This window comes from Dermochelys coriacea, chromosome 1, assembly GCF_009764565.3.
Source record: "Dermochelys coriacea isolate rDerCor1 chromosome 1, rDerCor1.pri.v4, whole genome shotgun sequence".
NCBI classification, from domain to species: Eukaryota; Metazoa; Chordata; order Testudines; family Dermochelyidae; genus Dermochelys; species Dermochelys coriacea.
The window spans coordinates 59,393,419-59,518,059 of record NC_050068.2 but is presented as its reverse complement, the minus strand read 5'-3'; the positions used below and the strand labels follow the sequence as shown (position 1 = coordinate 59,518,059).

Sequence of the window (124,641 nt, the reverse complement as noted above, 5' to 3'; positions counted from 1 at the left end):
GATTGCGTGTGCTGTGTTCTGGAGTTCAACAAGCCATGAATGAAAATGTGTATTTTTGCCAGTTCTGATCGGGAATTGGTCTTTTCATCCCATGAGAATTTTTGAGATTTTGAAATTTTTCTCCAGCCTAAATTGGGATAAAAAGTTGATATCTTGAAATTTTTTGTGAAATGAACTCCCCCCATCCTGATTAGGTAAATATAAGTATTTAATTTTGATTTTCACCTTTTTAAAAATATATTTTTACAATAAATTAACTTACATTTCTAAATGAAAAGTAATTTAGAACCTAAAAAGAACTTTTTATTTCAAGAATTTATTTCAAAATTTTTTCAAAATGGAAAATTCATCAAAATCAACCCTTTTCTGCAAAAAGTTCAGATGTGATTAATTGGCATTTTCAGATGAAAAAACATTTTGTCAAACAATTCCCCACCAGCCTTCATTTTTGCAGCACTTGGGTTAACATTGCTTTTCCATTAAGTGGAACATTAACCCTCACTAAAACCACACCTGCTGGTTGTTGCTCACATAACCGATTTGCATAGATTTCCTGAGATGGTAAGGGACAGTTTACAACTTTATGTCTTGGAGTAATTTTTAGTGTAGCTTTCCCTATTCCTCATGTTTTTATTTCAAAAGGGCTAATCTGGCCCAGAATTTGTAGGGCGGGATGTTAAGAAATTCATATCTTTATGTGTTAATGAAGGAAATCTGATATCAAAATTTTGGAGAGACACTAAATATGAACCTCAAAATGTCATTTTTATAGTCCCTTTTTAGAGTATAACCATAATTCAAAGGAAACTTTAAATTAAATCTTATCCCATACTTGGCCATTTGATCATATTGACTTCTTCACCTGCTCACAGATTTGCTTCCCCATTTCTTTTCCTGTGTAGTACATTGATGGTGTGACTCTAACTGTTCTAAAGCAGCCTCCATTGTGTACTTGCCCAGTAATGTACAGTAAACTTTTAAATTATAGGTCTGGTCCTGCATCAGCATCCCCAAGCATGGAATCCTGCACCAGCACAGAGTCCCACTTAGTTCAGCAGACGCCATGTGTGTGCTGTGGTCCATGCTAGCAACTCAGAATGCAGGAGTAAGATGTAAGTTTGGCCTGTCGGTTGCTACTGATAAATATATTAGAAAAGCAGACATTAAGAGGCATAAGGGGAGGAGGGCACTTATTATTGCAGCCACATTTCTCAAATACTTCTCGTTTTTTTTTTGTATTAGCATATTCTCTCCATTGTTGTTTTCCTGGTGGTAGCCTGTTAGTTTTCAGCTGATCAGTGATGAGTCCCTGCAGGGGTTGGTAATAGTGCCAGTGGACCCATCTGATTAAAAGAAATCCCAAAGGCCAAACTAAACCATGTTGTTACGCTTCAGGTTGTTTATATTCAGGTTAAATTGCTAAACAAACCCCCTAGATAATGTTTACAGATTCTTACCCCCTTCCCACCTTGGGTATTATTACTATTATTATCAGTGGGAAAAAATAACTAGCTGCTCTCCATTTTATATGATGGAAAGGACAATGACTAAAGTCTAATTAAACTCTGCTCTCCACTGTCCTCCATACTATGCAGCATAATGCTGTTGTTCGTGAACAACGCAAGGATGCAATTAGTTTAACAGCTCTTTATTATGAGTGCAGCAGAACAGAATTAGAACTCAATTTAAAAGTCTCCCTCTTAAATTCATTCAGCCATTAAGGCCACACCATCTTTCAGTTTTTCCATGGCATATAATTGATAAATGATTTCTCCCTCCACACTTCCATTCCTCATCTTTATTCATGAATCAATTCATCTCCATATGATACTGTGATCATTTACATACATGGGCAATGTCACCAACTTCTGTCATCTTGTTGAGGAAACAATTTTGCAGTCTATCAAACCAGTGAAATAAAAAACTCTTGAGTATGTCTGAATCAATATGATTCTGTAATTCACTTCTGGCTAAATCTTGATCTTACTGAAGTCAATTGGACCAGGAATTAGCTTTTACGTTGGGTTGTCTGCTCCCAGTACCAAGAGCAGTAGTCAGTCATTAGTAATGTGTCCTTGGAAACAGTCCTTGTAGATGCACTTTTATATTTTCCTTAATTCTTGCTTTTTTCTTAATTTTTGACATTCTGTATTTTTTTAGTTGAAAACATAAATAGAATAATCATAAATAATAGAATCAGCCAGAAATGGGAAAGATCATTATAAGAAGGGAAAGATCTGTCACATGACTGGGACTTGGGCAGGCATAAGAACATAAGAACGGCCATACTGGGTCAGACCAAAGGTCCACCAAGCCCAGTATCCTGTCCTCTGACAGTGGCCAATGGCAGGTGCCCCAAAGGGAATGAAGAGACAGGTTATCATCAAGTGATCCATGCCCTGTCTCCCAATCCCAGCTTCTGGCAAACAGAGGCTAGGGACACCATTTCTGCCCCTCCTGGCTAATAGCCATTGGTGGCCCTATCTTCCATGAATCTATCTAGCTCCCTTTTAAACCCCGTTATAGTATTGGCCTTCACAACACCCTCTGGCAAGGAGTTCCAGAGGTTGACAGTTCATTGTGTGAAAAAATCCTTTCTTGTGTTTGTTTTTAAACTTGCTGCCTATTAATTTCATTTGGTGGCCCCTTGTTCTTGTTATATGAGAAGGAGTAAATAACACTTCCTTATTTACTTTCTCTATACCACTCATGATTTTATAGTCATTCTTAGTGGTTGGAGCAGGAATCTTTAGCTAGGAATCAGAGCCAAAGATCAGTACCAAGGTCAGAGGGCAGAGCCAAGGATTAAAGCCGGAGTCAAGAGCCAGGAGTGAGGACCCAGATCAGAACCAATTTCAGAGCCCATAGTCAAAGTCAGAGATCAGGAATCAGAGACGATGATCAGAACCGGGTTACCTGGAGTGACTCAAGGCAGGGGCACGGCTGGGTCCATGCAGGAGGAGAAAAAAGCAGGCTCAGGAGCAGTCACAACTGTGGGCAAATGCTTTGATGCAGTTAAATGCAGTTAAAGAGCCGGTCTGGGTGTCCTTCCAACCGATCAAGCACTCGTCAGGTTGTCCAGAGACTGGCTCTGCTGTAGGCCCTGATTACTGACGAAATCCTTAGGATTCCCCTCAGTGTTTCTTCTTTCTAGAAAGCTGTAATTTGAGTTGAGACTTAGCTAAGAAAGGAAGTAAGGTCATTGTTGATGCTGAGACATGGCTAGAGAGTTCCTCAGAAGGAAATAGACGTTATGGACGAATTTTTTAAAAACATTCTCCAATTTTCAACAGCAATTTTGTGCCTGCTGCTGCTAGTACGCTGATACCCAGCTGCTACAGCAATGGGCTTATTAGAACTGCCATACATATGCAGTGTCTATCTGTCTGATCTTGTATTTAGCTGTGACACTCTTAGTACCTTCCCCAGACCTGAAGAAGAGCTCTGTGTAGCTTAAAAGCTTGTCTCTTTCACCAACAGAAGTAGGTCCAATAAAAGGTATTACCTCACCCACCTTGTCTTTCTAATATCCTGGAGTCAACACAGATACAACAACGCTGCATAGATATGCAGTAGTCAGGTGGATGAATGACTGCTGGAGGTGCAAATATGAGTATTTGCATAAGTACGTGACCACATCAACCGTTCAAATGGTTAGCTATCTAACTGCCATCAATTGCACCTGCACCTGTTTATATCTGTTGAAGGTACATATTTGGAGGGGAGGTTGGGGTCCCTTTCAAAAGTGTGGTTCTGTGTTAGCAAGACAGTCTTGCCTTCTAGGATGATAACATTTAAAGGTACCTGCAGAAAGGTTTTTAAATGTTTAAAATTTCTCCCTGCACCTTTTTTTTAAAAGTTTGTTTAGATTGGACATCCTTCAGGGCATGGCCTTGTCTTCCTTATGTATGAAAAGTGCCCTAGCACACTTTAGTCACAACCACAATCTAAGTAAATAATAGTAATAATATCATCTTGCATATAGGATCACAGAGTTACAAAGTTCACACTTTTGCAACAAACCCACACAAGCCTTCTGTATATCCTAGTGTGACCCAAGGAACCTCTTGATACCAACTGGTTGAGGACACTTGGGGTGAACAGAGATCCCCTGAGTCAGGTATATATACATGTTAGTTCACCAAAGGGTGGCATGAGAGGTCTCTACCAAGGGCCAGTAGCTTGCTGGTCGTCATAATCATTGTGAAATATATGTAAAGGTAATATTGAAGAAATTGTGTATTGATACTGAAAATTACGTTCTTAAGGTAAGGCAGGTCACCAGAAGGTGGCATGGCCGTGTGTAGCAGATGCTTATCTCCCCATCTGATCATTATGTATTGTCCATAGTGTGGTTTAGCTGCAAACTGAGCCTTATGCTAATCAAAAGATTGCTAAATGGACAACAAAGGAAGCCACAGGAAAACCCAGTCAGCGGAGGGGAGCAGGAAGGAAGGGAGGATGAGGGGGTCCTGTTTATGAAAAATAATAAAGGACTGTCTTGCTATATCTAAGGCACAAGAGACTCCCAGCATCTTTCACCAAGGAGGCAAGCTTATAGTATGCCTTGTCTCATGAATGGAAGATAATATCAAGCCTGGCAGTAAATCGCTGGAAGCACCTTGGTTGAGCATTGCTGTATAAGACATGAAAGTATCTAGTTAGGTAAGTCTAGAATGCAAATTATGATTTTATTTTATATGTAACCATTTGTTTCCAATACTTCTACCTTTGGTCACTTGAATCTCTACACAGTACTTTGTTAAATAATCTTTTACTTGTTTTCCCTAAAAACATATCTAAGTGCTGTCTGTCAAGTGGAGCGATGATCTGAGGTTGAACTGGTAAACTGGGGTGTACTGCTTCTTTGGAAGAGGTAATCTGTAAATACCGCAAATGTCCAGTGGATCAGGGATAGACGCTCCAGGGAGATGCTCTGCGGGCTTGGTGGTTGGTGTGTGCCTACCGCTAACCTGTAGAGAGAGAGTGGGGGGCCTGGGTAAGCCTAGAGGAGAGAGCTTGTGTTGCCCGTGGCTGCTGGAGTCAGGGACCGGAGCCACAGCAGGCACAGACAAGACTTCCTCATGCTCAGGGCAGGTGGTAGCGAAATAGCTCACAACCCTGGGTGCCCCTGGGAAGTGTCACACCTAGCAAAGTCACTAAGCTACTGATGCAGAATTCTGGGACTTTTGAACATACTTTTGAAAGTTACGGGCTACAGCCTGTGGGTTCCACACATGGAATGAAAGCAAGATATAGCCCATGTTGTACAAATTGTCATAGTCAGCAATAGAGTCACCTTTATTTTGACTATTGCCGCATCTCTTAGAGATGGGCCCAAGCTCAGATCTGGATTCAGATCTGAATTACCCCAAAGTCTGGACACATTAGAAACCAGAATCTAATGTTCTGATTTGGCCCTGACATATGTATGAGCCAGCTGTAAAGTTAATATCTGGATCCAAACTTTACCAAACTTCAGAGGGGGAACAAAATGATGCAGAAATAGAGTTCTGGTTTGATGTCATTATAATGTAGATATACACATCGGTACATCCATAGTAAAACATAGCAAGCATCCATCCAATTTGGTATTCTGTTTCTGAAAGAAGCCAGGACCACATGATTTAAGCAAGGTGTAAAATCCTCATAATGTACCTAATTATGCTCTATTATACTATAGGGGAACATTTCTGTCTTATTCCATCTGGTGATCAGATTATGCCCTGAAGCATGCTAACTGAGCCCTTGTAATTTTCATCCTAGCTAGTGCAACTGCTGATGCTCTATTCTTATTCATATAAATGTCTAAGCCTTTTTGAATCTTTTTAAATTATGATGACTTGTGCACTGAAAATCAATCATGAAACAGTTTACAAAGCCAGCTTGCTTTGGAAGTGAAGACTGAAAGACAGCTGCTGCCTTTCGGGGAGATAGAAAAGAAGGGAGAAAGAGACAATGAAGAATTCAGAATTTCTGTGCCATGATCAAAATGCCACAGAATGATACCTTTTAGTAATGACTAAGAGCATCATTCCGAGCCACGTTTACCAGTCCATCAAAGCAAAACCTCAAACACCATCTGAGTCCATCAGTAAAAAGCTAGTGAGGTTCTATTTGCTGTATGTGAAAGTGAAAATATTTATATCACTACAATAATGTAGCTATTCCAGGTTTATTTTTCACATAAGATTATAAAATGTTAGAGATGAAAGATCTGCTGGGTCATCTAACTATATTTCCCTGACAATGCAGTATTGTAGCTGATTGCTCATGAATAGGTGCTAATTTTTTGTCCAGGTTTAAATATCCCAAGTGAAGGGCTTCCACCGTTCCCCATGGGAGATGGTTCCACAGTTGCAAGGTTACATACACACATATTTGTGTTAAAACTCCAGATAGATGTATTGCCATCTGGTGGTTTGTTTGCTCTACTGCATTGTTAGTATTGGGAGCATTGAGAGCTGCTAGCAAAGCATTGAAGTATCATAGTGCAGTCCGTGAGTGGCCATGGCGTGCTGTTTGAGCGAGAGAGTAAAAGAGTAATTTTCTGGGCTCTTCACTGGACCCTGCTGCAACACATTTGCAAACTTAGCTCTTTTTCATAGGAAGCTTTTATTTGGGACTTGCCCTGGTTTTTTACTAGGTTTGTAAAATAAGGTTTAAATAGGTTTGTGTAAGCAGAGAACTCGCATGAACATCATTTGGGGATGTATTAGCAGGAGTTTTGTAAGCAAGACATGAAAATAAATTCTTCTACTCTACTCCACAGTAATTAGGCCTCAGCTGGAGTATTGTGTCCAGTTCTGGGCGCCACATTTCAGGAAAGATGTGGACAAATTGGAGAAAGTCCAGAGAAGAGCAACAAAAACGATTAAAGGTCTAGAAAACATGACCTATGAGGGGAAGACTGAAAAAATGGGGTTTGATTAGTCTGGAGAAGAGACGACTGAGAGGGGACATAACAGTTTTCAAGTACATAAAAGGTTGTTACAAAGAGGAGGGAGAAAAATTGTTCTCCTTAACCTCTGAGGATAGGACAAGAAGCAATGGGCTTAAACTGCAGCAAGGGAGGTTTAGGTTGGACATTAGGAAAAACTGTCAGCGTGGTTAAGTACTGGAATAAATTGCCCAGGGCGGTTGTGGAATCTCCATCATTGGAGGCTTTTAAGAGTAGGTTAGACAAACACTTGTCAGGGATTGTCTAGATCAGCATTTCCCAAACTTTTTTGGCCACGGAACACTTTTTAGCCTATTACAGAACACTTACAATATTATTTTGTAGTCGTTTGGTTTTCAAATAAAAAATTGCGTTATTTATGCTCAAATATATTTTATGTTACAAAACAAAGCAAAAATACAAATTTAAGATAACTTGAACTAACAATTTCTAACTGGAAAGCGTGTATAAAATAGCACAAAAATCAAGTGCAAGAGTCAAAATTAAATTCTAGATTCTTTCACGGAACACCTATTCACATCGTGTGGAACACCAGTGTTCCATAGAACACAGTTTGAGAAACGCTGGTCTAGATAATACTTAGGGCTGCCATGAGTGCAGGGGACTGAACTAGATGACTTCTCAAGGTCCCTTCCAGTCCTATGATTCTATGAAATATTCTTTAAAAAACAACAAATAGTAGAAAGCAAAAGAACAGCCAGTTCCCCCCGACACATTATCCTTAGTCACTCACTATTGCCTCACCCCAATCTCTGACTTCCTTTAATCACTCAGCCTAAATGTCCCCTAGAATGTGCAAAATATATGCAAAGGTCAAAATAAATAACTAGGAGATGCTAAAATCACATTACCCAACAATGGAGCCATTTCCTGTTCATTATGGGCTGGACTGTGAGTCAGATCTACATGTTAAGGACTCAGACGTGGATGGGCTGATCTAGTGGTTGGAGGAGGAGTCAGGAGCCAGGAAGTGGAGCTGATGGTCAGAACCAGAGTCAGAAGCTGGATACCAGAGCCGAGGGTCAAGCCAGAGTCAGAGCCAGAAATCAGAGCCAAAAGCCAAAATCCAGGGTCAGAAAAGAGTCAGAGAGTTGAGCCAACCGTCAGAGCCAGAATCAAAGTCAGAGAACCGGGGCATGGATCAGCATCAGGCCAGGAAGACAGAAACTAGGACTCAGGGTGAGAAGGCAGGGTCTGATGTAGCAGCCAGTCAGAAATTCACCCAGTTGCACAGACAACTTCCTGTGCCTGTTTCTGGCTTAAATAGCACAGCCAGACCATTCGGTGGGGTTGGGCACTCCTCCAATCAGGATTTCTGTGAGCAGTGCTTCTGGTGGGGTTAGGGTTCCAATAATCACTCAGCTCAGCAGTTACTAGCAAGCTGCCAGAGGGTGACTAGGATACAAGGCTGCCTGGAGACCCAGGTTCAAGACCCATGGATCCTCACATCACCCTTTCCCTAGGGCACCTTCAAGGTGCCACTGGACCAGGCTTCTCAGGGTGGCTTTCATGGAAGGTTTTCACGAGTTATTGGGCAGGGACATTCTCTTCAGGCTCCTAGGAGCATTGTTCAAGCCCGTAGCCTTCCCAATAGATCAAGTACCAACACTTGCCCCTCTTGACGTACAGTTGAGGACATCATGCACAATATACTTGTCTTGAACCTGGATGTGTAGCAATGGGGAGGAGGTTGGGTTTTATGGGAAAATGAGTCTTTTATACTCCAACAGGGGCTGATGAACAGGTGCAGTTTGTGGCTCTGTCTATGTGCAATGTTTAGCTGAGAGACTTATCTTCTGCCCTTATGGATTCACATATTGCCTGTAACATTTTTTTGCTTTTTCAAGGTAGTTCTTTAACATTTCTTGGGTCTAATTGATTTATTATATCCAATCTGAGACTGCTGGGGTGGAGGAGGTCATGGGGAACTCTGGGTGGAATAGGGGATGGACCCCATAATTTGCAAAGGAAGTATAAAGATCCATGGATTAGAATCCAAGTCCACAGAGCCTGGGCCATTCCCACAGTGCCACGAAGAAGCCATGCAGAGCTGCAGCCAGGGAGCACTTTGGAGAGCAGACGCCACAGGAAGTACCACCCGAGAGACCCAGAGTGACAGTACCCTTCAGTTCTCTGATTGGCTGAGCACCCTATTTAACTCTGGAAGGTGCCCCAGGAAGTTGCCTGGGCAACTGCACAGACTTTGGCCTGCTGTGATGCCAGACTTAACCTCATCTTCTGGTCTCTGATCCCAGCCTGTCTCTGATCCTGACTCTTGCCTCGAGACTCTGGCCTGCTACTACCCTGATCTCTGGTCTCCAACTCTGGCCTGACTCTTGCTTACTAAACTTGGCTCTAGCAATTCTTTTGACTCCTGCTCAGTGACTACCATCCCTGATGTGTGGTCCCCAGCTCAGCTGTGACTGCGAGGCCAGACCACCTACACCCTGGACCCTTACAGAAAGAGCTTTTCCCAGAAGAGGCATGTTCTGCATTGTTATGTGTGAACTCCACATTAGGGTAACTGTGAGGACCAGTCATTCTGTTGATGATTGATGTAACACTATAGGTACTACTCTAGTATTTGATTTACTCTCTCTAGCGGGCCGTTCACTTGAGGGTAGTAGGCAAAAGAGTAACAAGAGTGAGCCCCTAATATTTGGAGGGCTTGAGGCCGGAAACAGTGGACTGTGATTGGAAGGGATGTGATCCAGGAGCCTATGAAAGTGGACAACCTGGTTAACCCATAGCTGGGGGCTTCCTTGGAAGAGAGGGCAGGTGGGTGCAGGGAATAAAGTGAGCCATCTTTGTGAAATGATCCACAGCTGTCAAAATTGTCATATACCCCTTGGACTCAAGTAGCTCCATGATGAAGTATAGAGAAATAGTCCTGCAGAATCCAGGGGTAGTCTCTAAAGAGCTGAAAGAATCCGAGGCGTTTACTGCACAGCATCTTGGTGTGGGTGCATATATTGGAGGAGGCAACACATTCCCTTGTCACTGCTCTCATTCAGGGCACCAAAAGGAACAAGATGCTAAACACTGAGTTTTAGAGCGAGTGAAATGCCCCACCCAGGGGGAATTGTGGCACAGTTGCAACTTGTGGAAGTCCAGCGGAAAGGTATATGTATTCCTTTGTGAAAGTTAGTCCATTCCAGGTGTCATGTGATTCCTAGTTTATAGCTTCATGTTTGTCAGTGGGAGTCCCTGTGATAGCAGTGACCTGGATTAGGACAAGCAAATCGTGGCTGATCATTGCGCCAAGAAAGTTATGGGGCTTAAGGATGCAGGAGATTTCCTGATTAGGACTCTTTGGATCAACACAGTACTCCCCTTTATAGGACAGCATGTCAGCCTTGCCATTCCACGATCCCAGACAGTAAGAGATAAAGTCAAAATGGGAAAAGTATAGAACCCACTGAAGCTGCCACTGGTTGAGGGTTTTGGCCCTGTGTAAGTACTTCAAGTTGTTATCATTGGCATAAACCTGAACTAGATACCAAACTCCTTCAAGGTAGTGGTATCACTCCTCAAAGATTACTTTAATTGCCAGAAGTGCACTTAATGAGCATAACCATGAATACCACATGTCAAAGAATAAATTCAGTGCAATATATTTCATTTATTCTAAACAGAGAGGACTAGATCCTCAGATAGAATAAACCGACAGAGCTTTGTTGAAATCAATGGGAGCTATGCTTTTTTACCCAAGTTGAGGAAATAGGCCCCAATTCAGTAAAGCACTTAAGCATGTGCCTAATTAAGATAAGTACATGCTGAATTGCCTTGCTTAATCAGGGCCCTGGCCCTTTGTGTGTTCAGTAGCATACCTTTTATTGTCTGCAAGTCTGTTTGAAGTTGTTAGCAGGGCTGAATTATTGTTTGATAAATAAATCTGTCACTATGTGGCCTTATGTTCACTTCACTCTAGTCCCAGCTATATTGTAGCTACTCGAGTAGACCTCTCCTTAAGTTCTTTAGCACAGATTTAATTTTTAAGGATGTTCTTGCTTTGTAATGTGCTTATTTTTAAAGCATGTCATGAAATAAAAATGAATGATCAACTTGCATAACATGGGCTGTGAAGATCTCACAGAATTAGGATGCTCTGAGGGCCAGACTTTTATTCAATGATTAATGTTATATTCTGCAAGTAATGCCACTGATATCACTGGAACTACTCACTGTGTAAAGTACTACTTAGTCTGAATAAGGGCAGCACAATAGGGCCCTTATTTAGCACTTGTGTTACCAGAAGAGTTTCCCAACTAAGTGGATATTACTATCGCAGAAAAATAAACACTGATAAGGACATTATGCAGTACCTGCATTGGCTTAAGGAAATCTCTTTTGTACTTCCAGGTACAAGCTGAAGGAAAGCATAGCGTATTTGTCACAAGGATGAACATCCATAACAGAGTTAATGTAATATTTCACAATCCTGAAAAAGCTGTAAACCGGATCCTGCTCCCAAAACAAAAATGCCAAATGACCTCCAGACAATGACCTTGACAGCCATTAATATCAGCATTGTGTTGTTTGGAAACATATTCAGGAAGCAGAAAAGGCTACATCTAGCAAAGGGGATAATGTGGCAAAGAAATCAAGCACATTGCCATTTCATACAGAACATATTTGCTGAATATGCATGTCACCTTTTATAATTTGGAACCTTGTCTAGCATTCATGCTTTTGAAAGCACCGAGTCTGCATATTTCCTTGATATCTGTGTCTATGAGGAACATTCAGTCTGAGGAAGTCAGGGGGCATATACCAATCATGAATATCAGTCTTTTATGGCTTAAACTTTCTTCATTCCTTTTCCCATAAGGCAAGCAAACACAGTCATGACCATTTTGGGTTTTACTTCAACCAGGTCTTCTGGAAGGGCATAGACTCTTGCTCCAATTTTTCTTGCCATGGAGATGGCATATCTACAGTGGAAAAAATTAAAAGAAATGTAAGAAGCAACCTTAGTAATCAATTTGTTTAACAGCTTCTTGTGCTTCATACATATAAACAGTAGAATGGAGGTGAGTTTAACAGTGACAGAGAACAGGGGAGTGCACAAGGTTTCAGATGAAAGATCATGAGTTTGGTTTGAACTATATTAAATTTAAGGTGGTGGCAAGATTCCAGATACAGATGTGGGAGAGTAAAGCCAAGATTCAAGATTAGACGGAGGGAGACAGACCAGAAGTAGAAAGGTAGATTTGTGAGTTGTTGGCATATGGATAGTAGTAGTTAAAGTTTTGTGAGTCGATGAGTTCACCCAGATATAGGAGGTAGAGTGAGAAGAGGAGGGAACAGAGACCTGTAGGACTCACATGGGATGTAGCAGAAGGGAGGAGGATGATACACCAGAAGAAATGCAAAAAGAATGGCCAGGGAGAGCGAGTGTTGGGAAAAGTCTAGGGAGGATAAGCTGGGAAGCAGGAGGGAGTGATCTGCAGTGTCAAAAGCAGCAGGAAAGGTCAAAGAAGATGAGAATAGCTTAGGGACCCTGAGATCTGGCCAGGAACAGGTTAGAGACCTTGGTGTGAGCAGTTTCAGTAGACCAGAGAGGTTGGAAGCCAAACCAGAAGGGACTGAAGATGGAGTTAGAGGTATGTGAGGCAACAATTGCAGAGTATTCAATAAGCTTCTCTCTATCTATGGACTTTTATGGCCCCCCATCACTATCATATCTGAGTGTCTCCAAACACTAGAGAAGAAGTGAATCCATTAGGCAGTAGTTATAGGTGGGGTTAAAGGACAGGAGACAGCAGAGCACACATCTATTGTGAGAGGAAGGAGTCAGAGGTGAGGGTGATATTCCTGGAATACTTTTTGGTTCCTGTTCTAATAAGTACAGTTTATTAATGGTACATAAAGAGAAAAACTATCAGCCAATCTCTTCCCTGATTTATGCCTGTTGCAATCACTTTGACTTCAGTGAGGCTGCATAGGCAGAATTTGGTCCTTTATTGCCAGCTGGAGTTTTCCTTTGGTGAAGAGACTTGACAGATAGGAGAAGGAAGTGCTGAATTTCAAGTATTTGTTTTAAAATGGAAATATATCTGTGATTAAGTCCACTCCTGTAGTATAGCAGTTCCCATCCTGAGGCCCATGGGAGCACTGGTGACCTGCAGAGAACAGGCTGGTCAGCTGGTGCTGGCTCTCCACTGTCTTTCCAGTCACTTCTACTGGTGTCTAGGCACTTCACCACAAAAAACATACACCTATAGCTCAGCTATAGCAAGAAGGAAGAGCCAACCTAGCTACCTTTACAGCGGTTGCTGCTACAGAGGAGGGGGATAGCAAACAGGAGTGGCCCTCAGGTGCCTGGATTCACCAGTGGGAGTGGAGCTGCCATCCACCAGAGTGAGAAAGGGCTGGGGCAATATGTTGAGGGAAGCAGAGGAGAACAGAACTAAACAGCAAGGACACATGTGAAGGAGAAGAGAAGTAGGTAAGAGGGAAACATGAACATGAGGAGAGGGGGAGAAAGGGGCCATGTGAAGAGACACAAGCGTAGGATGCAGTGAAAGGAACAGAACAGCTGGGAGGGGGAGATGAAATACAGATTAAAAGCAGACAGTGTGAGTATCTTTTTTTCAAAAAGAACAAACATAGTGTAATACAACCCCTAGTGTCCCATGGCATGCACATACTTAGCATTATTAAGTTTCTCTTCCTCATTCAAGTCCTCTGTTTTCAGAAGGTCATATTTGATGGAACCTGGCTGAATGGCATCAATGAGATCCAGGACTGGCATGCTTGTGCTGATTTTGCTGTCCTGCACAGAGGGAAAATACAGTTAGACACAAACACAGATTGACAGATGTCCTACAAAGCCATAATCATGGCTCAAGGACAGTGGATGGGTCATTCAAATGACATACTGTTTAGAACTTTGCAACAAGCAGCGGGAGTTCTGTCCAGCAGGAGTGGGCAGAAGAAGAGAAAGGTAAGATGGAGTCAAAAGTAGCTGCAATGGCCACACAATAACCCTGGCATGGTTATCTTGGCGCTGCATTTCAATGTACATGTCACAATGTTATTATATCTATAGCAGGGGCGCCAGAACGGGGGGTGGGAGGGCAAGCCCTCTGCCCTTCCTCTTCCCCCGAGGCCCTGCCTCCAGCTGGCCAGAAGCTGGAGCCTGGCCTGGGTAAGAGCTGCCTGGGGAGCCCAGGTAGCTGTGGGGGGAGCCATAGACCCTCCACCTACCCTGGGTGGAGGGGCCCGAGAGCAACCCCGACCCGTGTCCGCCCAGGGCAGGTGGAAGGTCCGCAGCTCCCCACAGCTGCCCCAGTGGCTCTTACCATGGCCTGGCTGCAGCTCTTCAGCCCCCAAGGCCCCACCCCCAGGCCAGGCCATAAGCTGGAGCTGGATCGGGATAAGAGCCACACAGGCAGCTGTGGGGAGCCGCAGAACCTCCACCAGTCCTGGACAGAGAGCCCGGGGGAAGGGACATGGGTTGGGGGTTGCTCTTGGGCCCCCCCACCTTGGGCAGGTGGAGGGCCCGGGCTTTCTGACCCAGCTACGGCTTTTGGATTGGGGGGGCGCGGGCTCAGAGTGAAAAGGAGGGGTGGGGCCATGGAGGGGGCACGGTTTTGTCCCCCCGCCACACACACACACACACTTTTAGGAAGAATCCAGCACCCCGATCTACAGGCAATGATTTTATGTCACAAAAATTGAACGCTGTGAACAACTATGATGACCACAGAATGCCAGGACATTGTGTGAGGTGCCATCTTTTATTGGACCAACTTCTGTTGGTGAGAGAGAGACAAGCTTTTGAGCCACACAGAGCTCTTCTTTAGGTCTGGGAAAGGAACTCCCAGCTTCACCAGACTCCTCTCCCAGACCTGAAGAAGAGCTTTGTGTGGCTCGAAAGCTCTTCTCTCTCACCAACAGAAGTTGGCCCAATAAAAGATATTACCTCACCCACCTTGTCTCTGTAATATCCTGGCACCAACACGGCTACAACTGCGCTATATAAGACATTACTGTGCCATTCACTGGCTCACTACAACCCCATTCACTGATGAAGTGACTTTCCAGCTGTGCGAGGCTGACGACAACTGGCAGAGATTAAAACTCTCATTATCACCTCACTTGGCATAAAGGTCCCTTCAGGATGGATCCAAGCAGGGTATTAGGCTTCAGCTTTTGAATGTCATAAACGCAGTAATTTTTTAAAAAAAAGTCTTTTTCTACTTGAACTAGAGATGAGCCTGAACCGAACCCCCAGATCTAAACATCCCTTGAAAATACGTTGAAAAATAAACAACAGTACACACATGTAACCAGCCGGGGTCCCAAAACAGAGACTTATCGTGAAAAACTGTACCTTGAAACTACTGATGACGGAACTTTTTCCAGCTTCAGTCAATGTTTCGTTTACCCAGTTGACAATGATGTCGTCATTGACTTTCTGTCCACCACCAATATCTTCCAGGATACTCAGTGTGTACCTTAACACAGAGGACAAAATGCTGATTACTACTTCATGTTTTATAAAAAGCAAGACGTAGCATAGTGTACCTGTAAAACCTGACAAGAGCCAAATGCTGCAGTCTTCACTCACACCTGATTCTATTCCCTCATGTTATGTTAACTTATACAAACTACAGGGCTGAGTCTCATTTACACTAAGGCCCCTTAACAATGCTCTGGCAGCATCAAGGGGCTTCAGAATAGGTACAAATTACATTCACTCCCTCGTTAAGGCCCTTTTATATGGCTTGAGTGGTGTAAAGGGACCATAGTGTAAAGGAGACTCAGGCCCACAGTATCTAAAAATAATAATAGATGTGTAGACTTTGAGGCCAGAAAGGACCATTGTGATCATCTATTCTGACTTGCTACATAACACAGGCCGTAGAACCTCACCCTGAGATTCCTGCATCAAGCCAAACGCTTCAGTTTGAGCTATAGCCTACCTTTTAGAAAGACACCAGGTCTTGACTTACAAACTGTAAGGGATGGAAAATCCACGACATCCCTAAAGGATCTAACAAGGTGTTTCCATAACAGAAAGCAAAGATCAGGACTTCTAACTACTGTTTCAGTCCTTGACCTTCCAATGTTTTCTATCTCTCCTTTCTTGGCGCAAAGACCTGCCTTTTAATTACTGTCTGTGAAGGGCAATGAGCGCTTATGATGTGATACAGACAATAGGAATAATAATAATAATAATGGTATTGAGCCTCCTGTTCACTAGTGAGTGCTGGCACTCCATTTCCATGGAATCTCTCCATACCAGAACAGCAGTCTGTATATGTTCAACTAGCATACCTTCTCATTAACTGCCAGATCAAGGCAAGGGTTAGTGTGCGATTTCCTTCATTGAGATCCTGCCCAGCAATTCCAACGAGGGAAAACTTGGCTTGATTCTTTCCCAGATCCATTGCATAGTTGCAGTTTTCAATCTGTTAATGATAGAGTCAGTTAGTGTGCTTCGGAAATGTGAAAAAGTTGCTGCTCAGGGCATTCCTGCTATCTTTAATTGTTACAGGGAACTTAGGTCAGATCCTGCCAATGGATCCAGGCAGGCAGCTCCATCTAATGTGGGTAGGGGGTTTGATCATATTTAGCATCTGGCCCTTAAATACTATGGGGATAGGCACCTAAGACAAATCTAACATAGAAATGCTATTGTATATCATCAGAGCTAAAATGCCATCACACAGACCAGGAAATATGGAGACACAGTGTACAGCACTGTGCAATCATGCCCACCTCCAGCAGCGCAGAGTGATTGTGTGGGACAATAACTGTGGTTTTCAGTCCCTAAGAATTAATGTTTTAGGTCTTTTAGTCAGCTTGTGCTGCTTTACTCACAAATAGTATGGGAATGTTTTGGACCAAAATTCTTCACTGAGGTAGCTGGGAGAAAGCTGGGTAGTTAGTGGAGATTCAGAGGGGAACTCTTAGCCAGCTTGTCAGGTATCTATGTCAGGAATGTTTAAAATCTGCTTATTTCTTTCATGTGATAGGAGGTGATCTGGGGGGCTAGAATTAATGTGGGTGTCACATGACTCATCATGGACATAAATCGGGACTTGTGATTAGAGCGAATTGGATAGTGGGAAAAATTATTCACTAATACATTTTTAAAGATTGATAGAAAAATGTCAAGTATCTTGATATCACAAATAATGTTTGACCATCCATCCAACTGGTGAAACATTGTTGAGTTTATTAGAAAACTCATGGAAAATAGACACTGATTAGACTATAAAACTATAATTTGGTTGGCTCTACTCAAGACTTGAGAACAATGTCTGCTGGCACATGCAAGTCCCTACACAGACATTTTTAAGCACAATCATCTGTCACATGCAGATGCTACATGCTATTGTTTGCATTCGAAAGAATACAAATGCTAGTGTCTGCAGGTGCAAAATTATATACACACAAAAGGAGGTCAGATTGAGAACACTTTGAAAATGTAACTCATAGTAACAAAGGCAAATCATACTTTATACTTTGTAATTTGTTGATTAAGGACTCAGTTTCACTTTCAAACATGTGCAGTCAATCTGTAATGAGTGGAGGTATGTATGGCTCCATTGCTCTCTATGGGCTTGTCTACACTGGCCCGCTAAATCAATGCAGCGGCGTCAATTTAGTGAGTCTGGTGAAGACACGATAAGTCGATGGAAGATCGCTCTCCTATCGACTTTAGTACTCCACCTCCCCGAGAGGTGGAAGCGTTAGGTTGATGTACGCTTTTTTCACACACCCCCGAGCAATGCAACTTACATCAACTTAAGCAGTAGTGTAGAGGAAATGGAATAGATATCCTCATAAGAACCATGCCATTTTTTTTACCTTCTTCATGTTGCCACCCAGCTTAGGGTATGGTGGTTTGTTCACTTTGCTCCAGTCTACCGGCACTTTAATCTTTTCATAAAGCTGAAAGATAACCATGGCATCTGACAGGTCACTGAAACAATGGAAACATATTGTGCCTTATAATGTGAGCAAGGAATCCTATTTAACCATTACTAGAATGATCACATTTTCCTAAAGAATGAAACGGAGGCATCTGTTTTCATAAGGACTAGCAATGTGTTCATGTTTTCTAGAAACATTTTTTTCTTAAGTAGATCACATTAGTCATCTAAAGAAAGGATAACTTTCCTTACCTATATAAATGATTGACACGGGGACTAACACCCAAGGAGTTCATCCAGTTCCTAAATGTCCTCTCTTCCCTTGTTTCACCTAAAATAACAGAATATCAATCAACAGAGCCTCAAGACAAGACTTCTGTGAAACAAACTTTTTACAACAAGGAAAATATAAATGCAGATTTTACTGTATACTAAAATGACATGTAGAATGAGATATCAACAGGCAGTGAAATACAAAAATACAAAACAGTAGGTAATGTTCTGTACATACTATATGCACTGTCATATTTGAGCAGATTGTTCTAAAACTTACTTAAGAAATTCAACTTTAGTCTGTGTTGAATCATGAGATATTTCAGCATGAGCTTTGTGAGAAATTTAGAAGCAATCGAAAATACAGATTTATGAAGAGTTGCCATCTGCAGTCACACCACATAAGAGATTGATCTTGTATGGAGCTGAGCATTCTTTCTCAATCCAGCAAAGCATTTACTTAACTGTAAGCACTCACAAAAATCTCATTGACTTCAATAGGACTATTCATAAGAACATATAAGAACATAAGAACGGCCATACTGGGTCAGACCAATGGTCCATCTAGCTCAGTGTCCTGTCTTCCGACAGTGGCCAATGCCGGGTGCTTCAGAGGGAATGAACAAAACAGGTTATCATCAAGTGATCATCCCATGTTGCCCATTCCCAGCTTCTGGCAAACAGAGGCTAGGGACACTTCAGAGCATGGTTTTGAATCCCTGCCCATCCTGGCTAATAGCCATTGTTGAACCTATCCTCCATGAATTTATCTAGTTCTTTTTTTAACCTGTTATTGTCTTGGCCTTCACAGCATCCTCTATCAAAGAATTCCACAGGTTGACTGTGCAGTGTGTGAAGAAATGCATATGCTTATGCTTAGTTTTGAGCACGTGATTTTGGTATTTTGCTGCATTGGGCTAGAAAGATCAGCACTTTGCAAAACTGCGCTGCTACTGTAGACTGGTGAAATTGCATTTAAGGACTCCTTAGTTGTTGTTGTTATCAGCTACACAATAATATTTAATAGAAGTGTCACACTGAGCATGTGCAAAAGCCTGCTTTTCATTGATTATAATTTACCTATATTTTAGAATTCTTCAGAAAGCTATCAGTGACTGTTGCCGATTGATGTCTAGACACATGCAAAGTTTAAAGTTTTGCATTCAGATGTTTGTGAGTTATTTGTGCACAGAAGAAGTCTCTAAAATATTAGCAAAGAGGGAAAATTATACTTTTTTTCTGCTCATTTAACTTAAAAACGTCCAAGCAGAACCTCTTCCCAGAAAAATTCAACTTTGGGCTGAGACCAAGCAGGAAGTTTCAGTGCAAACACAATTTTTTAGGAGGTTTACATACAAAGGAAATAAGTTTATAATTGACATTTCCAAGTTGTCATATTGGATAAAATAACTAAGGTCAGCTCACAATAACTGTAAGCCACACAGATATTGAAGTCATTCAAGTCAATAAGCTTAGGTGGTTCGAGTGCCACAGAAGACAAGAACTCACTTAGATCTGAAAGGAGACATGATGTGCAACAAAGCGAACTGTGCCTTTCTTATAATAACTCCATAAGAGATTTATCTAGACTAGAGTTTTTGCTCTTGTTTTAACTTATCTGTTTGTTAGTTAAATCAAGTTAATTGACAAATACAATTGTAAATGCTAGTCCAGACATCCCATAAATGTTTGTTCCAGGACACAAAACTGGAACAACCATTTGTGGAGTGCCTAGAGTAGCATTTGCAATTGTGTTTGTTAACTTGGGTTAACTGGCAATCATAGAATCATAGGACTGGAAGGGACCTTGAGAGGTCATCTAGTCCAGTCCCCTGCACTCATGACAGGACTAAGTATTATCTAGACCAGGAGTCTCAAACACTCGGCCTGTGGAGTTATTTGCTGTGGCCCACCAAGCTCATTGCCCCCCCACCCTGAGTTATTTCCTGCGGCCGCCAAGCTCCCCTCACCCGCCACTCCCCTCCCTCCCAGCACGCCCTGTCCTGGCTCCTCTGCCTACCTCCAAGCGCTTCCCACCACCAAACAGCTGTTTGGGGGCACTTAGCACTTTCCAGAAGGGAGTGGGGAGGAGCAGGGAGCCGTGTGCTCAGGGGAGGAGGCGGAGAAGAGGCGGGGCAGGGGCAGGGATTTGGGGAAGGGGTTGGAATGGGGGCAGGGAAGGGGCGGGAAGAGGTGGGGCAGGGACAGGGCCTCATGGAAGGGGTGGAGTGGGGGCAGGGCCGGGGGCAGCGGTCGGGGTGTCAGTGATACGGCCCTCGGGCCAATGTACTAGTCCTCATGGTCATTTGAGTTTGAGATTTGTAATCTAGACCATCCCTGACAGGTGTTTGTCTAACCTGCTCTTAAAAATCTCCAATGATGGAGATTCCACAGTCTCCCTAGTCAATTAACTCAAATTTAAACAGGTCCACGAATTCTAGTCTAGACAAACGAAGGAGGCATAAAGCCATAATGCATTGTAACAAATCCATCTACAGTGAAGGGAATCAACTATATTCTTAAGCCACATGCAAGTAACATACTGCAATATCCCATCCTCAAACCTGCCTTGGCTAATGTTGCACTAAGTACATGTCACGAGAAAGTTGAGCTAACATCTGAATTACCCAACCAGGTCTCAGTTACATGTTAAAAGTCAGAGGACTCAGTTGGATGCCACTTCTAATTTGTATTTTCCTTACCTTCAATAGAACTCCAGTCAATGTCCTGGTTCTCTGGTTTTTGGAGTGCAGGATATCTGTTAAATAGGTTGGCAATGAAAGCCAAGTTTAATTTGGGATTGCCACGGACTACATCTGTAGCAGTAACAAACTGCCGGCAGCCCAATCTCTCTGCTTGCTGCAACATGCACTCTGCCCTCTGGATGTCATCCTTCTCCTAAGAGATTTCAAACACCTCAGTCAGCAAAAAAATGTTGACATCCAATAGCACTGAAATATCACACTCATAATACACATGAACATACTGCTGCTATAAAAACTACAACACATTCTTGTTTAAATCCATAACATTTTCCTTTTCCACATTACAAATCACATGCCAATATCTGCAAATTGCTTTTACCTAAAATCAGTGTGCTACACCATGCAACATTAAAATGCACGTTTAAGATAAATCTTATCACGTAGGATAAGCTTAAGAAATAACCCAGAAAAATGTCCATAAACATATATTGGCTAAATATTGCTAATGTATCTAACTGGTTCATTGGCTTTTAAAGCTTCTGTGAATACTCATGCTGGATGATAGTTTATCATTAGTACAATCTAACCTAAAACATATCAATTTAATTCTGCATTTTTGGTTTTTGAATGGAGGATTACACTCCAATGGTAAATCTCGTTTGCTTGTTTAGGTATTACAGTGCATCTCAATGTTTCCTAGGTTCTATAGATAACAGTCATAAAAATAAAAGGAGTACTTGTGACACCTTAGAGATGAACAAATTTATTAGAGCATAAGCTTTCGTGAGCTACAGCTCACTTCATCAGATGCATTTGGTGGAAAAAACAGAGGGGAGATTTATATACACACACAGAGAACATGAAAGAATGGGTTTATCATAAATGCATCCAATGAAGTGAGCTGTAGCTCACGAAAGCTTATGCTCTAATAAATTTGTTAGTCTCTAAGGTGCCACAAGTACTCTTTTTCTTTTTGCGAATACAGACTAACACGGCTGCTACTCTGAAAACTGTAAGGAGAGTGATCACTTAAGATAAGCCATCACCAGCAGCAGGGGGGGGGAAAGGAGGACAACCTTTCATGGTGACAAGCAAGGTAGGCTAATTCCAGCAGTTAACAAGAATATCTGAGGAACAGTGGGGGGGTGGGTTGGGGGGGAGAAATAACATGGGGAAATAGTTTTACTTTGTGTAATGACTCATCCATTCCCAGTCTCTATTCAAGCCTAAGTTAATATAGAATCATAGAATATCAGGGTTGGAAGGGACCTCAGGAGATCATCTAGTCCAACCCCCTGCTCAAAGCAGGACCAATCCCCAATTTTTGCCCCAAATCCCTAAATGGCCCCCTCAAGGATTGAACTCACAACCCTGGGTTTAGCAAGCCAATGCTCAAACCACTGAGTTATTCCTCCCTCTTTGTATCCAGTTTGCCCTATGATGGTATCCCCTGAATAGATATGTGGACAGACAACCCCCCAATCTGAAGCAAATACTCACCAGCAACCACACACCACACAACAGAACCACTAACCCAGGAACCTATCCTTGCAACAAAGCCCGTTGCCAACTCTGTCCACATATCTATTCAGGGGATACCATCATAGGGCCTAATCACATCAGCCACACCATCAGAGGCTCGTTCACCTGCACATCTACCAATGTGATGTATGCCATCATGTGCCAGCAATGCCCCTCTGCCATGTACATTGGCCAAACTGGACAGTCTCTACGTAAAAGAATGAATGGACACAAATCAGACGTCAAGAATTATAACATTCAAAAACCAGTTGGAGAACACTTCAATCTCTCTGGTCACTCGATTACAGACCTAAGAGTGGCTATCCTTCAACAAAAAAGCTTCAAAAACAGACTCCAACGAGAGACTGCTGAATTGGAATTAATTAATTAATTAATTAAAACTGGATACAATTAACTTAGGCTTGAATAGAGACTGGGAATGGATGAGTCATTACACAAAGTAAAACTATTTCCCCATGTTATTTCTCCCCCCCACCCCACCCCCCACTGTTCCTCAGCCTACCTTGCTTGTCACCATGAAAGGTTTTCCTCCTTCCCCCCCCCGCTGCTGGTGATGGCTTATCTTAAGTGATCACTCTCCTTACAGTAAAAAGAAAAGGAGTACTTATGGCACCTTAGAGACTAACAAATTTATTAGAGCATAAGCTTTCGTGAGCTACAGCTCACTTCATTTGTTAGTCTCTAAGGTGCCACAAGTACTCCTTTTCTTTTTGCGAATACAGACTAACACAGCTGCTACTATGAAATCTCTCTTTACAGTGTGTATGATAAACCCATTGTTTCATGTTCTCTGTGTGTGTATATAAATCTCCCCTCTGTTTTTTCCACCAAATGCATCCGATGAAGTGAGCTGTAGCTCACGAAAGCTTATGCTTTAATAAATTTGTTAGTCTCTAAGGTGCTACAAGTACTCCTTTTCTTTTTGCGAATACAGACTAACACGGCTGCTACTCTGAAACCAGTCATAAAAATGTTAGTGTATATCGTCTTACCCTTAATCCTGTCATGTCAATAGCAATAGCTGGAATACCTTCTTCATTTCCCTTTGGGGCAACTTGATCCAGCAAATGGTAATAAGCTTTGGAGTCCTGCAACAGACCAAGAAATTAAAGGGGGGGAAAGTTACATCTAAAGCCATGTTTTGCATGCCAATACTTCCCATGAACAATGAGCAAGCATGCTTTGTTTTTATTACATCAACCATTTGACAACATAATTAAATTAATCAAACTGAAAGCATTTAACAGTTTCCATGTATGCCTTCTGGTTTGCATATCAGTTTGTTTTATAAAATAATTCAAATGTTAAATATGGAAAAGCTGGAAGCATTAAACACAATACTACATGTTGCATTTAGGAAAAAAGGATAGAACTGATTTAATATGAACATATTAAATTAGAGATATGAAAAATATACCTTTATAAGGCTGTAGAAGTCAGTCAGCTAAAGGTTTAGTATAAGAACAGACAGGAGGAAGCAGAAGTTTAAAGCAGAGTTTAAAGAAACGTTGAAATGGTCACAAAGTAGAAAGTAAAGTTTTCAAGGACAGATATTAAAGCTGACACCAGTTAACAAGTATTTTTCCAGGAAAAGGCTAGAACAAGACAAAGATTTTACATGCTGTTTACTTTCATGTTTTATAAAGCATAGTGTTGGTTCCATGTGTACAAAAAATTAACCTCATGTCAGAAATCATCTTAAAGATCATCTTGTATCTTTTAAATACAACCCTTCAAATAAAGATTCAGATATTTTTAAAAAATAAAAAGACCAAGAAATTGTTACTATTTAGATACATGGGAAAAGGCTCTAGGTGATATCATGCAAACCTTTACTGCTGAGATTTGTCTTCATTTGCACAAGTAATTCCACTGAAGTTTCCAGATTTCTATCCAAATGCTTCCTTGTAAGCATACATTCATTGTATAACATATGTATTTATAAAAGAGGCAAAGCTGATTAGAAGTAGTAAATAATTACATCGGCTGAAATGGCCCTGTTGAAGTCAATATGTACTTTATATTTTCCAACATTGATGTGACATAAATCATAGTTTAGATTTAATTAGCTACATTCGATAACTCTCCAGCCTGCCTATGTAAGGGTGAGGGTCCCACAGCCCTTCTCCAGGCAAAATATCTATTGAGTTCAAAAAAATCTATTAAGTTCAGTGGAAATTTTATGCATGAGGTGACCGCAGAATTGGTCTCAAAATCTTTCATATTTTCTTCCCACTCTTATTTGTTAGTGGGTGGCTAGCCCAAGCCTCCATCTGTGTTGCAACAGCCAGATTGCTATTTTTCGCACGCTAATGCGAGTGCTGCCAACACAACTCTGTCTACCCCAGACTGGGAGGCTCACCCCCAGCTGCAGTGTAGACATACCCTAAGGCTCTAACCCCGGAAACACCCTACCTACGTGGTTAACTTTAATCATGTGAGTAGTCCTATTGAATTGAATGGGACTATTTACAACCTTAAAGTTAAGCACACACATACGTGTTTTCAGGATTGGGGCCTAAGCCATCACCTCCAGGTGAACAAGCTCATCCAGAGGAGAAAGCTGAAGTTTGGGTTGTTACTTTTGCTGTAGCTGATCAGTGTTTTTCATACCTTGATGTCTGTGCTGAAGTTATTGATTTTATTGCACCCAGCATTCTCCAGGTGATAGTTAGCCCACCTCAGCAGCAGTTCCTCTGGGGATAATTTCATCAGATCCTCTAGACTCTCTCCTTCACGCAGAAGGGCAATCAGAGCTGGGCAAGCACAAAATTGAAAGAAAAATAAACACCATGCACAGGAATATCTATGCTCTTAACTTATCCTTCTTAACTGCCTTTACTGAGCAAGGGCCTGATCCTTCTCCCACTGAAGAAAATGCGGGAGATCAGTGTGTTTATATATTTGAGAGGCTCAAGTAAAACGAAAGCTGTCACTTGAGCCTGCAGTTATTTTATTTTTAAGGATTTAATTTGATGTTAGAGATGTTACAGCCATTTTGCTCTGTTCTGGGCAGTGCTTTGCATAACTGCAGCATCACAGAATTGTAAATCCAGCTTCCTCCTGCAGTGCTCAAATAAAAAATGTTATTCTACTGGCAGAGTTACATTTTGGCTTTTTAATTTTGTTTTTCTATTTCACATGCCATACATTCTCAAATGTGTTTGGTTTTCATTTTATGTTAAGGAGCTACATTTTACATAGACAAAAAATACAACACAATGTATTAGAGCATTGTTCATTCACAAGTGACACAGAATGCTTTCCAGCTTTTTACACACTAAACATGCAAAGAAAAGTAACATCTGTAGCTTACAATGTATTGTCTCATGTATGTAACATCTACAGATGTGGCCAGGCAGCGGTGAAGCGGGGTACAAAGGCTAAGCTTCAGGAAGAATGAAGAGCATTAGTATGGAGAGCAAGGCAGTTTAGAAAGTAGGGAATGAATAGTCCAGCAGTTCCCAGCTGTGGTTTATGGATCACTGATAGTCCCTGGAGCAATGGCTGGTGATTTACAGAGCTGGCTAGTCACTAGGGGCTGGCTCCCTCCTTGTTTCCAGCTGTTTCTACAAGTGGCCAGGTTCTTCATTGCCAGGAGAGCCTGGAGGCCTTTAAAAACAGCTGGGAACAAGGAAGAGGAGTGAGCTTTTCTGCCTTTTCTAGATACCATCACTATATATAATAAGTGAAAGAGAGGAAAATGGAGCCATTCTCTGCAACTGGAGAGGTCAGTGGGGTTGCCAGCCCTCAGCAGGACAGCAGTGTGCAGGGGAGAATGAAGAAGACGAGCAATATGTTCAAGGGAGACGGCAGAGGCGGTGGTGGTGGGGTTATAAGAAGTGCTGGTGACTGGGCAGCACATCCAGGGGAGAAGGGAAAGAAGCAGCAGGAAAAAATGTGGTTGGAGAGCAGTGTGCGTGTCATACTGAGGCAAGTTCACAGAGAATTTTTAAGAGAAGGGAGATTTGGCCCTGGATTCTATGAAGTACAGGGAACCAGCAAGGCTTCCTGCATGTAGCATGATGTGTTCCTGATTCCAGGTGTAGGTAAGGAGACAAGGATGCACATTTTGGTTGGACTGAAAATTTGGGGCCTCTGGGCTTATGGAGACTAGAACTGGGGGAATCAGAGTAGCGAAGAAGAGAGGCAATGAAGACTTGACTAAGGGCAGGTCTCCACTACAGGGCTAAGTCGACCTAAGTTACACAACTCCAGCTACGTGAATAGTGTAGCTGGAGTCGACGTACCTTAGGTCGATTTGTTGCGATGTCTATACCATGCTGGATCGATGGGAGTACCTTATGCTTCTCATTCCGGTGGAGTACCAGAGTCGACAGGAGAGTGATCGGTGGTCGATTTAGCTGGTAAGACCCACTAAATTGACCCCCGGTGGATCGATCACCGTGCGTCGATTCCCCCAGTAAGTGGAGACAAGCCCTAAGAGTCCACAGGACTCGTTGAAATAACTCTTCTAAAGATGAGAGAGAGCGTGCACCGCATGTACCTTCATTTCTGCTGAGTTCAATGTCGGCAAACAAGCCAATTTTGATAACTTGCCATAAGAGGCCCAAGACCAGGTAAGGTTTCCCCTCTTTTAAGTCTTCAGCCCCAATGTTAACAACATGGCACCCGATGGCTGAGGCAGAGTTTAAGGCAAGGTTCAAATTTTCCTGAAGAAAGAGAGAGAGAGATTTCTTATTATGCAATAACTAAATAGTGGAGGGGAAGGAGGAGGAGAACTAAAGGGGGGTGGTGAGGGGAACTCAATGGAAATACAGTGAGCAAAATTAGGTATAACCCTTTTCAGATCAGGGCCTAGGGTGTGATAGCTTAGAACTCCCAGGAGAAGTCCTGTGCCCTTCTGCAGAACAGGGAACCTCTCCTTTGCAACATTAAAAAGCTTCCATTTCTTTTCCTGAAGCATTACAAGACCTTGGACCTTAAGCCCCACACTTGTCCGTTCTGGATATTGCTCATTCTGGTGTTTACACCGGTGGAATATGGGATGAGGGAGAAAATCCATATTTTGAGGTGTGTGGGGTGGACAAAGGAGCTTCCATATATCAAGGTGGTGGGGTGAAAAGAAGAAACATTTCAGGCAGGTGGCTTTTTTTTTCTTTTCTTTTTTCAAAGGGGCAGTTTGAATCTGCTCAAAAGTTGTGGTTGTTCGAATAAGTCCCTGGGGAGATGGACTAGTGGGCAGAGGGCAGGTGAGGCAGGCAAAGGTGCATGACAAATGCCATTTGTTTTCTGGCTCTGCAATTTATCATATGGATTTCACTACCACGAGTGTGAGAGGTACATTCGATTAGGTAGAAAATACACCGGGACACAAAGTATAAATTGTCATAAACTGAAAAATGTATAGCATTTAAAAAGAATCGCCCTCTCTTTATTTGACAGTTGTAAAAGGGTTAAGTTAAAGCATAAGTTATATTGATTAAATCAAATCTAAATCTGACAGAGATTGATCTGTGCTGCCTCAATAAGATGTGTTGCTGACCAAGAGGATTAAAACTGAAAAAATGTGGACTGCAACACAAAAAACCAATTTAATGGCTTCTAAGCTTACTTGAGCCTGGCTAATGTTTCATTTAATCAGAGTAACTGAAGGCTACAGTGGGTTATGTGTACATTTATAGTAGATATCTATTTATATACTATACAGAGGTACATATATACAGTGTATAGAACAATGTATCTCTCCATACTGGTGTAAGGGAAACAGAATAAACTTGAATTTAGATCTTGGCAGGTAGAATTTTGTTTTCCAGTTTATTTTTAAATAATGAAGGTGTGCACATATGCACGCAATGTACATTACAAAATGAATCCAACATGCCAGTTGAACAGATAAAAATCACAAAAGAAAATGCAAACGCTAAGGGCCCAACAATGTTAACTCAGCCATCTTTCACATATATGGTATTTTTAGGGCACTAGACTGGAACTAAGGAGATGTGGGTTCAGTTTCTGGCTCTGCCACAGAATTCTTTGTGACCATGGGCAAGTCACTTAATCTCAGTGCTCAGGTGTCATTTAGTCAGAGGTGAAAGTAAGCCAGTATGGGTCAGTACAGCGTACCAGTATAAAGTGACTGCCAGGACTGACCTGTACGCAGCTGACATTAAAGCGCTGCTACGACAGCACTTTAAGGACCCTGCTTAAAGCACTGCTGGGGTAGCGCTTTAACGTTGCTGCCCCTTTCCCCACTCCCCAGTCAGGAGCCCTGCTGTAACAAACTTTTATGGACCCTACAGGCAGGGCTGACGACGGGGTGGGTGGTACAAAAGGGTCAGCAACGTTAAAGTGCTGCCACAGCAAAGGACCCTGCTTAAAGCACTGCCACGGCAGTGTTTTAACATTTTTGCCCCCACCTCCACTGCAGCCCTGAGTGGTGCAGGCCAGGCAGCATGGATGGGCTGGCTAGGGGAGGCTGATCCTCTAGCCCCACCCCTTCCACCCGAGGCCCCGCCCCTACCATACCGGTAAGTGTTTACTTTTAGCCCTGCATTTAGTATTCTAGCAGTTAACCCACATTTGAATTTGTCATTGTCTTCATCTCATCCCATCTGTAGTATTCATTAGGTACCTATCACTTAGATCCTCCTAAGATTCATACCCTTGCTTAATTATAAGTACATGAGTAGTCCCATTGACTTCAATGGGATAATTCTCAAGTTCAAAATTAAGCATGGATGTAAATATTGCAGAATTGCAACTGTGTCTGGCTGCATTGTGCAGGGCTATGAAATTTATCGTATTTCACCTAATTAATTACATAACAGCAACTCAGCGTTTATACTTGATGTTTCAGTACCTGTATAGTGAACGGAGTGAGCTTCTTTTTGTTGATTGTTCTTTCATCAATTGTATCTGGCACTGAAAAGTTGATCATTTTACTGTAAATTAAAGAATAAACACAAGTGAGAAATACATAATTATGCCGACACCAAAGTCATTTTGAACCTTCATCATAAAATCATAGAATCGTAGGAGTGAAAAAGACCTGAAGAGGTCATCTAGTCCAGTCCCCTGCACTCAAGACAGGACTAAGTATTATCTATTCTAGACCATCCCTGACAGGTGTTTGTCTAACCTGCTCTTAAAAATCTCCAATGATGGAAATTCCACAACCCCCCTTGGCAATTTATTCCAGTGCTTACCTATCCTGACAGGACATTTTTCGTGATGTCCAACCTAAACCTCCCTTGCTGCAATTTAAGCCCATTGCTTCTTGTCCTATATTCAGAGATTAAGGAGAACAAATTTTTCTCCCTCTTCCTTGTAATAACCTTTTATGTACTTGAAAACTGTTGTCATGTCCCCTCTCAGTCTTCTCTTCTCCAGACTAAACAAACCCCATTTTTTCAATCTTCCTTCATAGGTCATGTTTTCAAGACCTTTAATCATTTTTGTTGCTCTTCTCTGTACTTTCTCCAATTTGTCCACATCTTTCCTGAAATGTGGCACCTGGAACTGGACACAATACTCCAGTTGAGATCTAATCAGTGCAGAGTATGGCATGTTGATCAAATATCTAGAGCCTGAATTGATCACAGGACCTTGCTTAGTGCATTAAAAAGTCCAGGAATACCAGTAGATAGTCTCCCCCCCCGCCCCAGAGACACAGACACACACACACACTGCAATATTTTAGCACAGCTTTTTCCTAACCAGTGGAGGAAGGGAAGGTGACAGGCAGATATATTGAATAGTGGCCAAAAAGAACAATAAAGTAAACCTGTGTGAAATTCAAAATGTTAATTTTGTGGAAAATCATGTCAAAAGATTCACTGTTTCACGTTGCTTTTCACCCTCTACCTCCAAACACTTTATGCAAAATTTGAAAAAATAGCTATTTTCACTGTCTACAACTGCAAACAAATCCTCAGATTTACACACGTTTTTGACACAAAGCCATCTTCACTCAAAAATGAACCAGTCTGTACAAAAATGGCCTCAATTTTGCTCAAAAATAGGCAGACTTCAGCAGAATTTCACGTTCACAATAAAATGTGAAAACCATAATTTTTGCATCATAAATATTTTGCATGCCTCTAGATAGGAACCCCCTAGAAATGCCCTGTCTCAACTTTCTTATTACTATTACAAAACATAGTACATAAGAAAAATAACTACACCTTCATGTGTTTACTGGGCATGATTGACATGGAATTTTCCCTTTGTATCTAACACTATAGTTCTTTCATAGTAAGTTGTAAAGTCTTGGGCTGCTCAGAGTCCTTCACATTTAGGCAGGTTGGTTGTGTTTCAGTATCATTTAATAGAAAAGGTGGAACCATCTCCTGAAGCCCTTACTAAGTTATTCCATTCTTATCTTGAGCAAAATGTCCATTGTGCCAAGTCTTGATCTAAAGTCATCTAAATCTCCAACTAATCCTACATAAGAATTGTATATGAATAAGGACTGAGAGAGAACTTCAGGTTTTGGCCCATGTTGTGTAATGCAGGACATTTCAGATATGCAAATAAGTATATAAAACTCACTGGGTTCTATATTCTGAGGTCCTTACCCAGTTTTTACTCATTTTCTACTCAGACTCACTCCTGTTGGCTTTGTTATTTCTCCCCTGATTCTAATGGACAGAGACAATCACTTTTAACATATAAAATATCTATTTTTCAATGATAAACAATAGTTTGAAAAAACCTTATAATCTCTTAAGAGAAAAGACGTGAGAGAAAGAGAATCACTACAGCCCTGATCCTGCACATGCCTAACTCTAAAGGCAACGCAACTGCTTATGTACTTCGAAGTAAGCACACACATCAGTTTTCACAGGGTCAGGGCCTAACTGTGTAGGGAAACATAGGTGGTATTTACCACAGCACGATGCCATCACCAACCGCCAGGAAGAGGTCATCAGTGTCTGGATTCATTGGGAGCACGTGTCGGCAATCAGGGTCATTCTCTAGGGCTTTGTTAATCCAATTCACAAAGGCATACTTTTCTTCTTCTGCAAGCAAAAGGTCAGATCTATCAATCTGGAGCCTAAAACTTTTGCCAATTCTCTTGACATGAAAATCTCAGTTCTTATTAAAAGTGATTTGGCACCTTTTCTGATACTTATCTATTCCACCTGAGAACCGAACAATTATTTAAAATAAGGGAGGTTGCATTTTTGGCCAAAATACTGCTCTTACTTCTCCTCAGCTTTATTACAGTTTGTCCAAAATATGCCTATTCTAAGTCTCCCTTATCGATATAGCAATATCCTAAGGCTTTTCACACTGACAGTTGCGAAATGATCTCCAAGGGACCATTTAGTTGCAATTACTACCTATATCAATTGATTCTACATACCCGAATAAGAATGTTGGGTTCCAACACTGGACTGTTCTGAAGTTCCACCGATAGCACAAATCCCCTCCTTTTTATTGATTGCTTTTCGAAAGGTTTTAGCCACATCTGTGCTCTTCAGGCCGTGGAATACCTTTCAAAATACATTGAGTGATTTTAAAATTGCAAGCTATAGAACTATGAGCTTTTATGTTGTAAATTCCTTGGGACCATGCTATCCTCTGTCTTTTTCAGAGCTGAAAACAATGTGGGCAATGAATAAATAAATAATCTGTAATACTAACAATTACTTGAATGGGCACTCTGCACAGAAGCAAGAGTTTGCATTTGTGGCTGCCTTAGCAGAATTGGGACCTTACAATTTTTTTATATTTTAACTAATTAATAGGAAGTTAAAGAGTATTAGGAATCTACAGAGTCTTTGTATTCTGGAGACAAGCCCTTAGAAGTTTAAGTGCAATTCTGAAATTTCCATCCTGCAGGAAATTCCAATACTTCAACATTTGTTTTTGTCCCAGTTTGCGGAAACCGCATTTACCACTGAAAAATCATTTTGACAGAAAATTTCTGACCAGCTCTAGTTTTGAAAGTTAGACTGTTTTTTTCTGAGTTTCTTTTTAGAGGATATTCTCCAAAATAACATTTTACTCACTGCAATAAATTCATCAAAGCTGATTTTTCCATCATTGTTTTGATGTCCCGTGGCCATCAAATTCTGAGTGATTTCTCTGATTTTATATCCTGGCAGAGGCAGATTGGCTGCTTTGAACAGCTCTGTTAATTCACAACTGCTTATGAAACCATTTCCATCAATGTCTGTAAAGGAAAAAAACAGCTTAATGAACCTGTCTGCACAGAAAAGGTTTTTTTCAGGAAATATGAATTATGTGTAATGATTTTTTAGTTTTATAACAAAAATATAGTAAATTGTTTTTAACAATTGCAGTGACCTTTTCAATCCCAAGGAAAGTTTATAATGACCATGAAACAAAAAAAGAAGGAAGAATATGTATGTTAGTCGGATATATGTTACAGTTGCAGTGCAATATGTGGATGTATTTATAGTTTGAAACTATTAAATTTACACTGAATTAATGGTTTTACAAAATAAACAAAAACAAACTCAAAACCAAAAGTTATTAGCCTTCTCCTACTACATTCTTTTATTAAGGGCTAAAATGAGAGTGTGAGTTAGGCAGAGATTACCCTGTCTGTAGGAGCATTTCTGAAAATACGCAAAATGACTATCCACAAATTGCTCTCAAATGCACAAATTACGCAAATGAGAAAAATTAGTAAACTAATTTTATTTCTCTAATCTCTTTCCATGACAGTATCCTTGCATGTTAGATGTAACAGCTGGCAAATAATAACAGAAGTATGATAATTCCAATATTGTCCCATTCTTTCATTGCTTCTCATTTTGCTTTGGATATTAGTGAGAGTCCTGTACATACATGTTTAGCCCTCAGCAATCCATGGCATCAAAATGCAGAACTCTATGGAATTTAAAACAAAACATTCTACCACAGCCTATTGTGATTTGTAAAGAATTTTTAATGAGGGGATTTATATTTTGAAACTATTTAGATGTCATGTAGACAGATTTTTTCTTTGACATATGAAAATGCTAGCAACTTGTTATTTGTAATAAACTCTCCTATATTCTCAGAATATATATATATATACATATATATTGTCTCAAATGTTGTTTTGTAGTCTTCATTTGCCCAAAGAGAGATTTCAAAGAAGTATATGTTGTGATTTCCTGAGTTGAGCTGGAAATTGACCATGTCATGTGCTGCAAAGCCACATAGGATTTACATTTGAGGCTGCTTCTTAGACACATTAGAGGATTGGACCTAGACAAATTAGAGGATTGGGCCAAAAGAAATCTGATGAGGTTCAACAAGGACAAGTGCAGAGTCCTGCACTTAGCGTGGAAGAATCCCATGCACCGCTACAGACTAGGGACTGAGCGTCTAGGCAGCAGTTCTGCAGAAAAGGACCTAGGGGTTACAGTGGACAAGAAGCTGGATATGAGTCAACAGTGTGTCCTTCTTGCCAAGAAGGCTAATGGCATTTTGGGCTGTATAAGTAGGAGCATTGCCAGCAGATCGAGGGACATGATCACTCCCCTCTATTTGGCATTGGTAAGACCTCATCTGGAGTACTGTATCCAGTTTTGGGCCCCACATTACAAGAAGGATGTGGAAAAATTGGAAAGCGTCCAGCGAAGGGCAACAAAAATGATTAGTTTCAGAGTAGCAGCCGTGTTAGTCTGTATTCGCAAAAAGAAAAGGAGTACATGTGGCACCTTAGAGACGAACAAATTTATTTGAGCATAAGCTTTCGTGAGCTACAGCTCACTTCATTGGATGCATCCGATGAAGTGAGCTGTAGCTCACGAAAGCTTATGCTCAAAAAAATGATTAGGGGACTGGAGCACATGATTTATGAGGAGAGGCTAAGGGAATTGGCATTATTTAGTCTGCAGAAGAGAAGAATGAGGGGGAATTTGATAGCTGCTTTCAATGACCTGAAAGGGGGTTCCAAAGAGGAGGGATCTAGACTGTTCTAAGTGGTACCAGATGACAGAACAAGGAGTAATGGCCTCAAGTTGCAGTGGGGGAGGTTTAGGTTGGATATTAGGAAAAACTTTTTCACTAGGAAGGTAGTGAAGCACTGGAATGGGTTACCTAGGGAGGCGGTGGAATCTCCTTCCTTTGAGGTTTTTAGGGTCAGGCTTGACAAAGCCCTGGGATGGCTGGGATGATTTAGTTGGGGATTGGTCCTGCTTTGACTATGACCTCCTGAGGTCCCTTCCAACCCTGATATTTTATGATTCTATGCTTCTTAGCAACAAAAAAAGTATGGATTAATATGGGATTGTGAAAAGTGTCCTTTCAATGTCTGTTTCACAATGGAAACAGAAACTAGTAGAGAGAAGAGGACGTAGAGAGAGGATCAGGAGTGAGAAAGGGAAAATGCTTCGTAGCAATGAAAGGACTTAATGGCTGAGAATAAGTGAGCTGTGAGAGTCAGAAATGCATATTCTTAGAATCAGGGGAGAAAGATTGTCCAGTGTAAGTAGAGAAAAACAGAATGGGGCTTAAAAGTAGAAAAGGGGATATGAATTTAAAAACACAGTAGAGCACAAAAGGATCGAGGAAAAGGGGCTGTACATTTGAGGGTTTTTTCATTTGCCTTTATTTCAGTTTCCCTAGAGAATGTATTATGTTATATCAAAAATCCTTGTTTTGTCTTCTCAGTAATTTGCCTTGAATAAATGTTTGGGTGAAAATGCTTTAAAATACTTCATGTTTTCAAATTATTTCATAAAACCTGTTTCGCAACCTTCTGCTGTCTTCATCCAGCAAAGGAATGCCAATACTGTACTTCCAGAAAGCTACGGCAGGCTAAAGTGGTTTTATTTGAAAAGGACTGCAGTTGAATGAACATTACTTCAATAGTTTCCATTTCACAGTATGACAGTACTGAAGCATGGCTCGTTAACTGAAGCTGGCCAGTACAGAGGGATACAATACAACTTTACCTAGTGTCGTATGTTACATGCTAACTGTACTCACCGACTTTGTTGAAAGCCTCTCTTAAGTCTGTCATCTCTTCCTCTGAGATGTGTGTTGTTGATGCCATTTTTACTTCTTTGAATCACAAGTCTGCAGAAAAATGCATGTTATTAGTTTCTGCCTTTTATTTTAAGAGTCAGAAGTTCAAAGGAATTTCATTTAGAAGTTAGAATGAACAGCATGATACGCAGTCACTGCATCATTCTTCATAATTTACAACATGGTTTCCATCTGTATCCAGGAGTGTAACTAAGAGGTAACCTTTTTTGATCCTATAGATCGGGGTGGCCAACCTGTGGCTCCGGAGCCACATGTGGCTCCTTGTATAGGCACTGACTCTGGGGCTGGAGCTACAGGTACCAACTTTCCAATGTGCCAGGGGGTCTCACTGCTCAACCCCTGGCTCTGCCACAGGCCATGCCGGCACTCCACCCCTTCTGGCCCCCTCCCCTGAAACTACCGTGCCCTCGCTCATCCCACTGCCCCTCAGAGCCTCCTGCACGCCACGAAACAGCTGATCGGGAGGTGCGGGGAGAGAGGGGGAGGCGCTGATCGGCGCAGCTGCCGGTGGGAACAGGGTGTGGGGAGCTCACTGGGGGCTCCTGACATATTACTGTGGCTCTTTGGCAATGTACACTGGTAAATTCTGGCTCCTTCTCAGTGTCAGGTTGGCCACCCCTGCTATAGATGTAAATCTACATTGATTTGTTACCAAACTGTGCTGTTTTGATAAGTCCTGCCCAAAATGCTTGTCAAGGCTGGTGAATACTTTTGATACCTAAATCCCATCCTCACTTGCCTTAATTACTCTGTGGAGGGACAGAACAGAATTATGCTGGACACTCAGGAATCCCCAAAGCCATCCTGCAAGTCGGGGTCAGCATGGCTCAGGGTGTTTGGGGGCAAACACATGATTGGGAGCACTTGGCTGCTGCTGCCATGGGGGGCAGCTTGGATCAGCAGTTAGCAAATGCTTCACATTGCAGCATACGTCCTCAGGGCCTGCTTGGGTCTTCCAGCTAGCAGAACACGTATCCCTTGGAGTGGGATACACTGGCAGGTGTCGTAACAGGGCCCTTCATCTTCGTGCTCTCCTCAGTTCGCGGTTCAAACTGTAGTTCTATTTTTTATGGGCACACTGAGGAAGAAAGAGGCATTTTGTGCCCTCTCCCTCTCAGTACACCCATGCAACACAAAGAAGGATTAGGTTCTGTACGCGACTGTGCCTTCGCTCTGATGTCATTGAGAATGCTGCACAGAGGGGGAAGAGTCAGTTCCACTTGTGACAGATGCTTGTCACATCACTGCATGCACTGCTGAAGGGTGCTCCCATACCATGGCAATGGGAGTGAGATTGTCCTGCCTGGCCCCTGTCTTATCTATTTATAGTGTAAGCTCTTTGGGGCAGAGACTCTCTACCGTTCTAGCTTTGTATGGTACCTAGCACAACGGGGCCCCACTTTTGGTTGGTCCTTAGGCACTAGTGAGATAAATACGATTTACAAAATAATAAAAGGACTAGACTAGACTAGAATACTACATGGGCCCTAGTTAGAGGGTTTGAGGGTGGCTGCTGCAGTTGCAGTGCCCTTATTTAGGAAAGAATGAAAAGAGAATGCACTAAAACTACTTCAGACCTAAAAAACCCCCATAACTTCAGTGAGAAGGCCCAGATTGCAAACATTTGTATCGTTTTGTAAAAGATATTCAGGGTAGATTTGAAAAATGGAAATGATTAACACATTTGCTAGAATAATTTGAGTATAACAGTTAAGCACCATTTATCTGGATTTCAGGTTTAATGCCTTCCTGAATTTATGCATTGATATATAATGTCAGTAAGTGTGGCGTAGAAGGAGAACTCTTTATGGAAATGGATTAAAAATAAGTCAAAAGCAATACATTGTGGTGGGTTCTTTCATCCTGTCTGTCCCTACAGTAGCACAGTTTAGCTGCCTAATCTCTGCAAGCTCTGGATCAGAACTAAAAGACTTCTTCATCAGGAGAGAAAGCTGGTTCATCTTGCTCAGACTTTCTTGAAGCATTGCCATAGAGAAGAATAACACAAGACATAAATAAGATTCATCCAATGAAGTGAGCTGTAGCTCACGAAAGCTTATGCTCTAATAAATTTGTTAGTCTCTAAGGTGCCACAAGTAGTCCTTTTCTTTTTGCGAATACAGACTAACATGGCTGCTACTCTGAAACCTATAAATAAGATTGTAATCTTTTTTAAGGCAGGGACTGTGTGTCTGTGTTTGTATAAGTACTTCGTAAAATTGGGCCTCCAGGTGCTATGTAAAACAAATAATATTTTTAGCAGTTTTAAGAAGTATTACTTTTAGGGACCTACTGGAGAGGAAATCATGGAGAAGACTTATTAGGGCATCTCATTAATCCATTTTCCAATGCAGGATTATACTGTCCAGTCTAGATCCTTTATCAAGCAAAAGGATGTCTAACACTGCTTCAGGAAGATTATTCTACAGTACAATAGATACTGTAAACAACAATAATAGCACATACAGACTATCACACAATTAAGTTACAGATATTGGGTCAAATTCACCACCTGCATAAATGGTCCCATTGAAACCAATGGACATATGCTGGTGGAGAATTTGGTCCATGAAGTACAATGCAACCTGATAATAATGGCCAACAAAGGCACAGGTTTCACTGTTATTAATCCTCACATATCCCTGTGAGGTCAATGTTATCAGACCCATTTTACGGATGGGGAAACTGAGCAGAAAAGTTAAATGTTTTGCCCAAGGCTACAGAGTCAGTGTCAGAGCTGAGATTGGAACTGCCAAGGTGCTGCGGTATTCATACCACTGAAGTACCCTGATGTCTCCTCCCATCTAGCACACACACATTAGTTGGAATTATTCTATAGTCTCAGTCTAACTGTACCTTTTAATTTCACCCAATTAATCCTAGTACCTAATATCCGCTTGTGCCACCAACTTCAATGGAGTTACTCCCTATTTACCCTGGAGATCAAAATTGGATCCTCAAATTCTGATTTTGTCAGTTAACCCTAAACTGCCATCGGCACAACTCTATCGTGGGACTTTGCAAGTCACATAACTGTTTAAGTTGTAAAGTTGGGCACCTTAGTACCTCCTCACAGGTACATAATATCCACATAATATCAACAGCAAAGTCCCCAGTGGAACACCGCTCCTACACTGTTTCAAGATTACCTTTAACCCCAATTTGGCAAGAGATTGCAGTAAAGGGAGTGAAAGAACTAAGTCTTTATTTTTAATACTTATAGACTCATATTTGGCCAGATTTGCTCAGAAAAGTCAGTGAAGGTACATTGGAAGAACTGAGAGCAGAATCTTGTCCAGAAAATTTTGAGAGTAAGAAAAACAAATTTTGTTAATGTCAATGTAATTTATTTTGGAAAGATGGTGCTTGAGAGTCTGATTTGTTGGGGTTGCCAAGGGAGTTTTCCTGTGTATTAATTTATACTTACGACTTGCTATCACTTTTCTGAAATTATCTGAGGTGGTTAAATCAAATGCACTGAGAAACAGAGAGCTGTTAAGGGCCAGGTGCCTCATGTACCTTAACCAATAGGTAGGGTTGCCATGGTGTCCAGTTTTCGACCAGAACATCTGGTCAAAAAGGGACACTGGCGGCTCCAGTCAGCACCACTGACCGGGCTGGTAAAAGTCTGGTTGGTGGTGCAACCTGGTTGGCAATCTCCCTGCTCGGCTCCTGGAAGTGGCAACATGTCCCTCAGCTCCTAGGCCCCGGGGCGGCCACAGGGGCTCTGCACACTGCCCCTGCCCTGAGCACCAGCTCTGCACCTCCCATTGGCCAGGAACTGCGGCCAATAGGAGCTGCGGGGGCTGCTCCTGCAGGGAGGGGCAGCACGCGGAGCCACTTGGCCGCATCTCTGCCTAGGACCCGAGGGACATGTCGCTGCCTCCAGGAGCCACCTGGGGTAATCACTGCCCAGAGCCCACACCCCAAACCCACTCCCACACCCCAACCCCCTGCCCCAGCTTGGAACCCCTCCTGTACCCAAACTCCCTCCCGGAGCCAACACCCCACACTCCCTCCTGCACCCCAACCTTCTGGCCCAGCCTGGAGCCCCCTCCCACACACCAAACCCCTTGGCCTCACCCCCCAGTCCAGAGCCCCCTCCTGCACGCCAATTTCCTAATTCCCAGCCCCAGCCCAGAGCCTTCACCCCCAGCTGGAGCCCATACCCCCTCCCACACCCCGATCCCCTGCCCCTGCCCTGAGCCTCTTTCCACACTCCAAAACCCTCGCCCACCCTCCAGCCCAGAGCCCCCTCTTGCACCACAAATCTGAGCCCCCTCATACACCCAAACTCCTTCTCAGAGCCAGGAATATTCCTGGTGCCCAGGCACCACGAGTCCACAGAATTCGTTGCCCATGGATGCATCTGAAGAAGTTGTTTTTTTAACCATGAAAGCTTATGCCCAAATAAATCTGTTAGTCTTTAAGGTGCCAACGGACTCCTCGTTGTTGGGATTTTTTTTTTTTTGGAGATTTAAGGAGGGGTTGTTGTGACTTGAACTGTGGAAAAGAAAATAGCATTAGCAGCAGTTGTTTTGGATTGAGGGGAGAGGGGAGAGGCAGGGGTGCCAGGAAGGACAAGTTTAATCAAAGTGAAGAATGAGCAAGGTATGGTCAAGGGTTATAGCAGAATAAATGTCAGATTTGGGGGCCATTATAGACAATGAAAAGAGAGGACTTAGCAAAAACTTGAATGCCAAGGAAGGAGCAGACGACGACCAATATGCCAGAGAGATGGGGAAAATAGTGGAATTGTCAACAGCGAGAAAGAGGCAGAAGTAAATGAAAACAGATTAAAAGGAGAGGTACAAAGCTGCATTTTGGATAGATTGAATTTAAGATTGTAGTGGGACATCCAGACTGTGTGTAATTTTGCTCTGGGGTCTTGTCTTTTATTTACCTGCAAAGCACCACTGACACCAATGTTGCAGTATAGGAGCAAAGTGTGCAAATGCATTCTTGCTCCATCTTCTTAACCATATCTGAATGTTGTTTTCTGTGTTTCTTTATTTAAAAAAATATTCTCATCCTGTGTGCTGAGAATGCTGACAAAATTACACTGAAATAGCTTCTGTAAAGCCACTACCCTTATTGTTGTATATTTAAAATAATACAACCGTGTAATTTGTCTGGTTTTTAGTTGACCTCATCCTCAAAAGGAACAGCTATATCATGGATGTTTTAAGAGATCTAATGACAAACTATTTTCTGCCTAGGACATAAATGGAAGAACAAAAACAACAGTCTCAAAACTGAGGAATGAAATGTCGCCACTAAATTGGTGCACTTCAGAATTAATGTTCTTTCATTTTTTCTGATTATGAGGCCATAGTTAAAAAATCTGAAAAGTATTGTAATCTCATGAATTATTACATATTACTCAGCAAAGTAAGTGTGCACTCAGTGTGTAATATAAATGATAAATAGTAAAATCATTAAATACTGAATGCTTTCACAATTTGTACTAAATTAGTTACTAGAAGCTTCATAAGTTTTATAAGCTCCATTTTGCGGTTTCTCACAGGCACTAGAATTAAAACTGTGAAGATATATCAAGGCACCTTAAGTAAAGTTGCACTTTTTCTCCAGAGAAAAATGGCAAATTTTATGTGGCAACATTACATTTCATGAACACGTATTTGGATAGTTATTATCAACTCAGCAATGACTTAAAGTGCTGGAATAGCTGAAGAAATAAAGATTTTCCACACACCCATTGGGGCACTACCTTGTTAATAGTATTTTTTTTCTAGAGTATTGTGGGGAACTGGGAGGGGAGAATTGGGTGTGTCCCTTGTCCCATAACTTTTCAGCTCCCCCAGCCACCCTCTTCTAAATGGCTTATTCTCACTTACGCTGCTGGAACAAGAAGCATGTCATCCCCGCGAAACAGAGCATTTAGAACAGCAGAGGAAAAGCACAAGACAGAGCTCTCCCCTTCCCCAACAACACAGTACTATTTACTCGGGCAGAGCTGGGTCCCTTTAATGCCTTTTTTTCTTTACTCTTCCTTGCCCTATCCAAGCTGTCAGTTATCTGAAACCAGATTTCTTTGTGCAGGATTTTTCATCAGGATTATAGAATAGTTTTCCACTTTTCTGAATTAGCATTTCTTTCTGATCAATTTTAAGGAGAGTTTTTGACCCAAAATACATCAGGAAAATTCTCCTTACCTACAGCACATCTGGGCAATGAGATAAGCAACAGCAAATGAGAAGGAGCCTCCAGGAAGTAAAAAGGAGTTCTGCATCTTCTGATGTACCCCAAGTGTGCTTGAATATCACAAAGGTATACGGGAATAGGCAAGGGTGCTGGAACAATTTTTATAGTGGGGGTGCTGAGAGCCGTTGAGCCAAACTGTAAATATATATATACATATATATAATGGAATGGAAACCACTTCAAGCCAGGGCTTGTGGGAGCATCACCACCAACCCTATTTCCAACACCTATGGGAGTAGTTGGTATCTTTGGGAGATTTTCCTCACTAAATCCTTCCTCCAGTCAATGTTTCTTAAATCCCCCTCCTCATCCATCTGCACGTAACTGATGGTGATCAGAATGTCTCTGCTAGGACATTCTTCTCCTGGAATATTTCTCTATCTCTCAATGGAGACTAGCACTCACAGTCTCCATGGTTTTGCCCATATGTCCTCTGACCGAGCTACAGCCCCCATGCAAAGGCATCCTGGTCAGACTATGTGTCCAACTACTATATTTTGTACGGCATTTATGTTTTTGGGCCGTAGACATTTTTGACAAGTAGTCTTGCGGGGAGGGAACATAATATTTTCTTCCTTTTTTGCTCTCACGCACAAGGAGAGAGAAAAAGAGAAATTATTCAGTTGATCTCATGCAAAAAGAAGAATCAATGCTATAAACCACAACATTGTGGCTTAAAAGTTGCTCAACTTTAGTCTTCCGTTCACTGGCCAAAAAAGAAAAAAAAAAGCCCTAACTTCTTTAAAATCAACATCCATAAAGGCACTAAATGGAGAGAGAAAAATAATGTTGCTGATGCTCAGCAAAACATATTTAATGCTGTTACAGCATAGTCTAAAATTTCCTCTCTCTCACTCCTCAGGACACATTTTATATTCTATTTTTGTTATTTTAAGCTGTAATATACATACAACCCTAGATTTTCTAGTGTTGTCAGAGGTAAATTGCACTTCTCTGTGCCAAAAAGGAAACCCCAGGATGGATTCAGAGCCCGGGAGGACAGGCAGTGTTAGCATTCCCTCAGAGTTTCTGCCAGAGTCGGGGCAGGATTAATTTATAGGTGGGGGGTCTAAAGGAATCTAGCTGACAGCAATGCCTTAGACAGCTAGATAGAGCCATCAATGCTCCTCAGTGCTAATCTACAACACTCCTACTTTTTCAGTCTGGAGGTTCTTGAACAGACTGGCGATCCTTCCCATTTGTTTGGTGGTTCAGTTATGTGGTTTAATGATTTTTCCCTAGCAGTCTAAGGCAAAATTTGAAAATTTGAATCATCTCCCAAGGTGAAAGGACCACTGCAGCACCTAGTCTGACAGTGGTTATTTATCGTCACAGAATCATAGAAATGTAGGACTGGAAGGAACCTCAATAGATCATCTAGTCCAGTCCCCTATGCTCAGGGTGGGACTAAATAATAAATACCTGACAGGTGTTTGTCTAACCTGGTCTTAAAAACCTCCAATGACGGAGATTCCATAACCTCCCTGGGCAATTTGTCCTAGTGCTTAACTTATCTGACAGTTAGGAAGTTTTTCCTAATGCCCAACCTAAACCTCCCTTGCTGCCATTTAAGCCCTTTGCTTCTTGTCCTATCCTCAGAGGTTAAGGAGAACAATTTTCTCCCTCCTCCTTGTAACAGCCTTTCATGTACTGGAAAATTGTTATCATGTCCCCTCTCAGCCTTCTTTTCCAGCCTAAACAAACCCTATTTTTTCAATCTTCCCTCATAGGTCACGTTTTCTAGACCTTCAGTCATTTTTGTTGCTCTTCTTTGGACTTTTACCAATTTGTCCACATCTTTCCAGAAATGTGGCGCCCAGAACTGGACACAATACTCCAGCTAAGGCCTTATCAGCGTGGAGTAGAGTGGAAGAATTACTTCTCAGGTATTGATTACAACAGTCTTGCTAATACATCCCTGAATGATGCTTGCTTTTCTTGCAACAGTGTTACACTGTTGGCTCATATTTAGCTTGTGGTCCACTATGACCCCCAGATCCCTTTTCACAATACTCCTTCTTAGGCCACTGTGGTTGACTGCATTAGGAAACATCAACAATTTCTGAACAAAATATCAAATTAAAATGTAATTCTTAGTAAAATGACTTCCAAAATTGCTGAAGGGCATAGACTAACTAACGTATTTTGAATATGCTGCATTTAAGAAAATGCTCTTTTTCTAGGTATATATTCTTTGATCTGACACCATGGATGTCTGACCCACCCGTTCAACATAAGGAGGGGGAGATATGCGTATGGAGGATCCCCTCTACACACATGTGGCCCTGAGATTTCACCAAAATGATCAAAACTCCATTTGTCAACAATCCATCTGCATCCCTAAAGAAGTAGCCTCATTTGTAATTTGTTTTTAAGATTATCTTCACTTGATGTTCACAGGAACTAGTGGACAAATTCTGAATTAAGACAAACTCCCCTTGATGTCAGTGGACTTTTGCCCAAATGAGGACTAAAGACTACAGGATTTGGCCATTAGGTTTGTGTCACATTATCCAAGATTTTGTATCTTAGTTAATATATATTTGTTATTCTTTCCTGAAATTTTAGTGTCACGTATTTAGAACCTGACATCTCATTTAATTTATGATTTGGAAATCAAAGTCATCCAGAGACATAATGTTACACTGCCAATGTTTAATTAAACTTGAATTAACTTCCTGGTGAATCCACATCTGCCTGGCTGAGGGTGGCAGGAAAGTCTATGGAAATTATGGAATGGAAGGATCAGCAGAAAGGTCCTTGTTTATGCAAACATCACCTGAATGCTCAGAAGAGATAAAGCCACCAGGAGAATCCAGAGACTTGGAACACACAATAAATTTAGAGTCTAAATCAAAGCCGATTCAAGTCAATGGCAATACTTTAACTGACTTAAATGCACATTGGCTGGGGCTTTTAAAAAGCAAGTTTTATTCTGGGGCCGTCCCACTTTTTTTTTTTTGAGCAGAAATCCCTGTTGAAATTAGTGATAAGTTCTGCCTTAAAATTGATAACCCAATATGGCTCCCATTATCGGGGAAGGGACAGCACAGTGAAATTAGATAGATAATAGGTTAGATTGTATGACTTCCTAACAAGCAACAATTTTAAGCCGTATCAGCAAAAGTAAATCAACTAGAAAATGTTGGCCTTTTTCAAACCACTGGAACTAAAATTAAAACTACGCCACCACATCAATCCACTCTTATTCTCCCAACACTTTCAAATGGATCAAACACAGACAATAACTCCGATAGAAATCGAACGAACGGCAATATACCAGAATAATACACCACATATACTCCCAAAGGTTTATAGAAATAATCTGCACTAGACTGGAGAATGATTCATGATGTTACTGATCCTATGCTCTTGCTTCTGTGACCACAGGCTTCCTGTGCAGTTAAACTGTTAGAGTGCGCATTGAGGATGGGTGCACAGAAAAATAACAGGTGCTGTAAGCATACCAGAAATCTAATGCTGTGGTCCAAATTACCAGGCAGGGTGAGATCCAACTCAAACTGAAAGGAAAGATTTTTTGTAAAATTACCTTGTTTGAAAGCTGTAAAAAAATAAGTAGAAGCAGGTTGGAGTGTGCCTAGGAAAACCCTCCTTTCTGATCCGAAGAGCAACTTGTCAACCTTTGGCATATGACCCCAATGAAGGAAGTGACTAGAGTGATCAAACCTCCTCTGGCAGTGAGATAGATTTTGTCTTTATAAGGAAATAGTACTTACTTTGGGCAAATCCCCTCCCCCCCATCACCTGATTACTCACATAGCAAGTCATACTGAAATGTAGAGTTCTTCCACTTCCTCTTTATGTCTCCTTTAAAAGCATCTCTCTTTCTCTCTCTCTCCTGTCTTTCTCTCTCTATATATATACGTACACTGATACACACACACTATTTATGCCTCTTCTTTTTCTAAATTAAGCAATTATAGTTTCAGGTCACAGTTCACAGTCACACTAAGGCTCAATATAAAAGGTGCTTTAAAGTGGGTATGAATGTAATTTACACCTGCTTTAATCCACCTCTACATTGCCAGAGTACTGAATAGGGGCCTTAAAGTAATTGAAAATTAGGCACTTGATATGTAAAAATGAATCTTCAATACTATGGGAACTTGGGGTGAAATCTTGGTCCCATGGAAGTCAATGGCAAAACTTCCATTAATTTCTATGGGGCCGAGATTTCACCCTTTCTCTTTTGACTCTTTTGAGCAGTTTTTCTTTCTGTTTTAAGTTCAGTGAGGTTACTGCTGGGGAGGAAAAAAGACCCTTAATCAAAAACAAATAGAGCACTAGCCATCAGACAAACTGAATAACTGGACCACCCTACACCTGAAGATGTAGAGTGCTTTGGAACCCCCCACACCTGAATTATAAACCCCCTAGTTAAGATCCCATCACTGATGCAAATACAGCGATTGGGGGTGGATGTTATCATATGAAGGAATGGTATTACAGTGAAACTTGCACAGGGGTTCTCTCCGCAGTAGGCAACCTTCTGTTTTAGGAGACCACCCCAATTCATGGGAAATGATTGCCTAGGAAGGAGTACTGAGGAAACGGATCTAGTGGTCATAGTGGACCATAAGCTACTTATGAGTCAACAGTGTAACACTGTTGCAAAAAAAGCGAACATCATTCTGGGATGTATTAGCAGGTGTGTTGTAAGCAAGACATGAGAAGTAATTCTTCCGCTCTACTCAGCCCTGATTAGGCCTCAACTGAAGTATTGTGTCCAGTTCTGGGCATCACATTTCAGGAAAGATGTGGACAAACTGGAGAAAGTCCAGAGAAGAACAACAAAAATGATTAAAAGTCTAGAAAACATGACCTATGAGGGAAGAATGAAAAAATGGGGTTTGTTTAGTCTGGAGAAGAGAAGACTGAAAGGGGACATGATAACATTTTCAAATACATAAAAGGATGTTACAAGGAGGAGGGAGAAAAGTTGTTCTTCTTAAACTCTGAGGATTGGACAAGAAGCAATGGGCTTAAATTGCAGCAAGGGAGGTTTATATTGGACATTAGGAAAAAATTCATAGCTGTCAGGGTGGTTAAGCACTGGAATAAATTGCCTATGGAGGTTGTGGAATCTCCGTCATTGGAGATTTTTAAGAGCAGGTTAGACAAACCCCGTCAGGGGTGGTCTAGATAATACTTAGTCCTGCCATGAGTGCAGGGGACTGGACTAGATGAGCTCTCGAGGTCCCTTCCAGTCCTATGATTCTATGAATCCTACTCAACTGTTATGAGTAGATTACCTCTTATAAGCAACAGATTTCTGGTGGTCCCTGATGTGATTGTGTAATCATCAAAAAAAGTATTAGAAATGACTGGAACGCAGCAAACACTCATCAGAGATCTTATGAAAAAGAAAGATTAGATTTGCAGGGCACATTTTGTGACGTTCAGCAGCTGATACATATTTACAAGCACTGGAAGGGAAAGTTAATGACAGTTAATGAAGAAAATGAAACAGAAAAAGAAGATCATGGATGGATAATGTGGTATCTTGGCTATAGCCAAAAAGAGATGAGCAGAGAATCAAACAGCATGGGCTACAATTAGTTGCAAACCTCCAGTAGTGGAGATGACGAGGAAGATGTGGCTGCTGAAGGCAGGTTTCATTGTATATAATACCTGATTTTGCTTAGCATTTATTTCGTATTTTTCATTTTTAAAGTGTTTTGCAGACATGAATTAATCCTCATGGTCTTCCTGTGATGTATATAAGTATTACTATCCCCATATCCCAGATAGGGAACCCGAAGCAGAGAAGTTAAGGGACTCATTCAAAGCCACATAGTGCTAGAGCTGGGATTAGAATGCAGGAATTCCTAGAGCCCAGCCCTATGTTCAGAACACCATCTCGTTTCATGTGCTATGACTGCAGCTTGCTACTTATTAGTACTAGTTATGGGACAAAACTGGAACCTTATTGTACTGGCCCTTTGCACAGGTACACAAACAGTGAGTCCAATGTCCCCCATCTCAAACACTGGTCAATTCTATAGACAGTAGTCTAGATGAGGTCACCCCAGGGAATTTAGATAATGACATTATAATATTTTCTGTATTCTTCATCGAATTCCCGATGCATCTCAACATCTTGTTGAGTGTGTTTTTGTTTGTTTTGTTTTTACCACAGCTCTGCATTAAGCAGAGATTTTCATTGACTGTCTACAGTGACACCCAGGTCCCTTACCTGAGTTGATAGTCAATTGAGAACCTTATAAAGTGTAGGAGTAGCTAATTATTTTCCCTCCAGTAGTCATTACTTTGTATTTAACAACACCGAGCTTCATTAGCCATCAAGTAGCCCATTCATCTACCATCCATTCATTCTTGTTTAGGTGTCTCTGAAGCTCCTCCCAGTCCTCTCTAATCCTGACTAAAATAAATAACTTTGTATCATCTGCAAATTTTGCTACTTAACTACTCACCCCTCTTTCAAGATCATTAATAAATATATTAAACAACACAGCATCTCAAATGGTGTCTTTTCATGTCTAACCTCTCAGCACTGACATTGTCCCCCACCTATCTGCCCAATGCACAGCCACTCTTCTGTGCCTGTTAATCAGATAAGGCCATTCCAACTCAGAATCCCTTTGCTTCCCTTTGCATGCTGCATTGAGTAGGAACTTCTCATCCTCTCCCTCAACTCCACCTCCACCCGATAGATCTGGGACCTTGTCTCTCACTACATCCTTTAGCAATCTTTCCCTTCTCCCAGGGTTGATCCCCTGTTCATTTTTGTAAGAGGGCATACTAGCCATTTAAGGTTGGTGGGGGAAGTCTTTGGAGACAGTATGATCCTGTTCCAGATTTTGTCTGGAACTAGACAAACCTGTGGGACAGGGGATGTAGATGATGAGCAGGAGGAAGTGGTGTTGTCGCTGTAGTTAGGCACAAAATCCCAGGCTGCTCCCTTTGTTTAGGGCCTCGGACGAGAGTTCCAGTGCCAGAGTGGGCTGGAACTCCTCTCACCCCTTAGTGCTGAGGGTCAAACTGGGGCTGTGAGCTTCCACCCAGCCAATCTCCCTGGGACAATTCAGTGCACTAGCAAGGCCAGATGAGGAGGGGGTTGGGTATAAAAGCAGCTTCCTTCTACAGTATTACCAACCCTAAAAGTCAAAAATTGAGTCAGATGCCAGTAAGTCATGAGATTGGTCTACAATTCATGAAGTGGTTGGTTTTAGTAAAGATGATGTTGTGGTTTTGGTGTGTTTGTTGATTTCAAACTCCCCCTGCCCATCCCTGATGTGTGTATGGCAACTACAGTTTGCCTACTATCCCAAATTCACAGAATAAAGTGAATCTGAACCCCAGTGCAGGAGTTCCTGCTGGCTGCCTGAAGGTTCAGAGCTTCCAGCCTCCCACCCAGACCCAACACTCTAAGCCATTCATTCTGTGCCTTCCTGCCCCACATCTGCCCATCCCCTGCTTACAAATTAATTATGGACTACCTATCCCCCATATCAGTTCTGCCCTCAGCCCTATATCTGTCCATGTCCTGCCCACCAATTGCACCATCCATCCCACATATCATTTTTGCCCCTTAGCATATTTCTGCTCCAAACACAAGGGTCCTTCATCCTTCTCTCCCAAGCCTTGGGGGGCAGCTGCAATGGGCTCCTCTTCTCCCTCTTCCTAGGCTTGGTGTGGTAGGGAAGAACTGGAGGGAACGGGCACAGAGCAAATTGATCCATTATTCACTTCCCCCCCACCCCCCGAGATGCTTGGCTCTTTCAGCCATCCCCTCCTCCCCTCAAATGGTGTCAGCTGCTTCCTCCCTCCTCTCCCCAAAACCTTTTCTGGGCTCATGATGGGAGGGAGAAGAGCTCCGCCTGGCTCCTAAAGCAGCCCTGATTGGTTGCTCTATACCAGAAGGCAGCCAGTGCAGAAGGCAGCCAATCAGAGGGGGCTGGCCCTGGTCAGGACTGGAAATGGGTGAAGGCTGGCACCTCTGGCATCCTCCAGAGGTTGGCTTCAGCAGTAGCCCTCACCATGTTCCTGGTGATAAAACCACCAGTGATGCCAGCGCTGGTTCCTGTGGGATCCGGAAAGGCTCCGCCCAGCTGAGGCACCTGTCTCAGGAGGGGTGAGCTGCCCATTGCTGCTTGACATGGTTACTGTTTCAAAAAGCTTCAAGGCAGACCCCTCTGGGAAGGGAGCATGGGCCAGGGGGAGGAAGGGAGGAAGGGCTGGGGAAGTAAAGCCCCCTTGTTTGCATTTCTGGAAGAGAACTGCATAGGTATCACCTGTTTGTTTCGCCTGCTACAGTTTCCTACTCCCATCTCTACACCTTTTTCTGGGCTTCTCCCTTCCACACTCTCCCCCCCGCCCCGCCATGGAATGATTTCCCCATGCCCAGTCTTGGCTTACAAAGCCCCTTGCTCTCTTTATTCAAATCCCTCCTCACCTCTGCTGAAAAATCCCCATTGAGTGAGTGGGACCTGTTTTACCAGAGAGCATGCAGCGGGGGTCTTCTAGGAGCAGAGTCGGTGCACAAACACAGATCGTCTGTGCAAATGGCTCTGGCCTCCTGTTCACCCTTCCTAGGATCCCCTCTTCTATAACAATACAATTGCCAACTAACTCTTTCATGGGAGCCTAACAAAGTTTTCCTTCCCCATTCCATGCCCCCATGCTCTTTGGGGCATGGACTAGCTGGGGTCCCCTCTAAGGATGTTGGGGGAGTCAACTATATTATTCTTGATTCAGTCAGCATTGATTTAGGTGGGGGAATTCCAGTGGGGTTTAGGGAAGAGACAATACTTCAGAAAACAGCTAACCTCGTTCCACAGCATGGATCATGATCATAAATGAACCCCAGTAGGGGGCTTCTGCCAGTTTGGAGGAAACTGGAAGCAATGCTAAGGAGACTGAACTTCCACCTTCTGCACTGCCTGCTTGAGTCCATCAAATTTTCATTCTCTCTGCCCATGGAAGCAATGGGGATCATTTGGACCTGACCTCTCATGAGTTTTGGGGATTTGCTTTGTTTGGGGGTGACCATTTGGCCTGTTCTCCAAGGGGCCTGTTCTCCAATCTCTGCCTGCCTTCACTTCCCCAACTCTAACAAGGTGAAGTGGGGAGGGGTGTCTCTATGAGTTCAATGGGAATTGAATCAGGACCTTATTCAGTGAGAGCCTGCTGCTGCTCCCATTGAAGTCAGTGGATAAAATTTTCAAAAGCAACTAGCAATTTAGGTGCCTCAGTCCCATTTTCAAAGGTAATGTGGGCACTTAGGCACCTAAATCTCATTGCAAGTCAATAGGACTTAGACTTCTAAGTGCTCAAGTCATTTTTGAAAATAGGACGTAGATTCCTAAATCACTAGTTGCGTTTGAAAATCTTACCCAGAGGCAAAAATCCAATTGACATCAAGAGAACTATAACCTGACTTAAAAGGAACAAGCAGCCTCATTGATTCCCTGTGAACAATTCTAATTTTTGGGATGAGGGCAGGGGGAGAACGGGTGTATAAGAACGTGAAAAATGATTTTACAAGAGTGTAAAATCAAAGCAATGATAAGTAAGTGAAATAAAAGATACACTTCAATGCAAATTTAATAGGCCATATTCTACTATCTGTAATTAAGCAGATCCTTGCACTGGTTGCAATAGGGAGTTCTGAGTAAATATGACTGATACAATATGAGCCCCTTTTAGGTACAGCTAGGTGGAAGTAGGCCAGTTTAGAGGAGTCTCTGCCTACTATTAAGTGAAACAGAACAGCTGTAGTGTATCTTTTTTTGTTAGACAACTAGCCTCTTGGCACTCTACTTATACAACTAAGGTAAAATAGTGGCTGTGAAATACAGAAGTGCTTATTTTGGCTGTAATGAAATTTTTTTTAATCTTGCTGGATCACACTATGTCTCAAATAGAGTCTTATGCTGAATGCACAAATATTTCCAAAAGGGCATGAGTTACACCAGTGGTTCACAAACAGTTTTATAGTGATGCCAACATTCATGATTTTATCACAAGTCTCATGAAAACTGGTGTATCTCTTAAAGCCTGAGTTCCTGGAGACGAGTGATTATGTAAGAATCTCAGCTTTCATTTTTTAAAAAGTACGTTTCAAACCCTCATGACTATGGGGAAAAGCATGAAAATGTGACCTCAGCGGCTCAAGTGGCTAAAGACTAAAAAAAATCCTATAAGAAGGGAAATAAGGACAATCTGGGGAATCAAAGACCAGTCAGCTTAACTTCTGTACCCAGAAAGATAATGGAGCAAATAATTAAGCAATCAATTTGCAAACATCTAGAAGATAATATGATAAGTAACAGTCAGCATGGATTTGTCAAGAACAATTCATGTCAAACTAACCTGATAGCTTTCTTTGACAGGGTAACAAGCTTTGTGGATAGGATGGAAGCAGTACACATGGTATATCTTGACTTTAGTGAAGCTTTTGATACTGTCTCGCATGACCTTCTCATAAACAAACTAGGGAAATGCAACCTAGATGGAGCTACTACAAGGTGGGTGCAGAACGAGTCCCAGAGAGTAGTTATCAATGATTCACAGACATGCTGATAGGGCATAATGAGTGGGGTCCCGCAGGGATCAGTTCTGGGTCCAGTTCTGTTCAATATCTTCATCAATTATTTAGATAATGGCATAGAGAGTATACTTATAAAGTTTGTGGATGATAACAAGCTGGGAGGGATTGTAAGTGCTTTGGAGGATAGGATTAAAATTCAAAATGATCTGGACAAACTGGAGAAATGATCTGAAATAAATAGTATGAAATTCAATAAGGACAAATACCAAGTACTCCACTTAGGAAGGAACAATCAGTTGCACACATACAAAATGGGAAATGACTAACTAGAAAGGAGTACTGTGGAAAGAGATCTGGGGGTCATAGTGGATCACAAGTTAAATACGATTCAACAGTGTAACACTGTTGCAAAAAAAGCAAACATCATTCTGGGATCAGATTTCAGAGTATTACATTCTGGGATGTAATAGCAGGAATGTTGTAAGCAAGACCTCAGAAGTAATTCTTCCACTCTTCTCCGCTCTGATTAGGCTTCAACTGGAGTATTGTGTCCAGTTCTGGGCACCACACTTCAGGAAAGATGTGGACAAATTGGAAAAAGCTCTAACAGTGCCATGCGCACGCCTGTTCTGACTTTCAGGTGACATTTTAAACACGACGTGGGCAGCATTATCTCCTGTGAATGTAAACAAACTTGTTTGTGTGAGCAATTGGCTGAATAAGAAGTAGGACTGAGTGGACTTGTAGGCACTAAAGTTTGACATTGTTTTATTTTTGAATGCAGTTATTTTTTGTACATAATTCTACATTTGTAAGTTCAACTTTCATGAAAAAGAGATTGCACTTCAGCACTTGTATTAAGTGAATTGAAAAATACTATTTCTTTTATTTTTACAGTACAAATGTTTATAACAAAAAATAAATATAAAGGGAGCACTGTATACTTTGTATTCTGTGTTGTAATTGAAATAAATATATTTGAACATGTGGAAAACATCCAAAAATATTTACATAAATAGTATTCTATTATTGTTTAACAGCATGATTAATCACGATTCATTTTTTTAATTGCGCAGTTAATCATGATTAATTTTTTTAATTGCATGACAGCCCTAATAAACAGCAATTTAATTTGTTTTGCTTTTGGATTGCACTCAGAAAATTGCACACACATGCATGTGTAATTGTGTTTGTACATATACACACTTGCAAACTAAAGTAATTGGTGTACTTTGTCACATTTTGGCTTTAAAATGTTAACATTCTAACTTGCCAATCTCTGTTCATTTTGCTCTTAGTTTATTCTCTTCACTTCCTTCACTCAGCTTTTTTGAAAATTATATCCCTGTGTCTCTTCCTCTGTCTTTCAGTATCTCCCTTATTCCCACTTGTCCCTCTCTTTCATATAATGCATTCTCTCCCTCTTTCCACTGGTTCTTTTTATTTCACCTTACTTCTCTTTAATCTCTTTCCCTTTCTAACTACCCTTTTCTGACTCTTCCCCTCATTTTCTTTCTGCCTGCTCTCACCCAGTCATGTGGTCTCTTCCAGTCTTGTTCTCCTTCCTACTTCTCTTTGCAGCACCCAGCCTTGCTCCCTGCTTATCTCTGAATCACCCTGCCAAGAATGCCCCATCGCTTGGCTTCTCCATTCTAGCCTGTAGCTCATACAGCTTAGCAGTTCTGTAGCATTTTGCAGCCAGGAGACTGTAAAAATTGCTATCAGTTCCCTGTGAGGAAAGGAACTAGGCCTGCCCCATAAGGAACTTGCTACCCTTCCACAGCACATAAAAATATTTGCATGGAATTGGGGTAGTGAACTCCAAAAGTGAAGGACTGGATGAAATACAGAAATGTTATTCTCAGCATTTCCATAGTTGTTTTATAGGTCATAGACTCCATTTTTTTTTTTGCAGCAAAAAAAGCAATGACAGTTGTCACAGAGCTGATTGTGCACCTTATTGTTAGACTGAAAGCAGAGGCAGTGCTGCCTATTGGGGGCCCTATGCAGGAATATGTTGGCCCCTTTCACACACAACACATACTAAGAAAGTGAATGGGGGGGGCCTCTGGAACTGCTCAGGGCCCTAGGCAATTGTTTAGTCTGTTTACGTCTAACGCTGGCACTGACTGAAAGGGATGGTGTAGAAGGACAGAAAAATATAGAGGGATATAAGGTGGTGGATGAGGGATGGAGTTAGTAAAGAAATGAAGCTAATAACTTTACTGAAATATCCAGCAAAAATGAAATATAAGGACCATAGCAGGGAATGTCTGAATGGTTTGAGCTAGCAATCCCCATTCAATTCAGCCCTACCCTGAAAAATGACTGTAAAAATGCTATCATCTTACCTGACAGATCACCCCCCTGTGTGTACTGAGTCACATCTGCTGACCTCAGTGACAAAAATAAATGTTTACTTCCATTAGTCCCACAGAGCTAACACAGCTAAGAGTGGGAGCTGGATTCTATTCCTTCTTATGCATCACCAACAAGTAATCTAGCACAGAAGGCACCAGTTTGTACTCGTGCTGTTGACAGCATAATCTGAAGACAATGGGGCTGCTCAGAGGTAAATGAAGACCTAATTTGGCCTGCAGAACCTTTATTACTGGTGATGCACTAGAAAGAAGGAACTCAACTTGACTTACTGAGATCAAACTAAGTTTGCAGGAATGGCAGTAGGATTTTCTTTTTATCTTGTTGGTTAAATGCCTTATTGAGGCCACGTTTGCACTGCAAACTTTGGCCGAAGCATGTTACATTGGCATAAAGCCACCACACTTAGTATATTGCTCATGCACGTGCATACTTGGCTCCTTGCCATCAGCGCTGAAAATACTCACCAGCAATGTTTGTGTCAATGCTCAGTGAGGTGCACCAGGGTAGATATTCCAGTGTGCAACCCACCACGATCCAGAGTACTGTTTTGGGAAGTTTTGGCAACACATGGTGGGGCAGAAACAAGTCATACAGGCATTATTAGGAGAAGGGATCAAGTTCCCTGCACTTTCTCCAACCCATCATGTGAGCCCTATCCCATAATTTTCACACCTTTTTAAAAAATCCCATGAACCCATACGACCCTCCTCACAGTCCACCATCTCTAACAGAAGCATGGAAATTACACAGCTCTGCGCTATTGTCATGAGTTTTGCAAGTGCAGGACACATGATCCTCTGATATTAGCACACCCACAAAAAGAACCACATCATGATTTCATGGAAGACAGATTGCTGTGGGACATAGTGAACAAAAACCAATTCAAGGTTGTTGGTGGCATTCACAGGTTTGACAGTGGAGTGCCACTTTTGGACCGAGAAACAAGCACTCACTGGTGGGATTGCGCTTTAATGCACGTTTTAGATGATGAGCAGTGGGTGCAGAACTTTCAGATGCAAAAAGCCAGATTCCTGGATCTGTGTGCTGAGTTTGCCCTAGAAGTCCATTGCATGGACACCAGAATGAGAGCTGCACTGAAAGTAAGCGGTGATCACAATGTAGAATCCTGCAACTGAATTGCTATTGGTGAGTGGGAATTCATTTTGGAGTTGAAAAATCCACAGTGGGGTCATTGTCATACAAGTAAACAGGGCCATTAATTGTCTCTTGCTATGCACAACTGTGACTCTTGCAAATGTGCAGGACAAAGTGGATGGATTTGCAGCAACGAGATTCCGAAACTGCTATGGAATGATAGATGGCATGCATATCCCTACTTTTGCACCAGACCACCTTGCCACAAAGAACATCAACAGAAAAGGCTACTTTTCTATGGTTATGGAAGCATTGGTGGATCACCAGTGACATCATTGACATCAACATTGGTGGTCAGGGAGGAAGCATGACAAAATCATGAATGTTGGCATCGCTATAAAACTGTTTGTGAACCACTGGTGTAACTCATGCCCTTTTGGAAATATTTGTGCATTCAGCATAAGACTCTATTTGAGACATATTGTGTTCCAGCAAGATTAAAAAAAATTTCATTACAGCCAAAATAAGCACTTCTGTATTTCACAGCCACTATTTTACCTTAGTTGTATAAGTAGAGTGCCAAGAGGCTAGTTGTCTAACAAAAAAAGATACACCACAGCTGTTCTGTTTCACTTAATAGTAGGCAGAGTCTCCTCTAAACTGGCCTACTTCCATCTAGCTGTACCTAAAAGGGGCTCATATTGTATCAGTCATATTTACTCAGAACTCCCTATTGCAACCCGTGCAGGGATCTGCTTAATAACAGATGGTAGAATACGGCCTATTATATTTGCATTAAAGTGTATCTTTTATTTCACTTATTTATTATTGCTTTGATTTTACACTGTCATACCCGACACTGACTGTTCTGGTCACAGTTGTGAACTCCACCGTCCAGAGATCTCAGATACTGGAAGCCCTCCCTCCCTCCCCCGTTTCCCTTAAAACCCTGCAAATTTTGGAAATGCCTTTTCCTGATTGTCCAGCTTGGTGAGCAAATTAGCAGCTTTCCATTGTTGTGTGCAACTGCCCAGCCAGCCATGCCAACTACACACTCCACATGTGCTCCAGCCTGGAGAAGACAGGAGATATGGGATCTCCTGGACCTGTGGATAGAATAAGCTGTGCAGGCACTGCTAAGGACCAGCCATACAAATGTGGACATATAGGAGAAGATTGCACGGGTAATGCAGGAGAAGGGGTACGACAGGGATCAGCAGCAGTGCTGCATGAAAGCAAAGGAATTGTGGCAGGAATGCCAGGAAGGTCAACAGTCAATCTGGTGAGGAGCCTCAGACCTCTTGCTTTTACAGTGAGCTGCATGCCATACTTGGCAAATACCCTACCACCGCCCTCCAGACCACCTCTAAGGAACCCAAGACACAGACCCCTGCTGTGAACAGCCAGGAGGAGGAGGAGGAAGAGGAAGTGGATGGAGGACATGCAACTGGGGGATCCAGCTATACTGAGAGCCAGAATCTGTTTGAGACTCCCCTGCAGTGCAGTAAGTCCTGGCAGTTGAGCATAGGGGAACCTGATGCCTGGGGGGGGGAGAACCTGGGGTAAGTGTGTCAATGTACTTCCCATTAAAATGATGCACTGATGGTACCTCCAACTCAGCAGGGCACAGCTATCGACTTTTCATTCCTTTAGTCATACTAGAAGAGGTAGAGTACAACAAAGACAGGAAGAGTTAGTATCTGCTGTTCATTCCGCTGTACAGTGAGGCAAGGGGGCATGTGAAGCAGTTTGTTTATGTACACAGGGATGTCCCTTGAATCCTCTGGAGAGATCTCGATGAAATTTTCATGGAGGTACTCTGCAATCCTCTCCTGAAAGTTTCTATTTTCCCACCCCGCTTTAAGTGAAAGTCCCTGCTGTAAGCACTGCCATCACTGGGGGGGGGGGGAGGGGAGGAGTTTTGTTTAAACATAGTTGGTGTGATAGAGCTCCCGCAGTGTATGAGGTGGCCACAGCGTTTGGAAAGAAGCCGGGGGACAAGAAGTCGGGAGTTGGAGGAGAGAGAGTCACAGAGGTGGAGTGAGAAAGTACTAAGCAACATTTTCTTTCAGCAACTGTTTACCAGAATGCTGATGCTGATCGCCCCTGCCGTGGTCACCTGGCCTGGAAATCAATGAGTATGTAGCAGACACACCACTGGTTACAGAATGGTTTGCCCACCCACTCTAGTGGCTCAGTAATTCAGGAAGTTTCTAAAAACAAAAGTAAGCTGTTTGAAAAAACAGCACTGGGAGAAGAGAATCTATAAAAAAGAGAAACAGCAGAGGGGGAAGTTGGTAGGGGAGGGAGTGGCCTATTGCCACACACCCTAAAAACTTAACTATGGCCTTGTATTCAAGCTCTCATAGTGAGTTGGTGGCAGAGCCAGTAACAGGATACAGGAGTCCCCTCTTGGTTCTGTGCCCTTGTGTACAAGACCGCACTTCCAGACTGTGGCCTGAACCACAAAGGGACTTAGGCATTGCAGTGCCTAACTTTTAGTCACCTAGAAAATCACAGTAACAACACTGATGATCCACAAAGTTAGGCACATAGGTTCCCTGCACAATGAATGCTGAGAGACAGGCACCCAAGAATGAGATCCACAAAAGCCAGCGTGCTAGCTAATGAGAGATGCTAAAGAACAGGGGATATGCTAAGGCCACTCCATCTCATGGAGATAGGTGCTTATCTCCACTAATGATCTACAACCAGATTCACTCCTGGAATCAGGCGGCTTAGGTCAGTGTTTCTCAACTACCAGTTTGTGGACCGGTCCTGGTCCCTGAGATCTCCCTGACACAGCTTACGGAGGCAGCAAGCCTGTCCCTGATATCACAAAGGTTGAGAAACACTGGCTTAGGTGATGAGTGATTTCTGATGAGAAAGAATTAGGCACCTGTCTCATTCCACACACAACAGCTGGAGGAGGAGGAGGAGCTGCTATTCATTTTAGAAGTTTAGCCCAGTGGTCAGAACACTCACTTGGGAGGTGGGAGACCCCCATTTAATTCCCTCTTCTCCCTGCAGGGGAGAAAGGATATGATCAGGGATCTCCTATAACTCTCACAAGAGTGCTCTGGCTGCTGAGCTATAGGATATTCAGACTCCCTCAGTCTCATCTCATGAAGCTATTCTACTTTTTGTAAATAATTAAAGAGAGTCATGGGAGCCAGGGGATTTGACCTGGCATCTCCACCATGGTACAGAGTCACTTTCATGCTCTCTCTGTGGCCCAGCAACTCTAAGTCTTTAAACACAGTGGAACAGCTTCAAGAGAAGAGACTGAGGAAGACCCACATCAGAATATCCCATATGTCAGTGGTTAGAGCACTCCTCTGAGAGGTGAGGGAAACCCCTGTTCAAATCCTTTCTCCTGCTAAAATAGAGTAGGAATTGGAACCTACATTTCCTATATCCCAAGTGAGTGTCCTAACCACTGGGCTAAAGGTTATAAGGTGGGTGGCACCACCTACAGCGAGGTGTTGAACAGGACCTGATCTAGTAGGCGGCCTCTGAGCATGCCTACCATATTGGGCCCTGCAGGCAAGATAGACATGCAGGTGCCTATCTTTCCACAGTTTGTGGATCACATTGGAGCTTATGCGGTAAAAGCATACAATGGGTAGAGGGAGGCAGTAGTGCACTGGTCAAGAGGCTTAGGCACCTAGGGCACTTCTGCTCTGAACACTTAGGCACCTACAGAGTTAGGTGACAGCAGAGCAGGAATTTCGTGGAGCACAATGGAGCCTAACATTTGGACCTGAAGTTTGAGGTTTAGATACCTAAGTATCTTCGTGGATCTGGGCCTGGATCCCTAAATGTTTATCATAACTGAACAGGCATAAAAACATCAGGAATTACGTGTGAACTTTTGAATGAACATCTTTGACTAGTTAATTTTTTTTATATAACTCTGCATAGTAATTGTATAAAATGAAGGATTCAGACTTGCACTCTGGTTTTACTGAAGTCATAGAATCATAGATCAGGGTTGGAAGAGACCTCAGAAAGTCATCTAGTCCACCCCCTGCTCAAAGCAGCACCAACCCCAACTAAATCATCCCAGCCAGGGATTTGCCAAGTTGGGCCTCTAAGCCCGTTTTCCCTGCCAGTTTGGGACTCCAGAACTCTGCCTTGTTGAGCCAGACACGCTAGCCTGCTGCAGGTCTGGTCCATGCCCACAAACCAGGTTGGTCCATGTCCCTGCAGACTTGACTGAAAATAGCTTAGCAGGCAACCTGCGTCCAGCACTCAGACACCCAGCTTCCAATATGATCCAAATCCCAAATAAATCTGTTTTAGTCTGTATAAAGCTTATACAGTCCAGCAGACATCTTAGGTGGAAAGCAGGGGTGTTCTCATGATTGACCCCTTTTATAGCTTTGGCACAAGGCGGGAATCTTTTGTCTCTCTGGGTCCCCACCCCTCCTTCTAAATGGAAAAGTACCAGATTTAAGATGGATTCCAATATCACGTGACACGGTCACATGTCCTGTGAGACCTCATTCTTCATTACCCACAGGCTGGCCCACGTGTACACAAGTAAGGCTTGCAAGTAAATAAATCATCTACAACCAATTGTCCTAGTCAATGGGAGCCATCAAGATTCTAAGCCACTATTAAAGACCCACACTTTGCATAGTTACAATAGGACCTCAGAGTTATACTTCATATTTTTAGCTTCAGATACAAGGATGATACATGCATACAAATAGGATGAACACACTCAGTAGATTATAAGCTTTGTAATGATACCTTACAAGAGACCTTTTGCATAAAGCATATTCCAGTTACATTATATTCACATTCATAAGCATATTTTCATAAAACATATGGAGTGCAACATCACAGGGTCTTAAAAACCTCTAAGGATGGAGATTCCATCACCTCCCTAAATAACCCATTCCAGTGCTTCACCACCCTCCTAGTGAAATAGTTTTTCCTAATATCCAACCTAGACCTCCCCCACTGCAACTTGAGACCATTGCTCCTTGTTCTGTCATCTGCCACTAGTGACAACAGCCTAGCTCCATCCTCTTTGGAACCTTCTTCAGGTAGTTGAAGGCTGCTATCAAATCCCACCTCACTCTTCTCTTCTGCAGACTAAATAAGCCCAGTGCCCTCATAAGTCATGTGCACCAGCCCCCTAATCATTTTTGTTGCCCTCCACTGGACTCTCCAATTTATCCACATCCTTTCTGTAGTGGGGGCCCAAAACTGGACACAATACTGTAGATGTGGCCTCACCAATGCCAAATAGAGGGGAATAATCACTTCCCTTGATCTGCTGACAATGCTCCTACTAATGCAGCCCAATATGACGTTAGCCTTCTTGGCAACAAGGGCACACTGTTGACTCATATCCACCTTCTTGTCCACTGTAATCCCCAGGTCCTTTTCTGCAGAACTTCCACTTAGCCAGTCTGTCCCCAGCCTGTAGTAGTGCATGGGATTCTTCCATCCTAAGTGCAGGACTCTGCACTTGTCCTTGTTGAACCTTACCAGATTTCTTTTGGCCCAATCCTCCAATTTGTTTAGGTCATTCTGGACCCTATCCCTACCCTCCAGCGTATCTCTCTCTCCCCCAAGCTTAGTGCCATCCGCGAACTTGCTGAGAGTGCAATCCATCCCATCATCCAGATCATTAATAAAGATGTTGAACAAAACTGGCCCCAGGACTGACCCATGGGGCACTCCGCTTGATACCAGCTGCCAACTAGACATCGAGCTGTTGATCACTACCCATTGACTGCCAACAAATTAGCCAACTTTCTATCAACCTTATAGTCCATTCATCCAAATCATAATTTTTTAACTTGCTGGCAAGAATACTGTGGGAGACCACATCAAAAGCTTTGCTAAAGTCAAGATATATCACGTCCACCGCTTTCCCCATATCCACAGAGCCAGTTATTCATAGAAGACAATCAGGTTGGTCAGGCATGACTTGCCCTTGGTGAATCCATGTTGAGTGCTCCTGATCACCTTCCTTTCCTCCAAGCACTTCAAAATGAATTCCTTCAGAACCTGCTCCATGATTTTTCCAGGGTCTGAGGTGAGGCTGACCCATCCGCAGTTCCCCAGATTCTCCTTCCCTTTTTTAAAGATAGGCATTATATTTGCCTTTTTTCAATCATCTGGGATCTCCCCCAGTCACCACGAGTTTTCCAATATAATGGTCAATGGCTCTGTAACCACATCATCCAACTCCCTCAGCACCCTCAGATATAAGTCCATAGCCAAACTCCCCACTGGCTTCAATGACGACCAGTATTTTCCCCTGGTAGCCAAACTTTCAAAAGTGACCATTGATTCTGGGTACCTCCTCTTCTGAGTTTCCAGCATGAGACACTTGACTTTCAGAGTTCACAGCTCTCATTGCTATCAGCTGGAATTGTGGATAAACAACATTCCTGAAAAACAGTCCATAAGTGTCTGAGGACTGCCAAATGTCCCACACCTCAAGTGATGTTCACACATAGGAAATCATTACTACCATGCAGAATCATTGGATAATCAAATTATAGCAGTCAGGCAAAGCTCTCACATCCCCTGCCCAAGAAACCCTGTACTAGTCCTGGTCCCTTTCTCCCCTCAGCTGAGAGTTATCCCTGAACAGCTATAGGAAAGGGAAGAAATTGACTGGGATCCCATTGTTGGGCTTCAGCAGTCTCCCAGGAACCGAAGACTTTTCCCTTCAGTGCGGCAGCAAAGTCCTAGCATGCTGTTCGGGGGCACTGTGCTGTCGGAGGTGCCATCTTTCAATCACAACTGGGAGATTCTTTCTTGTACCTCATACATAAAATTGATGTCATTATAGTTACACCTTGGTGTCCTGGCCAAATTGTAGTTTTGGAAATTCTGCCTACCTCTGAAGTTTTCACTGGATACTGTATTCTTCAATTCCTCTCCTGCTGAACAGTGGTCATCTGTCATGTCGGAGGTGGCTGCACTTCAGCAACGAATAAGTGATCCAAGTGTAGTCTATCATTCTTTTACTCTGCTTAAAGCATGTGCACACTTTGGAAATTCAGTTAATTACTTATTATAGGCAGAGCAAATACACCACCAGTGGTTAAGGTTAATCTACACTTCCCATTATAAGATCTTGTTTTCTGTAACTTCTAACTTTGCCAAAATACAGCCAGCCATTCAAGCTGAAATTTTCCATGCCAAGTGTCTTCTCACGGTGAATCTTTCTGCAAAGTTTTAGCCAAAACAGTTTATCTGTTTCTGAGAACTAGGTTAGAGAAAACAAATATATTGTTTCCCCCATGTTAAATTTTTTCCCCATTCATTTCATGGATAAGCTTTTGTGCCTCTGTGCTTCAGAGAACAGACTTGAAATCTGGCATGGGGCATGCTTTGTGTCAGGGATGTGCCTTCTGCCATCCCTGTAAAAATTTACCCAAATTTTGCCAAGTTATAAGCCTTTGAAAAATCTCAGTTCACACATGCTCAGTAAACACTTGTCAGAGTTTGGCAGCTAAATTCTCTTAAAATTCTCTCTGCACCCAAGCATGCACTATTTTGGGGTTGCAGGGCTGAGCAAAACTTTCCCTGCATTTGTTCCTTCCAGTCCCCTGGGGCTACTGTGGTGCTGGGCACCAGATATGAGAGAGGGAGACTCTCTCTCCTGTGTGCTCAATGCTCATTTAAAATCATGTTGGGTGGCTAGAGGAACTCAAAGAATTAGCAGTTATTTTACCACTTGTAATATTGTTGCCTTGCCCACACCGTGATGGGTACATTAGAAATGTAGCATAAATAACAGGCTATAAACCCTCTTGATCAACAGTTCAAATCCAGCCCAGGCTGGTAGAGACTGTAAAGAACTGCCATCTAATAGATGTTCTGTGGCCATGAATTGGTGGTCTCACTTCCTTCCCGGTAGACAGGTATCCATAATACAAAAAGAAACTTCTACTAAGGGCCAAATTTCCAGCCGATCTCCTTACCTACAGTTTTAAAATATCTTAGATACTTATATGGCTCCCATTAACGTAGCATCTGAGTGCCTCAAAATCTTTGATGTACTTATCCTCACACTACCTCCAAAAGGGAGGGTCATCCCCTTTGGACGGATTGAGAACTGAGGCACTTAGAGACTAAGTTACTTGCCCATGATATCCATAGCAGAGTAGGAATTGACTCCAAGTTTCAGATGGCCTAAGCTAGCACTCTAACCACTGGACCAGCTTCCTCTCCTGGGGAATCTGTTTGTCTGCACATAACCTTCTATCTGCGTACTTCTTAATAGGAAATTGCAAAGGCAAATGTTGCAGGTTACACATACCAATCAGTATTGTGCATGAAGATGCAGGTGTTTGTGGCCACAGCTTTTCCTGTGAGGCTAATTGAAATTTGGCCCTAATAGGCAGCTTTGGTAGAGAAATCAGATTTGAAATGGCTTGAAAAGTGAATTGCCCTCACACACCTAGCCTTGGTCCCAGAAGAAGGCTGAGTTGAGGCACATCAGTAGCCGATGGCTTAAGCCTGCACTGGAACTTTATAGGGTCTGTGAATTCAGCCTCAGAACTTTTTTTTTTTTTTTTTAAGAAATACCTGAAAAGACAAAAAAGAGATTTGACATTTTTTAAATTGTGTTAAAAAAAAAAAAAAAAAAAAAAAAAAAAAAGAAACTGGTTCTTCTGCCTTTACATATGAGGTCTATATAACCTTTTCTGTCTTGTTCTTACTGGAGGCCCAGGGTGGACATGATGGATCTTTAACAAGAACATATTTTCTTGCAGACTGACAAACTCCTTTCCCATTCAGTTACTTCAGTATCACTTCTTTGCTGCTTATGGTGTCATAGTCTATCCATGAAGTCATTGAGGACAAACAGGATAGACAAGAGCTGAATTTCTGATGTAATATAAAGCAGAAATTAAAAACTTTCAAGCCTTTATCAATCATAAAGGAGCAAAAAGTACAAACCTACTCTTCCCCTCCCCCTCCCCACTAGGAGCAAAAGCATATTTAGATCTGACAGAAGCAGGCCGTGGATCTTAAGAGTCTGTTCTGATAAACTGAATAAGTAGAACTGTATATGTGTAAGTAATGGCAGAGTAATCATGTTTGTGATAACAAGAAAAGATAATGTAACTAACAAGCTAGATAAGACTGGTTTGAACTAAACACTAAACCTGTACTGATGGGGGAGGAAAGTTAACATGGAAATGAGAAACTAATACAAATGTATAAAAAAAAGAGAACAATAAGTTATAAATAAGTTTAAAAAAAGAAAAGGAGTACTTGTGGCACCTTAGAGATTAACAAATTTATTTGAGCGTAAGCTTTCGTGAGCTACAGCTCAATGTGTGTCAAATGGAGGTTGAAGCTGTATTGTCTGATGCTGGAGGCGACTATGATGAGATTGTCCTGATAAGCTTCCCACTTGTAAGAAACTGATCATTATTCTGAGCATTTTGCTGTAATAAATATTTGTTAGACTCCTCTGCTGAGTTAGTGAACCTCAATCCAACACACACACACTCTGCAGACCTTTTTTATTTGCTGATTAAGTCCCATTCTCACCTATGGCACAATATAAAAACACTGCCAATCCAGAACCTTTCACAAGCACTAAATTCCCCAGTTTCAGGCATACTGTATTTAAAAAAAGAATCATTTGAGAAACTGTACGTCTGGCATCAGGACTGCTTCAGAGAATACAATCCAACCTGAGCTAAAGGAGACCCACAGATTCTGAGGCCTCACCTCACCAAGGACAGATTGCAATGCTAGGGTAATGTTTACTCCTATGCTCCAGTTCCATGCAATGAGGGGCATAAGCTGCTTTGTGCCGACTGAGAGCGCGGTGGTCGTAACAACCTGAATCCCTTGAATATAGACATCTCCTCAATGTATCTCTGCCTGGCTTGGGCACATAGCAGGTTCTCTCCTCGCCTGCTTAACAGGAAACCTTCTCCTACTCATATCAGTTTCAAACACATCCACAATCATCACTGCACTTCAGTGAGACTTAACCTCACCAGTTAGCATGGCAAAGGAGTTTGGACTAGTTGAGTAGGGTAGAAGATTCCAAACATCTCACTGATGTTTGGACCTTTTAGTTGCACGGGCCAATTAAGCGGTATTGCAGGGAGCCCCCATAGCTGCTTGAACTTCTCCTTTCTGGAACATTTTTTTTGGTTCTAGGAATTATTCTCCTTTTTCCTAAAGTGATATATCTTAGGTGACATCACACTTCTGCCCAATAATCAAAGTCTAAATTAGTGGAAGAGAAGTTTGGCTGAGAAAAGACAACCAGGCCATTTTAAAATAAACAGATTTTGGGAGAAGTTAACCTAGTTTTAAAAATACTTAAATTAGTTTATTTTAATTTATAAGTTAAAAAAGGCTTTATTATATCTTCTCTCATCCCCATTAGCGCTTCTAATTGCTTGCGTGCCCAGAACTACAGTTCTGATAGACTTGTATACATAACATGATCTCACTGTAACCTGCAAAATGTAATACAATCCAATAATGCTCTTCTTGGACAGGTCTAACCCTATACAACAATGAATGGAGTTCAGAGAATCCCAGGAACTAGAGTCCAAGATCTTCAAAAGTGACTAGTGAGGTGGATGCCTAAGGGTATGTCTACTCTGCTACTAAAAATCTGCGGCAGACCTCTGCTAGCTGACTTGGACTTGTGGGGCTTGGACTAAGGGGCTGTTTAATTGCAGTATAAACATTCAGGCTCAGGATGAAGCCTGGGCTCTGGGACCTTGCAAGGTGGGAGGGTCCTAGAGCTTGGTCTATACCACAATTAAACAGCCTCTTAACCCAAGCCCCTTGAGCCTGAGTCCACTAGTGTGGCCCAGCCAAAGGTTTTTAATCGCAATGTAGACATACCCTTAGTTTTTGCATGTCTGACACCTTTAACAGAGCCTTGTCTTAAGAGGGAACAGTGCTCTGCACTTCATGGAAATCAGGTATCCAAAACCAAGGTACCCAACATTGCTAATGACTTTGCAAAATTTTGGCTCGAGTATATAATCAAAACAGTTTGAGGGCAAAGGTCAGCCAGGAGACCTGCTAGTATACAGCCAACAAATGTATGAAATGGGAATGGGAAAGGGAAAATACATTGTCAAGTCTAAACTACTAACATCAAGTTAAATTTTCAATATTTTATTATAGACATTTCATGATAAAAAAATCTCACAGATGTTCTGTTTAAAAAAAAAAAGACAAATCAGTGATCAAAGACTGTGTACAAACAGCAGAGAATTACAAATGCTTAGAACTTAAAAACTTTGTTGAAACACACTCAGGAGATTTAAAGATTCCAAATATAGCAATAGAGCTGAGGTTTTATGGTCAGACAATACGTGGTGTTTAAATGATTTATCTTCTCCTACTTTCAAGAAAGCACTGGTCTACAAGATGCACTGAGATATCGTGCTTCAGTTCTCCCCAGAAGCATTACAAAAAGAACTTGCTGGCATCCTATTGTAGCTAATCTTTTGGCGACTTATATTCACATACATTAAAGGATGTTCTCATGTATTATTTCACAATCTTAAAATGTAGAATCGGTTTCTTAGGTATATCATTTTAGACAGTGATTTCTCTGAGACTTCTGCTTAAGAACTGCTAGCATATTGTGTTTGTATGTATGTTTGTTTTTTGCATGAACATCACAACCTTTATAAATTGCTTTGTTGACATTAAAAAATAAGTAGCAACAACTGTCTGTATTATACTTGGAGTGTGCTTTTCCCTCTATTTCCAAAGTGATGGCACTCAATTCATACTGTACCCAGAAATAGATTCATCTTACCAAAATAGACAGGGGTACTAAATTGTTTCTGAGTTTCTCCTGTCAATAAAAGTAAGGGACAGGCAACAAGCACTTTTAAAATTTTCATGTAACATTTCAAGATTAGAAAACATAACAATGTGGGGATAGGAAAAAGTGAAAAAACTTCCCTTTCATAAGAATGGTGATTGTTTATGGGAACAAAAAGGTTTTAAAAGGACCCGATTCACAGCTTCATTACTGCAGTTTTATATCAGAGTAACTTCAGGAAAATCAATGGCATTTCACTGGTGTAAAACAAGAATGTAATAGCAATGAATCTGAGTAGTCCCATTAAATGTATGCAGTGTTTGTGGTAGCTGTGTCAATCCCAAGATATTAAAGAGACAAGGTGGGTAAGGTAATATCTTTTATTGGACCAACTTCTGTTGGTGAAAGAGACAAGCGTTCAAGCCTCATAGAGCTCGAAGTACTTTTCGCAGACCTGAGAAGCACTCTATGTGACTCAAAAGCTTGTCTCTCTCACCAACAGAAGTTGGTCCAATAAAAGATATTACCTCACCCACCTTATCTCTCTAGTCTCATTAAAGTCAATTAAGTGCTTGCAGGATCAGGGCCTTAGATGACAAAATGAAACAGGATAATCTTATTATGGCATTTGCCTTTACAGTTAGAAATGACAGAAAAATACAGAAACATCTACTTAACTATTTTTAAAATAGTAATTGTCAAGGACAAGTATCAGAGGGTTAGCCGTGTTAGTCTGTATCCACAAAGACAATGGAGGAGTCCGCTGGCACCTTAAAGGCCAACAGTTTTATTTGGGCATAAGCTTTCGTGGGTAAAAAACCCACTTCTTCAGAGGCATCTCACAAAAGCTTATGCCCAAATAAAACTGTTAGTCTTTAAGGTGCCACTGGACTCCTCATTGTGTCCTTGACAAAAACACATTCAAAGCGTAATCACCTTACTCTGGTAATAATATATCACAACAGGAAAGAAAGATTAAATACTGTATTAAAGCTTCAATTACTAAAAGGAACAAAAGCAAAGCAATGTAAAGCTAGGGATAAAATTAATCATATTTAGGGAAAGTTGTTACATATCATTAAAAATAAAGCAATTTTTTAAAAAAATGTATAAAAAGGATCACAACAGGTAATCATTAAAAACAGAAGTTGTTATAATCCAAAAGAACAATCAAATGAATTAACAACTTGTACTCCACCCACTAATATTATTGTAGAAGAAATTCATGTTCTTCAAACATTAAGGATCAAACCCAGATCCCAGTGCCTGGCATGAGAAACTGACCAAGATGACAAGCAGGAGGGGAATCCTCAAGTACAGACTGCAGAGCTACTCTGTGACCCCTCGATGACAGCCCAGCCACTTCCACTGCCTCTTGGAGCATGCACCAGCTGTACTGCCCCCAGCTTTTCCATTTTCCACAGCAGAATTGCACCAGTTTCATTGCTTAGGGGACTTCTGTGGCTACAGAGGAGGGAGCTGGATTTGCCCCTACAAGCACAATATTGAAGCAGCAGCAGCAGAGTTCTTCCTTGTGCTGAATATCGAAGAATTTAGGGAATTAAAGTCCCCAAGCAGGCTCATGATGATGTCATGAATTTGTGCATTTTAACAAATGTGCTTACGGTATTGTATCCGTGTGCCACAATTACAGTACAGTCTAACTTCAAACTCAGCAAGTTTGTGTTTTTTTAAGAGAGCTCTTGCCCCTGCTTTATATGCTGAAATGCAAAACATAAGCCCTGATCCTACAAACACTTAGGCATAAGTTTAACTTTACTCACAAACACTAAGGGTGAAATCCTTGCCTTTTGGAAACTAATGGGAGTTTTATCAGTAATGTCAATGGGGCCAACATTTCATCCTAAATGGCAGGTCTACATTGGGTCTGGAGGAGTAATTTCCAGCTCATGTAGACACCCACGCTAGATCTGATTCAGCTAGCATACTACGCAGAGAAGCGTGGCCACGGCAGCATGAGTGGCAGAAGGGGATAGCTACCCGAGTATGTACTTATGGTCTTGGATGGCATCAGAGGGAACCTATCCAACCACTTGCAGCTATTCTATTTTTAGTGTGCGGTCTCAATCAGACCTAGTTAGGGCGGGTATGTCTACTCAGGCTGGAAATTATACCTTCCAGCTCCAGGGTAGACATACCCGTAAGGTTTGCAAAATCAGGGCCTTAAAATTTGGAGCCCAACCCTGCATTCCATATGCAAGTAATGAAGGATCAGGCCTACTATTTGGTTTTGACTTCCTAAAGAGTTGGAAGGCTAATACTGTTTAATATTTAAATACAATAATCTGCCTTTCCTAAAACTACATAATGCTCAATGCTTCAAACACTTCTTCTCATGTGCAGTCCTTACTCAGACTGTTGGTTTTATTGAGCTCAATGGCATTGCTTACATGAGAAAAGTATTTATGTCAGTATGGGTTTGTATGATTGCACTATACACGAGTCACAAAATTGCCCATTCAGAGTCAAAGACAAGGAACCCAACCAAATACTTCACTGTGGACAATGTGAAAATGTAAATTAGTTTCAGCACTACAGTTTTCTTGAGATCTGTTTAAACAAGAGGATTTCTTTAAAAGTCTTAATCAGGATAAGGGTCCTGTTGTGCTACATGATGTATAAATTTAGTAGCGGATGCGGTGCCTGGCCAAAAGAATTTACAATCTAATCTAGAGGTCATCATTTCACATTACATTACTGTGAGAACACATCTTAGACACAACATTCACAAGTATATGAGTTGTAGACCAAATATCGCATTGTTATTGATTAAGGAGCGATACTTATATGGAAAAAACTGAACATACTGACGTAATTTAACAAATAACCCCCCTTCAATTTTCTATTCTTTACTTTACAGTCAAAATCTTTTTTTTTTTTAATATACAAAACCAAAGTCTCCCCTCCTCCCATTCCCGATCTGTAATCTTCCATGTAACTGAATTTGTACATTAAAAAAAGAACAAGACAGAACAATTGCTTTGATGACAGTCCAGTTGAAAAACATTAACCTTGCAGATAAAAGGACAAACAACATATTAAATCAGCAACATGCAAAACAGTTTCTTTATTTCCATATTAAGTTAGAGCAGGAGTGGGCAAACTACGGCCCATAGGCTGGATCCAGCCCATCAGTGCTTTTGATCCAGCCCGGGGGATTGCCACCCCCGTGGCGCCGCGAGCCCCATACCACTCCCAGAAGCAGCCAGCACCATGTCCCTGCAGACCCTGGGGGGGGGGGGGGGGGAGAGGGAGGGGCAGCACATGGAGCCCTCTGCCCCTCCTCCCCCAAGGGCTGCAGGGACGTGGTGCCGGCCGCTTCTGGGAGTGGTGCGGAGCCAGGGAGCCTGCCTTAGCCCCACTGAAGTCCGTTACCACTCCGGAGCCGCTCAAGCTAAGCACTCCTGCACCCCAACCCCTTGCCCTGAGCCTCCTGCCACACCCCTCCTGCACCTCAACCCCCTGCCCTGAGCCCCCTCCCACACTCCGCACCCCTGCCCTAAGCCACCTCCCATACTCCGCACCCCCTTCTGCACCCCAACTCCCTGCTGAGGCCCCTCGTATACACTGCACCCCTCCTCCGCCCCAACCCGTTGCCCTAAGCCCCTTCCTGCACACCACACCTCCTCCCCTCCCAAACCCCACATTCCCTCCCACACCCCAACCACCCGCCCCAGCCCTACATTCATGGTCCTGCATGCAATTTCCTCACCCAGATGAGGCCCTCGGGCCAAAAAGTTTGCCCACCCCCGAGTTAGAGAAAATGACCTTCAGTGTTTGTGAAAACAATTACAAATATAAAGAAGTTTGCTTTAATGTGCTTTAAAAAACTAAGATTAGTTGAATCACTGAAACAAAAAAACAAGAGCCATCTTCCTGCTTCTCCTAAGCATGTCACTGAACTTAATGTTTTCACCTAACAGAGATATGAAAAGCGACTCCATCTCTGCTTTCTCTCTCACTCCTTCCCCTTTATAAATAGTCTGGAATGGACCCAGTGTGGTCTTTCCTCAGGCAACATTTCTAGTGCAATCAATCAATAGGAGTTTTGCTTGAATCAGGACTGCAGTATTGGTGATCCTGCTGAAATTTAATGTAATCTGAAGGATGCTTGAGTCAATTTGGAAATAAAAGCCACTAAGAAACCTGCACTGTTATTAAATACAATTGGTAACTCTACATCCAGTAGATAATCGGTCAAGGTTAAATGAATACAACTAAGCTAAATTTGAAGTTTTTTTGATTTTTTTTTTAAATCACTGCTAAGATGAAGTCCCTTTTATTCTGCACCTTTCCAGGCTACACACAGGCAAAAAGTATTTTGTCAACTGTCTTAAGGCTGGTTTCAGAGTAGCAGCCGTGTTAGTCTGTATTCGCAAAAAGAAAAGGAGTACTTGTGTCACCTTAGAGACTAACAAATTTATAGAGCATAAGCTTTCGTGAGCTACAGCTCATTTCATCGGATGCTGTAGCTCACGAAAGCTTATGCTCTAATAAATTTGTTAGTCTCTAAGGTGCCACAAGTACTCCTTTTCTTTTTGTCTTAAGGCTGATAACTTAACACACAAGAAACATGGGGGAAAACCAGACATCCAGAGCAACAAACGTAAGATGAATGCGACAGGAGATAATGGTTTCAAAACTCACTGTTTGCTTTGTTTTCTTTTTAACTGGTGCTGCTGCCGTTCAGCCAGTAGTTTTCGTTCCTAGGCACACAAACAGGCATTGGAATCCTGCACTGAAAGAAAAGGATGAGAAATAGGGTAAGTACTCCTGAGTCATTAACTAGCAAGCAGCATGCTCAATAAGTCCCCCCCATTAACAAGGATCAGTACTAAACAGCAATAAAGATTATCCAAAAATCATCAATCAGTACAGAAAAATCTAATACAAGTAACAGGCCAGTAATAAATCACAATAATAAACAGCAATGACAAACAGAACAATGAGAAGCATACATCATAAGGACTACGGTAACACCAGGGCTGATAAATAACTGCAAAGGGCAATAGAGGAAGCAAAACAAAAAGGTAACAGCAATAATAAGCACATCAATAATTACTTATCACTAATAACGATAAAGCCTAACCCTACAGCAGTAGCGATAAGGGCTATTCTAGCATCATCCATAAGCATTCAGAGACACCAATAACTATGGAAATGGAAACGTGTTAGTCTCTAAGGTGCCACAAGTACTCCTTTCCTTTTTATGGAAATGCCGACTAGGAAAGACTGTAACTGCACTAACAAATGAAACGAGACTAGCCCATGCTCATCACGAGCGTGTCAGATGAATAAGCTTCACCACCCCTGCAGTGCAATGCTGCTGCACACGGGTCCAGCGCCGCCTCCTGTTTGCGTCCCCACCTTGGCCACTCGCACGTTGCCGCCGAGCCACCAACCCCAAGCCCAGCCCGCCCCCAAGCCAAGGCGGGCGCGCGCGCGCCGCCCCGCGGCTGAGCCCCTGGCGGGAGCGCGCCGGCCCCTCGCTCCCTCCCCGCCCTGGAGGGGAAGGCGGGGACGCGCAGTCGCGCTCTCTTTCTCTCTCGCCGCGCGGGCGGGCGCCTGAGGCCGCTGCCAGAACGAGGCTCCCGTGCGGGTTGCGAGGGCCCGTCTCCAGGGTGGCCTGGGAGGCGCGCGAGGGCCCGCGGCGGCAGCGGAGCCCCTCCCCCGCCGCCGCCGCCGCCGCCGCCGCCGCCGAGGCTGACTCCACCTGAGGAGAGGCCGGGACGCCCCGCCCAGGGTACTGCAGCGCTGCGAGAGGCGATGCCAGGCCCTGGGCTGTAAGCTGCGGCTGCGGCTGCGGCTGGGGGTGGTTGGGCTTATTGGGATCCAGGAGGGGCTAAAGGATCCCCCCCCCCGCCCCCAGCCTAAGGGGGGGCCACAGGTCGTGGAAAACCCAAACAATTACAGGGGACAATGAATGAAATAACAGGAGGCAGGAGCGCGGTCAAAGGAAGGGAAGCGGGCGGGACACCGAGCAGAGAACCCGGGACAGCGCCCACTGCTCCTCTAAGGCGTCAAGGGAGTCAGTGGACGCCGCCCGGAGGAGCTCTGCCCGGACCGAGGATCGGAAATAGGCCCCACAGTCACAGGAGACGCCGTCGGCCAACCTCCTCACCCTGGTTTTGTAGCTGGTCACTTTAGCCAGGGCCGGGAGGCGGTTGAGCGGGAGGTCCCGTGACTTAGTGGGGACACAGATCAGGAGGCGAGGGGAAAAGTGCAACCAAAATCTTAACAAAATATTGGTGAGGAGCCAGAATAGGGGCTGCAGCTTGGCGCGCTCCAGGTATGGTTGCGCCAGGGTTTCCCTCATGCCGCAAAAGGGGCAGGTGTCCAGGATTGGGGTGAACCGTGCCAAGTACACGCCCGTGATCACAGCCCCACCAACTGATATCCCCGGCGGGCCTCGGGACCCGGGTGGAATGTAGGCCGGCCCACCGGGGCTCCTCACCCTCTCGAGGGCTGGGGGTGGTTGGTGTCGGGGGCAGAACAGTGTGACAAAGGGATCCTGGATCTCCCCCCTCGCACACTTCCCCTGGGGGCTGTAATGCTGCCAGATTTCTGACTGCGGGGGTTGTTCGCAGAGCCCCAGCAAGCCCGTGTTGGCTGAGCACTTCAGCCTGCTTCGATGCGATGAATGTTTCTGTCTCTCCTGGTTGTGGTGGAATCAGAACACCTGGGCGGAGTGCACCTCCGCGGCTGGAAGACCAATAGAAACAACCCCGAGTCGATTGCTATTGTAAAATCCCATGATTTTTAAGCCAGTCTCATGATTTTTTTTTTTTTTTTTTACCACTTGTGGTCAGCAGTGCTGTGTTTGGATGAAACCTAGCGTGCGGCTGTCAGAAAATAGCACAAAATATCACAACTCTTTGTACAGTGTTTTGATATCTTTGCATGGAAGGAGGGATAGACATGCAGAGTATTATATTGTGTGTGTGTATGTATACATATATACATAAATATATATATCTTCACTTTAATAACATTTGGGCAGGGGCTTAAAATATAGTTTGACTATAGCAGGGATGTTACTGTACTAAAATGTGCTTTTTTAAAAGGACGTGTAGAAATAATGTAAGATAACTAACAGGAAAGAATTTTTTTTGCAGTTGAGTCGAAGATTCAGGGGGGAAGGGGGGGCAGAGAGAGGATTCTTGGTTACAAAACAAAAGCAAGTATAATGTTGTGTATTACCAGTAGTTTTTGTTCAGTAGTCTTTATTTGTCCTTAATTGTAATATTCTTTTCAAAATATACATTTATGAAAAAGATTCATGTTAACTGCCCAGGACAAATCATCTGCTTTGCATGTTAAATAAAAAAGTAACTATGTGGGTTAGGGTGACCAGATAGCAAGTGTGAAAAATCAGGACAGGAGGTTGGGGGCCTGTATAAGAAAAAGCCCCAAATATTGGGACTGTCCCTATAAAATCAGGACATCTGGTCACCCTAATGTGGGTATAAATCTATTTCTGCTATACACAGAGCATAGTGGTTCTGATATTTAGCAATTATTAAAGCCAAATAGAATGTGGTTCACACTTTACATTGATTTGTGTCCCATATTGTACTAGGCACAAAAGATGAAGAGAGAAAATTTAGAGTGAAAGACATTGAAAGCATTTGGCCTTCAGTGCAAATTTATAACATGATTGAAGAAGAGTGCTAGAATTAGATATGAGATAAAGAAGTCTTGTAACTACAGCTGTGTCAAACTTAGTTTTGTTTGCAAGGGTTTATATATTCTTCTTCAACTTAATAGTTTTTTAAGATGAAACAGGACCATTATGATAATCCAGTCTGACTACTTGCATAAGGCCATACAACCTTACCCAAAAAGAAAAGAAGTACTTGTGGCACTTTAGAGACTAACAAATTTTATTTGAGCATAAGTTTTCGTGAGCTACAGCTCACTTCATCGGATCCTGTCAAATTAACGTGATACCTTTTTTTTTGTGAGATTACAAGCTTGGTTGTAATATACTTAGACTTCTGTAAGCCATTTTACTTGGTACCACTCAACATTTTGATTAAAAAATGAGAACAATACAAAATTAATATTGCACACATTAAATGGATTAAAAATGCCTAACTGATAGGTCTCAATATAATTTTAAACAGCGAATTTTCGTCAAGCAGATGTGTTTCTAATGAGGTCCTACAGGAGTCCATTCTTGGCTCCACAGTATTTAGCATTTTCCTCAATGACATGAAGAAAAATCAAATCATCACTGATTAAGTTTGCAGATGACACAAAGGTTGTGGGAATGGTAAATAACGAAGAGGTCAGGTCAGAGATTCAGAGTGATGTGGATTGTTTGGAAAGCCGTTTCGAAGCACACAATATGTGTTTTAATAGGGCCAACGTAAAATTGTACATCTAGGAACAAAATTGTAGCCCATACTTACAGGATGGGGACTGTATCCTTGGAAGCAGTGACACTGAGAAAGGTTTGGAATAGTAGTGGATAATCAGCTGATCATGAACTCCTAGTGTGATTGTGGGGCCAAAAAGGCTAACGCAATCATTGGTTGTATAAGTGGTACTCCTAGGAGAATTCTGCACCATTGCTTGTGCGCAGAATTCATGGCCCCTGCAGATTTCTTTGCTGTCTCACAGAATAATGACTTTCTGATGAGGAAGCAAAGGGAAGCCACAAGAGTGGTCATGTGCCCCTCCCCAGCAGCGTAGGCGTGTCATTTCAGGCTCCTGGAGCAGCCGGCAGAGAGGTAAAGCATGGGGGAAAAGGAGGTCTGGGGACACCCTGGCTAGTGCCAAGTCAGACCCACCCCCCATCTGCCCAATCCCTGTGCATCTAGACCCCCCTGGACCCTCTGCTGAGCCTCCCCTCACCTTCACAACCATAATCCCCCCAGCACCGAGCCATCTGCATCCGAATCTCCCAGCACCAAGCCTTACTTACTGAACCCAGCTCCTGTGCCTTGAACCTCCCCCACAAGGTGCTGTGCATCCAGATCCCTGCCACACGCAGCCCCCCCCCGTGAACCTCCACACCCAGATTGCCCCACACAGAACTCTCTCACCCCACACCTGGACCCCCCCCACACGAATCCACTCCACACTTGGATCCTGCTGGGATGAGCCTGCCTGCCCACACCTGGTGTGGAGGCAGGGCCTTGGGTGTTTCTGGGGCAAGCCTGGCCCATGTGCTCTGTCAGGGTTGGGTGTAGCCTCACCACCACTGAGTCCATGCCCCGGGGTGGGGGGACTGCAGGGTGATCTCACACCTCCGTGCAGCCAATGGTATGTGCTCCCCACTGCCGTGCTAGAACCGCCATATTTATTGACAAATAAATAGTGCAAACAATATTTTAAAAAACTACAAAATTCTGCTGATTTTGGTGGGAGGGGCACTTTTTAAAATTTTTTGATGCAGAATTCCCTCAGGAGTAAAATGGGAATCTTTAGTAGGAGTAAGGAGGTGATATTACTTCTGTATTTGGTACTGGTGTGACTGCTATTGGAATACTGTGTCCATTTCCGGTGCCAACAATTCAAGAAGGATGTGGATAAATTGGAGAGGGTTCAGAGAAGGACCAAAAAAGTATTAAAGGATGTAAAACCTGCCTTATCGTGATAGACTCAAAGAGCTCAATTTATTTATCTTAACAAAGAGACGGTTAAGGGGTGACTTAGTCATAGTTTATAAGTAATTCATGGGGACCAAAAATTTGATAGTGGGCTCTTTCATATAGCAGACAAAGGTATAAGAAGATTTACTGGCTGGAGGCTGAAGCTAGACAATTTAGTCTGGAAATAAAGAAAAAATTTTGAACAGTAACTGTAATTAACCATTGGAAGAATTTAGCAAAGGTTGTTGTAGATTCCCCATCACTAACAATTTTTAAATCAAGATTGGATGTGTTTCTAAAAGATGTGCTCTAGTTCAAGCAGGAATTAATTCAGGTAAGTCCAATGGCCTGTCTTATGCATCTAGGTCAGACTAGACCTAGATGATCACAGTGGTCCCTGCTGGCCTCATAATCTGTGAATGATGCCAGTTTCAATTACTTGTTGGTTTCTTTCTTTCTCCCAATCCCATCTGTGTGGGCTTTTTCCAGGAATACCCCTATGCATGGAATGCTATCTCCACGCTACTGTACCAAGCTGCCACTTTCTCTTCATTAAAGTCCCTTTTATAATACCCTTTTGCCACTAGGCCCTAAAGAGTGAGTTTATAGATTACAGACAAAAAAATAAAATCATCCTCACCAATGTGTTGCATCTCTGAAAATCTACAAGATAGACACATTTCTTAGGACAGAGGCTATTTCTGTTTTCATGTACTGTACACCACCACATACATATTTTATAATAGCAATTTACGGTGCACTTAAAGCACAGATAAAAGTTAAATTTTTATAAATAAAAATCCATGGTCTTGAAAACATGCTGAAGCAGATGAGAAGCCAATTTGAAGCATGGAACACAAGTATAATATGACAAGGAGTCCAGTGGCCCCTTAGAGACTAACAGATTTATTTGAGCATAAGCTTTTGTGGGTAAAAACCTCACTTCTTCAGATGCATGGAGTGCAAGTTACAGATGCAGACATAAATATACTACTGACACATGAAGAGAAGGGAGTTACCTCACAAGTGGAGAACCAGTGTTGACAGGGCCAATTCGATCAGGGTGGATGTAGTCCACTCCCAACAATAGAGGAGGAGGTGTCAATTCCAGGAGAGGCAAAGCTGCTTCTGTAATGAGCCGGCCATTCCCAGTCCCTATTCAAGCCCAAATTAATGGTGTTAAATTTGCAAATAAATTTTAGTTTTGCTGTTTCTCTTGAAAGTCTGTTTCTGAAGTTTTTTTGTTCAAGTATATCTACTTTCAAACTGTTATAGAATGTCCAGGAACATTGACGTGTTCTCCTACTGGCTTTTGTGTGTTACCATTCCTGATGTCCAATTTGAGTCCATTTATTCTTTTACGTAGGGACTGTCTGGTTTGGCCAATGTACATGGCAGAGGGGAATTGCTGGCACATGATGGCATATATAACATTAGTAGACATGCAGGTGAATGTGCATTGGGTCCTCTGATGGTGTCACTAGAGTAAATATGGGGACAGAGTAGGCAACGAGGTTTGCTACAGGGATTGGTTCCTGGGTTAGTGTTTCTGTGGTGTGGTGTGTAGTTGCTGGTAAGTATTTGCTTCAGGTTGGGGGGCTGTCTATAAGCGAGGACTGGCCTGCCTCCCAAAGTCTGAGAGAATGAGGGATCATTTTCCAGGGTAGGTTGTAGATCGTTGATAATGTGCTGGAGAGGTTTTAACGGGGAGCTGTATGTGATGGCCAGTGGTGTTCTGTTATTTTTCTTGTTGGGCCTGTCCTGTAGTAGGTGATTTCTGGGTACCCGTCTCGCTCTGTCAATCTGTTTCCTCACTTCCCCAGATGGATATTGTAATTTTGAGAATGCTTGATAAAGATCTTGTAGGTATTTGTCTCTGTCTGAGGGATCGGAGCAAATTTGGTTGTATCTTAGGGCTTGGCTGTAGACAATGGATCGTGTGATGTGTCCTGGATGGAAGCTAGAGGCATGTAGATAAGTATAGTGGCCAGTAGGTTTCCGGTACAGGGTGGTGTTTATGTGATCATCACTTATTTGCACTGTAGTATCCAGGAAGTGGATCTCTTGTGTGGACTGGTCCAGGCTGAGGTTGATGGTGGGGTGGAAATTGTTGAAATCCAGGTGGAATTCTTCAAGGGCCTCCTTCCCATGGGTCCATACGATGAAGATGTCATCAATGTAGCGCAAGTAGTGGAGTTTCAAGCATAAGTATAATATGCTTATGTCCAGCTGCTTCACTAAATCAGAAGAATTAACTGTTACCCACAGCATTAAGAAATACCAATTTAAAATTGAATTTTTATTATTAACTATAAATGTGTCTATCCATGGCTAGAAATGCTGCTTTTTGTGAACTTTCAAAAAGTTTCATGTCGTGAAAATTAGGTTTCCTTTTTTTCACCGTTTGCTTCTTAGAGGAAGAACCAACCACTGCCTCGCTTTTATGACAATGGTGTCATACGTCATTCTGTAATATGAGTATTCCAAACCTAAATTAACAGAACAGATAGATTATTTTTTAATAATGTGACCTTTTAGCTTCCAAAAACACTACTGATAATTAGCAAAATGACAAATTAGTTACTAAGTAAATAGAGTACCAATTTCATCCATTTATACTGGTGTTTTCTAACAGCAACTGTTTCTGGGCAGACATTTACAGGTCAATACATAAATCCAGAGATGACTTTCTTTTGTTTGCCTTATATCTAGAATTTTCAAACTTTTGAATCCTCCTCAGTTGTCCAGCAAGAATAATTATTAGGCAGAAAATGCTTGAGCAACCAAAACTACTTCGTAGGCCTCTGCCTCCAAAGCTGCTACCTGAACTGTCTATGCCAAGGGAGAACACCTATAAAGGTAAGCAGTACTAATGACAGATAGTCTTTGCAATGCATAGTTCCAAGATTTACATATTCTTTGCAGACAATATTGAAGGAATGTGTATTAATCAATTTAAATATTCATTTAAACACCATATGGTTGCTATCATTATTCAGCAAATAATAAATGAAACCAGAAGAATTCCTCAAAGAAACTGCACTGTGACAACAAGTATTGGAGTTGGAGGTGTAATGCAGTGTGAATATGAAGATGGTCATTGCATGTGATCACAACCCAAAGGAAAGCCAGCGCTTGATAAAATTTGAGATTGCTATACTGGTTTTTGTATGAGAGTGTAGGATTAAGTATGAAGAAGACCCATACAGTCTCTTGTCCCACTGAACTGTCTTCAAGATGCAGCTGTACAAAAAGTTTACTAGTTACTTAACTTGTAGAATAGAGTATTGATTAATTAGCATCCTGTGCAGCAGCATAAAGGAGAACAAGAGAAGATCGCTTCAGGGCCCTGCCAAATGCCCCAGAATAGCCATTAAACCAGAGAACATAAATACCACAGTTAGCAAATTAAAATATGTATTAGCTAATATTTATGCACTAAATCAGGAATCCCCTAATTTCCATGTTCGAGTGCAGAATATAATGAGTATCCTGAAGGGTTAGTTGGTTGGTTTTTGATGAATCAACTTGTACACAGTGTAAAAGCTATATCTAAAGAAGCTACACTTGCTTTCTTGACATTTGCTACTTTCCTTCATTATGGTCCGGGCTGAGACCAGCATTTTTGCTGCCCCCAAAAAAACAAACAAAAAACCTTGCCGCTAAATACGGAGGCGAAGAGTTGCATCCCTGCCACCGAATTGCCACCGAGCACAAAACGCGGTCTAACAGAGCGGCCGCCATATTGCTGCCGAGGACGGATTACCATCCCAGAGCCCGATGTCCTGCCGCTCCTTTACATGCTGCCCCAGGCTCCTGCTTGATTCGCTGGTGCCTGGAGCCAGCCCGATTATGGGCCACTGAATGGTGCAGAAGGCATTTTTCCTGTAAGTGCCAGGGACCTAAGGTGTGATCCCTCTTTGAGCTTGCTCTGGGGCTGTGCTGCTGTACACCTTGCCCAAGGACACCTGTGCCACAAAGACAAATTCTGGCCCTTAATATTGAAGATTTGAAGTATATACATGTGTACTTTCCCAAGCAGATTTCAAACCTGATATTTTCAACTCCCTGACCTCAATGATCAAATGAGTTTTAAATTAGGAATATAAAATGTGCTCATCCTCATTATCTTTGTTATCTTCTAACAGTTATATATCGTAAAGTACAGCTATTTTTTAATTGGTTTATTTCTCTAAATCAGATTTTGATCTCTCAGTGCTCCTGATCCAAAGCCAGTCCATTGCCTTCAGTGGTGTGGATCTGGATTTACACTGTTTGATATGTGATCAGATTCTGGCCCCCTATTTTTTTAAATCTTTACCTGGTTATTTACATTTTTGGCATTGCATGCAACTACCTTAGGCCTCAGTTCAGGAGGTACACATGCTTACCTCCATTTGTATTAAGGAAAGTACTTAACTTAAAAGCATGTTCTTATGTCCCATTGACTTCAGTGAGACTTAAAATTAAGCATGGGCTCAAGTGCCCTTCCTGGAATCAGGGCTTTAAATTGGTAGCCATTTTAAGGTAAAGTTAAGGAGATAGTAACTTGGACTCATTTTTCTTCCAACTGCTTTGCACTGCTCTAGCAGTGCAGAACAGTCAGAAAGCTGCCCCTGAGTATTCCAATTGTTGGGAAGTTGCCACTTGCCAGGTGGCATAAAGCCAATGTAGCTGACTCTATGCCACTTGCTTCAGGTGTCCCATGACACAGACAATGGGGAGGCTGTAAAAGAACTGGAGTAGGCAAGACCAGAGCATGCTGTGTTTCAGCTGTCCTTGCTTATGTAATGGGCTCTTGGGTGCATTAAAAATGGGTGCAAGTTAGAGCAGTTCCTAGGCTGCTCCAATATGTGCTGAAGCTTGTTTGGCCCTATAGTCACCATTAACATCAGGGTGGGGTAATGGAAAGTGCTGGTGGATTTAACTTCAAACACTTGCAGATGGTTTCATACATTCAACATATCATAAGTTCATACATTAGCTGAGATGACCCAAAACTACAGTTAGTGCTGAGATAACATGTAAAAAAAATCTTTATTCTGTGACAAAATAAATGCTTGGTTTCACATGGTCTCCCCCCTAACCCCAGAACAAACCAATGTTATCAAAAATAAATTTATAATTAAAATTCAGGCTATATAAGGCTCTTTCTTGCATGCATCAAAGTTAATGGCAAAACTCTCATTGACTTCAGTGGGATCAGGAATAGACTACAAGTAACCATTATCAGTTACCAGGCCATAACAGATTTCCCTAACACCATGTTGAACGCTTATGTTATGATCCAACCAAGGCCTGTCACTACTGTGGGTAAGTTACAAAATGACAAACAAAAAGGTGTAGCAAGAGATAAAGGTGTTGGGAGAGATGAGAGAGGATGGAGTCAGGAACCAGGGCTGGCTCCAGGCACCAGCTTTCCAAGCAGGTGCTTGGGGCGGCATTTAGAATGGGGTGGCAGTCCATGTCCCGCAACGGCAATTCAGCTGCAGCTCGGCTGCTCTTCCCTCCGCAGCGGCAATTCGGAGGCGACTGCTTGGGGCAGCAAAATTGGTAGAGCCGCCCCTGTCAGGAACACAGGTAAAGATACAGGGAAGTACAATTGTGATTAGTGATTATGAAAAAATTAAGGGCATTTGGGGATGGTCCCATCCCTCCTGTGTACAGCTGCATAAGTAAACACTTGCATATATGCATGTAGAGTCATGTTGCCTTTGAAGGCAATGGGGAGTTCTGCTTAAAAACTGATATCACTGATGATACAATACAGTTCAGAAATATCTGTACATTTTGTATGCTATAGGTGACCTAGAAGATGCAAAAATGCTCTTCGCCATTTATTTAACAATAGCTAGTAACTAGGCCTGTCAAGCGATTAAAAAAATCATAATTTAAAAAATTAATCATGATTAATCGTGCTGTTAAACAATAGTAAAATACCATTTAAATATTTTTGGAAGTTTTCTACATTTTCAAATATATTGATTTCAATTACAACACAGAATACAAAGTGTACAGTGCTCACTTTATATTTTTTATTACAAATATTTGCACTGTAAAAAACAAAAGAAATAGTATATTTCAGTTCACCTAATACAAGTACTGTAGTGTAATCTCTTTATCATGAAAGTTGATCTTACAAATGTAGAATTATGTTCAAAAAATAACTGCATTCAAAAATAAAACAATGTAAAACTTTAGAACCTACAAGTCCACTCAGTCCTTCTTCAGCCATTCACTCAGACAAAAAAGTTAATGCTGCCCACGTCATGTTTACAATGTCACCTGAAAGTGAGAACAGGCGTTCACAGGTACCTTGCAACGCCAGCTACAAAAGTGCCATGCGAATGCCTGTTCTCACTTTCAGGTGACATTGTAAATAAGAAAAGGAGTACTTGTGGCACCTTAGAGACTAACAAATTTATTAGAGCATAAGCTTTCGTGAGCTACAGCTCACTTCATCGGATGCATTCAGTGGAAAATACAGTGGGGAGATTTATATACACAGAGAACATGAAACAATGGGTGTTACCATACACACTGTAAAGAGAGTGATCACTTAAGGTGAGCTTTTACCAGCAGGAGAGCAGCGGAGGGGCGGGAGGGAGCTTTTTGTAGTGATAATCAAAGTGGGCCATTTCCAGCAGTTGACAAGAACGTCTGAGGAACGGTGGGGAGGTGGGGGATAAACATGGGGAAATAGTTTTACTTTGTGTAATGACCCATCCACTTCCAGTCTCTATTCAAGCTTAAGTTAATTGTATCCAGTTTGCAAATTAATTCCAATTAAGCAGTCTCTCCTTGGAGTCTGTTTTTGAAGTTTTTTTGTTGAAGGATAGGCACTCTCAGGTCTGTAATCGAGTAACCAGAGAGATTGAAGTGTTCTCCGACTGGTTTTTGAATGTTATAATTCTTGACGTCTGAATTGTGTCCATTTATTCTTTTACATAGAGACTGTCCAGTTTGACCAATGTACATGGCAGAGGGGCATTGCTGGCACATGATGGCATATATCACATTGGTAGATGCGCAGGTGAACGAGCCTCTGATATTGTGGCTGATGTGATTAGGCCTTATGATGATGTCCCCTGAATAGATATGTGGACAGAGTTGGCAACAGGCTTTGTTGCAAGGATAGGTTCCTGGGTTAGTGGTTCTGTTGTATGGTGTGTGGTTGCTGGTGAGTATTTGCTTCAGGTTGGGGGGCTGTGTGTAAGCAAGGACTGGCTTGTCTCCCAAGATCTGTGAGAGTGATGGGTCGTCCTTCAGGATAGGTTGTAGATCCTTGATGATATGTTGGAGACGTTTTAGTTGGGGGCTGAAGGTGATGGCTAGTGGCGTTCTGTTATTTTTTTTGTTGGGCCTGTCCTGTAGTAGGTGACTTCTGGGTACTCTTCTGGCTCTGTCAATCTGTTTCTTCACTTCAGAAGGTGGGTATTGTAGTTATAAGAATGCTTGATAGAGGTCTTGTAGGTGTTTGTCTCTGTCTGAGGGGTTGGAGTAAATGCGGTTGTATCATAGAGCTTGGCTGTAGACAATGGATTATGTGGTGAGATCTGGATGAAAGCTGGAGGCATGTAGGTAGGAATAGCAGTCAGTAGGTTTCCTGTATAGGGTGGTGTTTTATGTGACCATCGCTTATTAGCTCCGTAGTGTCCAGGAAATGGATCTCCTGTGTGGACTGGTCCAGGCTGAGGTTGATGGTGAGATGGAAATTATTGAAATCATGGTGGAATTCTTCAAGGATTTCTTTTCCATGGGTCCAGATGATGAAGATGTCATCAATGAAGAGCAAGTAGAGTAGGGCATTAGGGGATGAGAGCTGAGGAAGCTTTGTTCTAAGTCAGCCATAAAAATATTGGCATACTGTGGGGCCATGCGGGTACCCATAGCAGTGCCGCTGATTTGAAGGTATACATTGTCCCCAAATGTGAAATAGTTATGGGTGAGGACAAAGTCACAAAGTTCAGCCACCAGGTTTGCCATGACATTATCGGGGATACTGTTCCTGATGGCTTGTAGTCCATCATCTTTGTGTGGAATGTTGGTGTAGAGGGCTTCTACATCCATAGTTGCCAGGATGGTGTTTTCAGGAAGATCACCGATGGATTGTAGTTTCCTCAGGAAGTTAGTGGTGTCTCGAAGATAGCTAGGAGTTCTGGTAGCATAGGGCCTGAGGAGGGAGTCTACATAGCCAGACAATCCTGCTGTCAGTGTGCCAATGCCTGAGATGTTGGGGCATCCAGGATTTCCAGGTTTGTGGATCTAAATGTAAATAAACTTGTTTGTCTTAGCAATTGGTTGAACAAGAAGTAGGATTGAGTGGATTTGTAGGCTCTGAAGTCTTACATTGTTTTGGTTTGAGTACAGTTATGTAACAGAAAAAAATCTACATTTGTAAGTTACACTTTCACGATAAAGAGATTGCACTTCAGTAGTTGTCTGAGGTGAATTGAAAAATACTATTTCTTTTGTTCATCATTTTTACAGTGCAAATGTTTGTAATAAAAATAATTATATAAAGTGATCACTGTACACTTTGTATTCTGTGTTGTAATAGAAATCAATATATTTGCAAATGTAGAAAAACATCCAAAATATTTAATACATTTCAATTGGTATTCTATTGTTTAACAGTGCGATTAATCGCGATTAATTTTTTAAATCGCAGTTAAGTTTTTTTAGTTAATCGCGTGGGTTAACTGTGATTAATCAACTAGTAACTAATAATTAAATACTAACTTTAAAGATAGAGTTAACAGCCAATAACAATTGATAGTAGGAATATTTTAATGTAACTAATAGCTCAAAGAAAGAGCTGAAAACTCCACTGCTTGAGACTTCTTAAAAACTAGGTTCTGATCCTACCAGAAGGGCTCTTACTTCTGTACTGTCCCATTGACTTCAGTCAAACTTGTGCTCCCACAAGAGGCTGCTGTGCAGATTCTGATGTAGGGTCAGTACTTTAGACTGGACAATATGTTAAAATAAACTAGCACTGTAAAAGAACAATCCTGCGTTGGCATGGAAAAGATGTCCTAATAGGTCTTTTCTATGACCTATATGTAAAACAATTTAAATAGCTAAAACTATTAAATCTAAACATAATAAGTAAACCAAAGGAAAAAGTTCTGAAACAAATTTTTCATAGTATCTGATATGTATAACTAATTTGAAATTTCTTAACATTAATATTATATTGTTTTATTAATATAGTGTCACTTATTTTGTGTTTATTATTTATACCAATTCCAGTTATCATTTATTATTTTACTAATTGATGAAGAATACTCATAACATTATAATGGTATGGTAAAAAATAAGTAAGAAGGGAAATCTCAGCAAGTGAATTAAAGTTGAAAAGTAAGAAGCTGCATTTCTTGTTCTCTTGATATTATTAAGTCCATTAGGGGATTAGTTGGTGAAATTTTCCATCTCTGTACAACACATTTCTAGTCTGGCACCATCCAAAATGTATCTAAATATTTCTGGCTCAATCCCAGAGCTCTGCTCCACTGATTTTAAATTATTTAAAAATGATAAACCTTTTATCCAGAGACAATGTTCTGTTGCAATGTCTTTTTTTCTAGTATAACATATGATTAGTGATGAATGCTATTTAGACTGTATGATTCTTGTCAGGGTACTGTATAAATCTAAAGTGCGGTACAATAAAGTACATTCAAGGATCACTTCACGCACCACAAAATGCAGCCATTACATTTGATGGATGTTTATAAAGTGGAGTAACCGTTGATCAGAATCCAGCTTTTCAGTAATGGTAATATGATCATCCTGGAGTACACACTTGTTCTGTGTTTCATCAAGTATGAGACAAGTTCATTCCTTAAGAATAAGATGCACCTATTCCCAGGAAGGTGGGGCACTAAGTGGGTGATATAACTTATCCAGACAATACAAAGGGAGTCCTATGTGACTGCTCTTCTAGCTGGTGGCCTAGAAAAAAGGCTGCAGCTCCTCTGTGGAGATTTTTGGGCACTGGACCCATATATTCACCATTTAAGTGTTCTTTCACAGGCTTATCACACTGGTCGCAGCTGCATCATCCTAGCTAAGCCAGCACAGAGCCCACATCATGGTGTTTAGGGGATGTGGAAGCCCCCTGAATGGTTGCTTCTGCCTGAGCCTCCACTCCACACAAGCATGGCTATCATGGGGCCTAGATGGTATAGAGAGCCTTATGCGAATCCTGCGTAATGGGATGGATGTTAGTCCAAGTGACCATTATTAGAAACTAAATATGTCAGTTCATGACTGGCTAATAGTTTAAAATTATTTGTTGGTAAATTAACAAATCAGCCATTTGGCAATTTAACCAGTGGAAGTTTAATTTGCTTCTTGTTAAAGATGGTATATATTGTTCTTTGAAGCAACACATTTCATAAGGGATTAAATTGTGGCTCTCAGTCACAGCCCCAGAGTAGGGGTCTGTGGAGGAACACTGCCCCAAAAACAGCCCCTGCAAGCTTCTTGCAGCAAGGACTGCCTTTTTGTTATGTGTTTCCAATGGCTCACACAGTGGGACCCTGTTCCTTGATTCAGGACTCTAAGCATTATCACAATAATCAAGTTTTATGTGCATTGGAACCTGAGTAATTATTTTTTCACTAATCTGTGTGGCTCATCATAAATTCTAAATATAGATGTCTAACACTTACATGTTTACAAATTACTACAGATCATTCAGTGTTGTTTACTTTGTTTAAAATTAAATTATATTTGTCAAATAAATGTACAAAGCAAAACATTTTGTGATGCAGTAGGGTTGATTTTTTTTAAATGATTATTTTTGTGTGTTTACTCAGTGTAGGGGAAATTCTCTCTAACGTATCCAGTTTGAGTCAATCACATTTCACACATTTTTCAAGAAAATATTGTATGCCTAGTTATAAATGTATCTTCACTTTTCTTGCTTTTGTGTTCTCCAGACAGGATTCCTCGAAAAGACCGACTGGGAGTGATAAGAAGCACAAATGATGAAGACATTAATATATTTTCCAGTAGTTATTTCAGTGGTCAAACACAAGTCCATCCCGAAGATACACACTTCCTTCTTGATCAAAATCTAAAAAAGGAATTGACTCTTACTGCTCCTTATTGTTGTATACCTGCTGACTCCCTGTTGCAGAAAGATGATAGATCCTCGGGCATGGATGTTCTAGCTCCCCGCAAGGAGAGTGACTCTGTTTATTGGTCTTTACCAGACATTGCTGCTGTTGCAAGCACAACTGACAAGAATAGAGTTACTCTTTCTGGCTATTATTCGAGCAGTCGAACATCAGTCCAACTCAAAGTCCAAAATCTTTTTCCTGATCAAATTCTTAAAGATATTATTATAACTCCAACTCCTAGTGGTCCCGCCAGCTTCCCATTACACAAACGTCATAAATCCTTTCGCAGGCAGCTTCTTAGTTTACCGAAGGATGAGCCTGCTTATTTTACTTCACCAGAGTTTACCTTTGGGAGCTTCGCTGCAGTGTCCCCTTCTCACCCTTCACCTGTGATGGCAACCTTTAGAAAGTTACAGCGAGAAACAACTGGCTATCAAAATCTCACTACCCAGTTGACCAATAAAGAGGGAAAGAGCATACAGACTGAAGTTAACACAACAGTATTGTCTGATAATGAAGAGTTCCCAGTAATTTCACGAAGAAAGCCTGAGAGACAGAGTATCATAGGTACTGTATTTTATATTGTCAAGTGTTCTAATTCACTTTTGTCTGTGCATGATTTTTACTGAAAGCATTTCCAAAATAGGCCTCCTTTACAGGAAAAAAACGATGCCATTTGTCTGTGAGAATGTTACATCATTATTTAAGAACTAGATAGTGCAAAATTGTAGCTAGTAATAACTAAACTAACTTTATGTTTAAAAACATTAATAACAGGTAACAATTTATACTAAGAATATCTTAAAATACTTAATAGTATAAGGAAAATGTTTAAAGCCCCATTGCTTGAGACTTTGAAAACTGGCCCCTAATCCTGCAACGGGATCCATGAAAGATAGTCCTGACACCTGCAGAGAGTCCTTCTAGGCCCAGTTCATTGTAGCTCTGCATCTTGTGTAGTCATTTAAATGAGTGTAAAATGCTGATATTCTGGTTTACTATCATTTTGCAACCTCTTTGCACTAGTGTAAGGTACAGATTTGTAAAGGTATTTAGGTGTTGCTGAGCTCAGTGTTGCATTGCCTAATTGATATAGGAGCCTTAATCTTATTTTCTGAAGTGGTTTAGGCACTGAAGAGCCTAAATCCCATTGCCAGTAGGTAGGATTTTGGCTCTTAAGTGAGAATAAGATTTGGGCTCCTGAGCACAGCAGCATCTAAATACCCGTAAGAATCTAGGCCTAAATGACAACATAAGGTGCTGGACAACAGTGAATTGGGCCCACTGGCTTCAGTAGGACTCTGATGGTATTTCTGGGAAAAAGTGGATTGGGCTTTTTAACCATAGTGGTTTTTGCTTATGTGCACGGGGTTGAACAGGGATCTTGGGTTGTTATGACTTTCCTCCAAGTCTAAAGCACTAAGAGAACTTTGATTGGGAGAAGATGAGTGTGTATCTCACAATCAACTTCCTTTGCTCCCAGGAGAGAGAGGCACTAGTGAACCATATTTCTTCCAATTTTTTACCTCCAAGTAAATAACAGGTTTGATAAAATTATGGTGGCAGCAGTGCCCGCACTATAGTTAAGATTGTGTTACAGCATAACTTTTAACCTTTTATTTATTTATTTATCTATATAGATATAGATAGCTCATTGAATAGGCAAAAACCAAAACATAGAATTATAAACTTTGAGCACTGTTTGAATTTTTCATGATGGTGTGATGAAAAATGAATTGATAGAGTAATTTTATTATTATTCTCTTTCTGATGATTCCTTCTTCCACTGCCTCCCTGCATTGCTTCACTCTTCTTTGTATACCTTTTGCAAAAACTCTGCAACTCTCTGGGACCTATCTTTTGTCCAGATTGTTGCTCTTCACGTGCTGATTCCTAGAATATCAGTTATACATCGGTATTGTTTATCAATATTTTATACCTCTTCAGCTGTAACAGAAAATGTGTGCCAAAGCAAACCCACTGAATTTTAATTCAACAATAAATAACGTACCAAGAGATAGGACTTAATGTGAAATCACTGGTGGCCTAGAACCCAAGCTTATGGCATGAACAATCCCGGGTTTAGCCACTGTGCTATGACCTTTCAGAGCAACTAACCTACTTTTAGTTAGCGTATCTTTAAACTGTAAACTGCACTTCTCTCCCAAAGCCATGGAAAGAATCAACTGGTGATTTCCAGTCACCAATTTTATATTAGCTACTAAATAGGTTGTTTTTTTTTAAATGACTGCTGGGAATACTAGAGAAATAGTGTATCAGGAATTTCAGATAGCTGTCCTACGACACATGCAAGCTATGATAAGAAATTTGGTTCCCTGATGGGCATTTATACTATGCCCCTTTATGCTGCTCTGGTAATGTAAAGGGGCCTTAAAAGTAAACGCTGACTTGATGGTCCGTTTATGCTACCAAAGCTGTGTAAATGATCCTTTGTGTAAATGAGAAATGGGCTAGTCTGACTAAGTTAATACATTTCTCACATACCTCTTCTACTACCACTCCCAACTTTTTTCAGAAATGGCTTTGGAGGAGAAAATAAGAAAATCTAACTCATTGGAACAGATTTTAGAAGAAGGTGATGGAGAAGAATCTTGTATGGACAGTTTAAAGCTGTACGCTCATGGACAGAGCAAAAAAGTGTCCTATTCAGGTAGGGGCAAGATATATACATTACATTTATGAAATAAAATATGTACAGCACTGTAGTGGCAATTTTGTAGTGGCAATATAAAAGATGAAGAGCAGTCCTACTATCAACTCCCAATACTGCATGCCATTTTTAAGGGGAAATGAAATGGATGTTATAATAAATTATAATGGATGTTGTCATAATAAATAATAGAAATGTACAATTACAATAAAACCAAGACAGGAAGGAAATTCAGAGCCAAAGCTTTTCACTCTCACCCGGTTGGGCTTTTGGATTGAAGGGTCTTAAACCAGTGAGTGAGGAATCCATTTGGGCTATTAACAGTAAGAGTGGTAGAAAGCTTTTGTAACCAAACCTGAAATTCATCCCAAGCTTGTGACATGGGTTGAGCCCCCCAGAATTAAAGCCCTCAATCAATTGCCACTTTATGAAAATTTAGGATTTAATGGTTTATCTAAACAGAATCAAAATCTTCAATCTCTTTAACATCATCTGTTGTGGATTGAAGCTCTAGGTGGACCTGAACAAAATGCTCCCAAACTTTAGGAAAGTTCTGCTCCAAATCCAAACATCACTGCTCAGGCCCTTTTATCAATAGCTGAAACACATTCTGCTGCTCCCCCTTCAAAAAAAAAAAGTTGAATAAATTTGAATGCTTTTAAAGGGTCAAATTCTGCAGCCTTTATCCAGGTAATGCTAAGATATTGATTTGTATCAGGGAATTTTGCCTGAGTAAGGCCTGACAGTGCATGGAAGGATTTGGCTATAAATTTGGGATCTACATAATGAAGCTTTAGTTCTTTATTTCCTAATCTCAATGATTATTTCTTTATTTGACTACATATATTTTTAATTGCAGAACCTGATCGTGCCCTTGATAATGATACTATAAAGGGTATCCAGGGATTCGGGTACCAGAATTTGCTAAGTGATCAGGATGAACAAGAACAACTGATGGCCAGGTCCAGAATGGCAGTTTTATATTGCACAATCCATAAAAGAACTGAACTTAATCTTAAGGTATACCTTTTAAAAATTACAGCTGCACCCACTTTTCATATCGCTATCCTTAATGATCAACTGCTTCTTTCATTAGAAACACAGTTTCCCTGGGATTCATAACTTGGCTTTCTTAACTTCATCCACCTGGAACCTGGTATTAAAATTGTCAGTATATGGCCACTTTTTAAAAATTAAAAATGGCTAAAATCATTTAAGATTTGTTTAGCAATTTTAGATTAGTCTTAAGCTTGGTTGTTCTAGATGCATCTTTTTAATTCTCTTGCCTCACCTTGATCTCCCTCTATATTATCTATTTCCTCTCCTTTTTCACCCTCACTCTTCTTCCCATATATTGTGTGTCTCTCCTCATTTTTCTGATACACCTCATGATTTATGTGACATCTGCTGTCCCTAGCACCTCCTGCAGTAATGGACTGAGTTTGGACACATTGCTGCTTCTTCTCCTCCATATAGTGCCATCAGATTGCTTCAGCACCATGCAAGTAGGAGTGGCAAGATCCTGAAGGTGGGATATAGTGCCCAACCCTCTTTCTAGGAGGCCAGAGACTTCACAGTCTAAAGTTTCTGGAACCCTGCCTGGCATCAATTCGGCCCTGTTATGTAGATGCTGTTTTTAATTATTTCTGTTTTCATGTAATGCATGGATCTGTTGAGTCAAAGCATTGACAATTGATCTGTTTGTCAGTATAATAATGCTTAATATTTGTTCAACTATTTATTATTGTTCCCTGTTTACATTCAATCTGTAGTATCTGTTAGGTACGTATGGTTTACTATGTAACTTTCATAGAAATGACTCACAATTCTAGCTTACAAGGAAATAGTTACTTCACATAAATAGATGTAAGGTTGTAGAGAAAAATATATTAATGTATTAAGATTATAATATATGATGTAATTAAATACTGTATCCAACTATTTATACCCAAGGTTGTAGAAAAGGTTGTGTATGCAATCGTGACTTAATTTCCTGATTTGAGTCAAAATCATGAATTCATATTTTTTTACCATAGCTTTTTGTATGGGGTTTCCAAGCTTTGAAAGAAAGGGGTTTTAAAAAATGAAAAGAAGAAGCTTCACTTTCTAGGACTCTGGATCTCTGAGTTACAAACATCATGTGTACATTCCAGAACCTATTTAGCTAGACAGCTCCAGAGTACACATCCCATGCATCTTAGGAAGATCACAGGAAAGAGCCCAGTACTTTTTATACAAAGAGGGCATAATAAAAGAAAAAAGTAGTACTAGGCCATGCAGAGCATAGAAAGTGGGAACAAGTAGCTTAAATTTGATGCAAGAGGGAAGGGGAGATCAATGAAGTGGGAGGTGAGAGGCAATGTGGCCCTCAGTTAGGCAAATCCTTTGATGCTCCTTGATACTGTCTCGCATGACTTTCTTGTAAACAAACTAGGGAAATACAACCTAGACTGAGCTGTTATGAGGTAGGTGCATAACTGGTTGGAAAACCATTCCCAGAGAGTAGTTATTAGTGGATCACAGTCAAGCTGGAGAGGCATATCAAGTGGGGACTCACAGGGATTGGTAATGGGTTGGTTCAGTATCTTCATCAGTGATTTAGAAAGTGTCAGAGAGAGTACACTTATAAAGTTTGCAGATGATACCAAGCTGGGAGGGGTTGGTTGCAAGTGCATTGGAGGATAGGATTAAAATTCAAAATGATCTGGATAAACTGGAGAAATAGCCTGAAGTAAATAGGGTGAAATTCAGTGAGGACAAATGCAAAGTACTCCACTTATAAAGGAACAATCAGTTACACACACACAAAACAGTAAATGACTGCATAGGAAGAAGAACTGTGGAAAGGGATCTGAGGTTTATAGTGGATCACAAGTTAAATATGAGTCAATGGTGTAAAACTGTTGCTAAAAAGCAAACATAATTCTGGGATATATTAGCAGGAGTATTGTGCAAGACACACTGATAAGGCCTCAGCTGGAGTATTGTGCCCAGTTCTGGGTGCCACATTTCAGGAAAGATGTGGACAAATTAGAGGAAGTCTAGAGGAGAGCAACAAAAATGAGTAAAGTTCTAGAAAATGTGATCTATGAAGAAAGATTGGAAAAAATGGGGTTTGTTTAGTCTGGAGAAGAGAAGACTGAGAGGGGACATAACAGTTTTCAAGTACATAAAAAGTTACTAAAAGGAGGAGGGAGAAAAATTGTTCTTGTTAACCTCTCAGGATAGGACAAGAAGCAATGGGCTTAAATTGCAGACAGAGAGGTTAAGGTTGGACATTAGGAAAAACTTTCAAACTGTCAGGATAGTTAAACACTGGAATAAATTGCCTAGTCCTGCCTTGAGTGAAGGAGATTGGACTAGATGACCTGAGGTCCCTTCCAGTCCTACACTTCTATGATTCTATGTATCCATCAATTGAGTCATTTTGGTGATTTGTCTAACTATTTTTTTAAAATCTTTTAAATTACGTCCTGATGGAGCCAGTTCTTAGCTCTCCCCCCCCCCCACCCCCTTGATAAAAAATGTTGATTTTTTTAAATTTAGTTAATTATCCTTTGTACTGCATATGTCTTCTAGGGTTATTTCCTGACTCTCCTTCCAGACCTGACACCTTTAGTCGACACTTTGGTGTATCTTAACCTATCATTCAATGACTTGTACTTCTTTCCCAGGGAGGTATGTACCAGTTATTTTCCTTATCGTTATTAAGAGTAAAACTGTAAGACTGCCTGAATTTTTACAGTTTAATATTAAACTAAACATAAAAAAATGTAACTTTCAAACAACAATGATTTAATAAGAGATGCAATAAGAGATGCAAATTGCATAGCCTAGATATTAGAAAAACATCATTCCTTTACATTTCTGGTTATTTATGGGATAGTAAGAATCAATGTGAGCCTGGAAAGATTCCAACAAGATTTAAAAATATCTTTGCATCTGTGTCTGAAGATCCCATTCCAATCTTGCTTTATACTAACGTCATTCAGTTGACTTCATCGGGAAGTTACTCCTGATTTAAACTTATCTTCATTTATGGAGCACCAATCTATGGGTTGATACTAATATTCCACACAAAAAATACCCTGAAAGAACCTTAATCTGGTTGCAAAGTCAAGCACTTAAAAGTTAGGAAATTCCAGAATTAAAGTTGCCTGTGCAATCTTAATGTGCATACGCTATGATCCAGTCCTCAATTATATGATCACATACTACTTTTTCCACAGGATCCATGTCTCGTTCAGTGCACAGGACAGACAGTACTCAACTAATAAGCAGCTAGTCAATATTTTTTTTCCTCATTGTTCAGTGTATGGCTGTAGGCTTTACTTACTGCACATTATTCAAATCCTACTCTGAAGTCAGGAGTATTAATTTTCTCAGGGGCTTTGATTAATGCTCAGGACTGTAGTATCTGAGTGTTTCACAAACATTGGTGACTTGATTTTCACCACACTTCTGTGAGATGCGTGGGTATTTATTATCCCTCTTTTGCAAATGAAGAGCTGAGGCACAAAGAGATTAAAGTTAAAACTATCCACTAATTTTGGGAGCCCAGTTTGTGATCCTGGAACCTGATTTTTCAGAGTACTTACCATTATATAGCACAGTATATGTATGTTTAGGGCCCTACCACATTCATGGTCCAGTCTGATCAATTTCATGGTCATAGGATTTTAAAAATTGTAAATTTCATGATTTCAGCTATTTAAATCTGAAATTTCATGATGTTGTAATTGTAGGGATACTGACTCAAGAAGGAATTTGGGAGAGGGTCACAAGGTTATTGTAGGAGTGGTTGTGGTACTGCTACCCTTACTTCTGTGCTGCTGGCAGCAGTGCTGCCTTCAGAGCTGAGCAGCTGGAGAGCGGTGGATGGTGGTTGGGAGCCCATCTCTGAAGGCAGAGCTGCCTCCAGCATCAGCGCAGATGGAAGGATGGCCTGGTATGGTATTGCTACCTTTACTTCTGCGCTGCTGCCTGCACAGCTGGGCCCTCAGTCAGCAGCCGCCACTCTCACTTCTGTGCTGCTGCCTTCAGAGCTGTGAGCTGGAGTGTGGCATGGTATGGTATTGCCACCCTTATTTCTGTGCTGCTGCTGGCTGGGAGCTGCCTTCAGAAATGGGAGCCTGGCCAACAGCCGCCACTCACTGGTCACCCAGCACTGAAGGCAGCACAAAAGTAAGGGTGGTAATACCGTGAGCCCCCCCTAAAATAACCTTATGACACCCCCCCCATAACTCCCTTCTGAGTCAGGACCTCCAGTTTGAAAAATGCTGGTCTCCTCCCCCTTCCCCCCCCCCCCCGGTGAAATTGGTATAGTATAGGGTAAAACCACACAAAAGACCAGATTTCAAGGCGGGAGACCAGATTCCACCGTCTGTGATGCTTTTTTCATTGCCATGAATTTGGTAGGGCCCTATGTAGGTCCAAAGCACAGCTTCCATTGACTTCAGTTGCAGCTGTGAGTGCTCAGCAATTCTGCACATAAAGCCCCAGGGTCTCACTCTGGGCACCCAGAAAATGAGGAACACACAATTAGTGACCACCTGGTAAAAGTTTGGTTTAAGTGATTTGCCCAGTATCGCATAGGAACTCGATGGCAGAGGTAGGAGTAGAATCAAATTCTCCACTTCCACTCTATTCTGTGTTGATAAGGCCTCAGCTGGAGTATTGTGTACAGTTCTGGGTGCCACGTTTCAGGAAAGATGTGGACAAATTGGAGAAAGTCCAGAGAAGAGCAACAAAAATGACTAAAGTCATTTTAGTCAAGAGGTGACACAAAGGCCACCCTTCTGCCACATTTTAAATCCCAAAGTATCAGGGTGCTAGAACTTAAAAAAAAAAAAAAGATTTTAATCAGATTTTTAACATGGTCAAAAGAATGTATTTTTCCCTAGCCTCAGTCTTCAAAATGGCTGAACTGTTTTAGCTGAAATTTTCCAAAAAGATTCAGCCTGTGGCAGACACCCAGCATGGAAAATTTCAGCCAAAACAGTTAATTTGGTTACGTTATAAGCAACTGGAAACATGTTTTTGTAATGGGAAGTGTAGGGCAACCTTAATAGTAGATGGTGCTACCAGCCTAACCTATAATACTACAGCAGTGTAAGTGAGATCAGGATCAGGCCCAGAAACCACACGACATTTTTATAAGGTACTTTAACTAAAATAACATTACCAATTAGCTACTGCTATACATTAAATACAAGATTCATTCAGTATTAGGACAGTTTCCATGTTTCTAGTTCTTACAGTGTCACTTACTAATGTTAGAAATGTAGAAACTCTTACCATAACAGGAATCAGATTATCTTTGTGGTAAACAACTTTTTTCCATTACCTTTTTCCCCCCCCCAGGTATATAATATTAAAAATTTAGAAGTACTGAAGCTCCGAAACAACCCCATCAAAGAGATCCCTGATGATGTTCACAAACTCAAGACACTTAGAATACTTAACATGTCCTTCAGTTTACTATCTGCCCTTCCCACTGGGTAAGGTGTTTACTATTAATTAATAGATTGGATTACACTATTTCTGTGCTCAAACAAGGATTCAGTTTTTTGTGTGACCTATATTATATTCATTCATTAATTCATTTCCATACTGGCTTTGTAAATTACACCTACAAAAAAGGCTTTCTAGGACTGTATATATAATAGGGCTGTCAAGCGATTAAAAAAATTTATCGTGGTTAATTGCACTGTTAAAGAACAATAGAATACCATTTATTTTAAATATTTATAGATGTTTTCTACATTTTCAAATATATTGATTTCAATTATAACAATACAAAGTGTACAGTGCTCACTTTATATTTTTATTACAAATATTTGCACTGTAAAAAACAAAAACATTGTATTTTTCAATTCACCTCATACAAGTACTGTAGTGCAATCTCTATCATGAAAGTTGAACTTACAAATGTAAAATTATGTACAAAAAATTGCATTCAAAAAGAAAACAATGTAAAACTTTAGAACCTACAAGTCCACTCAGTCCTACTTCTTGGTCAGCCAATCACTCAGTCAAACAAGGTTGGTTACAACTTACCGGAAATAATGCTGCCTGTTTCTTGTTTACAATATAACCTGAAAGTGAGAACAGGTGTTCGCATGGCAGTGTTGTAGCTGGCATTGTAAGAGATTTACGTGCCAGATGCACTAAAGAGTCGTATGTCCCTTCATGCTTCAATCACCATTCCAGAGGACATGCTTCCATGCTGATGATGGATTCTGCTTGATAATGATCTAAAACAGTGCGGACCAATGCATGCTCATTTTCATCATCTGGTCAGATGCCACCAGCAGAAGGTTGATTATCTTTTTTGGTGGTTTGGGTTCTGTAGTTTCCGCATCAGAGTGTTGCTCTTTTAAGACTTTGAAAAGCATGCTCCACACCTTGTCCCTCTCAGATTTTGAACGGCACTTCAGATTCTTAAACCTAGGGTCGAGTGCTGTAGCTCTATTTAGAAATCTCACATTGGTACCTTCTTTGCCTTTTATCAAATCTGCTGTGAAAGTGTTCTTAAAATGAACATGTGCTGGGTCATCACCCGAGACTTCTATAACATGAAATATATGCAGAATACAGGTAAAACAGAGCAGGAGGCATACAGTTCTTCTCCCAAGGAGTACAATCACACATTTAATTGATGCATTATTTTTTTTAATGAGCATCATCAGCGTGGAAGCATGTCCTCTGGAATGGTGGCCAAAGCATAAAGGGGCATATGAATGTTTAGCAAATCTGTCATGTAAATACCTTGCAACGCTGGCTACAAAAGTGCCATGTGAATGCCTGTTCTCACTTTCAGGTGACATTGTAAATAAGAAGCAGGCAGCAATATCTCCCATCAATGTAAACAAACTCGTTCGTCTTAGCGATTGGTAGAATAAGAAGTAGGACTGAATGGACTTGTAAGCTCTAAAGTTGTACACTGTTTTTGAGTGCAGTTATGTAACCAAAAAAATCTGCATTTGTAAGTTACACTTTTATGATAGAGATTGCACTTCAGTAGTTATATGTGGTGAATTAAAAATACTATTTCTTTTGTTTATCATTTTTACAGTGCATATATTTGTAATAAAAATAATAATATAAAGTGAGCACTGTGTACTTTGTATTCTGTGTTGTAATTGAAATCAATATTGAAAATGTAGAAAAACATCCAAAAATATTTAATAAATTTCAATTGGTATTCTATTGTTATAAATTTCAGAGTGGTAGCCGTGTTAGTCTGTATCAGCAAAAACAATGAGGAGTCCTTGTGGCACTTTAGAGACTAACAAATTTATCTGGGCATAAGCTTTCATGGGCTAGAACCCAGTCCATCTGATGCATGGAGTGGAAAATACAGGAGCAGGTATAAATACGTGAAAAGATGTGAGTTGCCTTACCAAGTGTGAGGTTGTTAGAGAGAAAGTATAATCAAGGGTCGATGACATCACCACTTGGCCTCTCTCCTCCCCCACCTACTCTGAAGGCAACAAGAAATTAGGAAGACAAAGACTTTGAACTGTGGAGATTGGTCCCAGGCTAAGAAAGAAATTCAGCATGTGTAATAAGAAATGTAAACTGCTGGAACATCTAGAGGGGCGAGAAAGTGCTTGATTCAAATGTTGCTTAGCCTGTAGAATTTAGGCTGCAATTTTATTTATATTTCTTATGTAACCAACTTTGATCTCTATGCCTACCCCTTATAATCACTCAAAATCTGTCTTTCTGTAGTTAATAAATCTCTTTTATGTTTGATCTAAAACAGTGTGTTTTGGGTTGAAGTGCTTGGGGAATCTGCTTAGATTACAAAGATTGGTGCATGGTTGCTTTCCTTTGACAAAGTGGCTAACTAATTAATGAGCTTGTATTGTCTAGGGAGTCTAGAGCAGTGTAAAATGGCACATTACTGGAGCGCAAGGCTTGGGACTTGGGACATTTGCTGGTGTCTCTTTATACGGTTCATGAGTGGCTTAGAGAGCATTCATACAACTCAGCTGGGTGTGTCTCCCCACATATTGTGGGTGAGTGATCATAGCATCTGGAGAAGTTTGCTTGTCACTAGCATAGCATATTGAGAGTCAGCCCAGACTGGGGAATTTAAGGGGACTCAGTGGTCTCGCAGTGTAGATTGTACCCCGGGGACATGTCATAGTGGTGCAGCAAGCAGACTGAAATGCACAGCTTGTTGTTCTGAATGAGATTTGCACTTCATACACTGGTGCTGAGATTTTAAGTGGGTTGACTGAATACAGTTTAAAAAAAAAGTTACACTTTTGTTATTTTCTGTTTGCTTATTTTGGGAAAGGGAAATAGGAGCAGAAAGGCATAAAAATGGATGAGAGCGATGCAGTTACAAAGTTAGAGCTGTACAGACTGCAGGTAACAGAAAAAGACAGATACTATGAGTATCAGTTGAAAATGAAAATATCCCCATTGACATGCTTATTGGGAATTATTTTTTCCATTTAGTTCCTCAAGAAGAAATATTATGGTTGGACCCCAGAGAAAAAGGGTAAAGTCCCAGGAAGTGCTGGAGGAAAGGGAGCAATTCTCTTTGATTTCTCTGCAGTAAAGGGAAGCAGCATGCTTCCAAGTGTGGATGGAGTTGAGACTGTCTCCTGCACTGCAGCTGAAGGCAGCACCTCATCAGGAAAGGAGGGGGTGGGGGTGGAGTGCCTGTCATTGACAGAACTGTTCCAGCTGTTAACTGCAAGCCCTCTGCAGCTGAACAAAGGCTGGATCGTGCTCTAGTGAGCATAGAGAGATGTGTCCTAGAGGGAGGCCCAGAGAAGGGAAATAAGGAAAAGATTTCTGTAGGAAATAGGCAACCTTGTAAGCATAGTGTGTCAATGCACAGTGCAGTGTACCATAGCTAGGTATCCCAGTATGAAACCCAACACCATCCTGCGCACTGTCTTTTGGGAAGTTTTGGCAATGCATGGTGGGAAAAAATGAGTCATGAGGGGTAACAGATAGCAAGGGGTCAACTTTCCAGTGTGCAGCTTTCTCCATCCCATAATGTCATGCATAGCCCATAATTTTCACAGCTTTTTAAAAAATCCCATGAATCTGCACAGTCCTCCTCACTGTCCACCATTTCTGACAGAAGCATGGAATCTGCACAGCTCTGCACTATTGTCGTAAACGTTGCAATCACAGAACACATGCTGATCCTCCAGGATTTGCAGAGCCGCAAGAAGAACTGAATCAGCAGGGAACATCACAATTTTATGGAGGACAGATTGCTTTGGGACATAGCAAAAATCAGTTCAAGTGTTTTTTGGTGGCATTCATGGAGCAGCTGCAGGTGTTGGAGCACTGCTTCTGGGCCCAAGAAACAAGCACTGACTGGTGGGATCGCATTGTAATTCGGGCTGATGATGAGCAGTGGCTGCAGAACTTTCGGATTTGCCAGGCCACGTTTCTGGATCTGTGGGCTGAGCTTGCTCCAGCTCTTCAGCACAGGGACACCAGAATGAGTACCACACTGAGAGCGAAGAAGCAAGCGGCAGTCACAAATACCAGTCAGTGGGTAATCATTTTGGAGTTAGAAAATTGACTGTTGGGGCAATTGTCATGCAAGTTTGCAGGGCCATCCATTACTTCTTGCTATGCAGGATTGTGACTCTCAGCAATGTGCAGGACATAGTGCATGGATTTACAGCAATGGGGTTCCTGAACTGCAGTGGGGCAATATCCCTATTTTGGCACCAGACCACCTTGACACTCAACTGAAAGGACTACTTTTTTCTGGTTATGCAAGTATTGGTGAATCACTGGGTACGTTTCACCAACGTCAGTGTTGGCTGGTCAGGAAAGAGCATGATTCTCGTATCTTTAAGAACATAAGATTGCTCATAAAGCTACAAGCAGGGACTTTCTTTTAGCACCGGCTGATTACCATTAGCAATATTGAAATGCCAATAGTGATCCTGGGGGACCCAGCCTATACCTTGCTCCTCTGGACATGATGCCATACATCGGCCATCCTGAGAGCACCAAGGAAAGATTCAGCTACTGACTCAGCAAATGCAAAATGACAGTTGAGTATGCTTTCGGTAGATTGAATGGATGCTGGCAGTGCTTACTCACAAGATTGGATTTCAGTGAAAAAAATATCCTAGTGGTTACAGCTGCCTGCTGTGTCCTTCATAATATCTGTGATGCCAAGGGGGGAAGTTGCCTTTGGAGTGGAGGGAAGAGGTAGAGCAGTTGTCTGCTGAGTTTGAACAGTCAGGCACAAGGGTGATTACAAGAGCTCAAATGGAGCTATATGGCTCAGGGTGGCTTTGAAAGAGTACTTTAACAGTGAGCCATAGTCATGCATTGTGATGTACTGTGCTCTGCCTGGCTCTGTGGTGTGGGGACCTGTTAGGAAATGTGTGGTGCTTACTCTACATTTATCATTATTATACTGTTTGTCACTGATTCTGAGTTTTGTGTCACACTGTACGGAAACTAGTAAGTGGTTGCTTTCAGTACTACTAGGGACTCTGCATATGTTCTGAACTAATAAAAATGAATTATTCTCCAAATAATAGAATTTGAGTAATAAAACCAGTACAAAGAAAAATCTGTGCAATTTAAAAGAAAATACATTAAAACTTACTAAATTAGTAGAACAGAACTTAACAAGGGGAAAGAACGTTCATGTCCATTTTAGCTACACATACAGCAACTGGAGCTTCTATAGATCAGTGCTTGTGAAGCTGTGGTTGTTTGTCTCCCGGGGTAGAGTGGTAGGGTAGGGATGTGGCCACAGAGGCCACATGGGATGCTGGGGGAAAGTGAAGTAGGGAGGTGCTATAATTCAGTTCTCCAGACACTGCAAAGGGAAGTGAGCTGGGATTGTTGAATCAGTAGGTCCACAAGAGTTTGCAGCATCTGTGTTTGCTGCTGGAGAAGCCCCATTATATCCTAGTGCATCTCCCTTTTCCTTTTCTTGATTCATAGATACTAAGGTCAGAAGGGACGACCATTCTGATCATCTAGTCAGACCTCCTGCACAACGCAGGCCACAGAATCTCACCCACCCACTCCTATGAAAAACCTCACCTATGTCTGAGCTATTGAAGTCCTCAAACCATGATTTAAAGATTTCAAGGAGCAGAGAATCCTCCCTCAAGTGACCCATGCCCCATGCTACAGAGGAAGGCGAAAAACTTCCAGGGCCTCTCCAATCTGCCCTGGAGGAAAATTCCTTCCTGACCCCAAATATGGCGATCAGCTAAACCCTGAGCATATGGGCAAGATTCACCAGCCAGATACTACAGAAAATTCTTTCCTGGGTAACTCAGATCCCATCCATCTAATATCCCATCTCAGGGGATTAGTCCTATTTACCCTGAATATTTAAGGACTCCTGGGCCTTTCTCCTGTCTGCTCTTTCCTTCTCCATATAGTCTGTGATATTCACCCTCCAGGCACTCTGCTCACAGTCTGATGCAGCCCTGGCGTGCAGCATCTCATTGAACATGTTATCCTGAGTCCTTTTCTTTCTCCTTCTTATCTGACTCAGGCATTCCATCAGTGTGGAGGGGGAAACCCCTCAAAGCCACAATGGCAGCAGCTACATATAAAACACACAGAGGTACTAGTGTCAATATAGTCACAAAAGAAAGTGAACATTAAGATTCAGAACTCCCTTCCCTCGCTCCCCTAAAGTTTTAAACCAGACATGCTTATTGACACTTCTGAGTCAGAGTGCTTGTGCATGGCACCACTCACAGCACCAAACATGGTGAGCATGGCCCGCCAGGGGTGAGGGAAATGAGACAGGAATTACTCAGTTGTATAAAACCATGAGTATATGGCAATGGCACTCAACAGTGGCACCATTGTCCACAGGTGGTCGTGATTTAGTTGATATCTCACTCCTGAGAGTAACAAAGGCACAGAGAGCACAGCTGTTGCTGACTTCCCGAAGCTGCTCAGGCCCATATGCTGCTGGCCTGTTAACTTGGGCAGGCACCATTGCAGTAATCACTGACTGGCCTGGGAAAAAATCCTACCTCAGAGGAAGAAATAAGGCTGCCCTCCTAGAAATCTTCAGGAGAGGATTGCAGAGTACCTCCATGAAAGTTTCATCAAGATCTCTCTGGAGGATTCAAGAGACACCCCTGTGTACATAAACAAACTGCTTCACATGGTCCACCCTGCCTAACTGTACAGGGAAATGAAAAGCGCATAAACAATTCTACTTCTCTTTGTAATACCACTACCTCTTCTAGTATGAGTAAATTTAATGAAAAGTCGATAGCTGTGTCCTGTTAAGTTGCGGGCTTCATTAATAGATCACTGTAATGGGAAATACATTTACACACTTATCCAAGGCTCCTTCCCCTGCATTGGGCTTACCTGTGCTCAACTGCCAGGACTCACTGGTCTGCAATCAAATCTCAAACAGGTTCTGGACCGTGGCATAGCTGCACTCCCACAGTTGCATATCTCCCACCCTTCTCCTTCTTCTCCTCCTCCTCGCTGTTCACGCCAGAGACCCGTGACGAGCTCCTCAAAGGTATCCAAGGTTGTCTGTGGGAGATGGGGTGTCTACCAAGTATGGCATGCAGGTCTTTGTAAAAACGTCAAGTCTGAGGCTTGGCACTGGATCAACTGTTGGCCTCCCTGGCCTTATGGTATTCCTGCCACACTCTGCTTTCGTGCAGCACTGCTGCTGATCCCTGCCATACCACTTTTCCTGCATCCCCTATGCAATCTGCTTGTAGGTGTCCACATTTTTATGGCTAGCCTTTAGCTGCGCCTGCATAGCCTCTTCTTCCCACAGCCCCAGGAGATCCAATACCTCCTGTCTACTCCAAGCCAGAGCATCTCTGGAGCGTGTAGCTGGCATGGTCAGCTGGGCAGTTGCATACAACAATGGAGAGCTGGTAAGTGTTTCTTACCAAGCTGGACAATCATGAAAAGGTATTTCAAAAACTCACAGGACTTTAGAGGTTCAGGAGGTCTTCAGGTCTCCAGCCCCCTGAGCAGTAGAGTTCACAATTGTTACCAGAGTGGTCAGTGTCAGGCATTATGGGATAGCTGCAGGAGGACTGTTAGGGTTGACATAAGTAATGCAGTGTCTACGCTTATGGTTAGTCAACCCCAGTATGTTACCATGGCTCAACGCTGCTTGGGAAAGTGGTGTTACTACATCGCTGTAATGGGGCACTTACACTTGGTGGGAGACAAATGTAAGTGTAGACATATGTGCAACTAGGTCAATGCAAGGCAAGGTTGACCTAGCTTTGTAGTGAAGGCCAAGCAACCTAATTGCCTGACAAGGAGCTGGAGAATTTTAATAATATATTTACTGGTTGAAAGTAGTAATGTGCATTCACTGAAAATGTCAGGATGCATTGTTATATTTGTGCTATATAAAGATATGTATAAAGCTGTGGATCTTTAGATCCACCATCCTTGGGCCCTTCCCCATAAGATAGACAATAAACCAAACTTCAGATCATGGCTTTCCCAACCTTCCTCTGCTCGCTTTGCTTTTTTAGTTTTATGTACCCCTTTTCCTCTACACTTCATCTTTCATATCTAGTTTGTAAGCTCTAGCTCTTACTACGTAGTTGCACAGTGCCTGACCTTGATTGAAGCCTCAGTTCTATGTTAGTACTTGTGTCACACTGGCTGGAGTGACTGTTGACCGAGAGTGCCAACCTCAGGGAAGACTGTCAAAAAACAGGGCAGACGTCCCAAACTGGTTGTCTGTTCTATAATTAGATTTCAACAACCCAGTAACAAGTGTGAACTCCTAAAGCACTATAACAGTCTTATCATGGAGTCAAAGTCAGTGGTCTTGGGCATTCCAATCTGTCTTGTCAAGCAGGCAAGCTGGACTATGTGACAGATGGTCACTTTGCACCAAAATCACAACAATATTCAGGTTACTTCCAGTGTCAAAGGACCAGTCTCTTACTCAAAGGACCACGTCAATTGTATTCTGATCTCAAACCAAGGCAATAGCCAATCCTGTAATAAAACAAAGTTTTATTTAAAAAACAAAGAGTTATTTACCAGGTTAAAACAAGAAACATACACACACAAATGAGTTACAGTCTTGGATTAAATAAGGTAATATACGTTTTTCTAATAAGCAGTTCTACATGTGCTTTAGGACTGACCCATGCCAAGCAGCATGGGGATCGCTTGCTTATGTTTAGGAATCCTTGCCTTTCAGAATCCAGATGCATAAAGATCAGTTTCTCCTTGTCAGGGATTTTTATCCATTTCTCCCCAGAGTCCACACTGATAGAACAAGTGTCGGTGCCTGATTCCTCTTTATGTAAGTGGGGACGTCCATCAACAATCTTTGTCCTTTTGATGTCTTACAATGGCTCATTTGCTTTCAAAGGCCCTCTTGTCTGATGGACTCGCACTTTTCCTTAGTTAATACTTCTTTCCTGTTTGAGGCCTGTTCTGCACTACAGACCTACGTCCATATAACTGCATCACTCAGGAACATGAAAAATCCATACCCCTGAGTGACATAGTATACTGACCTTACCCCCTGTGTAGATCGCGCTATGTCATCGGGAGAGCTTAACAGGGAGATGCAGCATTTTAAGCGTAGACCTGCCCTGAGTTGCACAATAGCAGATGTTTACAGTGCAAACACTCAATATAATTTTATACCATGGGCTACAGAGGTTATAAGTGAGATCAATACATGCAGCATCCTACACTGTTCATAGGGTCTAAACACCAAACACATTCTTACAACTCTAATATTTATCTTAACAATACTAACACCCAGGTAAGTCAGACTGGTTTCCAGCAATGTATTTGTTAGTGTTCAGTGAGGCCCTGGGCCTTCGCATGAGCTGGCACCTGGTCTGCCAGCATCACAACTAGTAATAGTCCTGAAGGATAATATTTCCACAATTTCTAGAGGTCTCTAATGGAGCCACTGCTTGAGCTTATTCTACTCCTTGCAATGGCCTGTCAAATGCACACAGGCCATGGTTACACAGGAAAACCCAGTGCCACAGTCCTCAGCTTAATACACCTATCAGGTCTGTCTCTGTGTGGCTCCTTGAACCTCTTGCCAGCAGTGGCAGTACAGTTGGCTGATTGTCTGCTGCTATTGTGTACCATTTGCTGGCTTCACTCAAGTGACTCCTGTGAGGATTTGCAGAATATAAGAGTTGAGTACACTTTGGGACTCTTAACCTGCCAGTATTTCAACCTCTCTCTCTCTTGCTCTCTCTGGGTGGGGATTTTGGCTCACAAACACACACACACACACCAAAGAAGTGGGGGGGGGGAGGAATCCTGTTAGGAATAAATTCATAATGCAGCGATTTCATTCATAATATTGCTTTATATTGTCAGCACTACATTAGCTTCTGTGCATGGAGCTATTTCTAATTTTGGGGTGACACCATATCTTAGTGGAATGTTTTCTGTTTTCTGCTCATTTTTTACCAACATCAACCTAAGAAATGGATGGTCTTGAAAGGACTTATTTCCTTCCAGAAACCTGTCTGTCCAGTGGGAGTAAACCAGTCTTTTAAAACTCATAACAGTTAACACTGATAGCAGCTGCCCCAACACAGAGTTTATAGGTGGATATCAATGAGATATATACCTCAGTTAGCATAGATCAATGTATTTAAATAGCTCTTCTGTAATGTACTGTGTTTTTCTCTTTTTTCAGGCTGTTTTTATTACCATATCTTAGTTATCTGGATGTTTCCTACAATGATATTAGTGTTATCCCTCCTGAAATCAGGAATCTCAGGTATTGATATATAATATACACTGGAACCAGACCTATGTGTAAAATATTGTGAGACTATTAGGAAGTTGATTGTTAATAAATCTGGAGTAACGTCACTGATGTCCATGGATTTACTCTGGATTTGTACCGGTATAACAAAGATCACAATCTGGCCCACTGCCCTGTGATAAGGGTCTGATTTTTAAAATTAAATGCATATCCAACTGCTTAAATATCATGATTATGCTTGTAAATCAGGTAACTTCACACAAATTATGATCATTTGTTAATTGTGCCCATATGCATGTGCACTTGCCTAATTTGCACAGATGATCACGATAATTGTATGCCCTCAAATCATGTAAACCACATTGTCATTCCCAGAACGTGCAAATGAAGGTGTGATTGCAGTGTGGGCAGGCATACCTGCGCTAGCTTTAATCCAGCTAGCACGGATAACAATGGTAGTGACAATGTGGGAGCAGGGGCTTTAGAATGGGCACCAGAGTACATACCTGGGATCCCCATGTACACTGATTGCTAGCCCATTCTCCCACTTCTTCACTACTCTTATTACACTTTAGCTAGGTTAAAGCTAGCACAGGTATGTCTACTCATGCCACAATTCCATCTTAACTTGCAGTGTAGAGATACCATCAGTGTGTTTGTGTGTGGTAGAGAGGGGAGGTTAATACTTTGGCCTCAAGGGAATGATACAGTAGAAACTTTGTGATAGACTGAAAAGGTTTTTCTGAAAAAAACATGGAATTAATATACCTTTTAGAATTATGGTTAACACCTTTGGGGTATATTGTATTAAAAGCAATTGTATATGTGTTATTGTGGCATTGCATGTACCTTCTCTAGTAGGGAGGGGGATGCTAAATACTATTTCCACTATAAACCCTTTGAAGCCACCCTCTGGAGAGTTGCACATATACCAGTTCAGAGTGGATTCTCCAAGCACCAACAGACAGACAAAGTGTTTTTGGATAAACAGCCTGGTTTTAAACTGGCTCATGACCTTCTTCCTGATCCATCAAATGGACAGGATCCTTGGTCCAGGCAGGGCCCCAGTCCTTTAGGGCAGTGGCTCTCAGCCTTTTCAGACTACAGTACTGCTTTCAGGAGTTTGATTTGTCTTGTGTATCCCCAAATTTCACCTCACTTAAAATCTATTTGACTATAAAATCAGACATAAAAATCTGTCACAGCACATTATTACTGAACAATTACTTACTTTCTCATTTTACCATATAATTATAAAATAAATCAAATGGAATATAAATATTATACTTACTTTTCAGCATATAATATATAGAGCAGTATAAATAAGTCACTGTCTGTATGAAATTTTAGTTTGTACTGATTTCAGTAGTGTTTTTATGTAGCTTGTTGTAAAACTAAGCAAATATCAAGCTGAGTTGATGTACCCCTAGAATACCACTGCATACCCCCAGGGGTATACGTACCCCTGGTTGAGAACCACTGCTCTAGGGAAAGGTTGGAAGGGCAGGGCCCACTGAGGCCCCATATGACTGTTGGCATAGTCTAAGCTGAAGCTGTGATGAATTTGTTTCTAAAAGGAAACCGTTAGTGTGGGGTGTTGAAGCACTGCTCCTTCCAGAGCCCATATTAGGGCTGGGGTGAAGACTGGTCAGTTTATTAGTATGTGTGTAGATTCTTTTATTGTTTTAATATTTTTTTTGTAATGCTTTGTACCTTAAGAATAAAGTAGGTTTGTGTAGGAAGTGCTGTATGACATAGGCACCGACTCCATGGGTGCTCCGGGGCTGGAGCACCGATGGGGAAAAATTAGCAGGTGCTCTGCACCCACCAGCAGCCAAGTCCCCCCCATACACCTGACCTACTCCTACTCCTCCTCCCCCTCCCCTGAGCACGCCACGTCCCTACTCCTTCGCCTACCTCCCAGCGCTTCCCGCCTTGCTGCCGCCAAACAGCTGGAGGGAGAGGAGTAGGAACATGGTGCGCTCAGCGGAGGAGGTGGGGAAGAGGCGGGGCCAGGGTGGGAATTTGGGGAAGGAGTCAGAATAGGGGCAGGGAGGGGGTGGAGTTGCGGCAGGGACTTTGTGGAAGGGGTTGGAATGGAGGCGGGGCACAGGCGGGGCAGGAGTGGAGTCAGGGCGAGGGCGAGGGCGGGGTGGTCAAACACCCACTGGCAGGAGCAGAAGTCGGCACTTATGCTGTATGATACCTTGTAAGTACAACAATTACACCTGTTAACCATCCCTAATGAGAAAGCAAATAGGTGCCATTGGACAACTTGTCTGTGTTGGTAGTAACACAGTGAAAGCAGGGAACTGTGCAGCCTGGAGATACTCCAGTCAGAAGGGAGAAAGATATGGGTCTCTGCCCAGGACAGGTGATGACTGGGGGAGCTTGTAACTTGAGACTTTCTGGACTGTAAAGGGGGAATACAGGTGCAGTTGCCCTAAACTGTGATGCTATGAAAGAGGAATTTTTTCCCACAAAGAGTCAATCTGTCTCTGTTTTTTGGTTAGAAAGTTTGTCGGAATTTCGGCAGCTGTTTATATGAGCAGAAGGATGGCAGATATAGAAGTATACTTACATGTTAATAAGCAAGAGTGTGAAGTTAAGAACACACACACTTAACATTAAGTTTTTGAGATATCTGATGATAGCCTATGTGTGTGTTCGGACACCTGTCTTAAGCATTCAGTTGGATACACATACAATCTCTTATTTCCAGTTGCATTAGTTGTTTAAATTGTATTTCAGAAAATAATTCTCTTTGTGCACATAATTGCATCATTGAATCAACACTTAGAATGTATTATTTTTTAAAATTTAGCCTTCTATGCATACGGATACATGTGCCATCTAGGTGCAATAACTCAGCAAGTGGGAAGTAGGATATGTATACAATTATAGCTGAGATGAATAGTGTACATAATTTGGTGGTCTTTAAAATTACAGGGCACTGGAATATCTGAATGTTGAAGGAAATCAGCTGTGCGCTTTGCCTTGTGAGGTTTTGAAGCTTCCCGTGAAACTCCTTAACACAGAAAATAATTTAATGCATCCCTTTTTATGGAAAGAAAACAGCCAGAACCAGCCACAGAGACTTACTGATCTGGCTGCCCTTTACTTCTCCAGAAACCACATGTGGCAAAGATATACTGAGATTTCAAAGGATATTCAAGAAATATTAAACAAGTAAGTGACAGAAAACTCTAGCTGACACTCTGGCTTCCATGGGAGTTTTGGATACACAAGAAATGTACCTATGGCCCCAATCGCTTATTCTGGCAATGTCAGAAGGACACCGGCTTTCGACCTGGTAATGTATACTTTCTTCATCATGAAACCACCTCTGTAGATCGCCAGTGTAGGAGCTCCATGCCATACATTATGAGCCACAGAATAAGTTGAGAGAAGTTATTGATATCTTCACATTAAACTAAAATAATGCTGATCAATAATATTGCAGTTACTTATTGGTCAATATATAACAATTCCCATGCAGGCATACTCAGCTATGTATCTGAATGCATACCAGGCCTATGTATTTTTGATAATATACGGAACTGTACATTTAATCAAGTTCATCAAACATCATGTGCAAATTATTGTTTTGATCCATTTAAATAGCTTAACTAGTTCTGTACTGTCACCTATCACCATCGTATATTCCAGCCAAAAATGTTTGCTGCAACATCATGTTGAGGTTGTGTACTGAACCAGTCTGTTCAAGAGAGAGCTGTGAGCTTCAGAACAATCTCAGTTGAAAAAAATACTAGCTCAATTTTCGGCAAGTGACAGAGCTATCCCCACCCCTGCGCTGCATCTCTCTATTTTCACTTTGTCTGCCTCAAACTTTCACTTGTCCTCCTTCCCCACTGGAGTCATACAAGTATAACTACACTCTTAGGGCTAGAGTAATTACCCCGTTGGAATAGAGAGCAGCCTACACCACAATGTAGTTCAGGAAGTGCAGGAACCTTCCACAACCAGCAGTCTCAGAATCAATCTGAGGCCAGCTAGATCCCTTAATTTCTAGTTGAAGATGCAGAAAGTGAACTGGAATGTACTGTGTGTATAGTCATGTGCAATGTTTCTGACTCATTTTTCTCTCCATCTTAGCTGTAGAGTCTGTGACTGCTGCAAAGGACCCTTGTATGGTCAAGGACTTCGTCTCATTCGATCTTGCAGGAACATATTTAGATTCCGCAAACTTCCTTTTCTCTTTAATGCCTGCTCACCATCCTGTTACAGCAGGTTCATGTCTCAGACTGACTCTCAGACTCGAATGCTTTATGGAAATTGATCTGGGTTGCAGCAGAGGAACCGGTGATGTAATGCAGTTAAGAAATATGAGGTTTTTTAGGTCATGTTGTACAAGAAAAAGCTTGTGATACTGGAGTGTTTGGGATCACTTTCTTTGTGCAATTATCATATCCTCCTTAAAGTGCTTTCTGGCCTAAATGTTCTATTTTTATTTGGAAAAGAGTCTTTTCCTGTTTAGGTTTGTTCGGGATCACTCACTAGCCTTCTCAGAAGGCTTTTAAGAACTGTTTGTGCTTAGCTATTAAGACATGACAAGTTCTATACAAATAACCTAAATCCACTAATGTTTCATTAGACACCAGTGAATAATTGAATCAACAATATAGCAGGCCAAATTCATCGCAGTATAAGCCAATTGAAGTTTATAAATTGTACCACCGATGATTTTGGCCCCATACTTCCTGGAGTAATAATTTGTAGAAGAGAATTTTTTAATCTTCTTTCACCCTACCAGTAGTATACCATATTATAAATTGGTTCTTAACATGGTTTAAAATTGGACAACAAAGTTTGTTTCCCTGTAACACAACATTAACACCATTCTATAACGTTGTCCTAAAACCTTGATCAAGCCCTGCTAGAGGAGTAGTCTCATACATGATTCTAATTCAAGGTTCAGTTCCACAAACACATGCCATTGACCTTGGAGTGAAATTGACCCATGTGCAGAGAGCCAGTGCAAGCCCTTTGCATCACTTGAGATCTGCTTAAGCCCTCAAAACAAAGCTTAAGTAGGATTTAAATGATGCATAGGACTTGGTGTTGGTTCTCTGCACAAGTCACTTTCAGCCTTAGTACTTACTGCTGCAAAGAGTTCCATTCACATACATGGGACTACTTGTGATAATAAGCACTGTGTCCAGGAGTAAGCGTTTGCAAGTTCAGGCTCTAGCTTGGGTCATACCTTTCCAGGATCCATGTCACTTTGCTGTGACACAGGGTATGTTTACACAGCACTGGTAGACAGAAATGTGTTAGCTCTGCTCAGAGGGGGTAGGTAGGATGGTTGTACTTAGGTGGCTGCCATGAGCCACCTTCTGCTGTATAGCAGCCACACTGCTATTTTTAGCGTGTTAGCTCAAGCAGAGGTAATGTGTCTGTCTACCTGTTCTGGGAAGCACCATCCCAGCTGCTGTGTAGACATATCCACAGTTCCCAGAGGAGTAGTGTGGCTGTAGTAACCTGGTTTTGATTTGAATTGAACATGATTAAACTATGCTAGTAAAACTGCTTTTTTCCACTAGTTTAAAAAGTGCTTTGAAGTGCTACACTATCTGCCACATACAAAACACTAATTTGGCTATTAGTAATTGTTAAATGGCACAACTACAAAAAGGTGCCTTTTGAACATGTCTGCAACCCAGACTTAATATACTGTTGATAATCCAGGTGCAGAGTCTGTATGGGGGCTAAGATTCTCAAAAACAACTAATGATTTTTTGGATAACCAACTGAAGACACCTCCAGGAGGCCTGATTTTTCAGAAAGTGCTGAGTAGTCACTCTGAAAATCAGACCTCGGTAAATTGTCTCAAGTTGGCACCAATCACTATCAAATCAATCACCAATCAAAATCACTAGTTGCTTTTGGAAATCTTAGCCGTAGTGCATATTTTATTACAAATAGCTTTGATAAAGGAAATTCACGCTAAAGAAAAGTTTGCTAGATAGTGTTCTCATTTATTTGAACACGAGACAGACGCCAATAATCTAATGTCTGGCCAATTATAGGTATGTATATTTTTGTATAGTCCTTAATTTTTTTTAATGTCCAAATCCAAGATAGGAGCTTGCCAAAGGAACCCTGTAATTTGTATTTAAAGGATGTTTGGGCTATGTCTGCTTTTAATAACATTTATATAATGTGACATTGTCAAATACAAAACATTGGTTGGTGGAAAATGTTTAATAAAAAATTAAACTTGAGGGGCTGGAAAAAAATTTTCTCTGCAAATTTCAAAAGATTGTTTATCAGATTTCCTAAGTAGGAAGTCTGAATTTCTTCACCCTCAGTCGCCAGTTTTGATTTGATGGGCTTGGGCTTGCTCTCCTTAAAATGACTAGTAGCAGCAGCAGCAGCCACCAATAGGAACACAAGGTTTGGTGGCATCTGTGGAGAGATCTTTTATGGCTGATGTCTTTCCAACATATCTCCTCTATTTCAGAGAAGTATAGTCACAGCAGAAATGCTCATTTCGCTTGTTTGAAGTTGTGATAGTGTGTTTATCCCACACAAGTCATGAAGGGATTAATGTGAGCCTGAAACCAGTTTTAACCCACGTGGTTGTAACTAGAGGGTGAGCCAGACATAATTAGAGAAGAAGCCAAATTGGGGAAGGAGCTGGGTTGTGGTTATTAGAAAGGGAAGGAACCCACAGTAGAAGAATGCTGCAGGGGGAGAAAAAGTAAGTCTGTAGTCACTCTATGGCATTAGAGAGACTAGGACAATTGAGGAGTAAGCCCTGGGATCCTTGCCTTTGTGTAGAGAAGGCTGGTATGTGGCCAAGAGAGACAGGGAGCAGCCACGGGGGTGGAGCTGGTTCTAGAGGCATGCCATGAAAGAAAGCAGCAGCTGGTCTTCTATGGAGAGAGTCCTGGGAGTCAATCAATCAGGGAAAACAGCAGGGTAACTGAAAGAGGGATGAAAGGTCAAACCCAAGGAAACAGAAGTGGGGTTAATTTTTAATTGTGGGTTTGGGATTTTGTTGGGGGATTCCAGGTGAGGGCCCTGAAAGTAGGAATAACCTAGAGAGGTAGTAGGGGAGAAAGCATGAGTGAGACATGGGAGGAAGAAATCTAAGGTCTGGTCTTCACTAAGACCTATGTTGATATAACTTCACTAAGACCTATGTTGATATAAGGGGTGTGAAAAATATAGCAACATAGTTATACCAACCTAACCACCTGTGTTGACAACACAATGTTGGTGGGAGAGCTTCTTCCATCAATGTAGCTACCACCTCTCAGAGAGGTGGATTAACTACACCCATAAGAGAGTTCTCTTCTATCAACTTACAGCGTCTTGATTAAAGTGTTACAGAAGCGCAAGTGCACCAATGCAGCATTTTAAGTGTAGACGTGCCTTAAGGAGGTGACAGCAAGAAGTATGGGGCTGTGAACTTTGCCAGTCTGTCCTATGGTCCCTGGACTAGAGCCCAGTGGAGTAGGAGGGCTGGGTTTCCCTACTAGCCACTGGTAAGTTGGTGTGAAACCCTAAGAAGGGGCCAGGGATGATGGAAAGCCCTGAAAGAAAGGTGTGAGGACTACAGGATTCTGAGGATTGAAAATCTTTTTGTCAGCATATTTGAACTTTTATTTGTTGGATGTTGTTACCCCAAAAGGGGTGAGACTAAACTGACCTGTACACCGGGGGAATTCTGCACCTAAAAATTCTGCAAAATTCTGTATATTTTATTTGTCAGAATAACATAATATAATCATGCCCGTTCAATTATTTGGTAATTTATTTCAAAATACCTATCGACAAGTATGTCTGTAACAATACAGACAACAAAAAAGATTCAGGAAATGGTTTTGACAGATAGATTCCTTACTAGGCATATTAATACAGAACTTTGAGTAATAATTCATTTAAACTACAATACAGAAATGTATTTCCAGCACCCCTCAGAAGTAGTGCAAAGGCTTGGGGGAGCCACGGGTAATGGAGGAGCTGAGAGCAAGGGAAGTTAATGCTGGGAAGTAAGTGCTGGGAGTGAACCTGGAGGATTGTTGGGTATGGGTGGGAGAAGTATAGAACAGTGTTTTGTTTGGGTTTTTTTGGGGGGAGGCATTGTCAGGGAGTTGGGAGCCTCCCCCATGCAGACCCTGGATGACTGAATGGGAGTGGTTAGCAGTCAGGCACATCTGCTCCTGTGCCCATGTGGCCCTGCACCCCCACCTCAGCCACCCTTCCTCCCTCCATCCCCATGTGTCCCTGCATCCCCACTAAGCTTCCCTTCTCCCCATGTGTCTCTGCACCCCCCCTCAGCCAGTTCCCACTCCCATGTGTCCCTACACCCTCACTCAGCCACCCCCCATCCCCATGTGGCCCTGCCTCTATGCCCCCCATCTCCATGTGTCTCTACACCCCCAGTCCCATTCAGCCCCCCAGTCTATGTGACCCACCCCAGCAACCCTGTGTGCCCTGCTCTGTCTGTCCCCCCCCCCCCGCCATATCATATGCCTCCTCATCTGGCCCCTCAGGCAGGGCACTCTGAGGAACACCACCACTCCTCCTCCCATCGGCTGCTGGCTGCTACAGTGAGCCAGTTGCTCTCTGTTCTGGTGCCACAACAGCCCCTGGTGGTGAAAGTTGTAACTGCAGTGCCTCTCAAGAATGTATTTTCTGTGGAGAAAAAATAAATCTGTGGGGGACATGAATTCTATGTGTGTGCAGTGGCTCAGAATTCTCCCAGGAGTAAACATGGCCAGAGGGACGAGTGATGGGAAGAGAGACTAACACAGGACTGAAGCAGCTGTCAGCTGGGGGCACCAGATGGGGAAAAGCCTGTTACACCCACTCAGCCACAAGGGGGCACGCCAGCAGTGAGAGTGTGCTTCAGCAAATGGCTTCCCCTCTCACTATATCCCCAGATATGTTTTCAGCCTTGCTTATTTGAGCAGTCTATTCAACTCAACAAAGCGGGCCTGATCCCTAGTTGCAGATAATCAGTGAGCTTTGTTAATGTCAATGGAGCTATGAGAGTTTACAACAGCTAAAGATATGGCCCAGTTTGTTTGTTTTTTCAGAGGTGGCAAACGATCTGCCACACCCTTAAACTGGGCCCTTAAAAGATGCGATGAACCAAAAGGAACATTTTCAAATGTCAAATGACTTTGGGTGCTCCTGTTTTTGGGTGCCCAATTTAACACACCTAAATCCTAATTTTCAAAGGTGTGGGGTAACTATTTTTGCCATTGGTTTCATTTGGAGTTGGGAATGTTTTATACTACTGAAAAACAGGCCGGAGAGGACTTAAGTGTGGTACCCAGTAGGGCAGGCTAGACAACAGTTCCATTTTGCAACAGCGGTTGAGGCTTTGACATGTGTTTTCATTCTGATACAGAACAAAAACGAGCCCTCTTGAAATCTTTCAAGAAAGACTGACCAATGCACCCCAGAACAGCCTGGAGGTTAGAGCATTCAGACTCAGGTAGAGAAGCAGCTTGAATCTCGGTCTTCCCCATTCCAACCAGGTACATGCCTTACCCATCCAGCTAGTGACTGTTCTGGAGAAGTGGCTTTCTTGTTTTGGGCCTGAGACCATACTGATACATTTCTGAAAACCATTTCAGCTTTGACAAAATGACATTTTTCTATGGGGGAAAAAATGTTGTCAGTTAACTTTCATACCCCAAACCTAATGAGCCGACTATTGATACCTCTTTTTTTGAAAAGTTTGGACCACGTAACTCAGTGGCGGATTTAGAGTTAGTGGGGCCCTATGCGCAGCTTCATTTTCAGCCCTCCTTTCCCGCCACCGGGGACCCAGCCAAGAAAAATAACGTTCTCTCTTATCTCCCCCCGACCCCGTTTTTCATTCTTTTTTTCTTCATCCTCCTCCTATATTTTAAGTAAGGGGAAGTAAATGAAAATAAAGTGAGGTACCTTGATTGGGGCAGGGGGTTGGGGTGCAGGAGGGGGCATGGGGGACAGGCTGTGGGAGGAAGTTTGGATGCAGGGGCCGGCTCTGGGTTGGGGCAGAGAGTTGGGGTTGGGATGTGGGAGGATGGGTGAAGGCCCTGGCAGAAGTTTGGGTGCGGGCTCTGACAGGAAGTTTGGGTGCGGGCTCTGGACTGGGACAGGGGGTTGGGGTGTGGGAGGGGGTGGGGTGCGGGGTGCAGGCTGGAGCGGGGGGGCAGTGCTTGCCTGGGGCAGCGTAAAAAGAAAAGGAGTACTTGTGGCATCTTGGAGACTAACAAATTTATTTGAGCATAAGCTGTCGAGCTGTAACTCATGAAAGCTTATGCTCAAATAAATTTGTTAGTCTCTAATGTGCCACAAGTCCTCCTTTTCTTTTTGCGAATACAGACTAACATGGCTGTTACTCTGAAACTTGGGCAGCGTGGCTCCCAAAGCGACCGGCACACATACCCCTCGTGCAGTGGCTCCTAGGCAGAGGGGTGGGAGTAGGGGGGTCTCCATGCGCCGCTGCCTGCAGATGCCACCCCTGCAGCTCCTACTGGCCATAGTTCCCAGCCAATGGGAGCTGCAGAATTGGTGCTCGGAGCGGGCCAGCACATGGAGACACACGCACCCAGTGGCTGCAGGGACCTGCCAGCCACTTCCGGGAGTGAAGCGACGCAGAAAACCACCTTAGCTCTGCTGCTAGCATGTCTCTGTGTGCCCCTTGCAGGGAGGGGGGCAGCGGGTGTCTGTGCGCTGCCTGGGGTGAAGGCAGCACACACAACCACTTCCCCCCTCCGCTGCCGGGGCAAACAGAGACGTGCCAGCAGTCGGCCGCTTCTGGGAGCAGCGTGGTGCCACCGGCCACAGCATGCAAGCAGCCTGCTTGCCTGAGCCCTGCTGCACTGCCAGCCAGGACTCGGGGGCAGGTTGCCAGATACTTGTGCTGCATTTGGGGGGCCCTCCTGTCGCTGGGGGCCCTGTGCCACTGCACAGTTTGTTTCATGGTAAATCCACTGCTGATGTAAGTTGTCTTCACATCATGCAGGAAATCTGTGATGGAGCTGAGATCAGAATCCAAAACTCCTACCTCTGGTATAGGATCTTAACCACAACGCTGTTTAACAATGCAGAGTTTTTAATTGTATATTTTTGCTCACAGTTTCAACTCAAGTGTTAAAATACACAATCAACAACTACGTGAAACTTGTGTTTTTAAAAAACCCTGACTTGTATGTGAACTAGTTCACAAGACTTATCCAGAATTCTTCACTCTAATACAGTAACGTTCTTTAGAATTTCCTTTAAATAGAAAAATTGAATCTGAAATTCATTTACAATTAAATTTCAAGGGCTTTGTTCCAGTCTCAGGAACAAATATTCTCTCATTTGTTCTCAGATAGCCAACATCAGAATCAAAGCCTTAGTTTTATTTTCAATTGTTTGTTTTCCGAGTAGGGTTAGCTCCTGCTATGTTCTTGAATTTGCATTTCTATGTGGTTTTCTTGGCTTGTGGAAGAAGGAAGCAGTGGTATGCTTCTAGCATATACAGCACTTCCCCTTTAACTGACTAACTGACAGGAAGGGTAGTGACTGTACAGGGACCAAACTCCCTGTAGCTATTAGCTGAATACTTAAGAGCTTACCATTTGCTCAGGATAGTTTTTGTAGTATTGTTGTAGCCGCATGGGTCCCAGGATACTAGAGAGACAAGGGGAGGTGAGGTAATATGAGGATAGTTTTTAGCAGTTAGTGGACAAACTTAATGTATCATAAGGCTGAGAAGCCCTTATACACAAGGGTTTCAGGCAAGCACCTGCAGACAAACTTTGGACCTGACCCTTCCCCACATTGAGACAATGTGAGTTCTGTTATTAACTCCTGTGTTAGGAGGAGTAGGCTGCAGAAGATTCACTGCCCCAACACTAGCCTAGCAAGGCATTGTTCCTCAGTGATGCCCCTCTGAGGCACAGATTCTCCAGTGATCATCTGTTGTGTTGGAACAGGAAATAATCTGCTACAGTACTTTCAGGTGCAACATAATCCTGTTACCTGTGTCCGGCCAGGTCTGCTCACCAGTTCATTAGAAAGTCAAAAACCACAATTCTGCCACCTACTTGTTTGTAGGGGGCAGTAGTAGAAGCAGTCTCTGCACCCCTCCCCTGTGGAATCGAGGCAGGTCTAAGGTGGCCATGCAGAAGAGGGGGCTCTGGGAGGGTGGGGGGGCTTAGTCCCCTGCATGGCCACATTAGTCCCAGCCACAGGCTAGCACTTTGTCAGTTTTCAGCTGAAGGTACCTTGTTTTTGGTATGTTATGGGTATTTCATATACCTTATTAGTTCGGAAGGACTGGGGGAGCTGCTGTACATGGAGCTATATATGAAACATAATAAAAGAGGCTTGGGAAATGGGGGGAAACCGGAGGGAGGGAGAGAGGAACGTTGAGGGCAGGGTGAGGAGAAGCTCAAAAGAGAAGATGGAGGCTTTGACAGCACTAAGAAGCAGCATGTTCTGAACTCGCATTTGCTAACTTGAGTTAAAATACTAGTGAAGAGAAGATGGTTAGCAGATCCTTAAAGGTTTTTAGGCACCTAACTCCTGTTGAACTCAATTGAATCAATTCAATGGGAGTTAGGCCCGTACATTTTAGGAGCTGGGCCTTCATCTTTAACTTGACCTGCTGACTTGTGTGCAGTACAGTCTACAGACTGCGCTGTGTCCCCTAAGATTGACTCAAGTCAGCTAACTCAGATTATGAGCACATCTTTTTTCCTCGTGAAAAGACAGCCTCGGGGAACCAGAGATCTGGGCAGGGGAAAGACTAGGGAGGGACCTAGGGAAATTCCAGTGCAGAACCAGATGTGGACATGGCAGGAAATGGAGGGGAAACAAAGTGGGAATTGATGGGTCTGACAAGAAAAATGTATGGATTTTACAAGGAGGAGGATTAAGGAACTGAAGGATTTGAGGGTGGAGCCTTTATGCAAATGAAAAAATACATACTCTTCAGATATGCAAAACAGGGCATAGCATTATTTGCATAAAACTTTCAGGGTAGAAAATGGATTGCCCTGTTTATTGCAGAAGATGTTATTTTTGTGGTCCAGATTTGAGGAATGTCTGCACTGATTACAATGAGGGAGGGGATAATCTCCAGAAAAGGCTTTTTTTCTTTCTTTTCTTTTTGTTTAAAGTATTAGTACTATCACCTTTAGCAAATGTAGCTCTACTGGGATAGGCAGGCCCCTCACATTTTTCTGCGAACTCTGCTCAGGAAACCACAGCAGTTTCGTACATGTAGCAGGGACTGCTTCAATATGCTAAGAAGTGCAAACTTGGAAATGAAATGGCTTATTTAGCAGAAGACTTGCATGTTACAACCACATTTATAGTCACTTAGCAAAGGTGTTGCTATATTTTGACACCATCGCTGCATATTTCTGGGTCACGTCATTACTGTAGAAATTTGTTGCCACACATCCACACTCTAGCTCTTGGCAAACCACAGAATGAACTCATTACATGAGGAAGGACAGAGCACCCCAAGCATCGGTGCTTTGTCTAATGAAGATTGGCCTGAGATAACACCATTGCAAATGATGATGATTTGTGATTGTGTAGCAAAAAACCTATATTAAGATGGTGTTCTCACACTAGCTTTGCCAACCCACACTGATTTCAAGAGATTTACTCCTGATTTACATCTGTGTGACAGGACCTATCTGATCACAAGAAGTGGTGTGTAAATAAATTTTGATGGCACATGAGAATCTTGAATTCAAGTGAGATTATGACATGACAATAGTGAAGGGAAAAAAGCTCAGTGATTGAGGAGGGAGCTTCAATGGTTTAAAGCTCTTGGGGCCTGATCTTCTAGTCCTATCATGCTACACATATTGCAGGATCAAAGATGGGGGAGCAAAAGTCAGTTTAAACCACCCCTATTGTCCCCCGTCCAATGGCCAACATGACCACCATCAAGGCTTAGAGCAGCCTGAAGCTTTTCTTACTTATGCCTGGGCTGCCTATGGTCACAAGGGAGGCATGGTGGATGAAGAAATGCCTTTTAATGGACATACATCAGTTGGTGGAAGAGACAAGTTTTTGTGCTACACAGCACCCTTCTTCAGGTCTCTCTCATATCCTGGGACCAATACGGCTACACCACCACTGCAAACAACTATGGTCACAAGGGCTTTTTCTGCCAACTGAAGATCATTAAGGCACTCATGTTCCCATTTCTTCCAAAGACCAAACATTTGATAACATCAGATGACATGGAGGTTTTTCTAGTATTGGATTTTTTTTTTAGGACCAGTGAAAAGGCTTCCCCTGGGTAATTCAGCAACAGACTCTAGGCTAACGGCATTCCAAATGAGAGGCTGCATTGCTCAGCATTTCTGTATATGAATAAAGGCTAGCTTCTAGTCGCATCTGCCAGGCTCCAAGGGGCAGAAAACTGAGCGTTTGCATTACTTAGCCTGGTGGCAATAGATAGTGTTAAAGTTGAACAAGAGCTCTCTGTGAGCTCTGTGTCAGCGCCAAAGTGTCTTTCATCAACAGAAGTTGGGTCCAATGAAAGCTATTACCTCACCCCTCTTGTCTCGCTAATATCATGGGCCCAACACAGCTACATTAACACTGCGAAAAGCTTGGTGTCTGTTATGCATGAATAAACTTTAAAAAAAATAGTCTAAGGATGGACAAAGATAAAGAAAATTGGAGAGTGTAGAGCGCTGATGTGAAGTGTTCTCAGGGCTTGTGTGAAGAATCCAGCTGTTCTTGATGCAGAAGCTAGGACCAAGCTCAGACCAGTGCCAGTTGGGCTTTACTTGCCCACTTACATACATCTACTTCCGACCATTCACTGTGAAAACAGGGAGTGGGGGGGGCAGTGAGAGGAGAAAGGAAGGACCTGTTCCTAAGCCCTGGTCTACACTAGGTGTTGAGGTCAAATTTAGCAGCGTTAAATTGATGAAACCCTGCACCCGTCCACATGACAAAGCCCTTTTTTTTTGACTTAAAGGGCTCTTAAAATCAATTTCCTTACTCCACCCCCGACAAGGGGATTAGCGCTGAAATCGGTTTTGCTGGGTCGAATTTGGAGTACTGTGGATGCAATTAGATGGTATTGGCCTCCGGGAGCTATCCCAGAGTGCTCCATTCTGACCGCTCTGGATAGCACTCTCAACTCAGATGCACTGACGAGGCAGACAGGAAATTGAAATTCAATTTCCTGTTTGGCCAGTGTGGCAAGCTGCAGGTGACCATGCAGAGCTCATCAGCAGAGGTGACCATGAGGGGATCCCAGAATCGCAAAAGAACTTCAGCATGGACCAAACAGGAGGTACGGGATCTGATTTCTGTATGGGGAGAGGAATCCATGCTATCAGAACTACATTCCAGTTTTCGAAATGCCAAAACATTTGTGAAAATCTCCCAGGGCATGAAGGACAGAGGCCATAACAGGGGCCCGAAGCAGTGCCGCGTGAAACTTAAGGAGCTGAGGCAAGCCTACCAGAAAACCAGAGAAGCGAACGGCCGCTCTGGGTCAGAGCCCCAAACATGCCGCTTCTATAATGAGCTGCATGCCATTTTAGGGGGTTCAGCCACCACTACCTCAGCCATGTTGTTTGACTCCTTCAATGGAGATGGAAGCAACACGGAAGCAGGTTTTGGGGACAAGGAAGACGATAATGATGAGGCTGTAGATAGCTCACAGCAAACAAGTGGAGAAACCGGTTTTCCCGACAGCCAGGAACTGTTTCTCACCCTGGACCTGGAGCCAGTACCCCCCGAACCCACCCAAGGCTGCCTCCCGGACCCACCAGGCGGAGAAGGGACCTCTGGTGAGTGTATCTTTTAAAATACTATAAAAGGTTTAAAAGCCAGCATGTTTAATGACTAATTTGCCCTGGCATTCTTGGCTCTCCTGGATATACTCCCAAAGCCTTTGCAAAAGGTTTCTGGGGAGGGCAGCCTTATTCCATCCACCATGGTAGGACACTTTACCACTCCAGGCCAGTAGCACCTACGCGGGAATCATTGTAGAACAAAGCGTTGTGGTGTATGTTTGCTGGTATTCAAACAACATCCATTGTTTATCTCTCTGTGTTATCCTCAGGAGAGTGATATCATTCATGGTCACCTGGTTGAAATAGGGTGCTTTTTTTAAGGGGACATTCAGAGGTGCCCGTTCCTGCTGGGCTGTTTGCCTATGGCTGAACAGAAATGTTCCCCGCTGTTAGCCATGCAGGGGGGGGGAAGGTGGGGAGGAGGCAAAATGCGACCTTGTAACGAAAGCACATGTGCTATGTATGTAATGTTAACTGCATGGTTTACCATGAAAGAGTGTACCCATTGTTCTATAAAATGTGTCTTTTCAAATACCACTGTCCCTTTTTTTTTCTCCACCAGCTGCATGTGTTTCAAGGATCACAGGATCTTCTATTTCCCAGAGGCTAGCGAAGATTAGAAGGCGAAAAAAACGCACTCGCGATGAAATGTTCTCTGAGCTCATGTTGTCCTCCCACACTGACAGAGTACAGACAAATGCGTGGAGGCAGACAACGTCAGAGTGCAGGAAAGCACAAAATACTTTCCTGCATTTTGGGAGGAGGAGAGGTGGCGGGCTGAAGAGAGTAAGTGGGGGGCTGAAGAGAGGGCTGAAGCTGAAAGGTGGCGGCAGCGTGATGAGAGGAGGCAGGATTCAATGCTGAGGCTGCTGGAGGATCAAACTAATATGCTCCAGCGTCTGGTTGAGCTGCAGGAAAGGCAGCAGGAGCACAGACTGCCACTACAGCCCCTGTGTAACCAACCACCCTCCTCCCCAAGTTCCATAGCCTCTTCACCCAGACGCCCAAGAACGCATTGTGGGGACCTCTGGCCACCCAGCCACTCCACCCCAGAGCATTGCCCAAGTAACAGAACGCTGGCATTCAATAAGTTTTAAACTTTTAAAGTGCTGTGTGGCCTTGTCCTTCTCTCCTCCATCACCCCTCCTGGGCTACCTTGGTAATTATCCCCCTATTTGTGTGATGAATTAATAAAGAATGCATGAATGTGAAGCAACAATGACTTTATTGCCTCTGCAAGCGGTGATCGAAGGGAGGTGGGGAGGGCGGTTAGCT

General features: G+C 42.2%; 2 protein-coding genes across 10 annotated transcripts; one reads left to right on the top strand and one right to left on the bottom strand.

Moving 5' to 3' along the window:
- Positions 1–10,563: 10,563 nt before the first annotated feature.
- On the bottom strand, positions 10,564–72,921 carry LCP1 (lymphocyte cytosolic protein 1). Of its 7 annotated transcripts, none has more exons than XM_043500668.1 (17): positions 72,723–72,921; positions 72,065–72,155; positions 35,292–35,381; positions 32,354–32,517; positions 31,705–31,834; positions 31,225–31,357; positions 29,197–29,278; positions 26,881–27,046; positions 24,987–25,129; positions 23,366–23,461; positions 20,829–21,024; positions 18,106–18,184; positions 17,789–17,903; positions 16,250–16,383; positions 15,303–15,426; positions 13,615–13,739; positions 10,564–11,895 (listed from the first exon to the last, which is right to left on the bottom strand). In XM_043500668.1, the coding sequence occupies exons 3-17, from the start codon at positions 35,356–35,358 to the stop codon at positions 11,763–11,765; spliced, it is 1,887 nt and encodes a 628-aa protein (XP_043356603.1). In that variant the 5' UTR covers positions 35,359–35,381; positions 72,065–72,155; positions 72,723–72,921; the 3' UTR covers positions 10,564–11,762. The 7 variants fall into 7 exon arrangements, with proteins under 7 accessions (XP_043356603.1, XP_038243024.1, XP_038243025.1 ...); XM_038387096.2 differs by having other exon boundaries at positions 72,666–72,870; XM_038387097.2 differs by having other exon boundaries at positions 72,726–72,812.
- A 33-nt stretch (positions 72,922–72,954) lies between these two features.
- On the top strand, positions 72,955–115,339 carry LRRC63 (leucine rich repeat containing 63). Of its 3 annotated transcripts, none has more exons than XM_038387914.2 (10): positions 72,956–73,160; positions 79,729–79,875; positions 87,966–88,715; positions 90,685–90,819; positions 91,679–91,839; positions 94,399–94,497; positions 97,183–97,319; positions 107,492–107,575; positions 110,513–110,752; positions 111,680–115,339. In XM_038387914.2, exons 2-10 carry the CDS (start codon positions 79,788–79,790, stop codon positions 111,861–111,863), a joined length of 1,878 nt encoding a protein of 625 aa, XP_038243842.1. In that variant the 5' UTR covers positions 72,956–73,160; positions 79,729–79,787; the 3' UTR covers positions 111,864–115,339. The 3 variants fall into 3 exon arrangements, with proteins under 3 accessions (XP_038243843.1, XP_038243842.1, XP_038243841.1); XM_038387913.2 differs by having other exon boundaries at positions 72,956–73,200; XM_038387915.2 differs by lacking the exon at positions 107,492–107,575 and having other exon boundaries at positions 72,955–73,200.
- Positions 115,340–124,641: the final 9,302 nt, after the last annotated feature.

Bases quoted from the DNA above. Each gene is read 5' to 3' on its own strand.
- LCP1 (XM_043500668.1), bottom strand. From the start codon at position 35,358: ATGGCATCAACAACACACATCTCAGAGGAAGAGATGACAGACTTAAGA. The intron at 25,130-26,880 runs GTACATGCGGTG...GTGCTTGCCCAG, and splicing joins TGAACTCAGCAGAAATGAAG to CTCTGATTGCCCTTCTGCGT. The intron at 23,462-24,986 runs GTATGAAAAACA...GGTCTGTTGCAG, and splicing joins ACTTCAGCACAGACATCAAG to GACTCCAAAGCTTATTACCA.
- LRRC63 (XM_038387914.2), top strand. From the start codon at position 79,788: ATGCTTGAGCAACCAAAACTACTTCGTAGGCCTCTGCCTCCAAAGCTG. The intron at 79,876-87,965 runs GTAAGCAGTACT...TGTGTTCTCCAG, and splicing joins AAGGGAGAACACCTATAAAG to ACAGGATTCCTCGAAAAGAC. The intron at 90,820-91,678 runs GTAGGGGCAAGA...TTTTAATTGCAG, and splicing joins CAAAAAAGTGTCCTATTCAG to AACCTGATCGTGCCCTTGAT.